This window comes from Biomphalaria glabrata, chromosome 8 (genome assembly GCF_947242115.1).
Source record: "Biomphalaria glabrata chromosome 8, xgBioGlab47.1, whole genome shotgun sequence".
NCBI lineage: Eukaryota > Metazoa > Mollusca > Gastropoda > Planorbidae > Biomphalaria > Biomphalaria glabrata.
Genome location: NC_074718.1, coordinates 2,047,345 through 2,156,307, shown reverse-complemented (window position 1 = coordinate 2,156,307; position 108,963 = coordinate 2,047,345). Strand labels below are relative to the sequence as shown.

At 35.0% G+C, this 108,963-nt stretch overlaps 4 protein-coding genes and 2 long non-coding RNA genes across 13 annotated transcripts in view; 3 read left to right on the top strand and 3 right to left on the bottom strand.

Annotated features, from left to right (window-relative positions):
* The first annotated feature begins 22,998 nt into the window (after nucleotides 1-22,998).
* Nucleotides 22,999-28,335, top strand: LOC129927589 (uncharacterized). Its single transcript, XR_008779167.1, has 3 exons — nucleotides 22,999-25,443; nucleotides 26,135-26,273; nucleotides 27,627-28,335. It is a non-coding gene; the product is annotated as an uncharacterized LOC129927589 (long non-coding RNA).
* Nucleotides 28,336-34,509: 6,174 nt separating this feature from the next.
* Nucleotides 34,510-44,575, bottom strand: LOC129927588 (uncharacterized). Of its 2 annotated transcripts, none has more exons than XM_056037131.1 (4): nucleotides 44,171-44,562; nucleotides 42,298-42,450; nucleotides 38,199-38,336; nucleotides 34,510-36,814 (listed from the first exon to the last, which is right to left on the bottom strand). In XM_056037131.1, the coding sequence occupies exons 1-4, from the start codon at nucleotides 44,277-44,279 to the stop codon at nucleotides 36,756-36,758; spliced, it is 459 nt and encodes a 152-aa protein (XP_055893106.1). In that variant the 5' UTR covers nucleotides 44,280-44,562; the 3' UTR covers nucleotides 34,510-36,755. The 2 variants fall into 2 exon arrangements, with proteins under 2 accessions (XP_055893106.1, XP_055893107.1); XM_056037132.1 differs by having other exon boundaries at nucleotides 36,677-36,814; nucleotides 38,210-38,336; nucleotides 44,171-44,575.
* Nucleotides 44,576-47,309: 2,734 nt separating this feature from the next.
* LOC106050458 (uncharacterized) lies at nucleotides 47,310-50,706 on the top strand. 2 transcript variants are annotated; one of them, XR_008779166.1, is made up of 3 exons: nucleotides 47,310-47,328; nucleotides 49,338-49,476; nucleotides 50,517-50,706. It is a non-coding gene; the product is annotated as an uncharacterized LOC106050458 (long non-coding RNA). The 2 variants fall into 2 exon arrangements; XR_001214685.2 differs by lacking the exon at nucleotides 47,310-47,328 and adding an exon at nucleotides 48,003-48,161.
* Nucleotides 50,707-51,098: 392 nt separating this feature from the next.
* On the bottom strand, nucleotides 51,099-71,149 carry LOC106050451 (ankyrin repeat domain-containing protein 10-like). Of its 3 annotated transcripts, none has more exons than XM_056037130.1 (6): nucleotides 70,990-71,149; nucleotides 60,732-60,887; nucleotides 60,193-60,284; nucleotides 57,042-57,454; nucleotides 56,692-56,829; nucleotides 51,099-56,131 (listed from the first exon to the last, which is right to left on the bottom strand). In XM_056037130.1, the coding sequence occupies exons 1-6, from the start codon at nucleotides 71,005-71,007 to the stop codon at nucleotides 56,013-56,015; spliced, it is 936 nt and encodes a 311-aa protein (XP_055893105.1). In that variant the 5' UTR covers nucleotides 71,008-71,149; the 3' UTR covers nucleotides 51,099-56,012. The 3 variants fall into 3 exon arrangements, with proteins under 3 accessions (XP_055893105.1, XP_055893102.1, XP_055893103.1); XM_056037127.1 differs by lacking the exon at nucleotides 70,990-71,149 and adding an exon at nucleotides 63,950-64,748; XM_056037128.1 differs by lacking the exon at nucleotides 70,990-71,149 and adding an exon at nucleotides 63,950-64,744 and having other exon boundaries at nucleotides 56,704-56,829.
* On the top strand, nucleotides 63,017-99,461 carry LOC106050480 (sorting nexin-25-like). Of its 4 annotated transcripts, none has more exons than XM_056037126.1 (24): nucleotides 63,017-63,133; nucleotides 72,950-73,229; nucleotides 74,364-74,527; nucleotides 75,386-75,514; nucleotides 75,713-75,900; nucleotides 76,249-76,435; nucleotides 77,501-77,574; nucleotides 78,089-78,165; nucleotides 78,476-78,586; nucleotides 80,272-80,363; nucleotides 81,348-81,387; nucleotides 81,922-82,041; nucleotides 83,166-83,316; nucleotides 83,956-84,125; nucleotides 85,010-85,150; nucleotides 85,343-85,507; nucleotides 86,786-86,896; nucleotides 88,418-88,551; nucleotides 88,657-88,722; nucleotides 89,602-89,748; nucleotides 92,870-93,051; nucleotides 94,076-94,176; nucleotides 94,585-94,712; nucleotides 96,217-99,461. In XM_056037126.1, the coding sequence occupies exons 2-24, from the start codon at nucleotides 72,996-72,998 to the stop codon at nucleotides 96,260-96,262; spliced, it is 2,958 nt and encodes a 985-aa protein (XP_055893101.1). In that variant the 5' UTR covers nucleotides 63,017-63,133; nucleotides 72,950-72,995; the 3' UTR covers nucleotides 96,263-99,461. The 4 variants fall into 4 exon arrangements, 3 of the variants coding, with proteins under 3 accessions (XP_055893101.1, XP_055893100.1, XP_055893099.1); XM_056037125.1 differs by lacking the exon at nucleotides 63,017-63,133 and adding an exon at nucleotides 71,210-71,416; XM_056037124.1 differs by lacking the exon at nucleotides 63,017-63,133 and adding an exon at nucleotides 71,841-71,911.
* A 5,305-nt stretch (nucleotides 99,462-104,766) lies between these two features.
* Nucleotides 104,767-108,963, bottom strand: part of LOC106064198 (ADAM 17-like protease) — a 5,916-nt gene continuing 1,719 nt past the window's right edge. The window contains exon 2 of the mRNA XM_056038962.1: nucleotides 104,767-105,472. Coding sequence (XP_055894937.1) covers nucleotides 104,789-105,472 — 684 coding nt within the window. The 3' untranslated portion in view covers nucleotides 104,767-104,788. The remainder of the gene's footprint in view (nucleotides 105,473-108,963) is intronic.

The following is a 108,963-nucleotide window of genomic DNA, read 5'->3' as shown; positions in this document are numbered from 1 at the left end:
ACTCATAACCAGCGCTTTATAAATAGACTTCTATGTACTTCTCGATGACGACAGAATGTTAATTTTTAATGTTGGTCATCCAGGGTCTAGTATTACTGAATGTTTTCATTTTCTTCTTTGGTACAATCATGTTTTCACAGAACTGGATGTACGAATTAACAGTTGTGATAAGTTCATCTGTCTGGGCAGTTGTTTACAAACATGTCCCAATCAGTTTGCTCCAGACAACTTTGTAGCTGTAAAATAGCGTCGTCAGACTATGACTGGATGGACTGTACTCGTGACCTCGTGTCGAAGGCGCCGCTGTACTTCGGGTTTTGTTGTTTTTAAAACCGATTTGTACACGGGTGTAAGATGGATTGTGTGGTCCGACTCTCCGAGGGGAAATAACGATCGAGATGTGTAGGCCATTTTTATGTTGCTATAACACATGTCCAAGGTTTTATCGTGCCTCGTGGGACAATTAACATATTGAGTATATGTTGGCAAGTGTTGAGCTAACGAAAGATGATTGAAATCTGCCATAACTAGTCATACAGCATCAGAACTTTTCTACTACCGTAAAATGTACAATGTCTAGTATATGTTTTGTTGCTTTCTCTGTGTTGGCTGTGAGTGGTATATGCACAAGTATGACGTAAAATTGTGCAAACTCTCTCTCTCTCTAGCCTGAGATTGTTACATAGTAGTTCAATATCGGTCGTACACACTTTAGTTTTGATTTGAGATATTGTTAACACAGCAGTACTGTTTAGTGACATAAATTGTCAGCCCTCCTCTTGTTTTGCCACTATCTGTTGTTCTGTCTGATCTGTACAAAAGAAACGCATCCAAGTCGACTGATGTGTCGGGAATACTTTCATTTAGCCATGTTTCAGTGAGACAGATTAGCGAGCTTTCACGGTAGAAATGTCTGCAGCAACAATCAAGTTCGTACATTTTGTTATTTAGTGATCTAACATTGCCCAAGACAATATGAGGCAGGTAGACCCTTTGTCCTCTTTTCTTGCTTTTGACTCGAACTCCTCCTCTACGGCCTCGGTTGTTTCGCTTTGTCTGTGTGTTGATGGGCTCATGGCGGTTTGTTATGTATCGGCCATTTGTTTCCAAGATGGCGGGTGTGTACATAGATTCATTGATGATCATATTATTTATGCTACCCACTGAAGCACTGGTTTTGTACATGCACACTAATAAAATAGTCCATAAAACTAAAAAAAACTTTCATTCCCTGAAACGCAATACAGAATATGAAAGGAATAATTGAAAACAAATGCTAATTATGTAACAATTTAAGGCTTCGAATCCGAAGAATGCAGTATTTCCCGTGGATACGCAGCCCCTGCTGTGACCTACATGCTTTGCCACATCCAAGGGCAAGCATAACAGTTGTCCGCCGGCAGTCGATTAAGCTTTTCTTTTCGGCGTCTGTGTCCTTGGCAGTGGATTTTCTTTTGGTCCCAACGTGAGCGGGCGACCATAGCTAAATCCTAGACCAGCGGTTCTGAACCTTTTAGTCTCGGCGAACCCTTTTTGCAATACCCCACTCTGCCGCGACCCCCCTCCCGCACACACACACAGCAATAGAAGAATGGACAAAAACAATCCATTTTTTCGATGGTCTTAGGCGACCCCTGGCAAATTGTCAATCGACCCCAAAAGGGGTCGCGATCCACATGTTGAGAACCCCTGTCCTAGACAGATATCTCATAAAACTAAAATGATATTTAACCTTGGATAGGCCAATAATAGAATATGCATCTTCTGTTTGGGACTCCTCAACTCAAGTAAACATTAAGAAACTAGAGCAGACACAAAATAGAGCAGTGAGATTCATAACAAACGAATATTCACATTTGACTAGAGTAGCACCTTTAGTAAAATCACTAAATTTAGAAAACCTTTAGGAGAAAGTAATAAAGGCTTGTCTTCGAGTCCGAAGATTAGTGAGGAGTGCAATATTTCCCGAGGCTGCGACCTACATATTTTGCCACATCCAATTATACACAAAACACAGAACCATAATCTTCAAATACATATACTAGGACAAATTTGTACAAATGCTCCTTCTTTCCTAGTGCTATTAGAGCATGGAATGGGTTGCCTGAGTCAGCCAGGAAAACCAGTGACTTGGTAGAATTTAGGTCATTGTTAAACATGCATGACTAGACGCATGATGTGTAGGACGTAATCATCTTCTTTTTTGAAGTAACGTCTGTGTAAGATAAGATAAGGAGCCCTCTTTTGAACAGAGGTGGAGTTTCCTAATGGACTACCCTTTCTTTGTTTAGAATTTAGTTACCAGGACATTTAATGTCTTTGGTAATATATTTTAGGTAATAATTGCCTCAGCGGTTGCAGCATGTTGCGATTAAATCAATTATGAAATATACACTTTTTGTTCAATCTGTAACAGGTAAAATGCTTTCTGAATTTAAATCATACAGGAGTATTGTTATGGCACGATTATAAGTTTGTTATTTGTGTCGCAAATAGGATGGCTGCCTGGTCGTGCGGTTTGCGCGCTGGACTGTCGCTCGGATTTATCCATGGTCGAGGGTTCAAATCCTGCCCGCTCCCGTCCCCCGTCGTCCTACGTGAGGTTCGGACTAGGAAGTAAACAATCTTCAACTCTGAAGGAACATCCGAAACGTGTCAAACATTTTACAAACATTTTTGACAAGTTTTGACTTAGAGACATGACGTAACTAATAAAAAGAAGAATAGGGTTTCTGGAAGAATAACGAAACGTAAACCAAAGGCGGATCCAAGTTGTGGGGGCGGTAGGGGCGATCGCTCCCCCACTTGGTCGACCTTCTCCCCGAAAGGGAAGAGGCGGACGAATTGTATAATAGAATTCGCACAATTTGTATACGAATCTATTACTTATGTTAATAATATATATTAATTATTTATATTTCAACCTATTTTTAGATTATTTCTCCCCTCCCCCACCTCTTGTATGTTTGCCGATTTGGGGGGGGGGGGTCGGGAGGGGGTGATGGCATCAATCCCCCCCCCCCATAAACTTTCGAGTGGGGGGGGGAGCGGTCCAATTTATTTGTAGAAATCACAGTATGCTAAAAGAATCAATTAAAACTTGTTATTGGTGTTTAATCAATCTTTATATTATGTCGTTCCCCTGTTGGCCGATTGGGGGGGGGGGCGGTCCAACTTTATTGGGGAAATCATAGTTGGTGAGCAAAACTAGTTGAATTAAAATATGATAAAGATCCCATCGTAAAGAGTGCACAGAATATAATAGTTTAAATATAGAATCGCGCTCTTTTAACAGCGAGGGTATTAATGGTCACGTGACGCACAAGGGCATGGCGAAAGGTCCGGAAACCATACAACAAATAACATTACGCAATCGGTATCAGTGGAAGAAGCAGCATTACTGTCTGTATAGTGAAGTGGCTGCTATTTTACAGTAACTTAAGGATTTGAATGTTTATGACGATCAGCCATCATTTACAAATAAACAAGTAGTTCTACGAGCTTTTGGTGTTGTTGTTGTTTTAACCCTTAAAGTGCTGAACTGTTTTACAATGAGTGCATACAAAATGGAATTACAATTCTGATGTTTAGGGGCTAAACTACCAGACGCGTTTTAAGGGTTAATCTTTACTTACGTTACACATTGCAAGGTCCTCAGGGTTTGCAAAGACCTTCCTTCAGGGAACAGTACCAGGAAGAAGAAGAAGAGGAAGACAGAGAAAGCGACGGGAAGACAGCATCAAAGAATGGACAGGCCTGTCATTGAATGAAATTCTATCCAAGGCAAAGAACAGAATGGAATGGAGAAAGATGGTTGACAGATCCTACATGGTGCCCCAACGGTCCAACAGACTAAGGGATTGGTGACGGTGCGTTTACACATCGGCTGCGCCCGTTGATTGGTTCCCCAATTTATCACAATATGCTTGTATTTAAATACTTTAATAATCGTTTTATTCTGATGTGTGGAACTCGCGTGTAAATTACTGTAACACTTAGCTAATCAACTATAAGTAATCATTTTGTTTGGTATCTCGAAGAAGGGAAAGAAGTTGTACTTGACTGAATTGTTGGAGTAAGCTGAACTAGTACCCTTTGTAGGTCGCCGCTATACATTGAAAGAAACAATATATAACCATACAATCTTCTCTAGTCACATGCGCCTCGCTAGCAGAGTGGTTAGCACGTCGGCCGAGGAGGCTTGAGTCACGTATGTCGTTCTTTTTTTTTTCTATGCTTTTAAAAACCAATTACGATAAAATCCAGCCAGATATACCTTTCTTTCTTCCTCCACCTCCCCTGCAATCCCCCATTTTCTTAACTGGTCCTGATAAGTGAAAGGGTCATAGGGTATTGAGAAAGCTAAAAGCGTGAAATAGCGCTAAACAAAACAAAACAAAATTAAGTAAAAATATTATTTATCCCTCAGATTTATTGTAATCTAGATCGATGACCAATGTAATGACAAGGCTGGTCCAAACTAATTAATACACTCACACCTCCGTATTGGTTTTTAATAACGATTTTATATGGTATTGTTTTTGTTTTTTTTACTTCTATAGTGATTTATTTATTTTTTTAAATTCTGTAGTTTAAAAGGTATCATGTTTTCACAGAAACCTATCATAGTTCATTCTTATTTTGTCTTGTTTTTAAACAATATGTCATTATTATTTTTACTTGTGTTGTATTTTTTTATAATTTTTTTTATCACAACTAGGAACTAAGAGCTCATCAAATAAAAAACTTAAATTTCATTTACATATTTACTATTTTTGTTGTTGTTTGATTTAGGTGAAAGGCTTTGTAAATAATTATATAGGAAGTGTAAACAACATAGTCATATATTTTTTAAAAAAAATTAGTAATTAAAAGGGGAATTAATTCTATTTAGATGTCTCCGCTCAAAGAGAAAACTACAGTCGAATAAGGCAGGTTACGCATACCTCTGCTTAATCGGACCTGCCGCTTTTTCAGAATGAATCTTTAAGTATTGTATATGTTTAATGTCAGTTGCTTATTGGGACCGAAATTCTGGTTATTTCGAATCCTAGAACGCGAGATTAAATATATCTATACTAGTCAACCCACGGCGTAGCATACGCCGCTATTTTGCCGAGCTGGATTTAGGCCACTGCAACTTTTGCGACCGCAGTGGGCCCGGCGCTCTCGTAAATCCACGCTAATTCTAGGTGTCAATTATTAATTTAAACCATTTTATAACTTCCAACAGATTTTCCACGCAAAATATACGAAAAAGTCTTGGAAATCTCCTGAAATTGTTGTGGTCCTTTGAAAACTTATAAAAATCTCCTGAAATATAGAGACAACAGTTGTCATTTTTTGGGGTGTCATTCAATATGAAAAAAAAAAAAACACCAATCCTACAGGCGATTTTAAAAAAAATTAATTTAGTTTGATGTTTATTATTTAACATAGATATTGGAGTACTGATAGATAGTGTCATAAATATACAGTTGATACCCTTAGAAGAGCTTTATTTTTTTTAAAAAAAGGATCTTTTCAATTATAGGTTACGTGCTTTAACGCCAGCATGAAAATGAAGCTCTCGATGCTGTTTGATTGTTGCTCGTATTGCAGAGAATCACGTGACAGCCTCGAAAGACCAGGAAACAGTTGATACCTTTAACGACTTTGGGGACAAGTGACAACGCGGGAACTCTCCGACATTTAAAGTGCGAACGAAGAAGAAGAAGAATCAAAGAGAGACTATCGATACTAGCAAACTGCAGTACGACAAATTTAAGAGTTATTTTCCTTTCCTTTACACAATGGCCCTGAAGTAGTTCAAGATTTAGCAACTATGTTACCCGCTTAACATTGTAGGCCCCCCATTTGATAGGGGCGTAAAATGCGTTTCAGAAATTATATAGCAACCCCTCTCTCCCCTCCCCCCCCCTCGAAAAAAAAAACCAATTGCTTAAACGTTAACAATAAAAGTTAGAAAAAGTTATGAGATTCTGATTGTGATATTCTGGGGGGAAAAGAAAATCAGCGTCAAATAAACCTTTAAGGAGAAAGGGGGTGGCTCGATCCGGCGACATAGGAGGCGCTGTATTTACATTGTAGTTATGAGATCATTTTGTTAACATTTTTTTTTTACCTTTACGTATCTCTTAGTCTATTGGACCGTTGGGGGCACCATGCAAGAATCTTCGACAATCTTTCTCCATTCCTCTCTGTATTAGCCTTAGTTAGACCCTCTTTCAATGGCAGGCCCGTCCATTCTTTTATGTTGGCCTCCCATCACTATCTCTTTCTGCCTCTTCTTCTTTTTTTCCTGGTACTGTTCCCTGAAGGAAGGTTTTTGCGAGCCACGAAAACCTTGTCTTATGACCATAGATTTTTAGCTTGCGTTTTTTTTTTTTTTTTTAACGATAGTTAGCAGTTAGCAGGTCATCATGGGGTCCGATTGCTGCAGTAACCCTGTCTCTAATCTCTTGCTTTGTGATGCGGTCTTTAAATGTAATACCTAGGATCCTTCGGTAGCATCTCAATTCCATTACTAGGATCCTCCACTCTAGCTCTGCAGTAAAAATGAGATAATACGAAGCGATGTTTAATTGATTCAATGAGTGAAGTCAAGCCGATTGGGCCTCGAAGTTGGATATTTTATAGTGCTGGCCCTTTCGTAGTCTCTCTTATTTGTGTACTTGTAATTGTTGTGAACAAAGAGACTTACAGTTAATTTCTCTTTACTTTTAGAGAGTTCTTACTATGTTGCCTACCTGGGCGTGAGATATGCGCGCTTAACTGTTGTACGGACTTCTCGATGGTTCCAGTTGAAACTCTGCCTGCTGCCCACCTACGTCATCCTGCGGGAGGTTTGGACTAGGAAGTAAATTATCTTCAACCCTGAGGACCATCCGAAACATGCAACACATTTTACAAACAAACATTTTTACAAACTAAGTGATATGCAAGAAATATCAACTTTTAAGCACATGTAAACAAATTCTTACATGTGCCATTGTGGGCCCTTATTGGTTGCATATCTAGTAGGCATGTGACGATTTTTTATTCCTGAGAACTGATTTGCATGAAGGCTCAAGAAAAAAAAGAATTCATATAGTTGTTCTATCTTCGGGCTGCTTGAATCAGACAAGAGGATCAATGTCCTAGAGGAGTTTAAGTCTCTAACAGACCTAACTAGAACAAATTATGGTTACCTGACAGCAACTATCTTAAACTAAACTAAAGTATCTTAACTAAAGAGAAAGTATGGCCTTTCTTCTTCTTATTCTTCATTCTCATTTTTATGTTGTTTGATTCAGATGACTAGACCAGTACATGAGATGAACTGCGCAGTGGTTTCCAAATCAGGGAGCTCTCCATATAGTTTTCTTTCTATCGGGGTGTTATGGGGCCAGTGTCTTGTACGGGTCTCTTGGTAAAGAGAGCGGTTTTGGAGGACATGGTCAGCATTCCCTGGTGACACTCCACATGGGCAGATTTCACTGGTTTGAGCTTCCGGTACATATGCTGTCTCATTCTGTTGTGTATGGTCTTGAGTCGAAAGGCAAGTACAGTGACCTTTTAGATGTAGCGGGATTATGCTAATGTTGTAAACAGTGATTGGCAATAGTATAAGGAAGTATGCAGACTGTGTTCACTGCTTTTAAAACGCATGTAGCTCTTGATGGGCTATAGTGACATCATTTATCACCGATGTACAAATTAATAAATGATAACTTTAAATCTAGAAATAAAAAGGAAAACAAGATGTTTTTGAGGTGGTTTTAGTTTTGCATTTTAATAGGAATAAATATTTTTTTTTTTTTTTTTTTTTTTAAATTTTATTCTCTCTTATGTCTAAGTCTTTTTTAATCTCTTAGGGTTAGGTTTTAGGCTCTGTATTACCATATTAACACAAAAGTTTGTATTCAATTTTTTTCTGCCTGACTTACTTGCACATGTAAAAAGAGAGATGGATAAGCAAAATATTTAAAGTCATTTTTAAAGATTATCAAAAGTGGAAGAACTCCGTACTTAAAACTATATCTACCATTAATATGAAAGTTATTTCCCTTATTCGATCTCAAACGAAATACAGGTAGTCCTCGGGTTACGACGGTCTCGACCTACGCAGTTTCATGACTGCGACGCTGTTTACGACGGCTCAGTACACTCAGGTGCAGTAGGGTTGATAGAAGAGTCATGGATTCCCTTAGGTGTTACAAGCAGATATTGGAGGAGAAGAAGACGGTCTCCTTCCGAAGTAACCTGCAGCAGTACTTCAAGAAGGTATACAGACCTTCAACAGAGCCTGCAGCAGAGCTTCCAACAGATCCTGTACTTGTACCCTCTACCTCACCTGCCCCTCTTGACTCACCTGCCCCAGTATCTCCAGCAAGTTCTGTAGCTTCCTTCCAATAAGCTTGTTCTCTCTTTGGCATTGTAATTTTTGTTTATTACAGTACACTGTTTATTACTATTACAGCACTTACAGTACTATATAGTACAGTACAGTACAGTTTTTCATTATTAAAATTACTTTTTTGCACAATATTTTACAGTTTTTATTGATAATTATGTATTAGAATAGGTGTATGGATATGCTAAGTGTTTGCAGTACAGTACAGTACTGTTATTATGCTACAGTACTCTGTATGAATGTAAGATCCGACTTACGTCGAAATTCTGTTTACGACGCCGCGTAGGAACGGAACACCGTCGTAAGTCGAGGACTACCTGTAATTAATTACCAATAATTAGTTGTCTAATTGGGTATTATTTTATTGATTCGTGTTTTATTAGGTACAATAGATAATTGTTGAAAGTTTCAACTTGATCAGACAATGCGTAAGGGAGAAATAGTGTTAACAATTATTTAAGGGGACTGAACCCAATAAATTTAGCCACATATGTATACTAAGAATTAGTTCCCTTTTTAGTATCAAGCAAAGTAATGTATTACTAATTTGTTACTTTTTAAAAAAATTGGTTCATATCTAATCTATGCCAATAAATAATTGTGCGAAATTCAACTTTGTCCGAGAATGGAAATAACATGTACACACTTTTTAACAGATAGACAGAGTAAGTTTAATAAAAATATGGACTACATTAGCGAAACAAGAGCTGCCAGGACTCAAGTAGTTTATTATTCGGATATGTCTTAGTGCTATCATTCTCAGTTGCAGACCGAGTCTTGATAACTAGACTTCATCAACATAATTTATTTATGAATACTAATGAGGAAGAGTGAATGGAAAAATCGATGACATTTAGCCAATGATATCGTCCCACACTAATAACTGATTAGATACACATCTATATTATAAAGTAGAATGTGTGGTGTATGTATGTATGTTACTTATAGACATCAAAACCGCTTGACCAGCAGGAATGTTCCTTGGGTACCAACTTAGACCGTAGTGTATGTATTGTAGCCCTAAAACAAACTTAAGACCCTCAAAAAAAAAAAAAAAAGTTGTCCGACTCTATTACAGCTATAGTATTTTATGGATCTAGGCCATGTCTACAATGTTGACATGAGAAAAGATAGAAAGGATTTAGACCTAGATCTAATTTTAAGAAATACACTTTGCGCATATAAATTTTTACTTTGACACATGAAAAGACAAAAGAAGATCCATTGATTTCATTATATAATAAAATTAATCTTCAATTTTGTGTTTCAAATGTTTTAATTTGAAAAAATGGATTTAAGCCTATTAGCTATTTTGATTTCATAGCTTCATTCACACTATTTTTACATTGACACATTCGCTTTACTTATTACATTATTATTTCGTTTAATTGTTTACAAAACACTCTCAGTGACTATATCAACAGTAATGCGCAAATAAAGACCCGCGGGTCGCGGGTAACATATGTCTAGTCTACAATAAATCCAATTTTAGAAAAACCTAGATCTACCTAGTTCAACTTAGATTAACCTAGATCTATTCCTTTTCTAGAGCTCAATAATAAAAGAATGATAGTAGCGTTTCTTTGAATAGTTTCCCCTGCGCTGTTTTCAGTTCAAACTCGTAAGACCTTTTCTGTTATAGTTTCTCTACCTACCACCTTAACTAATTTCTCTTCTGTTATAGTTTCTCTACTACCAGCTTAACTAATTTCTCTTCTGTTATAGTTTCTCTACCTACCAGCTTAACTAATTTCTCTTCTGTTATAGTTTCTTCATCTACCAGCTTAACTAATTTCTCTTCTGTTATAGTTTCTCTACCACCAACTCAACTAATTTCTCTTCTGTTATAGTTTCTCTACCTACCAACTTAACTAATTTCTCTTCTGTTATAGTTTCTCTACCTACCAACTTAACTAATTTCTCTTCTGTTATAGTTTCTCTACCTACCAACTTAACTAATTTCTCTTCTGTTATAGTTTCTCTACCTACCAGCTTAACTAATTTCTCTACTGTTATAGTTTCTCTACCTACCAACTTAACTAATTTCTCTTCTGTTATAGTTTCTCTACCTACCAGCTCAACTAATTTCTCTTCTGTTATAGTTTCTCTACCTACCAACTTAACTAATTTCTCTACTGTTATAGTTTCTCTACCTACCAACTCAACTAATTTCTCTTCTGTTATAGTTTCTCTACCTACCAGCTTAACTAATTTCTCTTCTGTTATAGTTTCTCTACCTACCAACTTAACTAATTTCTCTACTGTTATAGTTTCTCTACCTACCAACTCAACTAATTTCTCTTCTGTTATAGTTTCTCTACCTACCAACTCAACTAATTTCTCTTCTGTTATAGTTTCTCTACCTACCAACTTAACTAATTTCTCTTCTGTTATAGTTTCTCTACCTACCAACTTAACTAATTTCTCTACTGTTATAGTTTCTCTACCTACCAACTTAACTAATTTCTCTTTTGTTATAGTTTCTCTACTACCAGCTTAACTAATTTCTCTTCTGTTATAGTTTCTCTACCTACCAACTTAACTAATTTCTCTTCTGTTATAGTTTCTCTACCACCAACTTAACTAATTTCTCTTCTGTTATAGTTTCTCTACCTACCAACTTAACTAATTTCTCTGCTGTTATAGTTTCTCTACCTACCAGCTTAACTAATTTCTCTACTGTTATAGTTTCTCTACCTACCAACTTAACTAATTTCTCTACTGTTATAGTTTCTCTACCTACCAGCTTAACTAATTTCTCTTCTGTTATAGTTTCTCTACCTACCAGATTAACTAATTTCTCTTCTGTTATAGTTTCTCTACTACCAGCTTAACTAATTTCTCTTCTGTTATAGTTTCTCTACCTACTAACTTAACTAATTTCTCTTCTGCTATAGTTTCTCTACCTACCAGCTTAACTAATTTCTCTTCTGTTATAGTTTCTCTACCTACCAACTTAACTAATTTCTCTTCTGTTATAGTTTCTCTACTACCAACTTAACTAATTTCTCTTCTGTTATAGTTTCTCTACTACCTGCTTAACTAATTTCTCTTCTGTTATAGTTTCTTCATCTACCAGCTTAACTAATTTCTCTTCTGTTATAGTTTCTCTACCACCAACTCAACTAATTTCTCTTCTGTTATAGTTTCTCTACCTACCAACTTAACTAATTTCTCTTCTGTTATAGTTTCTCTACCTACCAACTTAACTAATTTCTCTTCTGTTATAGTTTCTCTACCTACCAACTTAACTAATTTCTCTTCTGTTATAGTTTCTCTACCTACCAGCTTAACTAATTTCTCTACTGTTATAGTTTCTCTACCTACCAACTTAACTAATTTCTCTTCTGTTATAGTTTCTCTACCTACCAGCTCAACTAATTTCTCTTCTGTTATAGTTTCTCTACCTACCAACTTAACTAATTTCTCTACTGTTATAGTTTCTCTACCTACCAACTCAACTAATTTCTCTTCTGTTATAGTTTCTCTACCTACCAGCTTAACTAATTTCTCTTCTGTTATAGTTTCTCTACCTACCAACTTAACTAATTTCTCTACTGTTATAGTTTCTCTACCTACCAACTCAACTAATTTCTCTTCTGTTATAGTTTCTCTACCTACCAACTCAACTAATTTCTCTTCTGTTATAGTTTCTCTACCAACCAACTTAACTAATTTCTCTTCTGTTATAGTTTCTCTACCTACCAACTTAACTAATTTCTCTACTGTTATAGTTTCTCTACCTACCAACTTAACTAATTTCTCTTTTGTTATAGTTTCTCTACTACCAGCTTAACTAATTTCTCTTCTGTTATAGTTTCTCTACCTACCAACTTAACTAATTTCTCTTCTGTTATAGTTTCTCTACCACCAACTTAACTAATTTCTCTTCTGTTATAGTTTCTCTACCTACCAGCTTAACTAATTTCTCTACTGTTATAGTTTCTCTACCTACCAGCTTAACTAATTTCTCTACTGTTATAGTTTCTCTACCTACCAACTTAACTAATTTCTCTACTGTTATAGTTTCTCTACCTACCAGCTTAACTAATTTCTCTTCTGTTATAGTTTCTCTACCTACCAGATTAACTAATTTCTCTTCTGTTATAGTTTCTCTACTACCAGCTTAACTAATTTCTCTTCTGTTATAGTTTCTCTACCTACTAACTTAACTAATTTCTCTTCTGCTATAGTTTCTCTACCTACCAGCTTAACTAATTTCTCTTCTGTTATAGTTTCTCTACCTACCAACTTAACTAATTTCTCTTCTGTTATAGTTTCTCTACTACCAACTTAACTAATTTCTCTTCTGTTATAGTTTCTCTACCACCAGCTCAACTAATTTCTCTTCTGTTATAGTTTCTCTACCTACCAACTTAACTAATTTCTCTTCTGTTATAGTTTCTCTACCTACCAGCTTAACTAATTTCTCTTCTGTTATAGTTTCTCTACCTACCAGCTTAACTAATTTCTCTTCTGTTATAGTTTCTCTACCTACCAACTTAACTAATTTCTCTACTGTTATAGTTTCTCTACCTACCAGCTTAACTCATTTCTCTTCTGTTATAGTTTCTCTACCTACCAGCTTAACTAATTTCTCTTCTGTTATAGTTTCTCTACTACCAACTTAACTAATTTCTCTTCTGTTATAGTTTCTCTACCTACCAACTTAACTAATTTCTCTACTGTTATAGTTTCTCTACCTACCAACTTAACTAATTTCTCTATTTCTCTTCTGTTACAGTTTCTCTACCTACCAGCTCAACTAATTTCTCTATTTCTCTTCTGTTACAGTTTCTCTACCTACCAGCTCAACTAATTTCTCTTCTGTTATAGTTTCTCTACCTACCAGCTTAACTAATTTCTCTTCTGTTATAGTTTCTCTACCTACCAACTTAACTAATTTCTCTACTGTTATAGTTTCTCTACCTACCAACTTAACTAATTTCTCTTCTGTTATAGTTTCTCTACCTACCAACTTAACTAATTTCTCTACTGTTATAGTTTCTCTACCTACCAGCTCAACTAATTTCTCTTCTGTTATAGTTTCTCTACTACCAGCTTAACTAATTTCTCTTCTGTTATAGTTTCTCTACCTACCAGCTTAACTAATTTCTCTTCTGTTATAGTTTCTCTACCTACCAGCTTAACTAATTTCTCTACTGTTATAGTTTCTCTACCTACCAGCTTAACTAATTTCTCTACTGTTATAGTTTCTCTACCTACCAGCTTAACTAATTTCTCTTCTGTTATAGTTTCTCTACCTACCAGCTTAACTAATGTCTCTTCTGTTATAGTTTCTCTACCTACCAGCTTAACTAATTTCTCTTCTGTTATAGTTTCTCTACCTACCAGCTTAACTAATTTCTCTTCTGTTATAGTTTCTCTACTACCAGCTTAACTAATTTCTCTACTGTTATAGTTTCTCTACTACCAGCTCAACTAATTTCTCTACTGTTATAGTTTCTCTACTACCAGCTTAACTAATTTCTCTTCTGTTATAGTTTCTCTACCTACCAGCTTAACTAATTTCTCTTCTGTTATAGTTTCTCTACCTACCAGTTTAACTAATTTCTCTTCTGTTATAGTTTCTCTACCTACCAACTTAACTAATTTCTCTTCTGTTATAGTTTCTCTACCTACCAACTTAACTAATTTCTCTTCTGTTATAGTTTCTTTACCTACCAGCTTAACTAATTTCTCTTCTGTTATAGTTTCTCTACTACCAACTTAACTAATTTCTCTTCTGTTATAGTTTCTCTACCTACCAGCTTAACTAATTTCTCTACTGTTATAGTTTCTCTACTACCAGCTTAACTAATTTCTCTTCTGTTATAGTTTCTCTACCTACCAGCTTAACTAATTTCTCTACTGTTATAGTTTCTCTACCTACCAGCTTAACTAATTTCTCTACTGTTATAGTTTCTCTACCTACCAACTTAACTAATTTCTCTTCTGTTATAGTTTCTCTACTACCAACTTAACTAATTTCTCTACTGTTATAGTTTCTCTACCTACCAGCTTAACTAATTTCTCTTCTGTTATAGTTTCTCTACCTACCAGCTTAACTAATTTCTCTTTTGTTATAGTTTCTCTACTACCAACTTAACTAATTTCTCTTCTGTTATAGTTTCTCTACCTATTAACTTAACTAATTTCTCTTCTGTTATAGTTTCTCTACCTACCAACTTAACTAATTTCTCTTCTGTTATAGTTTCTCTACCTACCAGCTTAACTAATTTCTCTTCTGTTATAGTTTCTCTACCTACCAACTTAACTAATTTCTCTTCTGTTATAGTTTCTCTACCTACCAGCTTAACTAATTTCTCTTCTGTTATAGTTTCTCTACCTACCAGCTTAACTAATTTCTCTTCTGTTATAGTTTCTCTACCTACTGTCAGAGTTCTTAATTATATATATATATTGCTGCTGCTAGCTGCTATGCTCTCCTGTCTCTCTTGTCTTGTTGTGTTACTTAACTTGGCTCACTAGGGGTTTCTTGAATATCAAATAATACTTGCTTGGTACTTTCTTGGTTACTCAGAATTCATCAATACTTGCTTAACTCAAATACAAACACTTAATATACATCAACTCTAACTCCTTATATTCACGAATATCGATAATACTTTAATACTTAATAAAGCACACAATTATATCACTCTTATGAAATACACAAAACACCAGTCCATCAACTTATAAATATATAAATGCATAAATACCAGTCCAGGAAGTAAACGTCCAACCTTCCTGGACCGGGAGCAAGACCTTACTGACTAACACATTCTCTCGCACATTCAACGAAGACTTAATCACTCAGTTCACAACACGTGCAACACTTCGCATTCATAACAAGGGGATATAACAATCATACCAAAATATCAAACTAACATTCATTCTCGCCATACCTCTCCCTGACATCCCCCCTCTCACAATATGACTGTTATTAGATAACAGTCATTCAAATATATACATAAATATACATACATACACACACTGTGTCATACACATACTTATATACATATATATAAACATATATATCTACACACAAATGTATATAATGTACATTAAAGTGAAATAGTCCTTATTAACCTAACAAAAGGAATATGTCCCGCTATTTACAACAAAGGGAAAGAGAGAAAAGAATAAATGAGAAAAGAATAAATGAGAAAAAAAAATAGTGGCATGGAGAGTTAAATTACAATTTGAAGTCGGCAGGCATAGTCCTTCCCACGTTAATATTTAATATGTAAAACAGCAAAAATACAAGAAAAGATCAACTCCTATGTATAGCAATAATATACGACAAGATACCATCTCTAATAGTTAAAGGCACGTTTCACATTGTATTGGGGAAAAAAATGAATTCTATCAATTATAACTAATACAAATATGCTAAGTCTTGACAGTGTATCTGCTAGTAGACAATGGTCTGTGGTCAAACTGAATTGTGCATCCTCCTGGGTATCAGAGGTATCTGTCTAAGCGTTGGACACTCACACTACTAATGAAGTAATGCTGCTCTCTATATGTCAGCTCTCTGCACTTTACCAGAAGGAAGCCATCTACTTGGTGCAACACACAGCAAGCTATTTCGGATGTACTGTTTAGATAAACACAATAACTATTAAGATTTGGTACAAAAAAATAATTAAAATACATGAAGACAGACAATGCTGAATTTTCTCTATTGCCAAGTCGCACTCTGGAATTCAGGTGACCCTCGTGGACATCCCCTTCTCAGCAACAGGGAGAGGGGAAACACTACGTCAAGATTTCTTTTTTCTTGGAAGTTTTAGGTACAAAAACATTTGTAGCCTATTGGGGTCTGGTTTAACTTTACCCCCACCAACAACTTGACAAACTTCTTTAAGACTTTTTTTTCGTCTTCTGGGGATTTTTAGGTACAAAAACATTTGTAGCCTATTGGGGTCTGGTTTTACTTTACCCCCACCAACAACTTGACAAACTTCTTTAAGACTTTTTTTTCGTCTTCTGGGGATTTTTAGGTACAAAACATTTGTAGCCTATTGGGGTCTGGTTTAACTTTACCAGTACCAACAACTTGATAAACTCCTTTTGTTAGGTTTAATCTCTTCAATGGTTTGTGTACTCTGTGAAATGGTCTCAGAACATGAATAATATTATTGTCAATGAACTGACAATCAATAAGTTCCTTATCAATAAGTTCCTTCGTAGTTACTTCAGCAAACCGACAATCAATAAGTTCTTTAGTAGTTAACACATTTTCACTTTCTTCTCTTTCATATGGTATGTCACTGATATTATTTTCAATATAATGGCAGTCATTTAGTTCCTTATTAGTTAAGACATTTTCAATTAATACTTCCTTATCTTTCATTTCTCTCATATCATTAATAATATAATTACAATCCTTTAGTTCCATATTGGTTAAGACATTTTCAATTACTTTTCCCTTAACCGACCCTTTTCTATCTCACTGATATCATAAACAGTATAATTACAATCATTTAGTTCCTTACTTGATAAGACTTTCTCAATTTCTTCATTATCTTCTATCCCACTTATATTATTATCAATATCCTGACAGTTATTTTGTTCCTCGTTAGTTAATAGGTCATTTTCAATTTCTATTTTATAGTTCACATCTCCCTGTAATGACAGTTTTACTTCCAGTTCCATTTTCAACTTTACCACTTCTATTGCCTTTCTTTCTAATTCTAATTTTAATCTTTCTAGATCTAGTTTTTGTCGGTTTAAATCTTTAAATCTTTCTAGATCTAGTTTTTGTTGGTTTAAAACAAACTCTCGTAATTCATCACCCTCAATTCCAAACATGTGGGCCTGTTCTATTAATACCTCAATTGACCTAGGTTTAAACTCGTCCAGTTCTATTTCCAACTTTACCACTTCTATTGCCTTTCTTTCTAATTCTAATTTTAATCTTTCTAGATCTAGTTTTTGTCGGTTTAAGTCTTTTAATCTTTCTAGATCTAGTTTTTGTTGGTTTAAAACAAACTCTCGTAATTCATCACCCTCAATTCCAAACATGTGGGCCTGTTCTATTAATACCTCAATTGACCTAGGTTTAAACTCGTCCAATTTCAACTTTTCCACTTCTATTGCCTTTCTTTCTAATTCTAATTTTAATCTTTCTAGATCTAGTTTTTGTCGGTTTAAGTCTTTTAATCTTTCTAGATCTAGTTTTTGTTGGTTTAAAACAAACTCTCGTAGTTCATCACCCTCAATTCCAAACATGTGGGCCTGTACGTTCTATTAATACCTCAATTGACCTAGGTTTAAACTCGTCCATGGTAATCACAAATAATAAGAAATATTACACAAATAATAAGAAATATTACTGAATAAGCGTAAATTAATTTATAAAGGTTAAGTTAACAAGTAACATTGTTCAATTTACATAAGACAATAAATTATAAAAAGGATCAACAAAGAAATTTAAAAAATCATCTTTTATCTCCCCTACTGAAAAGGCAATGTACACTCGACCCTGAATGCTCGATACAACAGACAAAAGAAAACTCAACTTATCTGTGTCTGATGCCAGGAAAGAAATGACAACTCTTCCCACACGACAGTGTTGCTTTAAGAATGTAGAACTTGTGGAGTGTCAGGTCGCTGTTCGCCTCCTTGTAAACGCTTTATGACTCACAGCAGATTTAGAGAATGAAACAAATACAAAACAAAATTATTCAAACATTGATATGATACTAATAGTAATAATAATGGGAGCATACAAAAAAAAATGATTATCTAGTCAGGTAGTACAATAATAATCCAACATCAATGTAGCAAAGGTAGATTAAATCACGATTACTTGAGTAATTGCATTCATGTAGAATAATTCAATAGTAAGTGAATACTAGTAGTAGTAGTGTCTCTTTAAATGGCGATGTCTCTTTAAATGGCGATGTCTCTTTAAATGGTGATGTCTCTTTAAATGGCGATGTCTCTAAATCCAATAATCCAATAGTAAGTAAGTAGTAGTAGTAGTAGTGTCTCATTAAATGGTGATGTCCCTTTAAATGGTGGGTGACGCAATGACCTCGGTATACAAGAAGTAGCTGCAAGTCCACATTAGTCCATGACCTTTCGTAGAGTTCTAGTAGACTGCTTGACTTCAACAATAACGTGTTGATGGCGAAAAAAAAATAGTTCCTCCGTGTTCTCAAAAATGTAAACAATGTCAAGTTCTTCGATGTGTGTCGAAAGACTCTCAAATACTGGCCGAACGAGGCCCAAAATGTCAACGAGTAGTAGGTTACAAATAATACAGATTGCCTTGAATCCAACTTAAGTAGACAATGTCATGTACAATAGTTACTGTCCCAGACCGGACGAAGCTCAAAACATTCCGTATCCTTTTCTTTGCTTGTGTTGCTTATTCTTTATTTTCTTATCGACTTCTTCAACGTGACGAATGACATAACAGGTATAACTGACCTGCCCGGACTAGCCCTCAGATAGATGTCAAGAATAATACTGTATTAGTACACCGGTTAATACACTGGTGTTTAATAATACAGGTAACAGGTACAACGATACCTGCCCGGACGAAGCCTCCAGATGTCAGGGTTCAAATTTATATATATATACTGTTGCTCTGCTCTGCTTGTCTCTTGTTCTTGTTGACTAGGCTCGCTAGGGGTATGAATAATCAATTACACTTGTTAATACTTGCTTAACTCAAATACGAACACTTAATATACATCAACTCTAACTCCTTATATTCATGAATATCGATAATACTTTAATCTTGATAAAGCTTACAATTATATCACTCTTATGAAATAACAATACACAAAACACCAGTCCAGGAAGTAAACGTCCAACCTTCCTGGACCGGGAGCAAGACCTTACTGACTAACACATTCTCTCGCACATTCAACATAGACTTAATCACTCAGTTCACAACACGTGCAACACTTCGCATTCATAACAAGGGGATATAAAAATCATACCAAAAATATCAAACTAACATTCATTCTCGCCATACCTCTCCCTGACAGGGGGGGGGTCGCGGCAAAGTAAGGAATTGTAAAAAGGGGTCACCGAGCTTAAAAGGTTGAGAACCGCTGATGTATAGAATGACTTCTTTTGGTCCGACAGTTATGCTATTCAGGGCACGTATGCCATATGGGTGATGAACATATGCCAAAAGCAGTCTTTTTGTTTGGTGAGCTGAAAGATGATCGGTGTAACAGAGAATACTTCCAATAATCAGGGGATGAACAATTAATTTCTTTCAGCATTTCTAGTTGCATTTCTCTCTTCTCTTTGTGCTCTCGCCAACTCTTTCAATATCAGCTTTCTTTTCTTTCCTTTCAATTTATTTCAAAACATCTTTCTTTTCTTCATCTTTAAGACCAAACAAGTCAGCAACTTTCTTTAGTTCAATATATCCAGCCATGTATCTATTAATACTTATCAAATGTACCAATGCATTCTGTACTCTTTTATAGATAATTATGATATCTAATATCTTTTATAGTTTACAATCACTGGACAACATTATCAAGCCAATACTGTTGTGATTAACATAACACACTCAATTGTCAACAATCTAATAATCAATGTCATAATCAATTATTATGTTTTTACAATATATTATCCTTTCATATAATTGTCCCAACAAGAAGAAAACAAAAATTAATACAATATTATAATGTAAAAAAAATGTATCAAAATTTATACCAAAATGTTACAATTATATAAATGATGATATGATGATGACTGAGTGTCCTTGCAATGAAAATTTGATTAAAGTAAGGAATATTTGAGCAGAGCAACACATTTACCTCACTCTCTTACCCTAAAGCACATTCTTTTCCAAAAGCAAGATTTAGTCAATATATAAAAACAAACAAGAACAGCAAGAAAAAGACAGAAACTTTTCAAGAAATACTACATATACTTAAAATATCAATAACAATGACTTATTAAAGACCCCAAGAAATTGTGTACAATATTTATACAATGTAAACAATAAACAAAACAATTCTATAAACACAAAAATCTACTAGTGTTAAATCTGCCACCTCTATACTCTTAATTTCTGATTATATATATATTACACATTGAAAAAAGACAAAATTTAACAAGGACACAATATCAGTGATACCTAATTTTGACAAGAACAATACTGTCAAAAGCTTTCGAAATATAGAACTTATAAAAATTAAAATAAAAATTACCAGTAATACATTTCAATACTAATTATCTTCCTGTAAAGTCAGTCAATACTAACACTGATCTAGCTCATCACTTTGAAGAGTTGCTTCTTAATCTTTTCCCTTTTCACTGTTAAACTTCAATAGAATACTTATCTTATCTTATATAATACAGACGTTACTTCAAAAAAGAAGATGATTACGTCCTACGCGTCATGCATTTAGTCATGCATATTAACCAATGACTTAAATTCTGCCAAGTCACTGGTTTTCCTGGCTAGCTCAGGCAACCCATTCCATGCTCTAATAGCACTAGGGAAGAAGGAGTATTTGTACAAATTTGTCCTAGCATATGGGACGAGGAATGTGCCTTTATCTTTGTGTCTTTCAGAGTATTTTATTAAATTTTGTTTTTGTATTTGAAGATTATGGTTCAGTGTTTTATGTATTATTGCTACTTTACTTTTGAGCCTTCTGTCCTGAAGGCTTTCTAAATTTAGTGATTTTACTAAAGGTGTTACTCTAGTCAAATGTGAATATTCGTTTGTTATGAATCGCACTGCTCTATTTTGTGTCTGTTCTAGTTTCTTAATGTTTTCTTGAGTTGAGGGGTCCCAAACAGAGGATGCATATTCTATTATTGGCCTAACCAAGGTTAAATAACATTTTAGTTTTATGTTCTTATTTGATTTATAGAAATTTCTTTTAATAAATCCTAATGCTTTGTTTGATTTTTTTGTAGTTTCATCAATATGTGGATTCCATGACAGTTTTTCATTTATTATAACACCTAGGTATTTTGCGTTTTTAGTCTGTGTTACTGGTTTGCCATGAATAAGATAAGTGGAATTAATTTGTTTTAGTTTTTTTGTTACTCTTAACAACTGACATTTTTCTGGGTGGAAAGACATGCTCCAATTTGATTCCCATTTCTGTAATTCATCTAATTCTCTTTGTAAAATATCTGTGTCTTGTGTTGTTTTTATTGTTCTATATATTATGCAATCGTCTGCAAATAATCTGACTTTTGTTCCTGAAGTAATGCAATTTGGTAAATCATTTATGTAAATTAAAAATAGTAGTGGACCCAAGACTGTTCCTTGAGGTACACCTGAGTTTACTGTTATCGGTGTTGATTTAGAGCCATTTATTATTACAGTTTGTTCTCTCCCTATCAGAAAGTCTTTAATCCACTGATGCAGTGGACCATTAATGCCGAAATATTGTAATTTTTGAAGCAAACTATGGTGGTGAACTTTGTCAAAAGCCTTAGAAAAATCTAGTAAGATAGCATCTATTTGTTCGCTATTATCTAAACCTTTTGAAAAATCATCAATTAGTCCTATTAGTTGTGTTTCACATGATCTATATTTCCTAAAGCCATGTTGGTATGGTGTGAGGACATTATGTTTGTCTAAGTGGTTTATGATGTTGCTACATATTATGTGTTCTAGGATTTTACATGTGATGCTGGTAAGTGATACTGGTCTGTAGTTTCCTGGGTCAGATTTTTCTCCTTTTTTAAATAGGGGGGTGACATTAGCTTCTTTCCAGTCCTTTGGTACTCTGCCCTGGTTAAGTGAAGCCTGAAAGAGTATTTTGAACACTGGGGCTAGCTCATTACTTAGTTCTTTGAGTAATCTAGCTGGAATACCATCAGGTCCAGAAGCTTTATTTGGTTTGGTGTTGGCTAATAGTTTTTGAATTCCATTTTCTTGTACTACTATATCTTCTATGTTGTCTACTTGGTTCAAATTCAGTAATATGTCTTTGTCTCCTGGGGCTGAGAATGCTGATGCAAAGTATTTGTTTAGAATGTTTGCTTTAGTTTCATTATCATTATGTATTATGTTATGTTCATCTTTTAATGGCGCTACGCCTGTTGTTTCCATTTTCTTAGACTTAATGTATGACCATAGGTTTTTGTTGTTGTCTTTAGATATTACATTGTTTATGTATTCACTCTGCAGCTGTCTGCTTACTTTTTGGGTTAAGTGTTTAATTTTTATATACTTTTTGTAAACTCTTTCTGCATTAGTTTCTTTAAATTTTCTATATAGGTTTTCCTTCTGTTTACAAAGCTTCTTTAGTCTATTATTAAACCAGCATTTATTTATTTTGTTTGATGTGTATTTAGTTGGTATTTGATTTTCTATAATGCTTTTAAGATGGTTTTTAATGAAATTCCAGAGGTCATCGACTGGTTGGTTAATGTCTTTTTCTAATAAGAATGTTTGTTGAAAGTTTAATGCAGCTTGGTGTAGTTGTGTTAGGTTACATTTATTCCAGAGTAAGATTTTTCTTTTGGGTTTTATATTGGCTACTGCTTTTATCTGACTGTGTATTTTTATGATCTCATGGTCTGATAGACCAGGGATAATACTTGTACTGCACAATATTACTATTACTTGAGATATATAATATACATCAGCACAAATTTACTGCCTGTGTCAAAATTTACAATTACTGTCCAACTTCAATAGAATATATATACTTGTACTGCACAAAATTACTGACTATTATTTGATGAGATATATAATATACATTGGCACAAATTTACTGTCTTCCTCTGTCAAAATTGCACAATTACTGTCCAACTTCAATACAATATATATATACTTGTACTGCACAAAATTATTGACTTTACTTTATGAGAGATATAATATATATTTACACAAATTTAATATTATCCTGTCTGAAAATGTACAATTACAGTTCTTATTGTTACAGAATAATATGGCTAAATCAAAAACTTGATAACTTGGGCTTCAAGACACTTTAATGAGCGTAATCAATAATAAACAATTAAAAACTTAACAATGATAGTCAATGTCTGAATATCACAGCTTTACAGAACTTGTACTTTTCTCGCCTTACTCTACTGGTCCTCTACTGTGTCAGCCTGGCTTGACCCAACCGTGTTGAAAAACACAGTCCATAGTCAGATAACCATATCACTGTTGATCTACATTGGGATTGTTTACATGTGTTTGGTTGATTAATCATAGAGCTACACTGCCCAGCATCACAGTTCAGTTATATTATTTTCATAGTTAACATAGTATACTTCTATCATACCAAGTGTTGTTCACCTAAGTGTGTCCTATCAGCTGTTGGAGCACCACAAGTGTCCTAATAACTGTTTAGGTTCCTCAAATGTCCTTTTAACTGATGGGGCACCTCAAGTGTCCTATCATTTAGTAAGGCACCTTTTCTCTCCTACCAACTGTTGGGGCACATCATGTCAAGTCACCTGTGTGAGCACCTCAGGTGTCCTGTCAATTTTTGGGGCTGCAACTATTAGGCTTCATATCACTTTCAGGATACATCAGATGTTGTAACTCTATCTCTATGTATATTTATTTATTTATTACTTTTAATTACTGTTATTCTTATAAAATCCGTAGTATTTTTTAATAGTAAAGTCTGTTTATTGCTTCCAGAACCACTTGTTTTTTTTTTCAGTTTCAGTAACAATATACTTGAAATGGTTAATCTCACTTCTTTTTACTGAAGGTTAGTTTTGTTTTGTTTACAGATATCAAGCTACAAAATTAGATTCCAATTTTTTAGGGTTCTTGTCAATATCTGCAATTTAAATCCATGTATAAAGTTTTGTTAACTTGGACTTTTTTTTATACAACTTTATATTTCATTTTTTTTTCTTTCTGAGGTTCAAATGTATCAATTGTTTTTGTTGGCAGATATCAAGGTAGAGAAATAGGAATCTACTTAAGAGTTTTTTAATGTTTGATTAGTCAAAATATTTGCACTATTCCTATTTCCAATATCTGCCAAAGTGTCTGCTAAGTTTAACTAGTAAAGATTAGGAAAATGGATTGCAAAGTCTTACATATGGACAAAAAGAATGCTAAAGATTGATCTCTTGGGGCTTGATTCAGTGAAAGAATGTTGGACTAACAGAAATGTTAAGGAGTGTGTTTGTTTCTATGGTGACAGTGGGAAGAGGTTAGCGATTAGTTGTGATTGATGCAAAATATATGGCATTGTTGTCATTTTGTCTTAGTTAAGACAGAAGACTCCAGAGTGTAAAGCCGAAAGGTTGTGTTATTGTAGTGAGTTACATTTTGTTATGAAATGTTATTACTGAAGTCTACTACAGTGATTTCATGTGATCACAAGTTATTTTGTCTATGTTATAAATTTTATAGTTAGTTTTGTTCACAAGGAAGTTATTCAAGTTATTTGAAGTTTTAATAGTTAAGATATGCTCTGCCTACAGCAGTTTAGTTGTCTACCAGCAGTGTACTGCTACCAGTCAACGATCATCAACATTAAGAAGACTAAATTAAGTAAAGCCATGTCTATTTCTACATCATTTTGTTGCTACTAACTTCTAACCTGGTGTTACTAACAACTAACTTGAAATGGGAGAGAGGAATTATTATCGAATTTATACTCAACTCCTCCAATTCCATACATAACTGACATAAAATAAAACATTAACAAAATGTGTATTATTATTGTAACATTTCCTCCACTTTGCTTTTTTTTTTTTTCCTCCTTGATTTTCATCATTTTTTCCTAAAGTGATTTCAGTTTTAAATTATTTTGTGCAACAAGTTACCAGAACAAAGTCAAGCATGAGAGGCCTCTACACTAAGACTTTGACTTCTCATAAGAATGGATAGTCTTCTCATAAGAATGAATTGTTTTCTCAAAAGAATGGATGGCTGCCTGGTCATGTGGTATGTGCACTGGACTGTTGTGGGGTCATCTTGATGCTCATATCTTGCCTGATGCTATTTATTCTGCTGAACTTTTGGTCAAGGAAGTAGATTCTCTTCAACTCTCAAGGAAGATTCAAAACATGTCAAACATTAGACAAGAATATCAAGCAAGTGCAGTGTACATGTAAGTAATGTTGAAACATTAGCTGATCTGCAGCCACTAAACCAGTTACATCAGATCTGGATAAAGTGGTCGCCTCCTCTTCATTAAGGCTAGAACAGAAAGATTTTATAACTCTTTTACTCCACTTTCTGTCAGTGTGTTTCATGGTCATTAGTCACATCACAAAGAGGTTTAGTTTATTAACCAGTGGTTGTGTATGACTGTGTCCTTTGTATGTTTTGTGTGTGAATGTTGTTTCTGTTGGTATCTATATTGTCATTGCTGTAGTGGTAATCCTGAGGATAATTGTAATTGAATTTTCATTTGTTTGGAATTTTAAACTAGTTAATCTGCTCTTTGCTTACAATTTGATGTTTAAGTACATTCTAAAAGAAATACAATACATAAAGATAGTGAAAGAAAAGCAAACAATGTAGAGATTGGCTGAGGCAATAGAAAGAAAGTGAAAACTCACAAAAAATGTGAAAAGAATAAACCTAGAGATTTTGAAACAATCTAAACAGTCTGTATTAGATGTCTTGGGTATATTTTTTTTTTCTGTAAAGTTTATTCATAAAATCCTAAGTTAAAACACCATAACGTGAAAGCCACATCATCATATAAGTTTTATTTAACATGAAAAGAAAAGCAACAGAAGAATTTTATTTTTTTTTTCCTTTTCAAGGCAAAAGTTTTTCTTATTCTTTTTTAGACCAAGGTTAATGAAGATGTAGACCAACATGAAGATGTAGACCAACATTAAAATGTAGACCAACATGATGAAGATGTAGACCGACATGAAGAAGGAATTTAAACCGAAATATTGATCAAGAGACGTAGGGAATAACATGGTAAGCAATGCAGTGTATATCAATTTATATTTTCTTTATACTAAACCCCTTATAGTGTGTAATGCACAAATTGTAAGACAAATTTCCATACGGACAATAAAGATTATTATTATTATTATTATAAAAGAGCGAGTATTCATTTTCTGGCGAAGCCACGGTCGAGTTTCGTTAAAGGAAAACAAAATTCATCGTAGTCCCTTTATCAGTTTCCACCGAGGAATTTTCTGGTGATGTGGCAGGTCTGCAGAAGTACCGCCCTCTGACAGGCAACGAGAATGTTCCTAGGAATGCCAAGGGCCTTGAAGGTATCTGTGAGGTCAGTTGTTATTATTCCCTCGGTTGATATGACAATGGGGTATATTGTTATTTTAGATAATTTCCATAAACGCTTAATCTCCAAGCCAAGGTTCCCATATTTTCATTGTTTTTCCAGCTCAGTTTTTTTTTACATTATGAGATAGTGGTACGGCGATGTCAATAATGGTAGCGGCCTTTTCTTTTTTTATCGATGAGCAGCAGATCAGGGCGATTAAAATCTACAGTTTTGTCAGTCAAAATAGGCCTATCCCAGTACAGTAGATGATGCGTAGACTCGAGAACCTCTTGTGGTGAGTATTTATAATATGGAGGAGTATCCTTACTGATCAAATTGTGTGTCAAAGCCAAGTGCTGGTGTATTAGCTTTGCAACTTGGTTATGGCGACCTAGGTAGGCAGATTCCGATAGGGCTGAACATCCCGCCATTATGTGTTCAATTGACTCACCCACATTTCCACATTTTCGGCATTTGTCAACAATATTGAGTTTTAGAAATTTTATTCTCGTAATTTTTTTTCTAATTACTCTGTCCTGTATTGCTGTGACTAAGCCTTCAGTTTCAGGGTAAACTGGTAAACTTAGCCATGCTAAGGAAGCAGCCTTGTCAATGTTGTCCCCATGTAATAAAGCCGGGAATTTTCCATGGAGTGTTTTTTCTTCCCATTGGCGAATCTCATGCCCGACGTGGTCCAAACCGACATTAACATCAACATTGTTTAGGTTCAGAGGGGTTGCATCATAGTCGTATTTGCGTAGGAAGGAAACTAGTTCATTGCTGGAGGCGTGCAGTTTTAATCGTATTTTGGAAACTTGCGTCTTACACAGTTTGAAAATGTTCAGCAATCCATGGCCTCCATCCTTCCAGGGCAGGTATAGCCTTATGGTGGAGGACTTGGGGTGTAAACATCAGAATTTGGTTAATAGTTTCCTCGTGAGTCTGTCAATGTCGTTATTATTATTATTATTAAAGCTTTGCCAAGTTTTGTGTTTCACTGACTATGAAAATGTTTTGATCAATTTTTGTTCTCTTTACAGTGAACATCTTGAGAGGGAAAACAATTCCTAGAGGCAAAGACACAGACACAGTAGATACATTAGAGAGTGTTTCCTTTTCTACCATCATTTAGAGCCTTCCTTGTGCTCTAAGGAAACCTGCCATTATCTTGAGACTTCCTTGTGCTCTAAAGAAACCTGCCATTATCTTTTGATTGCTAGGTGTTAAAGATGAAAGAAATGAACATTTCCCTAATGCTACTTCAAAACCAGACCTTCTCAAGACAATTTTAGTGATCAAGCTGCAATATGGAACCAATGAAGAATGATCCTAACCTCAGGTTGAGTACCCATGCTCACCTACTAGAGTGATGACACATTCTTCTACACCCAGAGTTATACATCCTGAACCCTGTAACCCAACCTCACAACATGGTTACATTACCAGAAGTGGTTGCGAAGTCAGAAAGCCTAACAGATACAATGAATAGAGCAATCATTTCTAATACAGGTACAAGTTCTCAAGTGATGTACTTTGTAAGAACTAATCACCATAATTGACTTGTTCTATATTTAGGTATATCTTGACATCAGTCCAGTGATTTGTTCATATTTTTTTTTTTCATGTTCTTTTTTTTTTTTTCTTTCTCAATCTTCTTGTTTCAGTGAAATGTTTTTATCTTGTTTGTTTTTGGAAGAGGGAAGTTCTATGATATATTATCATTATTATTATTGTATTAAGCAAACTTGTATGTTTATTCATGAATACTAATGAAGATCATCACTTCTGGGTCTTCTACTGAAAATGTTGTAAACACTAAACATGCCTTCAATTAACCTTGGATATTCTATAGAGTCACAACACCAAAGCTACATTATGCTTAATTCAGTTTATTATCTCCCCTGCTTTTGTGTGCTATCCTATTAATGTTCATTAGTGTCACATCCCTGCACAATTTGTTCTATGCTCTTTATGGTGTAAATAGTGACTTCTCATTGTTTAGCTTTATTCAAATATTGTTATATTATTATATTCAAAATAAAACTGTTCACATTTACTATGTTGTTACTAATATGAAAGCTTTGCTGTGTTGCTAAAAATGCAGTTTTGAGGTTTAGTCTAAGGACATCATAGATGAGAAATGCACTGAAAAATAAAATGTTCCATAAACAAAGAGTCTATTAATATTTACTATTTGGTATTGACAGACTTCACGTACGCATTGAATTCATTCCCTTAGTCTATTTAAAAGGTTCAAATACTAATTCACTTTGTCTTATCTAATGGTGATCATCTCCATATTCTCTGGTGTGAACACTCACTGTCCTGTTGGAGGTTAGGGCTAGGATGTAATATCTATTTCTGATGGAACACATGTAAAATCAACAGTAGACCTAGACTTTATTAACAGGTCATGCAAGCATTTTTTATAATTGTGAACTGGTGCTCCCAGAGCTATTTTTATGTATTGTTATTTTTACTACTTTTGTAGACTAGTGCTAAGCTGTATACATGTACTTTTCCCTATTATTACATGGGTTAGGGTGGAGTACTTCAAATAGTATAGTCAATGCTGTTTCCTGTACTGTTGACCAGGGGTCTGTGTGTCAGTTTTAATTATTCTGTACCTGGAACTGCCAGTAAGTTTCAGAATTATTTTTCTTTTTTTAATTTTACTATGTGTAAATCTATTATACAATGTTATAGCCATATATGTTACTTTATTTTTCTAATTGGAACAACTGTCAAAATAATTGACAACATGTTTTGAAAATATGGCTAAGCCCTGGCCAGCACTGTCATGATGGCCACTTCTAATGTTTATCTTGTCCGTATGTTTTTTGTATTTTTTGCTGCGTTGTTTTGTAAGTGCTGCTTTAGTCATTTAAATTAAAGTCTCATTTTTTTTTTATTTCTTCTCTATGTTTCTTGATTCTATTAGTTTGCTAGATTAGTTTAGTTGTCTGGTTGATTAGGTGACACCCTTGGTTACAGGCTGAGGTGTACAGTTACAACCACCCAGTAGACCTTCTGGCAACTGTAACTTCTTGTTAGCCCAGGCTAGACATGACCTTGGGCTCCGCCACGCTAACATAATACTAATATTCTCTTGAATCATTCCAGACAGCATTGAGACCACCCCTGTCCCTAACAATACATAAATACATTGCTTTAGTTGTAGAATGAAAGTGGAGCAAACAGTTAAAAGCTTCTCTAGAATTCACTTGGATGTGTGGTGGCTGAGCTGTAAAGTACTTGGCTTCCAACCATGGGTCCAGGGTTTGAAGACTAGGATTTTTAATTTTAGGGCTATTAGGCACCTTTGAGTTCACCCAGCTCTAATGGGTTCCTGACATTTGTAAAGGGAGTTGGTCGTTGTGCTGGCCACCTGACACACCCATTGACTACGGGACACAAAAACAGATGAGCTATATATCATCTGCCCTTTATATCATCTGCCCTTTATATCATCTGCCCTACAGATTGCAAAGTCTGAAAAGGGAAGTTACACTTGCATATATATTTTTTAAAAATTCGCTCTACATCAAAAGGCTTCCATTTTTTGTTTGTCATTCACTTCATCTTTGAAAAGTTTTCTTTTCGATAATGATTGAATATTGAGATCAAATTACATTAGTTGACTAAGAGTTTGTAGAGGATAATCACTGGCTAAATCTTAATAGCGCTGCCTGTCATATCTTTTTGGTAATGATTGAATATTGAGATCAAATTACATTAGTTGACTAAGAGTTTGTAGAGGATAATCCCTTAATAGCGCTGCCTGTCATATCTTTTTGGTAATTTTCCATTTCATGGCTGATTAAAATTTTTCATGTTCATTGAAGTAATTGCTGTGCATTTCAAGGTGTATTTAGGCCAGCACAATGACCTGCTGCAGTTACTTCCCTTTACTAATAAGTTTCAAATACATTAAATAGTTATCTCAAAATATGAATTCAGTAACATATATATGCAGACCAAATGTAAAAAGACTTGTATACAAATTATTTATCCAAGAGGACGTTTAGTTACTTTTAAGTTAGAGTTATGTCCTTTTGAAACAGTTATGATACCAATTTGTTTAGCCAAATATTGTGCTAAAAATTCTCTTTACTACAAATTTAAAAGACCTGATACCCAAAGGGATTCAAAGATCAAGATTCTTCATGTTGCAGTTTTTCATTGATATATTTATTTCATAAGCAGCTTATTATTGTATTAGTACAAAATTAAGATTTATGTATGCAGACGCATAGCCCTACAATATAGTTGATTCATCCTATCAATTCTAGAACAAGCTTTTTAAAAAATTATTTAAACATGTGTTAAGCTAATTAGACCTGGTTCCATAAGGTTGGAATTGTTAGTAGTGATATGGATAAAAGCACCCTACTACCAGTACATACATGAAATCAGAAGCTAGCAACTCTGAGACAGTTTGAAGCATGCAGTGCCCTTGCAGAGCCTGCGATCTCAACTGTAGTGGCATTTGCCATTCCTTCCTATAGCTGCAAGGAGAGGGGGGAACTGCTGAGTGGGTGACATCATTCCAACCATAGCTGATGCCTGGGAAATGAGATGATCCTTCGCTATAGAATCAGATCAAAGTTTTGAGATTTGCTGATAGTTTAGACAGAAACTTGCTCAAAGACAACTATTGTTACAAAGCTAGGAGCTAAACAAACCTGTTTGTAAGAAGTTTTTAGTGACATAAGGAAAAGACTGATTGAAATTTGTACAATTTTAGAATAACTAAATCTAAGGGTTGCTGGGGTGTGTGCGTGTGTGTGTGTGTAAAAGCAGCATTTTCTTTAGTACCAGTACCTGGTAAATATGTCAATGAACACATTGGACTAGGGCATGGCTGGCGAACCTTTTTCAGTCCGAGTGCCAATTAATTTCAATTTAAAAACAATGAAGATTGTTGCGTGCCCAGTAGGTCTACTAGTGACGCCGCTATATAAAAGAAGTGCTACAGCCAGTAAGTCAACTGCATGTTTAAAAACAGCTTAGTAACAATAGTACTTGTTTATTCAATTTTATTATCCTGACCTACAGATTTGAAGTCTTAGGGCAGGTCAATCAGTGCGACTTCTGCTGTTGTGTGGTAGACGATAACAGTTTGATATCTGGTGTATACCGTGTATTCTTCAAAATTACACATCCCGCACTTAATTCATCGATCAAGCAATTTCTGGCATCTGATTTAATATAATTCATTGTAGAAAATAAAGATTCGCATGAGTAAGTAGACGAGAAAATTGACAGAATGGATGATGCTACATTTATCAGAGAATTGAAAGTTTCAGGCAGGTCATTCCAAACTTGAAGCATCTCATTTTCTGCTAATATCTGAGGTTCTAATGATCCATTTAACCGTTCACGTTCAATTAATTGAAGTCGTATTTGTAAGTCAATAAATTTCTGTCTCTAAATTGCGCTGGACTGAAACTCAACAAGTTGCATTTCAAAGTCGTGTAATCAAAATCTACTGTATCTGGATATTTTATACATTTGGAGGTGTACTCGAATTTTCAAAATTGTTCAAAACGCAGTGAAATTTGTTCAGCAGTTATGTCAATTATCTCTAAAAACAATCTTTTCTGATAATCTTTGCCGGTAGTATCATGAACTTCTAAATCATCATAAAATTTCTTCCGTTTGTTAAAATATTTTAATTCTTCCTTCTCTATGTCACGTTTGTAAATCTTCAACTTTTTCTCAAATGCTGTCAAGATGTCAAATGCCTGATCGACAGATTTTCCGAAACCTTGCAACTTCGTATTAAGTTCATTTAAATGGGATGAAAAATCGGTAAAAAAACATTAGTCTGCTAAGCCAGTCAACATGTGTCAATTCTGAGCAATTTTGTTTGTTATCATCCATAAATATTCGAATTTCATCAAGGCGTTCCACAAACCGTTCCAGAACGTGACCTCGGCTTAGCCAACGTACGTTGTTGTACATTAATAAGCCAGAGTAACTGGATTGAACTTCATTTAGCAGCTGTTCAAATTTTCTCTTATTCAAAACACGGGCAGTAATGAAGTTTACGGTTTTTGTTACACATTTCATAATGTCTTCAAGTTCCTTTAAGCCGTTTTTTTAACATAGGGCTTGTTGGTGCACAATGCAGTGAAAAGTTATTAGTGGGTGTCCAACATGTCCTGTAAACAAAGTAACGAAACCTGCATCTTTTCCAGTCATACTTGGAGCACCATCAGTTGTAACAGAAACCATTTTTTTTTAGATCTACACCTGCATTTCTGAGTTCAGTCACAACAGTTTGACATATATCTGCACCTGTTGTTGTCGTTGGTAAAGTTGCTAATTTTATTAGTTCCTTGTGTATTTCATTTCCTTTGCTATATTTGGCAATGATGGCCAGTCTAGCGGACGATGTCACAAAAGTACTTTCATCAAGGCAAATAGAATAAGCTTGACATGCATTAATATCCTTCTTTACTTGTTCTTGAATATTAACGTGGAATTTCATAACTCTCGCTTTAACCGTGTTTCGGCTTATTGGCAAATCCTTTATTCTCTGAATGACTTTATCCTTGTTTTGAAAGTCTTCAAACAAATAAGACGCGCATTCTAACATTGCTTCCTTGATATAATCACCGTCACTTAAAGGTTTTCCATGCTTAGCTATAACTTTTGACACTTCAAAACTTTGCAGCCACTAAGTTAGAAGAATTTTTAAAAAAGTTTACAAAAGAACTGGATTGTGAAATCGCTTTTTTCAACTCACGCGATATATGTTCTTTTTGCTCATCCTCGCTTTTGCCTAAAAGCCAGCTGTGATTGGACTCATAATGACGTTTTACTGATGATGTCCGACAAACAACACTTTCCAAACACATGGCACATAAGGCCTTGTTTTCTATGTGAATTATTCCATATCATTCAGTCCACCACTCTTGAAAAGGTCTGCCACTTCCTTCTTCTTCATTAAGTTTTCTTTTTTTTTTTTATTTTTGAGAATGACATGTTATGGTAATTATTCTGATAAAAATTTATTGATGGCAACGCTAGCAATCGATGTAAGACCGACACGTTTTCAGTATCAACAAAATGGCGGAAGATAAGGAGATCTCGTTCAAATACGAGATTTGTCTTGAAAAAAAATTATTATGCTCTATGCTCCCCAAATGAAACAGTCATATGAAAAAAAATATATGGAATATGATTCACTAGCGCTTCTTCCATATTATTTACAGTTCTCGGAAATAATTGAACGTTATTAATTATGGTAATTTGAGATATCCGTGATTTTTCCAAAAAACACATTTCTTAATATCATCGTCGTCGCGTGCCACACAAAATCGTTTCGCGTGCCACCTTGGGCACTCGTGTCATAGGTTCGCCAGCCCTGGACTAGGGATAGTTATATAGCTTAAAGACATCTGTACAACTTTTTAAAAAAAATAAAATTGTATCAGACAGACTTGAGTGTCAGCCTGAGTGACTCAAATCCTCTAGCTAAAGAATTGGACTGAAACCCAGCTGAAGTAACTATGTCAATCAACACATTGGACTTGGGTAAGTTATATAGCTTAAAGACATCCATACAACTTTTAAAAAAAAATAAAGTTATATCAGACTTCATTTGAGTGTCAGCCTGGGAGACTCAACTTCTCTAGCTAAAGAATTGGACTGAAACCCTGCTGAAGTGCTTCTAGCAAATAGTAATGTGACATGGTTTCCTCTTTCTACCTGCACTGGGGCACTGTGAGGTTCAAATTTGGCCTGCATAAATCAGTGTCAAGGGGGCTTGAGTTCAAATCCTGATTTGTTTTTGCTGAGCAAAGAAATGTCAGGAATATCATTTCCCCATATAGGCAATACAAAAGTAATTTGAACAAAAAAAATATTTAGCACAGACTACTTACAATTTAAAAAAAAAAAAAAGCAAAATGGTTCTAATATTGTAAAATGAAGGTCACTTTATTACAAGGTATACATAAATATAAAAATGAGTCAATAAAATCAATGTATAAGAGGCACAGCTTATTTAAAGTTAACAATCAACTTTTTGGAATGTCACAATACAACTGAAACTCTGCTGCTTAAATGAATGTTTATTGGTGGTCCTGATATTACTTTTAGTAGTATAAGATTGTGTAGAATCAACAAAATTTCATTTATACATTTGATTTTGAAAGGGAGACAATTCAATTAGAAGTTATACTGCCAAGAATTTAAAATAATATATAATGACAATATATCTACTGTAGAAAGATACAAAGGGATAAAACTAAATATCAGTTGTTATTCTTAAAATAAAAAAAAAAATGTACATTTAACACATTTGCATATTGTGTTCCAAAAATATAAACTTGATCAGAATATTTTATTGTCAAAGATATTACTGCTAGAGTTGTATACCCTAAACCTCTTACAACAGATATTCATTCTGTCAAAACCGTATTTTAAAAGCTAATCAGCATGCTGATCAATCGGTTCACATGGTATAAAACTCTGCAAGGTCATCGTTTAATGAACAATGTAGTGAACACCCAGAACTATACTTAAATACTTGATGTAAACTTAATAACAGTGACACTACTAACAAGGTTCAATGTACAATGAATCTCCACTGAAGTCTGTAAATGACTATAAAAACTATTATATAAGTAAATAAATGCCATTAATATGATATTCAGATTCTACAAATATACAAACATAACAAAATTAGTATAAAAATTATCCAAAAGTTTTTAAAATTATTCAGTGCAGAAACTACAATAAATTTAAGATGTTTTTAATATATAGCTATAAAAAACTTAATTCTATAATACAAACAAACATGCCATTGTACAATATTTCATTTACAAAACATAATTGAATAAAATCTAGTAATACAGCAGTGTTCAGAAGTAACATTTTCATATAGAACTCTTCCAAGAAAACTACAGTTGATATTGCAGATATTAAAAAGTAATAGTAACAAGTTAAATTCAAGCAAGTGGTTTGAAATATATCCAGTTATCATTTTTTCCTAGGTCTAAATACAATATACTAGTAAACTTTGTTCAAAAAAGATTCTACATAAAGAATATGTAATCTCAAAATTTTAATTTAATCTTTAATATTTTTTTAGCATTTTATATTTTTGATGGCCTCCTGTGATTGATTAACTTTACTTATGTTATTCAACCACAGAACTCCACCAAAAGCTCTTAATTTCTTTAAGACATTATCTTGTTGAAAAGTACAGTTAGCTGTGTCAACTCTCTTTAATGCCTATGGTCATTAACAAATATACCTCAAAGAAATCTTTGACTGTTGACTTTCAGTTAGAAATTAAACAAAGTAAATTTAAATTAAAAAACAAAACATTGTAAGTTTTATCTCTAAGTGTTTTACAATTTCAAATTCAAAGACAAAGTTTATTAACGTGTTCTTCCTACATTTGTAAAACAAAAAATATGGTTAATGTCTTTAAACTCATACAAAAACACAAGGGAAATTTAACACTGTCACAGCATAAAAAAACAACTCCAATTAACCTTTGACCTTATCTTTCTTGGACACTCTCAGTATAAAGAAAACTAAACCATTCATGAACAGTATTGTCTTGAGCATCAAAATGTAAGTGTTATGTGGTGACTACTAAAAGTTGTGTACACTTAATCTTTTATCACTAAATGGATGGAAATCTTTCTGCTAGACAAGTAAGCAATGGATTTCAGATCTCCCTCACAGCTTCTGTGGTTGAATAATACCCAGAAAAAATAGCTGCTTACAATAATATCTGTTGAGCTTGACCATCACTTAAGGTGATAGGCACTATATTTAAAAAAAAAGATTAAACTAAACAGAATTGACAGGCAATGTGTCATTAAAAAAAGACACTTTCTAACTTTAGAATCTACAAACATTATGGATAGTAGATAAGTAAGCTATACAGTTGCCTACTTTTTCTTGTTTTAATACCGGCATCTTTGATTTTCATTGCATTCTACTTATCTTATAATCATGAATATCTTTAATTATCTTAGTCATTGAGGCTTGTACAGGACATGCAATACTTAGATAATTGTCAGTAACATAATATTAGGCTATATAAATATCCAGTCTATGTGAGCCTTGGTACAGCAGGCATATCCAATCACAAGTGAGTAGCCTTCTTCTGTAAGGTACTTGTGTAGTCAAGGAAGATCTCATATTTGTAAACAGGCCAACATTTTAGGCTCCTTAGCTGACAAATCTTTTGGACATTCTGGAAGAAAAATAAATGCAAGCAGGGTTTAATATAAATATCATCATCTCTTGAAATTCTATTAGCAGAAGCTAAGAGAGATCTCAAATAAGATAAGATGATCTCATAAAAAGATATTATATATATCATAAATTAGACCAGATAGATCTCAAACAAGATAAGATGGATCTCAAACAAGATAAGATAGATCTCAAACAAGATAAAATAGATCAAAAATTAGACCAGATAGATCTTCATGAGATTAAAAAGATCTCAAAAATATAAGATAAATCACAAGTTTGATACAAATATAAACCAATCTAACTAAACAACTAAACCAATGTTTTTAATTCTGACTTGCCACTTATTTAAAACCTCCTTCCTTCTTTTGGGCACTCTTTCTTAGACTGTTCTAAATCTTTTAATTTTTTTCTGCATGTTCATCTGCAAATGAAATAAACTAAGAGCATTCATAAGCCCCCCCCCCCCCTTCTAGAGCCATCTTTTTGCATTATCTCTTCTTCTTATCTTATAAAATACAGATAATTATGTCCTACATGTGTCCCTAGGTCAATGTAGTCATGCATGTTAATCAATTACTTAAATTCTGCCACTGGTTTTACTGGCTGACTCAGGCAACCCATGCCATGCTCTAATAGCATTAGGAAAGAAGGAGTATAAATTTGTCTTTACCATATAGAACAAGGAATGTCTGTTTATCTTTGTGTCTTTCTGAGTATTTTATTAGGTTTTGTATTTGAAGATAATGGTTCAGTGTTGTATGTATAATTGCTACTTTAGTGTTTTTCAACTCTTTTATCCTTAACCCTTTAAGTGCTGAGCTGTTTTTCAGTGAGTGCAAACAAAATGGAATTACAATTCTGATGTTTAGAGGCTAATCTACCACACGCCTTTTAAGGGTTAAGTGTTTCTAAATTCAACAATTTTACTAAAGGTGTTACAATAATCAAATGTGAATATCTATTTGTTATGAATCCTACTGCTAGAAGACCGTAGATCTTTGTGACTGTACAGGGCACTCCCATTAACATTGGTCAGTGATATAGTTATACTCTAAAAATTAAATACTCCATAAAACTGTAGTTTCTCAATACAGACAACAAAAAGATATAACTGTTAGAGTTGTATACCCTGAATCACTTACTTACAACAGATATTCATTCTGTCTAAACCAGCTAATCAAAATGCTGATCTATTGGTTCACATGGTATAAAACACTGCCCAGTGATTATAAAATTAACAATGTAGTAACACCCAGGACTGTACTTGAATACTTGATGTAAACATAAGCCCCTACCTCTAAGACTAAGGTAACTTTATCCCATAAGCCTAGAGGTTGATTACAAACTATTTATTAGATAAATGTATTCAGTCTAAGACTTACTATGTTCACACCTGTCACCATAGTAACCCGTGGCAGCACACTCACATTTGAATGTTCGAACATGATTGGCGGTAGTAATTGGTGAACAAGTGCCGTTATTTCTGCAGGGTTTACGATACTCACAAATGTTGCCATGACCTGGAGAACAATGGTAGAAATTTATTACAATTATATTTAATCTGTTGTAAGAGAAGCTGAGTAATTTAGTTTTATTTTGGCGGTGCTGTGGCTGAGTTGGTTAATCTTGGTGAAGACTGGGATTTTTTACAATTTCGGGATTCTTAGAATGCTCCTGAGTCCACCCACCTAATGGGTACCTCAAATTTGTTAGGGAAAGTAAAGGTGGTTGGTCATTGTGCTGGCCACATGACGCCCTTGTTAACCATTATCCATAGATACAGACGACCTTTACATCATCTGCCCTATAGATCGCAAGGTCTGGAAGGGGAACTTTACTTTACTAGTTATATTTAGTGCATTGAAACAGTTTTATTAAGATAATCAAATTTTCATTATTAGTTAAAACAGAGGTCACCAAATCTAAAACAATGTTCACTTGGCTAACATGGACACGTATCTAGCTGTTTAGGTTTATTGTTCTTTTCCCATATATTCTCCCAACATGTAAATGAATTTAAATTTAAAGTATTTAAATAATTTAATATTTCTCAATGTTTTCCTTGACTCCATCATGGAGCCATTTCTGAAACGAACATTAAAAGACAAACAGGGAATCAAAATATAACTTTCAGTGGCTTCATAACCTTCACTCCTTATCCACAAGCCGCCATTCCATGGTAGTGATGGAAATTCAAGTTATATATAATGTAGAACATAAAGTCAGGGAAACTAATGATAGGAAAGGCCATCAAGCCCCTGTAACAATTGAGCTTAAATAAACTTCTACAACACTAGGATTCCATAAGGTTGTTATTGCCAGAAGTGGTAATGGATATAAGCACTTCCATAAGGTTGTTATTGCCAGAAGTGGTAATGGATATAAGCACTTCCATAAGGTTGTTATTGCCAGAAGTGGTAATGGATAAGCACTTCCATAAGGTTGTTATTGCTAGAAGTGGTAATGGATATAAGCACTTCCATAAGGTTGTTATTGCCAGAAGTGGTAATGGATATAAGCACTTCCATAAAGTTGTTATTGCCAGAAGTGGTAATGGATATAAGCACTCCCATAAGGTTGTTATTGCCGGAAGTGGTAATGGATATAAGCACTTCCATAAAGTTGTTATTGCCAGAAGTGGTAATGGATATAAGCACTTCCATAAGGTTGTTATTGCCAGAAGTGGTAATGGATATAAGCACTTCCATAAGGTTGTTATTGCCGGAAGTGGTAATGGATATAAGCACTTCCATAAGGTTGTTATTGCCAGAAGTGGTAATGGATATAAGCACTTCCATAAGGTTGTTATTGCCGGAAGTGGTAATGGATATAAGTACTTCCATAAGGTTGTTATTGCCAGAAGTGGTAATGGATATAAGCACTACCATAAGGTTGTTATTGCCAGAAGTGATAATGGATATAAGCACTTCCATAAGGTTGTTATTGCCAGAAGTGATAATGGATATAAGCACTTCCATAAGGTTGTTATTGCCGGAAGTGGTAATGGATATAAGCACTCCCATAAGGTTGTTATTGCCAGAAGTGGTAATGGATATAAGCACTCCCATAAGATTGTTATTGCCAGAAGTGGTAATGGATACAAGCACTCCCATAAGGTTGTTATTGCCAGAAGTGGTAATGGATATAAGCACTCCCATAAGATTGTTATTGCCAGAAGTGGTAATGGATATAAGCACTCCCATAAGGTTGTTATTGCCAGAAGTGGTAATGGATATAAGCACTCCCATAAGATTGTTATTGCCAGAAGTGGTAATGGATATAAGCACTTCCATAAGGTTGTTATTGCCAGAAGTGGTAATGGATATAAGCACTTCCATAAGGTTGTTATTGCCGGAAGTGGTAATGGATATAAGCACTTCCATAAGGTTGTTATTGCCGGAAGTGGTAATGGATATAAGCACTTCCATAAGGTTGTTATTGCCAGAAGTGGTAATGGATATAAGCACTTCCATAAGGTTGTTATTGCCGGAAGTGGTAATGGATATAAGCACTTCCATAAGTTTGTTATTGCCAGAAGTGGTAATGGATATAAGCACTTCCATAAGGTTGTTATTGCTAGAAGTGGTAATGGATATAAGCACTTCCATAAGTTTGTTATTGCCAGAAGTGGTAATGGATATAAGCACTACCATAAGATTGTTATTGCCAGAAGTGGTAATGGATATAAGCACTTCCATAAGGTTGTTATTGCCAGAAGTGGTAATGGATATAAGCACTACCGGTACCATAAGGTTGTTATTGCTAGAAGTGGTAATGGATATAAGCACTTCCATAAGTTTGTTATTGCCAGAAGTGGTAATGGATATAAGCAATCCACCGGTATGTGACGTTTTGGCGCCGCCGTTTTGGCGCCGGGACGTTTTGGCGCGAGCCGTTTTGGCGACGGGACGTTTTGGCGCGAGATATCATTTGACGATAATTTAATAAGCACGTAGCTTTTTTTTAATGAACCCTTGAATTCCAGCGACTTAGGCAAATAACCATGGTGTCTATGTATACTTGACTTAGTATTTTGAGAAACATGGTACATGTATTATATTTTTACTTATTATTAGCAAATGTTTGGTATGTATAGCTGGAGATACCATAGTCATTAAATAAACCAATGTTAATGTAAACAAATAATTGCATCAATTTTTAGTCTATCATCGTTTCATTTTGTTTTTAATTTTAAAGTAATATCTTAAAAAACATTTTTTTAAAATAAAAGTGTGCCTCTTAATAAACACACATACACAAGCCAAAATGTTTATTAAAGAAAATGATGTGAAAAACAAACACACATTTACATTTAGTACGTGAAAAATATGTCTTAACACAAACACTCATGCAAAACATAGATATGAATAATTCTTTTACAAGAAATAATACAATAAACGTACATAACGTATTTCGCGCCAAAACGTCCTGTCGCCAAAACGGCTCGCGCCAAAACGACCTTCGCGCCAAAACGGCGGGGCCAAAACGGCGTCGCCAAAACGACGGCGCCAAAACGTCCTGCTTCGGCAATCCACAACCTATAAAATGCTATGAATGGCATGAGTCTCAATTAGCTTCTGATAAAATGTCAAACTCCTGACCTTCATATGTGGCTCAGAGATTGGGTCCAGCGGAACTGTTATTATTGACAGGAGAAGGGGCAAAGGCCAACAAATGGCACCTAGAACAGTAAGCTTTGCAAAGGAAGGGCTTGTAAGCTTTGAATGGCTACCCATCTAAGATGAAAAACTCTTAAGGTAAGGGAAACTCTTAATCCAAACCTCTGCTGCCTGACGGCTATACAAGGGAAAATCTTCGGACAGAAAAAATCAGGAGTTGGTGACTCCTAGGCAGATTGCAACACACAGTAGCACAACCTGTGATACTGCTGATCCCAAACTGTATGATGTACCTGCCATTCATTTGGACATGTGGATAGCAGGGAACTGTTGTGTGGGTGACATTGTTTCAATCATAGGTAATGTCCAGGTTTTCATCTCGAGATGAACCATAGTTATTCCACAACTGAAGGAGGCCAACAAGGACTTTTAAGAGAGGTCAACAAGAATCACTTCCACATTTCAATTCATTTGAGATAAACTAATTCTGCTGATCAAAGGTATCCAAAGGCTACAATAATAATAATTTTTATTTATAAGAGTGCTGTTAACAATCATGATGTAGATTCAAGGCGCTGTGATTACATTACAATCATAAACATGAGAGCTAAGAGGACAAACAAATCTAAAAAAGTTAATTACAGAAAACAATAAGGCAGAGGAAGCTATCAAACATTGGCTAATATTATAGACATAAATATATTTATCTATCAATTTAAAATTCTATAAAAATTCAGGCTATGTGAAATCTATCTTATAATTTACAGATATTCCTACAGACAGATATGCATTAAATGCAAGGATAAGAAATCTTTGGCACAAAGTATTCAACAGTTATAAATAGAAATATTAAATACCATACCACGAAAATCTCTGAGACATTCTCTCTTAGTTTTGTATGGAAATGGATTTTCACATCCCACAAATTCTTCTTCAATGCATGAACGCTCTTTGTAGTTGACTTTACATCCTTTAAATCTCTGAGTGCAAATGTAGTCTTCAATGGTTTCTACACCTTTCAAAGAGAAAATAAAAATATGCATTAAAAAAAATTAAAATGTGTGTACAATATCACCAAGATAATGAATGGCTGCCTGGTCCTGTGGTAAGTGCTCTGAACTGTCCTCTCGATGGTCTCTAGTTTAAACTTTGCTGACCATCATACCTTACTGCCCTGCAGAAGGTTTGGGATTGGATGCACTAATCTTCAAAACTGAAGGAATGTCCAAAGTGTTTTTAAAAAAAATGGACCAATAATGGTGTACTTACTTACTTACTTATGGTAATCACAATAAATTTCCATAAGGATCAATAAAGCAGTCATAGTCTTAGTCTTACTCCTGTAAACCCCCAGGGGAGCATAGGGCCACCCACATTTATCCACCGAACTTGGTTCTGAGCAGCTTTCTTCATCTGCTACCATGTCATTCCAGTATCCTCAGCTTCACTGATGCCTGACCTCTTCCAGGTTTGCTTGGGTCTTCCCAATTTCCTCTTTCCTAGCGGATTCAATCAAGTGCCTGCCTTGAAACCTTGGTAGCTGGTTTTCATCCTATCAAGCTCCACTTTCACTTTTTAATATGGCTATGGGTTTTCACTTGGTTCTTTCCCACAAGTTGACAGTAGATATCTTTACAGGTCATCTACTTCCCAATATTCGGCAAACTGGTTTAGAAAGTCTGGTTTTTGTTTTCCATATTGGCTCTCCGTGTCTCAGAAATGCATAAAGAACCAACTAAACATTTGGTATATGCAAGTATTATTTCCTGCTCAAATAACAGCACATAGTTTAAGATAGAGCAAATAAAAGCCATCTACAGGATTCTAGAGAGGAAAAAGTTGTCTTTTAGTCTTTTTATTTATTTTTTTTTACATAATTTTTATGTTTGAGAAAACTTTTTAGAACAGAAGACTCGACATCTCAGCCCAAATCTCTTGCAGGGTGGCAAGCAGGGTTCAAACTTAGGATCATTGCAACAACACTCCAATGATCAAAGTATGTTGGCTATACTATAGCAAAGATCAGGATTTCATCATTATGTCAAAGATAAAGAAAATAATAGTCAAAATGCAATTTTGCAATTATTTTTTTTTAACACATCTTCTATAATACAGAGGTTACTTCAAAAGTCAATTTCAATTTAGTCATGCATATTAACCAATGACTTAAATTCTGCCAAGTCACTGGTTTTCCTGGCTAGCTCAGGCAACCCATTCCATGCTCTAATAGCACTAGGGAAGAAGGAGTATTTGTATAAATTTGTCTTAGCATATGGAATGAGGAATGTACCTTTATCTTTGTGTCTTTCTGAGTATTTTATTAAATTTTGTTTTTGTATTTGAAGATTATGGTTCAGTGTTTTGTGTATAATTGCTACTTTACTTTTAAGTCTTCTATCCTGGGGGCTTTCTAAATTTAGTGATTTTACTAAAGGTGTTACTACTGTTACTCTCTAGTCAAATGTGAATATTCGTAAGTATTTTGTACTTTTCTATCATTAATATTACTTTAAGGCTGTTCATTATTTTTAAATATTTATTTTTTGGTTTGTTCTTAAAAATTAAATAAATATTTTATCAATAGTTACAGTATTATAAAAAAAATCTATTTATAATGTTCCATCAATCAGTTTTTTAGATACCCCTGAGTCAATCTCTAAGTCTTGAATTATTATAATATTAAATATTAGAATACTAGATCTAGTTTATCATAGTTAATGTGACCCTAAACTTACGTTCTGTATTGTCATAATTTTCAATATCAGCTTTGCAAAATATGCACATCGACAGAACAATCAAAGCCACAACAGTCACAGTGCCATGTAAAGAAAAACATGCACACATTTTTAACTGTAAGAAATTAAGATCAAGATCTAGATTCTCTAGATCTAGATTATTATAGATCTAGACTAGACTGTCTTGACCTGAGCTATATGATGCCTATATCAGAGATCGATATTTATCAAGATCGATTGTTAGTGGACTAAAATTATAATTGTATTATATATCTATATATAGTCAATATAGATCTAGTTCTAGAGTTGTAAATTATGTCCCCTCGTAATATCCACTGTCAAGAGAACAATAATGTCACGGTCACAGCACAAGAGAGCGACGACTATTCTGTAATCGCATTTCCGTAGTCAGTGACAGGTCTCTGGGAGACTGAAGGTGTAGTCTAAGAAAATGGGTCATTGGGATACCTGGCACTTCGACTTATAGACCTATCGTAGATTCATGTCGCTTTGTTAATACACAATGGCCCGAAACAAGCATTAGAATGTTTTGTAACTCCCAACATTGTCTATGATTTTAAAAGACCTAAAAATATAGCAGTCATTTTTGGTCAACTTCTACTGTTAAAGATTTTTCTAGATCTAGGCCTATATTTAATCTAAACAAACCAAAAAAACGGTTTTGTGTTTGAAAGCAAGGACTAGATCTATGTATTTTCCGTGGCTACACATGATATCTTATATAAAGGCTGCCTGGTATGTGCGCTGGACAATCGTTCGGTTGTCTCGATGGCCCCTGGTTCATACCCTGTCTGTTTCCACCGCCCGTCTCCCTGAGGGAGGTTTGGACTAGGAAGTAGATTAAATTATCTTCAACTCTGATCTGAAGGTACACCCCGAAACATGTACAACAGTTTTCAAAATCTCTTATTCCATATGCTAGGACAAATTTGTAAAAGTGCTCCTTCTTTTCTAGTGCTATTAGAACATGGCTTCAGTCAGGAAAACCAACGACTTGGCAGATTTTATTTTTATAACGGCATGTCTAGAATGACACAAGGATACGCAGAGGCGGCCTTACAAGTTCTCGGGGCCCGGGGACAATGTCATATACGCGGGGCCCGGGAGTAGTGTCATGCCGTAAACATAGAATATATTTCATCAATATAGGCCTATGCCTACACCATTTTTTACAACAACTCACTCTTACTAATAAAAATAAATACACGGGAGACTACTTGACATTCATAAACAGTCTTTCTCCATTCGTCTCTGTCCTTTGCTTTTGATAGAAGTTCATTCACTGACATTCTTTGATGTTGTCTTCCCATCGCTGTCTCTGCCTTCTTTTCATTTTCTTCATGGTACTGTTCCCTAAAGCAGGGGTTCTCAACCTGTGGGTCGCGACCCCCTTAGGGGTCGATTGACGATTTGCCAGGGGTCGCCAGAGACCATCGAAAAAATGAATAGTTTTGTCTATTCTTCTATTGCTGTGTGTCTGAGCGGGGGGTCGCGGCAGAGTGTGGGATTGTAAAGAGGGGTCGCCGAGCTTAAAAGGTTGAGAACCGCTGCCCTAAAGGAAGGTCTTTGTGAGCCCCGAGGACCTTGTGATGTGCCCATAGAGTTTAAGCTTTCATTTTTGACAGTTGTTAGCAAAATATGCACATTGACAAAACATGGGGTCCAATCGCTGTATTAATCATGTTTCTCTCTCTCTCTCTCTTCATTCGTGATGCAGTCTTTGTAAGTCACACTTATGATTTAACTAAGCCTATATCTTCATAACTATCAGCTCATTGAAGACATATTAATATTAACAATGTAATAATAATAATAACAATAATAAAGCTCCGTATCCTGTGGTATCAATTTGTTAGTAAAACTAACAATACAACAGCAGCACTTTCGACACGAGCACGTCTCTTTTTTTTTTTTGTGTCATGTAGTTGTTGATAGTTTGTAGTTCATGGTTTCTAATATTCTTCCTGAAAATATTGAAACCTGCTTTTTTACTTGCCCGATCGGACCACTTCTGTGGCCGATTTTCAGTTTGCGTTTCACACGAACTGTCTTTGTAACCTTATTTTCTAGTGAGTTAGATTTTGTTCAAAATACCTTTCTAGGTTATTGCTAAAGTCTCATTTTATCTGGTTAAATTTGTAATAAAAGCTACATTTAGAATTGTTCACAAAGTTTTGGATCTTTAGTGCGCTTAAATTAGTTGCGAAAAAGTAAAGTAGGTTGGTCGTTGTGCTGGCTCCATGAAAACCCGCGTTTACTGTAGACCAGAGAAACAGATTATTTTTATATTATCTGCCCTATAGTCTATGCATGGCTATCCTCGCGAGAACGGGCCTTCCCAGCATCATTACGGTCCTCAGGCAACGCCGCCTGCGCGGGCTCGGACATGTTCGTCGGATGGAGGACAATCGCATCCCAAAAATAATTCTGTGCGGGCAACTTGCGTCTGGCTCAAGAAAAACAGGTCGCCCCCACCTCGGTTACGTTGATGTGATAAAAAGGGATTTTAAACCCGTGAACATTGACACTGACCATTGGAAAAGAAAAGAAAAGCGTGCCACACGGAAAATGGGTAGCTCCTCTACCATCAAAGCGAAAGCCACATTGACATGCAATATATCTGGACGGGAGTGTCTCTCCAAAATAGGGCTCCACGTACGGCCATATGAAAAAATGTTCGAGATGAACCATAGTCGTTTCACGACTGAAGGAGGCCAATGAATGATTAATTGAGCCTATATGGATCGCAGGTTCCCCACCCCATTAAAAAAAAGTAATTTAGACTGCATGGGAATTAAAGTACATAGGGAAGGGAAAAGTAAAATTCGGCTTAAGTTTATTGTTGCAGTTTTCTATAATCTTGAATGTCAGGACTGAGTTCTGGTCAGCCTGGGTCTCCTGTTTACTGTAGAGGAGAAGGGGGGCAATTCAGGTTGTTGACTTCAAAACTGTTATTGTTTTGGGTTGTTTTTACTTGGTGAGATATTTTTTGTTGAATATAATGTAACTCATAATAAGGCAGTGTGGTTTTGTTCCTAGTCCAGGACAGTTGGACTTTTGGAAATAGCTATAGTCTAAGTGTAGACTCTAATTATTTTTCTGTGTTGTCACTATTCAGTCCATGGAATATTGAGCTGGTATATTTTTTATCGATACTGGATATTAGAAATGTCTGAACTGATTCTGTATTATAGTGCAGATAATGTAATAAACATATTACACGTCTGTGAATTGGCATTCTGAATCTTATTTTGTCGTTGTATGTGTCGTTATGGTATTGCCCAGGTCTTGGGTACATTTAATATTACACATACGTATATGAGCGAGAAAATGAGTCTTGACAATTGTGCTCATATAGAATAGTGTCTGTTGCAATGCTCCATAAAAATATAAACACATTTTGAGTGTATTTTTTGTTTGAAATATCAAATAAATCCTTACTATGTAATTTTTGGTGAATTCAATTAAACGTGTGAGCAGGATATGAGCCAAATGTTTCTATATTGTAAACCAAAAGTCAAAAAACGAATTGTCGATGAACCAATGAATTTGCTACTTTGGAAACACTTAGCACCCCGAAATCAATATTTCGATAAAGGGAACAAATCTTTAGAAATAGATCTAGCAATAATAATATTTAGTTTATTAGCTTTTTAACATATATTGATAAATCTAGATCTATACCTTTAATGAAAAAGTATTTTATTCCAATAAAAAATTAATAGCATATATATGAATAAAAAAAATTATAACCAATCTAGACCACTAGCTATATAGATCTAGACTAGATGGATTATAATGTAGATAGAGATTGCTGGTTACTTGATCTTATCAACATCGTTAACTTTCGTTACCTTGAAAACCATGCTTTAGTTTTAGTCTTAGCAATCATTCTTGAGATTTAGGCTTTATTTTCTTGGGCTAATTATACGATCTAATTCTACATTGCTGTTTTTTTAAAATCTAATTTGTAAGTAGACAGTCTCGTTATATTATCATAAATTATTATGATCGTGTCTAGAATACTTTTCTTTACACTCACAGTAATCACAAAATCACAGTGAATTGAGTCATTGACTCTAACTCTAATTCTAATGATTATTGAGTGAAGTGTGACAGTGACAGTCTATTTTTACAATTACAATTTACAGTCTTAGTCTACTATTCATTCAATCAAGAAGTCTAGACTAGTGACCCACTAATCATCTAATGTCGTAATTATGACTAACAATCACATCAGATAATCAGTCATTATTTATTCTTATGAGAATTATGAGACTCAGACTGTAGTCAGTAGTTGACACTGACAGTAGTGTGATGCTGATGCCTGATCACTCAAAATCACTGCAGTTGAGTTACACTAGTTCACTAGTTTAAAGTTACAGTGCTTCACTCATATAATATGATAGTCATATCAATGAATCATTTATTACTGTCTGAAGACACTGAATGATGACTGAAGTATAGGCCCAGTGATGTAGCACTGTGTAGTGTTACGTGTAGTTAGATCTAGAGTATAAATTGATTAGATTTCAGTTGAGTTGTATTGTTACTGTACTCTGACTCAGTAGTCAGTGTCAAGTGACTCACTGAAGCAGTGACTGTTATTACTGTGACTGTAGTCTAGACTAGATTACTACTAATACTAGATCTCTAGTTTATAGTGGAATGTTAGGAACATTGCACTGTTAGTAAATGGCACTGACCTCATTAGGATTGTTTATCAGCTTTAAACTATCTTCTCATTAGCCTAATTGGTTGGACACAACTAGATCTAAGACCAGAGCCAGAGGTTATTAGAACTAGCTTATAATTAGACTTAGCCTGGCTTATGTCTTGTATAGAACCTCTTTCAGTGGCAGGCCCGTCCATTCTATTATATTTAATTATATTGTCTTTCCTTTGCTTTCTCTGTCTGCCTCTTTTTTTTTTTTTTTTCTGGTACTGTTACCTGAAGGAAGGTCTTTGCAAGCCCTGAAGACCTTGTGATACAGCCAAAGAGTTTTAGTTTTAGTGTTGTTTTTTTTTTTTATATTTAGAAGGTTATCATATATATTATATATAAAGAAATTCTGTTTATTGATTAATGTGCTTTTATCTTTGTGTCTTTCTGAGAATTTCATGTTGATGTTCTCTTTGTTTCTAGAACATGATTCGTATGCAAAGAGCTGGGGGTGATGGTGAGGAGGACAAGAAAAAGATGGAGGAAGAAGTCAGACTGGCTCGTCTCTGTACAGTACAAAATATATTAGCTTTTGGATTTTTCTGTGGTTTAATCAGAGCAGGTAACCTAATTAGTGTTAAGATAATTACAAGGCTTTGTAACAGCAAATGAGTTGATTAACTAAAGAAATACAAGTCTTGAAATTATTAAAAATATGAATTTTTTTTTTTTAAATTAAGATAAATAAGTCTTAGCTCAAACCTTCTGGAGGACAGCATATGATTGCAGCTACTGGGGATCAAACTCTGGCTCATCATGCTGGTAGTCCAAAGTCCGTATCGCATGTCCAGGCAGTAATCTCTATTGCAATATCTTTATTTTTCAAGACTTGAGTATTTTAGTAAAATAAAAGTTGATTTAATTTGATCTTACAAGTATATTAGGACTTTCAATAAAAATATTCAGGTCATTACGTAGATTAATTTGAAGGGAGATAACACTACTGACATATATTGATATACCTCAGAGATTCTCAGATCAGAAGTAGTCAGTTTGAACCCTGACCCAGGGCTGGTCCTGCGGATTGCGGGGCCTTTGCGAAACAGATTGCGCGGGGCCTCGTCTGGGTAGGGATAAGGATAATAAGTGAAACTTAAGATGTTTTGTTAGAAAAAAAATGCCATTGACTACTACAGTAAATTAAGAATTAGAACTTAGTGTTTTGGTTAAAATTGGCCCTACTATTTTTATAAAATGAAAGCTTACAATGCCGTTTTTTTTTAAATCGCGAGTAGGATTGTCATTTTCCAAATTGAATGACACTTGGAATTATAATATTTTTTTTTAGAGTTTTCAGGATATTTTAATAATTTCAGGAGATTTTCATGACTTTTTTTTGTATACTTTGCAATTTCATAAAAATTTCCAGGAGCTCCGGGAAAATCCGAAGACCGCGGAAACCCTGTAATAAGTTAAAATGGTTTAATTTTAAATTTACAACTAGAGTTAGCGCGGGGCCCACTGCGGCTGCATATGTTGCAGTGCCCTAAGACCGGCCCTGCTCTGACCCATCACTTTCTCTGCATGAATGGATACTTTGATGTACTGAAGTCCTAAGATTAATTTTATTTGAACTAGTCTTTCATCTATTTCCTTCCTCAGCACCCTGGCTCGTCAAACAGTTCAGTTAGTTGCTGCATTGGATCTGACAGTGATAGGATTCAGTTTCTGTTGAATGGGACATTCTGGAGTCATTTGAGTGGACTGTTTTTTGACTGTGTTAGCATTATGTTCATAAATGTTCATCCTGACCATTTCATATTGTAGAATAAATTTTTTGTATTCCTATGAACATTTCTTTCTTTTTTTTTTAACATTGTTTTCTAAAACTTGCTTTTATATAGCCAATGTTTTATGCTTTATCTCAGTGCATTATGGTCATTCATCGATTGCAATGCTGCTAGGAATGAGTTTCAAACTCATGTTCCATTAAAAGGAAGCCAAATTTAATTTTAGAACAAAAGAAAACAACATTCAAGTTGATGAATTTCATTTCTATTTTTTTTTTTGGTGGTTAAATTAAGAAAAGCAGCTAGTAAATTTGAGATTCAATGTAAACAATTTTATAATATTGTTCATAAATTGAATTTATAAAATAGGTAACAACTTATCTGGGGATTAACTGTCATTAGATACTGCGATGAACACAAGTTTAACATTTAAAAAAAAATGTATCTAGAAACACTTGGTATAAGCTGTTTAATATGTCAAGGTAAACAAAAGCAAATTGTGTAGACAGTACAATATCTGTAACTTGCAACACAAATAAACAAGCACACATGTATATTAGAGTATGAACAACTGGTCCTATCAGAAATGATTTGGCCAAAAAAAAAACTACTGATGTACCAGTAGTGGAATTTTTTTTTTTTAATCTGAATTTCGGAACTTGAAAAAGCTCAAATTTGACTTTCTTTCCCAAAATTTGCCATAGAGGTATACACTCAAAATCAGCCAAATACTAGACCTAGATAATTCTATAATTACCATTCTCATTTAGAACAATGCATTTTTTTAAAAACATTTTTTAATAGAGTCAACTAAATGAAAGAACTTTCCAAGCAATACAATCAAATCTTAAATATAATTGATACAAGAAACAAATCTAGCTATCAAGACTTTGAAAGATATAAAACACACATTGCTGGCTGATTATTTTTCTTAAGTACAGTGGAGTCTTTTTTCCCCCTTAATCTTATCATATTGTGGTTTAATAATCATCATACATTGTCTATGTCCTGCAGAAATTCAAATCACAAAAGTAATATTTAAAAACCTTGACATTAGATCCTTGTCAATTTTTGCAGTGTATTAGTCATATGTTTTTTTCAAACTAGAAAATGCTGTTGAACCATTTTTTTTCATGTAGACTTGCAGTACACTAAATTGAAATGCATTATATTTATTAGAACAATTCCAAACTTGAACAATACAAAAAAAAATTGTAAAGAATATTCAAAAGAAATTTGAGTCTGAAAACTACCTTTTTTTTTCTAAAAAAATTCTTATTGAATAAAGAAAGGTCATATTTTCTTCCCTTATAATGTACATCCTAATTATTGAGACTCCACTGTAGTTTTATAGGCAAAGCTTCAATTCTACCCTGTCAACACAAGGTGCAAAGTAAACTATTGGAAGTCAAAACAAAACAGCATTGCTATTTTTTTAAAAAAAAGAGCAGCAGGCCAAAGGCAGCTGACTAAAACAACAATAAGAGTAAAAATAGCCATGGAATGATATGAAACTTAGTATAGAATTAAATACACAGGTTGAACAATCCACCCTTCAAAAAATGTTTATTAAAAAAAAAATGTTTGTTAAAAAGGTTTGTTTCTAAAAAGAAAAAAATGTTTATGGCACATTGGACCAAAAAAAAAAAGTTTTGACTCATTTTCATAATTACAAGTGAAACTGAATATTTCAAAAGTTGATATCTATATATCAATTATAGTGAGACGTAATTTGTTCAGATATTGAGAGTGGGGTATGGATGTAATATCAATGCATCGCAATTAAATACAGAGAGTGGGTACAAACCAAAAATACTGAAAAGTGAACAATGGGTCAATTATTTATTTGTTTAGAAAGAGAATGAGACAGCACTGAAACTTGTAGGTTGGTTATAAGTCCCACTATAACCTCATCTAGGTTAAAAAAACACAGTTTACATTGACTGACTCTATTAAAAGGCAGAGCTAGAATGAGACATCAGCAGATATCAAAATAAAATGATTTCAACTTCAAGCCATTTTCATTTCATACTTTTGTGGTTTGTTCAAGCCTCTTTCTAGAACCAAAGAGAGAAAAGTTTAGCCAAGATCCATTCAGATCAATGATTGTAGTATCTGCACTACCATCATAGTCAGATGGGTGCAAATCACCATTATTTACATAGTCAGACAAGAACAGATGTACTAGTTTATAGAAATGATATTAAAGTCAAGTGCACACCTAACTTGTCAGTGTTCAGTCAAACAAGTTTATTGGATATTACAAAGAAAAACTGCCAAACAAAATTTATAGTCAGGGCTGACATAAGCAAAGGGAGAAAACTCATGATAGTAGTATAATTTATGTACACCAATAGGTGATCTTATAGTTAAGGAAATTAACATAGTACCAGCCACACATCAACATCAAATGAATGTACCAGCCACACATCAACATCAAATGAATGTACCAGCCACACACCAACATGAATAAATTGAGTGTTGCCAGTTTCACATCAACATCAAATGAATATTCCAACTTCACATCAACATTAAATGAATGTACCAACTTCACATCAACATTAAATGAATGTACCAACTTCAGATCATCATCAAACAAATGTTCCAGTTTCACATCAAATGAATGTACCAACTTCATATGAACATCAAATGAATGTACCAACTTCACATCATCAAACAAATGTTCCAGTTTCACATGAATATCAAATGAATTTACCAACTTCACATCATCAAACAAATGTTCCAGTTTCACATGAACATCAAATGAATTTACCAACTTCACATCATCAAACAAATGTTCCAGTTTCTCATGAATATCAAATGAATGTACGAACTTCACAACAACATGCATAAATTGAGTGCTGTATCAGCTTCACATCAACATATCTGTACCTCAAATGAAATACACTTTGATTGTATCCAGTTTAACAAATTGGCATATCACAATATTTTTGAAATTATGAAACAACTTTTGATGGCCACTGCTGGCATGTAACCAAATAAACTATAAAAAAAAAATGTAATCACTTACCATGTATTTATATTTAAAGTACTGTATAGAAGAATAAAGATAATGCATGTTTTGCTTGCAATATGAATACCTAACAGGTTATTTATAGTGAGGATAAAGATTTCTTATGCATTGATTAAAAGCTTATTAGACTGAATTCTATTTCTAATTTGTTTATGTTTGTAGATTCACACATACTTATACTTGTTATAAAACTTTTATTTTTGAAATAAAGGCAAGAATTATAAAATAATTTTTCATCATAATACTAAGATTCATGTACCAGTATTGTACACAGATTAAAGAGATTCATGTAGGCCTACCAGTATTGTACACAGGGAAAGAGAGAGATTCATTTACCAGTACACTTTTCAACTAATGACCAGTATCAGAAATAAGGATGATTAGGTCTCAGTCCAAATCTCCTGCAGGACAGCAGAAGATGGTGTTGGACAGAATTTAAACCCATAAATAACATTTTGACAGTTCAGAACTCATACCGCATAACCAATTAGACACTCTTTTATATACATATATAAACAAACATGAAAAAATAATTGTAAATAACCAAACACTTGACAATTTGTTTACAAAATGAAGAGCTTCTAAAATAGTACAGTTACCGGTTCACTGTTATTAGTGTACCGGTATCTATGAAGCATGGTCGAGAGGATAATACTTGAACTTGGCTACGTATGAAGGGGGCTTGAGGTTCGACACCAGACTCGAGCAGAGTTGTGTTTACTGAGTGCTTAAAAGCAGCACAGAAAACCTTCTCCCAGATACCACCCTCCCCCCCACTCCACAAATGAGATTGGATATGAACATGCTATAAGCAATAAAGTAGTGCTATATAAAAGCTATAATTATTATTTATTATCTGGTATGTTTTTGGATCTTATGTCCATCTGACATCTACTTTTACAGTGAAGCATAAGCGTAGGTTGACTTGAAAACAGAATGTGGTATAAAAAAATGATACAATGTTCAGTGAAGATCAAAGAAAACATGTCAAGGCTGGGAGCGGAAGTTTGTTTGACAACTTTCTGACATGCCTCAAAAAAGAAAGATTACAATGACTTATCTCAACGGGAGCTGAGTTCAAACTCTGGAAGAAAAACTAAATATAGAACATAAACACAAAATTTGTTTCTATGGAAACAAAGTATTGATGATATGACGATTACCTTGATGCAATTGTTAAAACTGTGGCTAACACAGAGACTGCATCGGAAGACCAGAAATGCATTTTGTGCTGGAGGGATACGAGAGAGTCATATTGCTGAGTTAGCCACCCAGGTAGAATGTCCAAAGCATACAACCAATCAGGCTAGATTACTTTTTCAAATGTTAAATAAAGAAAGGCAAAACTCTTTCCAGCTAAAAGAATATTGTGTCGATCTTTTGATAAATTTGTTAGCAAATGTTATTTTCAACCAATAAAGATGGTAAGTACACTTAAACCCAACTTGGCTTGGCTACCTATGAAGGAAGCTCGAGGTTCGACACCAGAGATGGCTGCCTGGTCATGCGGTTTGCGCGCTGGACTGTCGTTCAGATTTATCGATGGTATACAAACCCTGCCTGCTCCCATCCCCCAAACCTGCGAGATGTTTGGACTAGGAAGTAATTATCTTCAACTCTGAAGGAACATCCGAAACATGTAAAATATTTTATAATATAATATTTTACAAACAGACTCGAGCAGACTTCTCCCAGATACTCCCCACCCCAACTAGTCCACAAATGAGATTAGACCACAGCTCTCTGAGCATGCTAAAGCATGCATGAAAGTAACGCAATATAAAAGCTATAATTTATTTTTAAGCAACTTTGTTATTATTTATATGTCTGCAGTACCGGTACATATATGTGGCTTAAACAAAAAAGTGAAATTTCGATACAGTATTTAAATGTGTAGCTTGTACCATCATGTAACATAGTGCACATGTTTTGTCTTAGTTGAACCAGTCAGTTCTTCAGACCACATAGACCGGGTCCCAATACGGCAGGATTAACTGGAATCAATTGTAATTCAGCTTCTTTTCAATGCTTATAATATAAGAATTTGATCAACAATTTAAGGCTTACACATTCAAGGCAAGAAAAAAAAAAGAGGCATTTTTCATACTAAGTAAATACTTTCAATGGACTGCGTCAAAAATGCAAAGAAGTACAATTTTTACATTAAAATAAAGTTGTTGTTTTTTTTTCAGTACGGTAATAGTAAAAAAAAAATAGGAGATTCATAAAAAGAATAAAACCAGCACATGAGAAAAACAAATTAAAAAAAAACCTGTACATTGTTTACAAGAATGGAAGCTGGCGTGTGGCGTTTTCACAAAGAAATCTGACATGTCAATGAAAGGCACTTGTTACAAAACGTTCATAACCTTTTTGGGCTGCGACGGAAGCTTGGTGTTCCATCATCGAAGACTGCGGTGTAACGGGACTTCCGGGGGTTCTTAACTGTGAACCTAAGAGACAAATTGGTAAATTGGTTTATTAGTTATGATGGAAAAAAACAAAAACAGACTATTCCAACTCTAGTGCAAGCAATTATTTATCTTATAAATTACAGAGGGCGGCTGAGCTTTCAGACCTGGGGGTTCTAAGTTTAAATCTCAGTGAAGACCGGGATTTTGAATTTTGGGATTTTTAGGGTGCCCCTGAGTCCACCCAACTCTAATTGGTACTGGTGCCTGACTTAAGTTGTGCTAGCCACATGACACCCTACTCATATTAACTGTTGGCCAAAAAAAAAACAAGGTCTGAAAGGGGAAATTTTACTTTCTTAATAGACGATAATTAGGTCCTTTGTGTATGGCTGCCTGGTCGTGCAGTTTGCTGCGCGCTGGACTGTCTTTCGGATTTATCGATGGTTCAAACCCTGCCCGCTCCCATCCCCCGTTGTCCTGCGGGAGGTTTGGACTAGGAAGTAAACTATCTTCAACTCTGAAGGAACATCCGAAACATGTAAAACATTTTACAAACATCCATGTGTCAATCTAGTTGTGCATGTTAATTAGAGACTTACACTCTGCATTACCTGCATTGTAGACAGTATCTTTAACAGGCTCAGCTCTCACGGCCAGAACAGATTGGTAAGACGATATAATGTTATTATTATAAGCATCCCCATAACGTTCTTCTGGACTCTTTTGTGATGATGGCACTGTTGAGAGTTGTTGGAAAAAAACATTTTACTAGGCGCCAACTTCAAAATAAACATTTGTTAACTTTATTAATAAACAAAATACTTTAAATTTTCTATAAAATTATTCAGAAATGCTTAAACCAAAACGCTGAAAGGTGAATGTAGTTTAATTAGATATCAACAAAGATAACACATTGTGAAGAAATAATGAAACAGTAAAACCAACTCACCAAAACATCTTCTTTTGTTGACATGTGTATCAAAGTCATCTAAATCATCCACACATCTTTTGACCCCAGAAAACATTCTGTCGGTTGAATCGTCTGCGGGTGAACAAACTTCCGCCATGTCGACTTCTCCTTCCTCCATATCAACCGAGCTGGCGGTGAAGTCATTAGAAATACGCTCACCATTCATCAGAATGTGAGAATAGAGTCTACTTTCGTGTTCTCTTGAAGGGAACGACATGTTGTAAGCAGCAGAGCCTTCTTGGGTTGGGTCTTGAGTGTGGGCATTCCAGTTTGGCCCTGGTGACCTTTCATGTTCAGCGTGTTCCATTGTTTTTTTTAAATACTGAGCAAGTGCAAGATGATTGGACTGTTGTGCTAGTTCACCAGGAGTGAAACCTCTGTGATTCTTCAGACTGAATTCAAGAGAAAAACAAAACAAAATTATTATAGGAACATGTAAGACTACGGATTGCTATTCAATTAGTAGAGAGCTTATTGAAGGGTAAAGTGATTGGCAAATAAAGCAAGGATCTGGAAATTGAACTGTAGATATATAGATATATAAATAAATATGGACGGGAATTTAAGGTCCAGGACTCTGATGTGTATAAAAGTGAAGGGAGCACGACAGCACTCTAGACTTTCAGTTTTCTCGATTGAACTGTAGACCACCGGCATTTCTATGTCATGTGGTAGGTGTGTGTGAAGTGAGGTAGATGTGTGCGTCATGTGTTAGGTGTGTGTGTGTAGTGAATGATTTTGAATGTTGAGTCTTGTTCTAAGTTGAAAGATTATAGTTCCCTCGTTGCAGAAATATTGGCCAGCTTCCTAATGAAAGTGACACTAATGCCCCTAATTATTATTATTATTATTATAGCTTTTATATAGCGCTACTTTCATGCTTATAGCATGCTCAGAGTGCTTTTGTGGACCAGTGGGGGGGAGAGGGTATCTAGGAGTTGGTTTTCCGTGCTGCCTTTAGGCGCTCAGTAAACACAACTCTGCCCGAGTCGGGTGTCAAACCTCGAGCCCCCTTCTAGGTAGCCAAGCCAAGCCAAGTTCAAGCGCACTTGGCCTCTCGACCACGCTTCCCACCCTAATGAGTTGTTGCAAGTGATGCCACAAAATATACGGAAAGTTTGCGATGCTATTTCATGCAGGATTGAGATAAAAGCAGTCCCACTGCATGCTGGGTAATTTCTTCAGACTTGAATTTAGTAAAAACTTTTTAAAATTACACTGAAAACCTGAACCGTGTTTTGTAGATCATTTTTAAAAAAAACTTGTTTGGAAATTGATTTTTGATGAACCAAAGTTCATAAGCAATAGTAGCTCTTGTTGTAATGTTAGCTATATGTGTATATCACAAAATAAATGTTCAATAAACATTTAATTTATTACATAAATCAAAGCATGTTTCATCTTGTAACAAACCAGCCAGTTATTAGGACCTAATGATCTCACCCATCTAATTATCCAGATTCAATTGTATTACAACAGCAAAAAAATATGCTTATCAGGCCTTATACTTAGCTACCAACAGAACATTTAGATTTATTGAAAAATTTACTTTTTGGTTTTATCAAAAGAATAAGTTTATTTTGTAAAGTTTAATTTCATCAAAACATCACAAGGTCCAGAGGGCTTGCAAAGACCTTCCTACAGAGAACAGTACCAAGAAAAAGAAGAGGCAGAGAAAGCGATGGGAAGACAACTTCAAAGACAGGTCTTTCATTTAAAGATATTCTATTCGAGACAGTTGACAAATCTGGTGTGGGTGCCCCCTTCAGTTAACAGGCTATGGGATAGGCGAAGATTAAGGTGAAATCATTAAGATCCTTTTGTAAAGCTTATCAAGACTATGTTGTATTATGATTGGTAAGGGAACATTAAAATATGTCAATTGAATCACAATATTTATAACACCCTACAGCCAATCAGGCAGTCAAAAACACTGTCCTTACACAATAAAAATCTGTATCTTCAAAGCAAATGTGAAAGCAATTATTTTGTATGGCACAGAGACTTGGAGAGTAACAACTAACAATAAAGCTCCAGGAATTCACTCACAAATGCTTGTGTCATAAAATTGGTGGGAGATGCCTAGCAAAATCTCAAACTACAGTCTGTGGTTTTCTCCTAGAGGTATATTGTTTTGTTCTTTTAGAGTATTTAAACCAATAGCTCTTTTATGGTTTTAAAATTTATGATTGAAATTTTATTTTAAAAAATATTTTGCTATTGTGTAAATGGAAAAACATATTATATGTAAACAAAAGACATTTTAAAATTATTTTTTAAGTTTTGAAACAGAACAAAAATATTATACGACATCAGGTTTTAACTAGCTGGATTTTGAATTACGAGATTTTTGTCCGGCTCCAAGTCCACCCAGCTCTAATGGGTACCAGACATTAGTTGGGGAAAAGTAAAGGTGGGTGGTAGTTGTGCCGGCCACATGACAACCTCGTTAACTGTGGGCCAAAGAAACAGATGACTTTACATCATATGTCCCATAGATCGCAAGGTCTGAAAGGGTAACTTCACTTTACAGCCTGGTGGGAAACTACTCATCAAACACCAATAGAACAAGAAATGAAATGACACTTATTGAATTGGGCACACCTTGGGAAGTTGTCTGTTGCAAGACTGGACTGGAACCCAGAGAGGGAAAAAGAAAGTCTGGGAGACCAAAGCTGGAGGAGACCAGTAGACAAAGAAGCAAAGATGGCAGGATGGACACGGATGCAAATGAGGGAAATTGGCCAGAACAGTGTCCAATGGCGAGGTACTGGTTGCAGTCTTATACTATAATGCAGGGGTTCTCAACCTGTGGGTCGCGACCCCTTGAGGGGTCGATTGACGATTTGTCAGGGGTCGCCTAAGTCCATCGAAAATATGGATTGTATTTAGTGTATTCTTCTATTGCTGTGTATATTATGGGGGGGGGGGGGGGGGGTCGCGGCAGAGTGGGGGATAGTAAAAAGGGGTCGCTAAGCTTAAAAGGTTGAGAACCGCTGCTCTAATGGAAGTCAAAAAGGATTAAGTCATATACATCATGTTGTGATATACTTGGTAAGGTAACATTAAAATATGTTCATTGAATCACGATAGGAAAGGACCACACAGAGTAACTGTCTCAATAACTTACTCAAGAGATGCTCCATGGTTGACCAGTATAGCTACACAGTCTGTATTTCCTGCTTTGGCTGCTTTGTGAAGTGGAGTTTCTCCCATAAAGTCCTAGAAAACAAATTTTATTTAATTCATCAATCTCTAGGAATTAACCAATACAGTTGGAAAGGGCTCAAACTTTTTTTTTTGTTGTTTTTTTTTCTTTTTGCAAAATTTTATATAAACTAATGAGATTAGGATAACAATTTTAATTTTAAGGGGAGACAACAGCAACAATGTTGTTGTTTTTTCAGATTATGATTTTAAACTACTTATGACCCTTTAATAATAACCACATATTTTGAAAAATCGCTTGAATTTTCTTAACTGCTGCTTTTACCAACTATTCTAAAGTAAATGATCATGGATATTTTAGAAACATTCTTTAACTACACAGATCTTGGTTTTCATTGAACTTAGGTTTTCAGAACAATGCCAAGTCTTAATGTCAACATTTACAATGTTCAGGATAAAGCAACCAATCTTCTCTGAGTGTTTCTTCTCAGGAGAACTGACCTGTTTATTCCGAGAAGCTCCACACTGTAACAGCCACTTCAAACATAAAACAGCACCAGACTGTGCTGCCAAATGCAAGGGTGAGGTGTTGGATCTGTGTGAAGGTGTGTCAAAGCCTATGTTTGGCTTCACATTTAATTTCATCAGACAACTTAACTAGAAAAAAAAAAAAAGGAAAAAGTCAGTAGCTAATATTTAATACATGGAGCTGATTTAAAAAGTATATAAAATTAATAGCGATTCACCCAACTGTATATAAAGTTCCCTTTACAGACCTTGCGATCTATAAGACAGATAGTTAAGGTGATCAGTTTCTTTGTCCATCGGTTAATGAGCAGGGTGTCATGTGGCCAGCCCAACAACCAACCACCTTTTATTTCCTCAACTGAAGTCAGGTACCCATTGGAGTTGGGTGGACTCAGAGGCGCACTAAAAATATCGAAATTCAAATTACCAGTCTTCACCCAGATTTGAACCCAGGACCCCTAATTCGGAAGCCAATCACTTAACAACTCAGCCACCATGCCCCACATCTAACTGTATATAGGATAACCTAACTTCAAAGTGTGTCCAGTGGCCATTGTGAGACATTTACTTTTCAAGCTGCCCCTGTAGATAAAAAACATTACGTTTTGTGTTGTATGTCTTGTCTGTTGATCATGTTTAGATCTCAATATTAGTGCAACAGTTACATCTCCCAGTATTCGTCAATCTCTATGTTTTTCTAATTAAACAGGCAAACCTTTGTTTTATTCAGACACATGCAAACCATTACGAATAAGATTGAAAAGTCTGGTAATATTTTAAATTATTTAAATACTGTATCATGATAAATGAAGGAGAAGAAGTAACAATGGAAAGGGCATTAATTATAACCACTTCAAACCTCTTTCTTATTTTTTAGAAACAAGTTTGCTTATTGTATGCACATTAAATATAAATATTTTATGTTAATCCACAAGTTCAGTGGTGCGTATACTTTCATGTTTCTTAACACTAGGCTAAGTGATTTAATATCCAAGCTATCAGCGTATATTAGAATAAATGGGGGGAAAAAAAAAAAGATCCATCCTCTCAAAGAATTGAAATAATAGAATAAGTATTCATACACACAAAATTTTAAGTTAGAATATAGTTAGTATTTAATAACTAAATTTCAAATTAAATCCACAGAAATAGCTTCACATGAAACTTGCAACTTATTGAACAACCCCACTTATTTCACTGGTATACTCTTTCTAACCAAGTGAACACTAGAAGTGTTGCAGAAATCTTCAGAAACAATGTCTAAAATATATTTCATTATTTAAATCGCCTTTGTTGCCTACAATTCTTAGAGGAAACATGAAACATCTAGAATGTACACATTTTTTTACGTTCTAACCAAGACAGAAGTAGACTCCAGCAATAAAGTAAAGTATAATTTGGTTTATTAATTACCTCCCCCGCATTATAAATAAAGAAATAAATATATATATATATATATATATATATTAGAAACACGAAACATCTAGAAAACAATGTGTGCACAAAAACAAAAAAACATCCAGTTTCTGTTCTGCAACCTTGAAACTTTTGATTATGGGTATGTGTCTGTCACTTATATAATATATGTGCTATTGAGGTCATATTCAAGCCTATTGAATGAGTACAACTAATTAGTCCACACCAACTATCTTTATTATCTTGTTTTCCTTTTAATTTAAACTTTTTAAATTTAATAGCAATGTCTTGAATTCCGAAGATTAAGAATGAGTGTTTCACAAGACTATGCAAGCCCAATTACGACCTGTATATTTTTTCGCATCTGGTGTAGACAACGCTGTTGTCTGCCAGTAGCATATTTAAGTTTTCTTTGGGTCTCAAACATGTGTCCCGCAGCCACTGTAAGAGCTCTCCAACTGTCTCTTTCAGAGGCCATCTGCTGCCAGCTATTTTATTCCAGTGAAGGTGAAATATCGCTTTGGTTGTCCCCCATCAGGGCCCTCTTAAGCATTTATATTTGTGCATCCCTGATTGACTATAAAAGCTAATTCTTGTTCCTTGTTCATTCTTTAAAGTAGAGCCTACTCTGTCTTTTAGATATGCAGGCAAGGTAAGATTTAAAAAGCCAGTTACCAGCTGTTGATCGGATAAAATTATTTTGATTAAACAGAAGCTGGTAGCATGGAACTTAAAAGGAAGCTGAAAACATGTGTGATCTATTGTACTTCTTGGTTGAAGTCATTAGATAAAGGTAAGTTGGGAGATATTCTTCCTGCTTTGCTGTCCAATAATTTATGTACTCTTTTAGTTTAGAATAGGTCACTAGAGTCTGTATAATCCAGGAGGTTGTTAAAGAGAATTTATACTTTGTGACTAAAACAACACATTTGACATAGAAATTGTGAAAATTGTTGCCTGTAAGTAGTTTCAATTAGCTAGATGATTTGAGGATTATATTATTACACAGATCTCCTGTACAAAATATAATCTTCAGACACTTCTAATTACTTTTGTATTGTGACCTGTCTACTGAAAAGATCTAGTTACAGTAGAATCTAGTATATAATTATACATATTATATATTAGTATAGTATAATATATGATATATAGTTTCTTAGTACTTTATCAACAAATAGGTGAAGTAAAATTTAAGTTCCCCTTTCAGACCTCGTGAAATATCACAATAATATTGACTCAAATCAGTGTATAGAATCTAGAATCTAACTTATAAATGACATATTAAAAGACTTTTTATTACTATTTTTAGATTTTAGATCTCTAGAGATTATTTCTAGATCTCTCCTTATAAATTATAGATATAGAATAATCTAAATTAGATATAATAATATTAAATTTTAAATATAGATCTAAAGATTTCATTAAAATAATTATATCTATCTATTCTAGTCTACACTCTAGAGTCTAGACTCAACTCAAGCTAGCTAGAGTATTATAATTTATTATAAATTTTATTATAGTTAATTAGAGTGTTTAGAGTAAGAAGAGTACTCAGTATCACTCACTGAGTATGATAATATAAATAATCATATGATAGTTAATGATTGATACTATCACTATCATCTATGACTGTCACTATGATATGACTATGACTAGTCAGAAGTAGTCACTAGATCAGTAGATCTATCAGTGACTATGACTTATGACTTTGTTATTGTTTTATAAAGTTTATATGAGACATGACTAGACTAGACTCAAGAAATTTCTAGGTCTACCTGTCCATAAAATGCAGCCCAGTGAGCTGGTGTCCATCCATTCAAAGAATCCTCTTCTGAAATCAAGGCCCCAACGCAAGCGGCAGTGGCTTCCCCACTGTTGTTATTGTAAAGTAAAGCTCTGCCAATTAATGTGTCAAGCAAGTGTCCGTCACCTAAATAACAGGCGTAGTGCAGTGGGGTTTGTGCCAAAATTTGTTGACTTATGGAATCCAGTGGAAGTGGTGGTTGCGTTTCAAAATTCATTATCTAAATCTTCGGTTACAGTCTATCTAATATGTAAAGCCAAAGTAATACGTAAAAAAGCCGTCTGTCAAGAAAACCGGCGTTTCTTTGTTGTGTTTTGGTTCAAAATGTTTGACCTAGTTTAGTCCTCTTACCGAACCATAACGTTTTATAGAAAATGTTGTCTAAAAAATAAATAAGTAGGCTATTTATTCAAACATTATAACGACTATTAGCAAATTAACTGTTTGTGTAGTGACCAGTAGGCCTATAGATTTACGGGGCATACGCCTAAAATCAAATTTAATATCGACTGAGAATGTTCGTTACCGAAAATGTATTATTGGAAGAACAGAATATGACTATTATCATAATAATGAATCGGTCGTTTTCGGTTTATCATTTCTGTCTGGATCTATATTTAGATTTTCTTTTTTTTTTCCTTTAATTTCCTTTAATATCAAAATGAAACCGGTTTAAACACAGAAGTAAATCAATTAACAAAGTAAATTAATTAATTAATGGAAGTTATAGAAAAACTTCTAAATCAACACTAATAACGCCGTATATCTATATAATACGGCATATTTCTGAATTTGCAAAAAAGGATATTGATTAAAATATATGGTTGTTTCTTTTATAATAACAACTGGTCTATCTACATTAAAAAAATGTTTCCTTAAAAAAAAATATTTAGATCTTTTATTTATCACCTTTTTATTTTTATTTTTTCGGGGAAAATAGAAACTATTTGTGTCACGACCCCCCCCCCCCCCAAACCTTCCCCCATAAAAGAGGCGAGAGGACGTCAGTAGGAAGACGATTAACAATCATAGATATATAGTGCTGTAAATCTACGGCTATGACATAAGCAAGTCGGCCGACATCATTAACATATCGAATCCTTGTTGTTTATTTACCGGTACTGATTTTTCGACAGGGGCATATAATATGGCATCGGGCTGAGAACGAACACTGGGCAAACGCGGCAAAAGTCTGAAGCATATCGCTCTTTGTTGAGTTAAAATAGTTATCTAATCTATATAGGGCCAAGATCAGCGGCGGACCATAGTTATGTGGACATTCGGGCAAATGCCCGGTGGGTCGGTATTACCCATATGGGCCGATGATGAGCCACCGAAAGGACCGCATGGATGCCACTATGACACATATATATTAAATTGTTAAACGTTTTATATAAGGGGCGCCCTCTGAAAGTCGTGTTTAAAGAAATCCTTTACCGACACCGAAATAATGTGAGTCAACATCCGTAGTGTAGTGACGTAGTTTAGTTTAGAGAGTATGTTAGTTGTTTTTTTTTAAAAATATATTGTGCATTGTTTATTTAGCCACGGTAAAAGTAGACGTCGTAGCAGAATAGGCGTAGGGGAAGGTGGGGTGAAATGTCACAAGGGTAAGTTGTCACAAACACTATATCGATATAATGTGATGCGCTATCCAAAATGTGAAACTACAGCAGAGATGTTTACGTAAACATTTACAAATAGTTATAAAATGAAGTCGATACCTTTTCGCATTTTAAAATTATCACGATTCATTGTTTTTGACTGTTCGGAAAGTGGAATTTTATTTTTGTGTAATTTTGTTGAAAAACACTTATAATTTTGAGATGATTGTCTAACATTACACTGTTTCATATCTCTGTGTATTAGTTACACATTGAAATTAGTTTTTTTCAAAAAGCTCGACCCAATAAAATGTTATTAAAATAAATGTTCTGAAAATTGTTGTGGGGCAAGTTGTCACACAGGTTGGGGTAATTTGTCACAGTTGTGACAACTTGCCCCAATGAAGATTAAGCATTTTGAAAACAAATTTTAATATTAATATTTGTTTATTAATAATTATTTGTTTTATTGATTCCTTTTTATGGTGATACCTAATAGATACCTAAATAGTATTAAGCGACTTTCTCTTTAAATAATGCTGTTTACAAAGGTTATGCCAGCATCAACATACAGAAAAGATGTTCTCCTAGCGCAACATTTATTTTAGGAAAGAAGTTACCTAGTCCTACTATTTATATAGGTTTGAAGTGGGTGCATTGCTGGAAGAAGTGAACAGATAGTTTACAAATATTATATAGAAAAAATAAACATTATTTTGAAGAAAAACCTACAGCTTTTCTTGTTAGGTCCAAAACTTTTCAGAACCTTCACATATATATCATTATTTCACGACGGCCAGTCAAGGAAACTACTACAAGAACAAGGTCTTGACTTAATATGCTATTTCTTTTAGACATAGCAAGATATGGTGATTTTTTAAATGTGTGACATTTTACCCCATGCCTGTGTCAACTTACCCCGGTGTGGGGCAAATTGTCACAACCTCAACCCAGCCACTTTTTTGTTGTATAACTTTGATAAATAAAGAGATAAAGTTTATTTCATTTACTCTAATTGTTGTCTGAATGTTTAAGTTACAGCATGTTAAGTTTGGTGAGAATCAATGAATTCTAAATATGTTTAAAACATCAAAATCTGAAAACTGTGACAACTAGCCCCACCTTCCCTACATGGAGTAATAGTAGGCTTCGTCCTCTTAGGGATTAAAAAGCAACATAAGGCCTATGCCTATATTTCTTGCTAACTTATAAAGCACGTGTACAGTTATTGATACATATATTGTTAAACTTAACGTACGTGATGATTTTAAGGGCAGGTAATAGCCAACATCCGTAGACAGTGCTACTAGATCTAGTACTAGTAGTATAATAGGCTTCGTCCTCTTAGGGCCTATAAACACTTATCGATTAAAAAGCAACATAAGGCATATATATATTATATAGGTCTATAGGCTAGTCGCTCAAAACTCTTTATATAGGTTGTGTCTGTTCTATTTATGTGTATGTTTCTGTTGTGTTGTTTTTATAAGAGAAAATAAGAGTCCTTGTAATCACAACAAATTTCCATCAATAAAACAGTCTTAGGCATGTATCTAGTCAGTTGTACAGGGTTGGGGGGGGGGGACCGACCAGCAAATTATTCGTTTAGTGCGGAGTAGTTTTTTTAAAAAGTCAAACAACACAAAATGTGCTTTTAGTTAACTTATCGCTGTCCGGCGTAGACTTCTGCTGTTAATAACCGCACAACAAAGAAAAGAAAACAATTCGCGGGAAAGCATGTGTCTGAAATTTACCTATACAGAACGCAATAAGTGTGAATGGAGCCTGAAGCCGAAGATGAGGGACCTTTGCACGAGGAGTGTTACCAACCTGCCCCACAAGCATGCCCTCCAGACAAGGCTGAAGATGATGACCTGTCCCACAATTCCCTGTCCTGTGGATTTGAAGCCCATCCCAGTCCTTCTTCGCAAAGCCCTATGAAGCCACCTCTTTGGTCAACCATCTTGGTAATCCCTGCCCTTACATCTTATACCTCTCCATGTGTCAAGTGGCTGTCCTCAGTACCGACCGACAAGAGAGCAATGCAACCACAACGTCACTGCAACAAGAGGACGATCAACTGGTGGAAAAGAAGAAGGCGGCGTTTGCATCAAGCTCAAGAGGCAAGCCAACTGCCACTGATCGACCCCCGCCTGCAGCGATGAAACTTTACAGCCAATGTCATGATGTTGATTCTGTCCGGGACGGACAGATCTAAGGAGGGGGCAGTGTTATAAACCTGGTGGTGGCACAAATGGGGGTAGTGGTGTGAGTGTAGTCAGCCGACGCAATTCGCCCCAGGCCAGCGCTAGACGAGCGGTCAACCGTGACGAGCTACGATGGTCAACCGAGTCGAGTATCAACAGGACGGTTCGGGAAGGATCGCCGTCGTGAACAGAGCTCATGAGCGTCACGAGAGTTGTAGTCATCTGACCACCTAGAAACGTCGAGCAGCGTTCTGTCCGGTTCGAGAGGGACCCTATATAAAGAGCGGAGGTGTCGCAGTCAAGACAGTCGGGAAAAGGGGCTCAATACAGCAAGGTTCAGAAAGGAGGTTCACGACAAGAGTTCAGAACACGGTCGACTACAGCACAGTTCAGCGGTGTGGTTCTGTACGGAGCATTACGACGGTTCAGTGCGGAGTACTATCAAGTACAGTTGAGACGAACGGCGTCTTGATCTTGGTCTGTGATCGAGTCCGACACAACGAGCCTAGTGTGTGAAGTCAGTCCTGAACTGTTGAACCCAGTGCAAGCCCGGAACGAGACAGAGAGAGACCAGTGCAAGAGTTGATACGGCGGAACGGTGTTATCGGAGAGATATTTGTACAGTGTACGTGTTGCCAATTGTACAGTATTGGCTGTTATTTATTCAACTATTAAAGTGTTACGTTACTTTGGAGCCCTGAGTTGTCAAGTTCTTTAAGTTGGTGGTGTAAGGTGCAGTTTGCAGAGAGCCTGGATAGTGAGATTCGTAACAATATAATAGATAGACTATACTGAAACGGATAGGCCTTTATATATCGAGATTCGATATAAGGATCCAATGCGGGATTTTAGTAGCCAAAGTGGAGGCCCTGGATAGGTTTTTATAAAGCGTTAGGCACTTAGTATAGAAACGCTCCCAGACTTTGATCGCGACATTTATAGTGACTTCACGGATAGTTGGGTTCAGTTTTGTTTAGGTTAGTTTTATTCAGTTATTCAGGTGTTAGGACTTCAAAGTTGTTTTCTGGGATGGGATGTAGCCCCAATGGAATGAATGGAGTAGGCCTACTAAAGTTTCGAGTGCATTTGAGCAAAAAAAAAAGAATATTATTTTGCCTCTTTTACTCTAGGAAGCACTTCATCGGTAACTGTTTTTGACATCTACCATATGTAATGGAAAAAACTTTAAAATAGCGAGGCCGTGGGCAGTGGCCATCGACGATTGACTACGCCTTATGCAACTTCTGAGGGCCGCTATGCACCCGAGACCATCAAACGACAGTCCAGTGCGCAAAACGCACGACCAGCCAGCCATCCTACTGCGAGCATTAGTATGGCTTACAATCAGTGTTTCCCAAACTGTGTTCTGCGGAACCTATTCAATGCCTGAATAGGTGTTCCAACAACAACTGGAATAATTAACTAGTAGGCCACCACGTGGATAAATCTCTCTCTAAAAAAAAAGTAAAAGTGTCCCACTAAATGCTCAGAATGTGCGAAGTGTTCCGTTGAAAAATAGTTTTGGAAACATTGGCTCACATCATAGGCGCGTACAATCATAAGCCCGCTTTAGTTGATGCTAAACTTATTATTTGTTATTTTCAGAGATTCTTATTGTCGAATATACGAATAATTTCATATTATATTAGACTCAGATCCGCCCACGTCGTTTGGAGCATTGGGCGGCAAGTGGTCTCCAAATAAACCGGCCTCCCAGCGATGTATGCAGCGTCATCCCAAAGTGATGCCCGCTGCACTTAGGCTGAGATCTTATCCATATTATGCGCTTAAATATAGGCCTATTACAAAAATGTTCATGTTACTCCCTTTCAAGTGTTATGATTCACTCTTTATATCAAATCGTTTCAAGAGTGGATTTTGAAATACATAAATTGACCCTTAAAGAAGAAAACGGCCCTTAGAATATGATAGTTAAGAGTAGGGCGGAAATAGCTCAAGTTCTCCGGCAAACTATATAATAACAGTCACAAAAGATCGTTGAAATATAGAGAGAGTTCAAGCTTATATTGGGATGATCCGTTTTGCTGCAGGGTTTAAAAAACAAACTTGAAAGATCAACTGAAAATAAAAATCGAAGTCATGCCCATTTAAGGGCCGCATGATATCAAATCTTATATCTTAAATTATACATTAGGCCAACTGGCGTTCCTGCAAAGATGAAGGTATAGGCCTATATTATAAAGTGCATGATTAGCAGGAATAGCTAGGGGCCTAGAGCTATATATTCATAAGGTCTAGCCAAGTTTAACTGATCGTAAGAAATAGATATATGATCTATAGACTAATTCTAGAGTATATAGGCCTATATTAGTTGACACAAGCAGGTGTAATTATATATATTACAGATGTAGGCCTAATCAAGTTTATGACATTCAGTAGGCCTAATATTGTGTAAGTGATCTGTACATTATATTAAATATCGAATAGATAGAGTATTTGCTATAGGCCTATACATAACAGCTATTGACGTTACTTCAATAAAGAAAACAACGTCTTATACGCATTTCACGTGTCATTCTAGTCATGCGAGTTAATCTATGACTTAATAGAATAATCATAGCCGGCCTTACAAATTGCGGGGGCCAATTTAACGGATGCTTATGTGAGGACTATCTTCTATTTTGTTTTTTTACAATAACAAATATAACTATTAATTAAATCATTATATCAATATTTATTATACAACATGTATAGGAAGCAACTCAAATGCGTCACTGGGTAAACGTATCATACACTAATAATATTATGTTAACCCTTTAAGTCCAACATGTTTAAAAGCCTGTGACAAAAGCCTTAACTGCGATGTTGGTATATGTTAATGTAAATTGCGGGACCCTGACAGGCGCGGGGCCCAATTTGGAGCAATCGGTCTAAGCGGCCGGCCCTGTGAGTATGATAGTAGGGCCTACATATAGACCTATTATTGGCAGAATGTAAATTAAGGCATATTGTTTAACATGCATGACTAGATAATAGTAAGGCTATATAGTAGATTGACCTTGACCTAGGAACACGCGTACGACGTAATCTTCTTTTGATTTGAAGTAACGTCTGTATTTTAATGAAAAGATATTATAGTATAATGATATTAATTTATTGATATACAAATATTAATATACGCGTCTGTAGTCTAATGATCTACAAGTCCATAATCTAAAACATAGACAACTCTTACTAACAGTCCGGTTTCGTATCATACATATGGTTAACTCAATCCAATCGAACCCTATATATTTTACATATAGAATAGTAGCCTATGACAGATCTGCCTCTGTAAATTAAAGAAAAATAGTTGACTAAAATCTAAATGACGCAGAAAGTAATCTATTAACAGATTATGTCGTAATCGTGTGACATATGAATCCGTATTTTTAATTAGTCCATTCGAGAGAAGTAAAATAATGATATCGACTCTTAACTTTGCAGACTACGTCGATGACATTAAAAACATCGATAATTCATCAGATCAAAGATCTAGAAATATTTCAGTATTTCTTAATCCAGATCTATATAAATGTCTCAGTCTGGATCTAAGATGTGTAGAAGTAAATGTATCCAAATGAAGATCTAGATCGAATCTCTGATTAAATATGATAAGCAGCATTGGTAATTACAATTAAATTATAATTAATATTCGATCCAAATTCGAGTCTCACTCACTCAGTCTGTTAAGTCTGTACCATCATAACCATGTAACCATACATAGACTAGTAACTTCACTAAGTCTGTAGTCTAGAATCTATTCTAGATAGACCCTTAGAATCTAGAGTCTAGATCTAATTTAGTTTAGTTTACAAACACTTCAAACAGGGTTTTGACAGTTTTGTGCAAGTTGTGGTACCTACTCTGATAACTGATAGACAGTCTGACTAGTAATAAGTATAGATTCTATATGAGTCTATAGACTATAGTAGTCTATACTATTTATTATTTGATGTTCCCCTTCAGAGTTGACTTTAATGAATAATTATAATAACATCCTAGCCCAAACCTCCCACAGGATGACAATGGATGGCAGCAGGCAGGGATCAAACTCAGGACCATTGAGACCACCTAATGACAGTCCAAGGTGCATACCATGCGTCCAGGCAGACATCTAAAGTAAGCAAGGTGTTTTTTGGGGAATCGCTCTTGGACAAATACACAGAATGCTAACAAAGCCATCTTCAGGACTTATTATATAGTGATATTACAGAGGATAGAAAGATGCCAGTCATCCACTCTTAAGACTGACACTAAGAGTTGGGAGAAAATAGCACTTTACAAGAGCCAGTCATCCACTCTTAAGACTGACACTAAGAGTTGGGAGAAAATAGCACTTTACAAGATTGGTTCACATGGAGGGCAAGCATAATTAGCATGAAGTAGCAGTAATGCATAAAACACTAAACCATCACTTACAAATAAAATACAAAAACACAATCCCATAAAATACTCGGAAAGACACCAAGTATTAGGCATTTCCGCTGTGTCTGAATGCAAATAATCAAACGGAGGTAACACTCAACAAATTCCTATAACACCGGCTAAAGGCAAAAGAATCAATAGAAGTTAGTCGACGCTGATACTGAAAAAGAAGTTTAATAGCAAGGAAGGGAACTGTCGAATGGCAACTCTCTACGTTCTTAACAAGCATCTTATCTCTAAGGCGTCCTAAAGTAGTCTGTTTACATCAGCTGAAATTTTCGCTATCTTTCCCAAAAACCTAGTTAGAGTCTTGTTTTTACTTGTCATGTCATTGTCTCCAAGTCAAAATGTCCCCTATTTCCGAATCAAATTTAACTAATTCCTAATCATGCCATAACAATAGTGAAGTTTGGCTGATACATTAAAAATTAATCATTAATTAAAAATTGCCTGAACTTTAAAACATTGAAGAGTAAATTACAAATATAACAATAACAAGCTTTATTCTTATATTCATTAATTAAAAATTGCCTAAACTTTAAAACATTGAAGAGTAAATATAACAGTAACAAGCTTTATTCTTATATCATTAATTCTGAACTTTAAAACATTGAAGAGTAAATATAACAGTAACAAGCTTTATTCTTATATCATTAATTAAAAATTGCCTGAACTTTAAAACATTGAAGAGTAAATATAACAGTAACAAGTATTATTCTTATATCATTCCAGAGTGTCAGTAGTTATCTACTGGGCAGAGGAGGCAAATACAGATGTCATGAATCAAGTGCATTATGTGGCTCTATCTGTTGGTGTAGTTCTACTCTCCATAATCTTCTACTGCGGATGGATGTGGAATTTTCTTTGGATTATCTTCCATATCATCATATTCTCACTTGGTTTCTATTATGCCGTCCAGTGGAATCTGCTCAGCAGCAAAATGTATGAGTACACACCGAATCCCATTGCATTGAAAAAATCGGCAGTGAATACGGTGATACGAAAGATGATAGTAAGGGAGAGTACTTTCAATAGTTATATTATAATGAAATGTGTTTATAAAGTCTTTTTAGTTCTTGAAAGTTTAGTCAATTTTTATTTAAGGTCCAATGGTTCATGATAAAGGGCTTGACTTCTGAAGAAATCTCAGTGAAGATTGGGATTTTTAAGATGCCCCTGAGTACTAACATTATTTGGTGAAAGTAAAAGGCCATTGGTCATTGTCCTGGCCACTTGGCACTCTTGTTAACCATTGACCATAGAAACAGATGACCTTTACATCATTTTCCAATAGGGGTACTTTCTTTTATATATATATCTATCTATATCAGCGGTTCTCAACCTTTTAAGCTCGGTGACCCCTTTTTATATTCCCCCACTCTGCCACGACCCCCTCCCCCCCAACACACACATACAGCAATAGAAGAGTAGACAATAACCATCCATATTTTCGATGGTCTTAGGTGACCCCTGGCAAATCGTCAATCGACCCCCAGGTTGAGAACCCCTGATCTATATATATCTGTATCTTGAAGTGATATATATTGAATCAAATTTTGATTTAAGATCCAGTAGTTTACAGAACAAGTGATGTACAGATGTATCAGAAATTATTAATAAAAGCATCCATTACCCAACATTTTCTAGGTGCCATGTTATCTCAGAATGGCCTAAAATCTTAAAATAAAATCCTTGAGTTCAGCAGGATTTAAACTTGGACTTTAGAATTGAATCAGTTTTTTGTCACATCTTAGACTTTAGACTTGAATCAGTTTTTTGTCACATCTTAGACTTTAGAATCGAATCAGTTTTTTGTCACATCTTAGACTTTAGAATCGAATCAGTTTTTTGTCACATCTTAGACTTTAGAATCGAATCAGTTTTTTGTCACATCTTAGACTTTAGAATCGAATCAGTTTTTTGTCACATCTTAGACTTTAGAATTGAATCAGTTTTTTGTCACATCTTAGACTTTAGAATTGAATCAGTTTTTTTGTCACATGGTGACTGTGCTATGTTGTATTTCATTTGTAAAGGGTAAATTAATGGTTGTTAACAGACAACACTGTAGACTTACAAGAAATATATTTTAAATCTGTTGTATTTATTGTATAAAGAGGTCATTGATAGTGTTTATCTTTTACAGGAAATAAACTCGAGAAATGCAGAGCAGCCACAGCCTAGGAAAGTTGTGATATCTCATAACTTGGACAATGTTTTGCAGGATGTCATAGATCTTATATGTCGGCATTACATTTTAGTTTGGTATGAATCGATATCAGAAGATCAAGCATTCGTCAAGCATGTTCAGTAAGTTTCCTTTCAGACCTTCAGATCTAAAGGGAAGATGATGCCAAGGTCATCTGTTTCTGTGGCCCATTGGTTAACGGAGATGTCATGTGGCCAGCACAACGACCAACCGCCTTTACTTTTCCACAACTAATGTCAATTAGAGCTGACTCAGAGATCCCCTAATGACCCCAGTCTTAGAGATTTGAACTCAGGACCTCTGGTTTGTAAGCCAAGTGCTTTACTACTCCGCCACTGCACCTCCTACTCTTGCAGTGGTCTCAAGTAACTAAAACAATGTTATGGTGGGTGTGTACCAACTACCCCTTTTTAGACACTGTGCTCACCCTTATGAAATTGTAAACCATATACTCTTTGAATGCCCCATCTAAATTCAGTTTATGCAGCCCCTACTACCACTACAGTCCAACATAACCAACACTCTGTATGGCAGTGCTGAACAACTGAAGAGAACAGCGCACTATTTTTCCTTGGCACAATCTGCAAAAGAGCTCACAGCTCAGCATCAAAAAGCTGGCTAGAAGAAGAAAAAGAAGTGGTTGTGTGCAGGGTTTTGATGTAGCCACGAGTACAATTATGTCTGAGGGATATCAACCTCTTGAGGCTCCAGTTTAAATCAAAATGTACTCAAAGAATGTTTAATTAATTAATCAGAGTTGTGTACGCTAAGTGCCAAAAGACAACACTTTAACCCCTTCCTCCCACAAAAGATTGGACCAGAGCATGCTGTAGCATAATATTTGTGCTATACAATTTCTGAAAATATATTTTTTATTTAAAATTCATTACAATTGATAATAAATAGCTATATTAAACCAATGGTTTTCATATTTAAAAAAACAAACAACTAATTTTCAGAGTTGAAATGTGGAAGGTTATAGACAAGGTCAGCAGAAGATTGTCTGAAATAGATCTTGTACGTTTTTTGTCCCAAGATGTGCTTGACTGTCTAAACCAGCATTTTAAAAATATTCGACTAGCAAAAAAGTAAGCGGAAATAATGTTTATACCGTTATTTTAAATTTTGTTCTCAATACTTAAGAGATTTGTGTTGTATTTTAATTTTGAAATTTTTGCCAATCAAATAATTTATTTTGTGTGTGCCCACTTATAACTTGATATTTCTTAACTACTTACACTATTATGCTTCCTGCCTATTTACAAGTTGTGGTTTGTGTTATTCAGAAATAAATTGGACAAATCAGAGGAGGATTTTAAACAGTTTCTCCTGCATTCCTGGCTGAAAGAAGAGGAGAAGGAGCTGAGCTGTCTGAGAAATGTGTCGGAAACTCTACTACTGTTGTTGTTGTCTCCACCTTACGCCACTTGTGCCCCACTTCGACATTTACTCAGGGAAATTATTGCATGTTCTGGTAATATTTATTTCCATTTTTACTTGGTTCATCCTGCTTTAAAAGCTCTTAATAATAATCTTCTGACTTAAATCATCCTGCTTTAAAAACTCATAGGAATAATCTTCTGGCTTAAATCATTCTGCTTTAAAAACTCATGGGAATAATTTTTTGACTTAAATCATTCTGCTTTAAAAACCCATTAGAATAATCTTTTGACCTAAATCATCCTGGTTTAAAAACCAATTGGAATAATCTTCTAACTTAAATAATTCTGCTTTAAGAACCCATTTTAATAATCTTCTGACTTAAATCATTCTGCTTTAAAAACCCATTTGAATAATCTTCTGACTTTCTGTTCCATCCTAGTTTTGAAGCCTACCATTGATCTGCTGTGTGATCCAGACTTTATCAATCAGAAATTGTTGGACTACATGGCGTACAGAGAGAAGTTGTACGCAGACACAAAGAGAACATACATGTACTCAGCCACGTATGAGGGCTTCATAAAGAAGATCAAATCTTCAGATTCAATCACTGACTTGAAACAAATGAGGTGAAAATCGTGTAGTCCGTAATCCTCACAGGATTTATGTCTACTTCTCACAGGATAGATTTCTACTTTTCATAGTATTGATGTTTATTGATGTTTACATGGACAGTGGAAGGGACAGAATAACTGGGCTCTTTTAAAGTAGCTTTAGTCAGTCAAACATTCTAAATTTGGACTTTTATTTATTGTTGTAAGCCTACAAGATGTATAACAAAAGAAATGGAAATAAACTGGTTTAGACTAAAAACCCAACTAAGCAGTAAATCAATCAAGTTCTTTTTTTTTAATTTCAAGTATTATTTTTTTTTAGATCATTTCTTAATAATCCTTTATTTTTACCAAAGTAATAAAATTAAACTAACAAGGATGGCAATTATGATATATTCTTGATTCAATCACACCGGTAAAAGTACATGTTAAGAAGAAAGTCTTGTATAAAGTTCTTATCTATTAGTGTTTCTCTCTTTTTGTTTTAAATTATATGCATGGTAATTAAAAAGCTGGTAGAAGAAGAATGGACACTCATTCCAACAGGATTTCTAACTAACAATTTTCTGTTTCTTTCATTCCCCAAGATACATTTATTTAAACTCTCAGAAAACTAAATGTCATAAGATTTTCAAAGCTTTTGGCTTAAGGACAGCTTAAGCCCCCTAAATTGAAATACATGATTGAAACAAATTTTTTTCTGGTTTGAATTATTTAGACTGATGTAAATCATTTATCTTTTCATTGTTCTTATTCATATTTTAATTCTGAACAGATTAGTATAAATTAATAAAAAATTAATACAATTATGAAAATCTGTTAAAAAATAAAAGCTATGCTCTTTTGAATTTTTTGCCATAATTAATGAGCTCTTTTAAAAATATTTTTAAAATATAATTTAAAATATTTAAATAGTTTTAAATACATAGAATTGTAGGGAATTTTATTATAGAATCATTTGTACAAATTCAACATTTTTGTCCAGATTCCTTAAAAATAGGGTTTAAGCTGTCCTTAATACATGAATTAGTGTCAGACTACAGTACTCTTGAACTCTCTTGTTTTGTGTTCTTGTAACAGATACCACATTATCTCAGAAATACTCCAAGCCTCAGCAATCAATGCATTAAAAAAACAACAAGGTCTCAATACAGGTGAGCCATTCCTGCTGGAGTGTTGAAGTTTTTTACAACTTAAGATTACAATTTTTAAGCTTTTGAAGTAACATTATTATAGAAATTAAATGTCATTATAACTTTTTGTAACAGGGTGTGTCAGTTATGAATCCAAGCAATTTTTTTTTGAAATTCATTGAAAAAAAAATGTTTTTTCTCAAAAGCTAATAAATGTTGAACAAAAGTATTCACCATTATTCTACATTAAAGATGTACTTCCCGATAGGCTGGGGGCTTGGTGTATGAGTGGTTAAAAAAGGGCTTGACTGCTGAACTACTGAACTCTATTGGCTTAAGTTGGGGAAAGTAAAGGCGGTTGGTCCTTGTGCTGGCTACATGACACTCTGCTCTTTAACCATTGGTCAAAGAAACAGAAGACCTTAACATCATCTGCCCTATAGATTGCATGGTCTGAAAGGGGAACTCCCAATAGTCTAGCAATGTAGTTTCCCAATAAATAATTCTAATAACTGAATTTAATATTATTCACCAGATAAAGATGTGGCCCCAAAAGGTACAAATAAAGGACAGCTTCTTAAAGCGAGAAATCTTGAACGTTACAAAAATCAGGTAAGTTTTTTTGTTTTTTTTAAGATCATAAGATATTCTTTTATTATTGATGTACAATCAAGTTTCAATGTTACACTCACATTTGCATTCTTACCCTATTTACATTACTTACCCAATTTACATTTCGTAGACCATTTACATTAATAACCATATTTACATTTTTACCACATTTACATTGATTGCCCCATTTACTTTATGTACCACATTTGCACCACATTCACTATATTTGCCACATTTCCTTGACTTAACAAGTAGTCATTGGTACTGTGAATAGAAAGTCATAATGAGATTAGTTTTAAATGTATTTCAGCTAAATGTAGCCAAGCAGCTTTGTGAAAAACGCATAATCTCCCTTGGAGGCTCCATATTTGAAGCCTCACCAAACTCTTCAGTGAAAGAGGAAGAGCTTCCTGGTCAAAAGGTAGGAGAGAGATTTAAAAGTTATTTGTCACATCTATGTTGAGTAACATATATATTTCTTCAGTAACATAATTTCATACACAGCCAACTATTTCTTTGCCATATTTCTAATTGGGACTTTTTCTAAAGGAGTTTCCAGAAGAAGCAGTAATCTTCATTCTCTTAATCATACTATTCTTTCTTTACAAAGCTTATATCAACTCTTCCTGGTTTGTACACATGATTTCTCCCACACCTAATCTCGGATCTAGCTGAAATTTAGCACAATCATTCTTTTACCTGACAACAAAATAATCAATAAAAAAATATTAACCAATTAGTTAACTTTTGATAATAAATTATTTTGTTTGGTATCTTGAACATATGAAAGAATTTGACTGAATTGGTGGTATTAGCTGAATTAGTCCCCTTTATAGGTCATCGTCTAAGCCTTAGTGAACACAACCCTGAAAAATAGGATGAGACTGTAGAAACATTACAAATTTAATTATTTGAATGATCCAAACTAATTAAGCAATCATGCTCATTATAAGCTTTGTTTTTTTTCTTTAATTTTTTAATATTTTTTATTGTTTATACATGCCTTGATTGTATTGACTGCCCTATAATGTCTTTAAATTATTTCCTGACCACTTCCTCCTGAATTGTATGATAAAAACTTGATTGGCGGGTAAGACTTTTAAAAAGGAGAGTTATGCCCCCTTCTCTGATCAACATTGAGCTGTATGTGCATGATAATGTCACTCCAGAAGAGGGCTGTTACATGAAAAAGTGCTCTACCAGATGATGTTTCATAAAATCATCTTGTTATGGAGTGTGTGTGTGTGTGTGTTTATATAGTGACGGTGGGAAGAAGTTAGGGATTGGTTGTGAATTATGCAACATAGGTGGCGTTATCGTCACTTAGTCTTAGTGGAGACCACTCCAGAACAATTAAACTGAAAGGTTGTGTCATTGTAATGAGTTAGATTTTGTTAAGAAATATTATTACTGAAGTCTACTACAGTTATTTCATTTGATCACAAGTTGATTTTGTCTATAGTATAAATCAAGTTCTATTTAGTTTTGTTGACAAAAGGAATTTATTCAAGTTATTTAAGTTTTATTAGTTAAGATATATTACGCCAACAACTGATTAGTTGTCTACTAGCAGTTTGGTTCAAAGACAGGTAACAACACATCTCATGCTGAACTTCTTGTAGCGGGCCTGTTTTGTTCAGACAAAAGATGTGATCAGAATGATGGTACATGTCTCAAGAAATTGGATAGTTCTGACATTAGATAGAGAAGTAGAGACTAGAATGGGATAACATTTTAAATTGATCTAGCTGCAGATACCTTTCATGAAAACATTTTCAAAAATCCTATTAAGAAAATGATGACGAGCGACTTGACTTAATAAATGATTAAAATTTTAAAGAATTGTTAGGAATGTAGTTATTACTTGATTAAAAATTAAATATCAATTTATGGCTACAATGGAGGTGCAACAGATTATTTTTCCTTGAAAAGAAAAAAGAGAACTTTTGCATTCACCCCCCCCCCCCTCCAATCCTCCCTGATTATAGCTAAAAGCTACTAAATTTTTTAAATAGCTAAAAGACACTCGTTTTTTGTTGATTTTTTTAAAAATATATTTATGTTTTAGCCTTGATATGTACTGGGTTTTTTTTTTTATTTCTTCAGTTATTCTCCTTCACTGTCATAATGGAAATGCCACAATTCAGAGATTATTTTATGAAATTTTTAAAGAAAGAAGGTGCTGAGTCTTATTTGGGGTAAAACATTTTTTATTATTGTTCACCTTTACATTTGAAAAACACAAATTTATTTATAAAATTTGTTCATGCTAGATCACTCAAATATGCCATTAATTTGGTAGTGTAAAGCTCTTTCATTGCTTATATCTATATTACTGTTAATATTAATTTTTGTTTTCACTTAAACATGTTTACTTTTTATATAAAATTTTGTTCTGACTTAATGTTTCACTTTCACCTGTCTCAGTCTGTTGGACCATTGGGGCACCACACAACATCTGTTTACCATCTCCATTCCTCTCTGTCTTTTGACTTGGATAGAATCTCTTTCAATGACATGTCCGTCCATTCTTTTATGTTGCTTTCTCTGTGTGTCGCTTCTTCTTTTTACTGGTACTGTTCCCCGAAGGAAGGTTTTTGTGAGCCCTGAGGACATTGTGATTTGGCCATAAAGTTTCAGTTTGTGTTTGTTTAGAGTAGTTAGCAGATCATCATGGGCTCTGAACGCTGAACTAATCCTGTCTCTAATCTCTTCATTTTGATGTGGTCTGAACTAATCCTGTCTCTAATCTTTTCGTTTGTGATGTGGTCTGAACTAATCCTGTCTCTAATCTTTTCATTTGTGATGTGGTCTTTGAATGTGATACCTAGGATATTTCTGTAGCTTCCCAATGCCATTGCTAGGATATTCCTCTCTAGTTCTGTAGTCAGCATCCAAGATTCACAAGATTTCATATTTAGTTTTGTTTTCACTTAAATATGTTTACTTTTCATGTTTAGTTTTGTTTTCACTTAAACATGTTTACTTTTCATATTTAGTTTTGTTTTCACTTAAGCTTGTTTACTTTTTCATATTTAGTTTTGTTTTCACTTAAACACGTTTACTTTTTCATATTTAGTTTTGTTTTCACTTAAACATGTTTACTTTTTCATATTTAGTTTTGTTCTGACTTGAGAAATGGTTGATTGTTCTTATTGAATTATGACTCTGGCTCTTTACAGATTCTGGATTGCTGTGGAAAAACTGAAAGGAACATCAAAGGTAAAAAAAACATTTTTTTTAATGGAAGACCTGCACTCTATTGCCATAATCATCTTCTCATTTGAACTAAGATCTGTAGTATATAAGATAATTATTTATCATTAGATTAGGGAAATCATCAACTGCATGTATCCTTTTTTTTTTTTAAACATTTAGTGTAGTAAGAAACTTGTAAAGGGAGCTCGCTTCCCTATAAGACACAAAGCGGTTTAAACTGCTAAAGCTCAAATTCCAACAAATTCAGATGTATTTGCTGATCTCCTAAAGGCAGCACAGAAACCTTCTCCCGGATACTCCCTCACATCACAGGTCCACAAGAGATTGGACCAACGCACACTGCTATGCATGAGAGGTGGACTATAAAAAAGCAATGTAGTAATAATGTATATTTATGGTTATACCCTATAACTTTGTAATCACCAACACAGTTGAATGGCAGTAATACTATTGCCAACTTTTATGTTGTGATGTCTGTGTCCTATTAATAGTCTACTTTTCAAACTGCAGTGCTTACAAACACTCTATATTTTCCAGGACCAACGTCACCAAGTAGCCAGTGATCTCTACCAGCAGTATATAGTTAGTAGCTCCTCTCTCGTCAAAGTGGATAAGACGATTCTCAAAGGAATGGAGGAATTTTTACGCGGAGACAAAGTATTTTTCCCTTTTTTATGTCCTTTCCAATAATGTCTTGTAAATAGTTAGCCGTTTTCTGGACATCTCAAGACTTTGTAACAGACAAGAAGAAATTATTTACTCAATTTAGTATTTTACAGTTTATAACAATTTTTGTTCCCGGTATCTTTAGGGTGCCTCTGAGTCCACCCAGTTTTAAAGGGTACCTGACATTAGTTGGGGAAAAGTAAAGGTCGTTATGCTTGCCACATGACACCCTCGTTAACTGTGGGCCATAGAAACAGATGACCTTTACCTCATCTGCCCTATAGATCACATAGTCTGAAAGGGAAACTTTACTTTTTTGTGCCCTTTTATTATAGTGCTTATTTTTAAGCAAACTTTTGTAATAGATAGGTTTGTTATTATTCCCATCGAGAATAACTATTATGGTTTGAATAGTACATCTTTTCTTTTATGCTAACAATTTTATTTATAAATGAACTATATGAATACAGCTTATCATGAGCAGGGGGTCATGTTGGCTTAGCATTAACTTGCTTGGTCTCCAAATTGAGGGCTCTTGAGTTTTGAAACCTGTCAAATACTTATATTTTGAACTTTAGGAATTTTAGGACACTCCTGAGTCCACCCAACTCTACTGAGGTATGTTGGGAGAGTAAAGAGGGTTGGTCAAGGTGCTGGCCATGGTTATTACCATCAGCCACAGAGCAGATGAGTGTAATGAGCTATGTCCCCCATAGATCTGAAGGTTTGAAAGGGAAACCTTTACTTGAACATCAAGAACCTCTCAGGTTTGAACCCTGACCTGCCCCCTTTCCTGCTGCCCTGCTATAATTTTGGTCTAGGAGGTAATAATCTTCATTTCTGAAGGAACATGTGAAACCTAGACGTTATCAGCTACTGCTTAAAAATATTTTCTTGCGTTGATTTTATAACATATATCTGTGGCCGAGTAGCATGAATTGCTTAGCTACCTGCGGGCTTAAGTTCAAATCCTAACTTGAGCTGAGTTGTGTTTGTTGAGAGCCCTGAAAAGTGACATGAGACAACACTCCAGAGTGCATACCACATGACCAGGCAGTCCTCCAGCTGCTTGAAATGAATTTGTGAATTTTGAGTAACTTTATTTTCCTCTCCAGGGTCATGAAGCCTTTGTGTCAGGGCAGAAAATTGTACAGAACTACTTGGAAGAACACTACTACCCTTCCTTCATAGTGAGTGAGACTTACCATCAGTTGTCTGCCAGTGTTACAGACTCTCTTACTTCTGAGGAGGAATCTGCCACGTCTGGTAGGTGAAATTCACACTAAAATTGTACAACACTTGAATTCAACAAAATTATAATATTTTATTTGCATTTTGTAATCACAACAAATTTCCATAAGGATAAATAAAGCAGTCTAAGTCTTATTTATTAAAATAAAATTTGGTTTAAAAAAATTATAACAAAATTAAAACAAAGACCCTATCCACCTATTGATCATCATCAACTCCAGTTGCGGATTCAGAAGCTCTAATCCTCTCTTGCAAAAGCCCTGGACAGAAACCCTGCTGTTGTGCATGCATAATGCACTTAAGTCACCATGCAGATCAAGAACTTGTGGCTTCACAGACCTTTAGCTGCAGGGATCAGCAAGTCTGGAGCAGTCAAAAAGAGTATGAGACATGGTTTCCTCTTTCTCCCCACAGTGGGGGCACCGTGAGACAAAACTTGACCTGAACCATGTGAGATATGAAACAAGACTGTAGACCATCAGGTACTGTGCTACAATAGCTTGTTCAGACCTGGCAGGCTTCCACTAAGGACGTGACTCGTGTGCCCCCCAGACTCTGCTGGTATTTTGGGACTGTCCCACCAATTGATAATATTTTATACATTTCTTTGTATTTTCTCCTAAGGTTCTTATATACTGTGTCCATTTCTTTCAGAGGAGTTGTTCCTAGAGTCTGATACTATTGGAGATATGGAAGACAGTTTAATGGCTGGTCAGTCCTACCATGCCCAGCAAAGACTCAGAGCAATTGACAGTAAGATTACAAACAAGATGAGAGCACTCAGTGCACAGAAGTCATCTCACAAACTGGAAAGTGGATCCAAAGTAAATACATAGATATTTAAATCAAACCAATTAGCAGGATTTAAAAGAAAGAAGCTTTCACAAAAATTAAAAAAAATAACATCTAGTTCATTTGTCCATTTGTGCTAATAATTTGTTGGTTTTCTAAAACAAGAATGACGTGGTGACTTAGTGGTAAAGTGCAAAATGCTCCTGGACATCTGCTTATTTATTTAACTCTTTAATGAAGACAGCAGGAATACCCACTATGTTTGTTCAATCTAAAGATTGTCTAGACCAGATTAAATTTTAGAAGTTAATATTTCTAAAACAATCAGTTTGACCAATTAGCTAGTAATTCTTTAACCAAAGATATACATCATCACATTTCTAGGAAAATTATTAAAGCCATTTTCGAGACCCATGTTCTGGTTTTGACAGTTTCTGACCATTTCCAATGAAGAATTTGCAAGCAGAAAACAGGAATTGTTAAAAGAAAAAAAAAAAAAAAGAAAGAACCAGAACTTTAATAAAATAGATTTTTAAAAAGATCTATGACAGAATTTTATTGCTTTTTTATCCATTTGTACAAATGCTCCTTCTTCCCTAATGTTTTTGAGCATGGAATGGGTTGCCTGAGTCAGCCAGGAAAACCAATGACTTGGCAGAATTTAGGTCATTGGTTAACATGCATGACTAGATTGACCCAGGAAATTGGGTAGAATTTAATCATCTTCTTTTTTTAAAATAAAGTCTGTATTTCATAAGATAAGGTCTGCTACTGTTTTTAATTTACATAAATCATTTACCAAATTGCATTAGTTTATAAACAAATATCACATTATTTGCAGTCATCCTGTCGTAATGTCATTTTAATTCTATGGGTGTGTTTTCTGATTCTTTCTTGATTTTTCTATTTTTGACAGCTGAAGAAAGTTCAGGAAGATATGGAGCGAGAGTTGGCAACTCTAAAAGAAGATAAACTTGCATTAGAGAAACACATAGCCAGAACACAGAAGTGGATAGACAACATTGGACACTGGAGTGCACATATCTATGATGCCTCTGTAAATATTTCTTGTCAAATTAGTCATTTTTACAATAAGTTATCGTTATTTTATATATACCCCTTAATGATACTAAGCTGTTTAATGTCCAGATTACTATACCACTTAAAGAAAATCTCATGTATTTGTTTAGATAATAACATTTACAATGTCCAAATTATAAAATACTTAAACTCAAATGTCTTTGTTTAGATCATAACAACAGAAGAAGATCGCAAGACTCCCCAGTTTGTTATCTTAGTGTCCTTGTCTAGTGAAGATGAGGATAGCCCACATTTAATCAGCACTTCCTCAGAAGGTTGGGCAATCTCTAGAACTTTGGAGGATTTCTACACTCTCCATGAGAAACTGTCACTGGTAAGTATAACTTTTATTAAAAGTAAAGTTCCCCTTTCAGACCTTGTGGTCCATAGGGCAGATGATGTTAAGATCATCTGTTTTTGTGGCCTACAGTTTATGAGGGTGTCATGTGGCCAGCACAATGACCAACCACCTTAACTTTTCCCCAACTAATGTCAGGTACCCATTAGAGCTGGGTGGACTCAGAGGCACCCAAAGATCTCGAAATTAAAAATTCCAGTCTTCACCAGGTTTTGAACCCGCGACCCCGGTTCATAAGCCAAGTGCTTTATCGCTCAGCCACTGTGCCTCCATAACTTTTAGACCTTTTACTAATTTGGTTCTGAAGAAAAACTATTAAGTTAGACTGCATATGTAGTTAATTTATCTTTTTTTTTTGTCCCTATTATGACTGACATGAAATAATGTACTCTTCTATAATCTTCATAGTTTATGACAATGCCTTACTATCTTCATTGTTTATTTACCAATACTTATATTTCTCAACTGGAACCTTGAAGAGGGTAAAATAACTAGATCTTTTACCATCAGCCCTGTTTTGATCTGATGCAGAGCAATAATTAGTTTATATTATCAGGTTAATTAAAAGTACTAACTCAATCATTCCTTAATTGTTCTCAATATTGATGGTTACTCTGAAAAAGAAGATTCATATGGGACATTCAGAATTAAATTTTGCTAGACAGTAAAAAAATATATTTCTTAGATTTCGATGACCATTTCAGAGTGTATAAGTAGCTATCTTGTCTGAGTTGTAGAGTCCATGGCTTCTGCAACAAAGGGTCATGAGTTGAACTTAAGATTTATTAGAAAATCTTTTAGGCCGCACAACTTTCATGGGTACCTGACTTAAGTTGGGGAAAATTAAGGTGGTTGATGTGCTGGTCATGTGACATCCACCATTGAACATTCATCGTCATTGCAATGTCTGATAGGGGAATTTTAAAAAAAAATCTAGTTTGGTATGAACTGGTGGGAAGCGTGGTCGAGAGGCTAAGTGCGCTTGAACTTGGCTTGTCTTGGCTACCTAGAAGGGGGCTCGAGGTTCGACACCCGACTCGGGCAGAGTTGTGTTTACTGAGCGCCTAAAGGCAGCACGGAAAACCAACTCCTAGATACCCCCACTGGTCCACAAATGAGATTGGACCAAAGCGCTCTGAGCATGCTATAAGCATGAAAGTAGCGCTATATGAAAGCTATAATAACAATAATGACATGGCCCAAAGATTGCCAATTAGCCAAAAACAAAGCATTTTTTTTTTTGTTTTTCTTTAGATTAGCAGCTTGCTCCAAAAGAAAGAGTTACCCTCCAGTGGCATCTTGTTTAAAACATTGGACAAAGCTTTCCTAACCAGGGCTACAACAATGCTGGATGACTATTTATCTGTAAGTTTCTAACTAACTCAGTTTGGTAGTGGAAGCAGACAAAAAATGTCTTGAAGTTGATATTTTAAAAAAAAGCTTCCACAAGTTATAAATAATGAAAAAGAATTAAGTAGAAATACAAAAAAAAGAGCTAAGCTGCTATATAATAAAAAGAAGAGTTAAGCTGTTTACAGTAAAAAGAAAGAGTTAATTTACTCTACAATAAAAAGAAAGAGTTAATTTATTCTACAATAAAAAGATAGAGTTAATTTACTCTACAATAAAAAGATAGAGTTAATTTACTCTACAATAAAAAGAAGAGCGACCAATACTTAGTTATCTCTGAGAAACAAGACAGAGGGAAGACTGCACTGTCAGTTCAGTGATTAATAAACTCAGTTCACATTTATATAATTTTAAATTATATGGACTCCTGTTTGTTTTACATGGCATGATAATACATGACCAGTTCGTCATCGTGCTGCTGAGTTAGCAAAATAAAATTAAAAAACAAAAACAGCACGGTATAAATTCTAGAAATGGAAAAATCTTTGAAAAATAATTACCGTATCCATAATTAGAATTTAGATCTATGTATTATGCTAGTAAAACTTTTAGAATAGATGCTTGGTCGAGTGGTATGGATTTTCACCACAGTGATTCTGGGTTGAAACCTTTCCCAATTCCATCCCTTTCTGTCCTGCAGGGAGGGCCTCCTGGTTTTATATACAAATTAGGGAGATATTTTTTGGGAGGGAATAGTCATGTTCAGTGTTTACCTTGACCTCTGATATTGCTGCTAGGCTGAATAAAAAAATCCATGGTTCATGCCTTGGTCTGGACTTGCCTTTATTTGGCCTTAATTAATTCCCCATTTCCTCTCATTGAAGTCATCCTGATCTAGTCATTTAGTCCACAATCATTGTCTCAGTACCATCTATATAATCATAACTATTTAATTTATAGAGCGCTGTTAACAAACATGATGTAGGCTCAAGGCGCTGTGATAACATTACAAACATAAACACGAGAGCTAAAATGACAACTAATGTGTCGTGAATGTGCTTACTCGGATTGTCGCCCCTTAGTGTTTGTTTACTTTTGTTAGCCTGTGTACTGACCGTATTTCATAGTCCGTGTTGTGAACTCTACTATGTGTGTAGTTGTTTGTCATTCAGTGAAATAAGGCTTTGAATGTAACATGGTATTGTTATTATTAAGTACAACAAAAAGTTTTGAACGGCATAGGTGTTAATGTTCTTCTTGAATGTAGTGAAGCATGTTGTCTGTCTGAAATCGATGGGGAGGGAGTTCCAAACCCTTAGTCCATGAACTAAAAAAGTCCCCAAATATCATCCAAGGGCTTCATATAAACCTCTCCAGTGGGAACATTTTTTATTTGTTAAAAAGGAATTCATATTCTTTGGTAAATGTTTTGCTACAAAATGTTTTAATATTAGAAACTGTCACTCAATTTAGACACATTTTTTATCCCTGAAAACTCTAGTACAATGTATTTTGTATTTTTCTTCTCTCTGTGAGACTGTCTTGAAAGATGATAAACTTGTGCACAATGAAAGCCTGTATGCCTTTCTGTCGCCAACTCCAGAGTTTGTTTATCAGTCTACAGCCTCGGAGAAAAAGAGTAAATTTTCTTTACCCTCCTTCTTGAAAAGGTAAAAGTTATAAAAATTGAGGTAATGAAATTAAATATTTTACATTTTGTGCTATTTTTTCCGCTACAAATCTATAGCTGCTGTTCTTGTCTCTATTTGTTTCAGTTTGCCGAGCATTAGATCAGAGGCCCAAGAGACAGAGGAAGAGTTTATGTTCAGTGGGGATGATGGGTAATTCTATTTTTAGATATAAGAAACAGAATTAAATTAGATCATGTCATGTGGCTGAGAGGGGAAGCGCTTGGTCTCTAAATTAAGGGGTCTAGAATTCTGTACTGGGATTCTGAATTTCAGAAATTTTAGGATGCATCCACCAAATTTTAAAACTGCTCTCTTTACCAAGAGGCCCGTACAAGACACTAGCCTCAAAACACCCCAATAGAAAGAAAGCTATATGGAGAGCTCCCTGATCTGGAAACCACTGCGCAGTTCATCTCATACATTGGTCTAGTCATCTGAATGCTCCAACATAAAAATGAGAAGAAGAAGGGGTCTAGAATTCTAGCTGTGATTCTGAATTTCCGAAATTTTAGGATGTCTCTGTATCCACCAAATTTAGATAAATACTTTTCCTGAGCTGCTGAAAGTAAATGCAGTTGGTCATTGTGCTGACCCCATAACAGAATATTGAACATCACAGCATCATAACAATTCTCTTTATAATAATACTAATAATAATCTTTATTATCCGTAAGGAAATTTGTCTTACAATTTGTGCATTACACCAAACAAAAAATATTATAACTATAAGAAACCAAAGTGTACATTCACACCAGACTCACTCATAATTACATTATATTTAGATCACAACATCTGAAAGGGGAACTTAACCTTTTTACTTTCGAATATTCAGAGATGTCCAAGTTCTAGGTTTATTAAATATCTAATTTAGCCTAGTATTATAGTTTGTCATTTCAATTAATAATAATAATAATAATCTTTATTATCCGTAAGGAAATTTGTCTTACAATTTGTGCATTACACCAAACTGTATCTTATATTAACATTGTCCTAAACAATTTAACTTTGATCCTCCACATAAATGGTCAGCTCAGAGAAAGACAGAAGCACAGACTCTATAGTGAAACCCCTCTACAGGCTGGTGGAAGAAGTCTTTGAATTACATGGTCTGTTTCGGTGGTTTCGTAAAACTCTGATGAATTTTGTGGAGTTGACGTTTGGACGCTCAATGGACAGGTACAAGTTTAGACGCAGAGTGTACGGATATAAGAATTGTAGTCATTTGTATGATTGAAAGCATTTATTATTCACAATGTTTTATACCTAAATTTTCACAGAAATACATTACTTATATCTTTTCAACGGTCTAAACATTTTCAAGTAGGGTGAACATATATTTTAGACCAAAGAAAATTCAATAATTTAGGAATTGTCTTGTGGGAGAACAAACTCACAAGTAAACTCTGCACCCTATCCAGAAGAAATGAAGAAATTAATTGTAGATAAAATAAATGAGAAATGGACGAGCTCCCATCCAAATCACAAGAAAGACGACGCTTACTATAAGCTATCCCGACAAGGCCAACGTCTAATCTTTCGACTCAGGACCGGACACAACAGAATGCGACAACACATGTTCCGGAAGCTCAAAATTGGAACCAGTGAAATCTGCCCATGTGGAGTATCACCAGAAAATGCCGACCACGTCCTCCAAAACTGCTCTCTCTACCAAGAGGCCCGTATAAGACATTGGCCCCAAATCACCCCAATAGAAAGAAAACTATATGATTTGGAAACCACTGCGCAGTTCATCTCATGTATTGGTCTAGTCATATGAACACTCCAACATAACAATGAGAACGATGAAGAAGAAGAAGAAGGAATTGTCTTAACCTCGGCCTTAGATAATGTTATCCTGAATATCTAGCGTGGGAATTAAAAAGAATATGAGATATGGTTTCCTTTTTGTCCCAGCAGCAGTCAAAGTTTGGCCGGAGCCATGTGATGTATGGGTAGAGTTAGTTGTCGAAACTATTCGGCTACTTTATTGATCGCAAATCTAAACACATGGGGAGGCCAGGAATTTAAAAATTCAAACTGAGTTGTGTTTGCTGAGAGCCTTCTACATTCGCGTGTGCACAAAAGATATTGGACTCTAGCACACTAAGGATTGCTTTTAGAGGCTGGAGAAACACAATACAAAAATAATAAACATTTTACTCAATACAAATTTGGGGTCGATTAATTTCTTAAAATGCCTTCCATTAACAAAAAATGACATATTGTCACAGTCTCGGTTGACATTGCCTGTTAAAGGGGGTAACAAATACTTAATAATAATAATAAAAGTACAGGATAATAACTACTAGAAATACATGTCTCAAGTGACCACTGGCTTCGACTGCCCAAAAGATACTTCTTAACTCAAAATTACTACTTGACTCTCTAAGTCATTACTGGTGTTCAGCATAGACCCAGGCACCTGGGAGACAGAGGCACATGACAGAGCATCATGGCGTCGCGCTGTGAAAACTGGCGCACAGGTTGCTGAGGAAAAAAGAACAACGCTGGCAGAAGAAAAACGCCAGAAAAGAAAAGCAAGGCAAACGACACTAGCTCCAGCTGGGATAACCTGCCCAGTGTGCGGCCGAACATTCCGGGCTCACATAGGTCTCACCAGCCACATGAGGAGGCACAAAACCCCAGTGCAAAGCCCTCAGCCCCCTGGATGACAAAGTGGTCATAATCGAACCACGATGGACGAACTATTTATATACATTACTGTCCGTACCGGACCAAAAGATACTACTTGACTGACTTGAACTCAAAGTCAATTTAGTCATTCTAGTTCCTGTTTCTACATCAGGAGTTTCACGTGTCTTTTCACCCTCTTAACCCGAGGTGAACATATAACAGGCAATGTCAACCGAGACTGTGACAGCATATCTCTACATTAAGAGTAATGAATATGTTAAGTCATTTCCTTGCCTACAGATATTTGCACTAATACACAAGTATCTGTAGACAATGGAAACAATTTTCTTGTCAACAGAATATTGAACATCACAGCATCATAACAATTCTCTTTATAATAATACTAATAATAATCTTTATTATCCGTAAGGAAATTTGTCTTACAATTTGTGCATTACACCAAACAAAAAACATTATGACTATAAGAAACCAAAGTGTACATTCACACCAGACTGAGTCATAATTTACATGTGACAAAGTTTATACCAGATTGTTCTTATTTAATGATTTGATTGCCAGGGGAACAAAAGAGTGTTTGTGTCTGTTTGTCTTTGCTATCGGTGTCTTGTATCTCTTTTGTGATGGTAAAATCACAAAATCCTGACACAAAGGGTGATTCTTTATTTCGAGGATCTTGTTAGCTTTTTTATAGATGTTTGTCTCAAACAACTGCCCAAATGGGGTTTGTTTTTTGCTTATGATTTTGCCAGCAGCATTGAGGATTCTATAAAGTTTATTCCTATTTTTAATGCTCAGATTGCCATACCAGGCAGTGATAATAATAAATAGTATGGCCTCCTTCAGTCATGAAGAGACTGTAAAATCTTAATTCCTCTCATAGAAATGAGATGAAAGCCTGGGCATTTATCTATGTTTTTGAACGATGTGGATGTTAAGCATGCAAAAGCTAATACCTTTAATCATTTTGATGAACCAGTACTTTATTACAACGATTTGTTTATGCTTCTTTATGTTATGTACATAGTGGAAGAGCTTTTTTTTCCCCTGCAGTTACATTAAACAATCACAAAGTTTCACGCAGGCTGGAGCCAACACAGTATTTGATATAACTTGCCCACAAATGGCAATGGTTATGCCTGCGCTGGATGTGTAAAAATATGTAGGCCACAGGTAAAGCTGCTTAGCCACTGGAAATGCTGCATTCCTAATTAATCTTCAGCCTCTTAGACAAGCCTTATTATTATTATTATTATTTTTTAGAAACGAACGAGTATTCATTCTCTGGCGCTGCCAGGGTCGAGTTTTCGTTAAAGGGAAAAAAAATCATCGTAGTCCCTTTATCAGTTTCCACTGAGAAATTTTCTGGGGATGTGGCAGGTCTGCAGCAGTACCACCCTCTGGCAGGCAACGAGAATGTTCCTCGGAATGTTATTATTATGATTATTATTATTATGATTATGATTATTATGATTATTATTATTATTATTATGATTATTATGATGATGATTATTATTATTATTATGATTATTATTATTATTATGATTATTATGATTATGATTATTATTATTATTATTATTATTATTATTATGATCTGTAGACATTGAGCTAATAAATCATTGCCTTCCTCTTTGCTGTTGTGTAGACAATTGAAAGAAACAGTGGACCAACTGGTCAGCGAGCAAATGTTGATCTACTACATTCAACTCTTTAAAGACAGCATGTGGCCTGATGGTCAGCCACCCAGTCCAGCCCAGCCCAGGTCAGAACAGCAGAAACTTGATGACCGCCTTCAAGCCAAAGCTAAATTGCTAGAAAATATGCCAGGTAATATCTAGTTTGACTAGCCAACTGCCCAGATATCAAACTATGATGTGCTAACCTATCATCTCTAACTTTGCTCTGTTTTGCAGTGATTTTAATCAGGGCAAAAAGAAGGAAGAGTGAAATTGTCCATCTATTTCTCAATATTACTCACTTAATCCATTTCTTTGATTTTTGTTTTCTCACAAAATTAACTCCAACTTTTGTTTCTGCTTCATTAATTAGAAAGTAGAACAAATTTTAATGTTATCTCAATATGCTTCTTTACAGTCTATCATTACAAACAATAGTCTCAATAGTATTAAAAAAGTAAACTTCCCCTGTCAGACTTTGTGATGATGTAAAGGCCTTCTGTTTCTGTGTGGCCCACGGTTCATGAGGGTGTCATGTGGCCAGCAAAATGACCAACCATCTTTACATTTCCCCAACTAATGTCAGGTACCCATTAGAGCTGGGTGGACTTAGAGGTGCCTTAAAGATCCTGAAATTCAAAATCCCAGTCTTCGCCAGGATTTGAATCCAGGACCATCTGGCTCGGAAGCTAAGCGCTTTACCACTCAGCCACCATGCCTCCTAGTCTCAATACAATAATGTTCCTTAACATTCATCATAGGGGTGCTGTGACAGTTGGTCATATGGATGCTGTGACAGTTGGTCATAGGGGTGCTGTGATAGTTTGGTCATATGGTTGCTGTGACAGTTTGCACAACCAAATCCTTCCACTCTTTCTGGTCAAAAGTTATTCTTAGCAGGGTATTAAGAAAGAGGCCAGTCCATTCTTTTGTGTTGTCCAGCCAGCTTGTCGTTGGACAACACTTTCTTTGTTCTACAATTTACCATGACGAACTTTTGACTGTGAGACAGCTCAGTTTTCATCCATTCACAGTATTGGGGAGTTCTTTCTTTTGCCAGCCAGAGTGTTGACTTGCACTCTCAAGTATTTCAAACATCATAATTCAAGTTTGTCATCATTGTCATTCTCTAAGTAAACAAATCAAAGACTATGACTTAAGTCTTTCTATTACAGATCCTTTGAAAACTTTACTTGGAGAAGAGAATGGACGCAGAGGAATGATCAAAATCTTTGAAGTATTGCAGCACAAGAATCTGAATAAACATTTATTGTATGTAAGTATTGTTATGTTCACAATTAATTTCCATATCCACTATTCTCTGATTTATATAAACTTGTTAAAAATACCACAAACATTGGGGGAAAAAATTACTATAAACAAGGGAAACAATTACAATAAACAGTAGGGAAATTCAAAATATTTCAGTCCCAAAAAATTGACTGAGGCAATTGTACCAATAAGCATTAATTAGTTCTGGCTTTGATGGTTAGAATTGTAATCTTCCCAATAGATTTCCATTTTTTAGTTGAGAACTTAATATAAACAGAACTGCCTCTGGCAGTGTAATTTTATTTGCTGTCATGCCTTGGATTAGTGAGGAATGTGCTGTCTTGTATGCAACATGATTCTATTTATTAATTCTATTAATAACTAGATTAATGTTTACTCTGTCTGTTGTCAGAATCTGTTGGAGATATTTCTTCTAGAACTTCTGCCTGAACTGAAGAAAACCAAAGAACAAATCTTGAGACAAAATTCAGCAAGTCAAGAGGAGCCTGTGGTTAAACCAGAGAAAGTAGATTCTGCTATGTAGGTATCAGAGAAAGTAGATTCTGCTATGTAGGTATCAGAGAAAGTAGATTCTGCTATGTAGGTATCAGAGAAAGTAGATTCTGCTATGTAGGTATCAGAGAAAGTAGATTCTGCTATGTAGGTATCAAAGAAAGTAGATTCTGCTATGTAGGTATCAGAGAAAGTAGATTCTGCTATGTAGGTATCCATGACTAGACATGATTGACAAACTCTGATGCATACTTTCTGTTTCTGTAAACATGTTAAACCCTAAGTGCTTGTAAACCTAGTGGAACTTAGCCGTCTCTGTTGGTACATCTCTGCGTAATGATAATGTTATTTGGACTGCTCTCCTTGTTAGTGGGACTTTGTATAGACACACTTTCTGGGAAAGACTGATAACCTTCATCTACAATTCTGAATCACCCGGGTCATGTTGACACATTTCAATCCACCTGTTTTCTTTATTTTGTCATGAATCACTTTGAAAAAAATCATCACAAATTATAAATTAATATTAAATGAATAATAGAATAAATATTAGTAAGCGTAAACTTGAGATTTTTAACTAGAGTGTTACTGCTTTTAATCAAAGCTATCTGAAGTGCTGCTATTTCATTAAGATTTCACTTAATATTCATCCATGTTCCTCAGGTCGTTAATACCAAACACGAAACCTTTTTTTTAATCTAAAGTGTTGTAAATTAATTTGTTTCACACCCAACGTCCATCAACAAAACAATGTTCCTTCTCGTCTTTTTATATCGTGTTATAATTTCCTTCAATTTGCAAAATTGTTTTCATCCATTTTAACATGTTTCCTCAGGTCTTAATGCTGGCCACCAAACATTTATTTTTTTAAATATAAAATGTTATAAATTCATTTAGTTCTCACCTAATTTTCATCCCATCAAATGTATTCTTTCAGCTGTAAAATAATTGCCACCAAACATTACCCAGGAAGCCTGGTGGCTGAGTGGTAAAGCATTTGGCTTCCGAACCGAGGTGTACTGGGTCCGAATCCTGGTGAAGACTGGGATTTTTAATTTCGGAATCCTAAGTACACCTCTGAGTCCACCTGTTAGTCTAAATAATACACTTATAAACTTAATACTTCCCTATAGAACGCTGAACTCAATAAGCGAGGCTAACACTAGATGCTGGGTACATCATACTCTTTAATATCACACTCACACTGTACAGAGGTTACACACAACACTGTCATCTGAACTTTCATACCAAGGGGAATAACTCTACATACTAATAACAAACACATACACATAAACACATTCTCAACACCACCCAGCTCTAATGGGTACTTGACATTGTTTGGGATAAGTAAAGGCGGTTGGCTGTTGTGTTGGTTAAATGACACCCTCATTAATGGTGGACTTTGACATCATCTTCCCTATGAATCGCAAGGTCTGAAAATGAAAACTTTGACCTAACATAATTAATCTAAATTGTTACGATTTCCTTCAATCACAAATTCATTTTCATCTACCTAAACATATTCTCTCAGGTCTTTAGTGCAGGCCACCAAACATTTTTTCACAAGGCAAAAGTAAGTGGCACAGGAGGGTTTGAAACTATTTTTGTTTTACCTTCCCTTAAGGTGGCGGTTAGCTGACTCTTGTGATATAATAATGTAAATTTAGACTAAACAGCTGACTCTTGTGATATAATAATGTAAATTTAGACTAAACAGCTGACTCTTTTGATATAATAATGTAAATTTAGACTAAGTGGCAACAGCAATTTATGACTGTATGAGGGTGATCACCTCAGTACAATCTGTAATGTTCATGTTTAAGATTTGAGGATAACATTTTGATTAAGGTCAACAATTAATGTGGGTTACCAAAAATGTTAAATATGCTATACATTCTAGATAACACATTAGCTCAAGCCTGAACTTACTGTCAGTATTAATTTTTTTTTGTTTATAGCAGGGTAGCTGTACACTTGCTTTTTATGATGTGTATTCTGTATGTTTAATAATGTTTCTGAAGCTTTAACTGTTCCATTTCTAACCAAGTGCAATAGCCAAGTCTAAGATTAAATGGATGACATTTTTTGTTGAAACTTTTTGAGTTTTTGTAAATATGAATACATATGCTATTATTGTGGTCGCTAGTCCAAATGGTGTGTGTATACATAAAAGATGTAATGCATAATACTGGGTCCTGAATTGATGGTGTAGTGTAATGCTTTATAGTTATGTTGTATGTGGGATATAAATTGACTTGCTATAATGTATGTGGGACATAGATTGACTTATGTATGTGGGATATAGATTGACTTGTTTTAATTTATGTGGGGATATAGATTGACTTGTTGTAATGTATGTGGGATATAAATTGACTTGCTATAATGTATGTGGGATATAAATGGCTTGTAGGACAAAGATTGACTTTGATGTTTACTGCTAGTTGGTTTTGATTCCCTGTATTCTCTTCATTCGGTTTATTTATTTACGTTTTCTCTTTGAATCTTTATAATCTGGGTTTTTACAATTCACATCTATGTTTAAATTGGATGCTACATTAAACCTAGATAATCTGATGCAATTTTATTCTATTCTTAGTGATTCATTTCAAAGCTTTTTTTGTTTTGCTTTGAGTCAGGATTCTAGTCTCTACAAAACTTTCAATCCATATAGACAGATTAGATTGACATTTTGTATTGCAGTTTATTTTAGGTTCATTAGATTGACATTTTGTATTTCAGTTTATTTTTCATTCATTAGATTGACATTTTGTATTTCGGTTTATTTTTGGTTCATTAGATTGACATTTTGTATTTCTGTGTATCTTTGTTTCAAACCCTTTTTGTTTTATGCCATACAGAAGTCAGCCAATGGAGGTAAAAATGATTTTATAAATGACATTTTATTTAGTTTTAAGATAGTGAAAAAAATATATCTAAAAAAAAAAAAAACTATTTTAAGTCAGATTCAAATCGGATTTCTATAGTTTATTAATGCCATTGAGCAGTATAAAGTTATAACTGAAATTTTACTTTAAGACCAGACTATAACCTATGCACCATTACAATTTGTTACTTCATTCAAGCGAAATAAAAAAATATTGTTTTTTTAAATAAACATTAAATCATTTCTTCTTACTGTAAACCAAACAAAATCAGATCAGCCTTTTTAATTTTACTTTTTTTTTTTTTATTGTGCTGACGTCTGCACTGATTTGATTTTGTAGTTATCCTCCCATATATGGAGCTAGACTGAGAAATAGAATATTTTAATTATTAGTAGTCTAGCTCTTCTGAACTTTTTTGCATTTGTGCATAAACACTTCAGGTGTGTGCTGTCTTGTGTGTATGTGTATTTTGTTGTCTGGTAAAAAAAGGACCAGATGTGTGTGTGTGTTTTGATGCTGAATCATGAACATGTTGTTTCATAAACATACCTCACTGGTGTTTTTATAGTTTAACATCGAAAACATTGGATCATTACTTAACAAATTGTATTTATTACTTCCCTTTGTTGTATGTACAAGTTACTTTCCTTTTGTTGGGTACACCATAAAAGCAAAAAAAAAAAAAGATGAATTCCAATCATGTTATGAACTAGGGACAATACTATTTGTCTCTAAGTAACAATGAATTCTTAGCACTGTGATAATTGACAATATGGACATTTTTTTTGGTTTTAATTGTAATGAGCAGCTTTTGTGTTCAGTATCATGATAAACACTTGACAATGGAGTGTTGTAAATATTTAGTTTCAAAATGTGGACTCATTTTATTTGTCCCCTAGTCATTCATTATTTTTATTATTGTAAATTTTGTTTCCTTTAGGAACATGTTCAGCTTTTAGGTAAAATCACTTTTAGCAGAGTGTAAACATTATTTGTCTTATTGATATTTTTTTTTGTAAGTTGATATTTTTTATTTTAATCTTACAAAGCTTGATCCAATAGATGCTGTACATTTTAAGTTGACTTTCCAGTTGTATATAAATTATCATTATTTAAGAGGTAATTCCTTCAGATGAATCTAGGAAAGATGATGATTTTAGAAGATGTACAAATTCAGTGTATCAGACAACATTAGGAAGTGATTGTTTTTTGTCCTAATAATTATTTGGTCCAATGAACTGGATTTTTAATATGCTGGTTGTTCAGTTAACAGGATATGGCTGTTTTTGAAACTAGAACAATAGAGCTTACACAAAGTGAACATTTAAATTATATGTCAGTGCCTAACATTGTGTGGCTACAAATTTGCTTTAATAGTGAGTTATTATAATTTAACATTATTTCATTTCTCTTCCTACTAAGTTAAACTTTGTAATAATTCGACATTGCTAATTATTTCATTACTTTTTTTTTCTTTACACTTAAGATGTAAATATTAATTATGTCCATTTTGTTCTTGTGATTATGTCCCTTTGACTCCCCTCCCCCCCCCCCCCCCCTCCATTGTTGTACCAGTACTGTTGATCCATCACTCCCCCTCCCTCCCGCCCCCGCACTTTGGGCAGCTAGTCATTGAATGACAGTCAGTATACCATCACATTGTATGGATGTGAATCAAGTCTCGACAGCCATCACTGTAGTCCAGATTCCTTCCATGCAAGTAGCTCTCGGGATGTTACAAGCTAGACAAAGCTCAATCTAAACCATGTCAGAGATTATACACGAGTTTCAAGTCCTGTAGAATGTTTGTTCTGAATGAGGCTCTGTCCATGGCTATACTGTAACTATATCTGCCTTTTGTAATTACTCTCCAATAAAAGCAAAATGATCACATCAGTGTTTGTACTCTCTCCAACTCTTGAGATTTGTTTGGGGATATAATTTGAAACTCAGTTTTTCTTTCTTTGTTTTTAAAAACATTTAGTTTTTATTAGGAAATAAAATATTCTCATAGTTAAAGAAATGAAAGTGGTATAAAGAAATATTTGGGGGGGGGGGGGGGAGAAAGATATAAATAACCTAATGAAAAACAAGAAAATAAACAGAAGATTGGAAGAGATTTTACAACAATGTCAAGGACACTTTTGATAAATCACTGTTGCCAACTTTAAAATAAAAATTAGTTTGTGCTTGAAATGAAAGAGCTTAGAGATTTGATTTTACAATGCACACAAAATATCATCAACACTTACTCTATTCTGTATACCAGAAACATCTAAATATCTATTTATAGTTCTCTGCAAAAGATACAAATCTCCATCTAATATCTAGAACTGTCACATAATATTAGTTGTTTTGTGTGTGTTTTTTTTTAAACATAGCCTTGGGTAGTTTTTTTTGAAAACCCTGTGTACAGTAACATCAGAGCATGCAAGTGAATTGTTATTGAATTCATGAGCTTATGTCTAGGGCACTTCAAAGTAAATTAAAAAAAAACAATACTGAACAAACCCAATTTGTAGTATGGATAACATGTACTAAGTATGAGGTAAATATTATCTTTACTTTTTACTGACAGAAGAACACTGTTTTAATAATTGAATAAATTATCAACACTGTCTCATTAGAGAACAGTGATAAAACTGAGGCACAGGTCTTATTCTAGAGACATTTCTTATTCCATACTCTAGAACAAATTCATACAAGTGCTTCTTCTTCCCTAGTGCTGAATGGGTTGCCTGAATCAGCCAGGAAAACCAATGACTTAGCAGAGTCATTGACTAACAAGCATGACTAGATTGACACAAGAAAACATTAAGAAACTGGAACAGACACAAAATAGAGCAGTGAGATTAATAGAAAATTGAATGGGTTGTCTGAATCAGCCAGGAAAACCAACGACTTAGCAGAGTCATTGACTAACAAGCATGACTAGATTGACACAAGAAAACATTAAGAAACTGGAACAGACACAAAATAGAGCAGTGATATTCCTAACAAACGAATATTCACATTTGACTAGAGTAACACCTTTAGTAAAATCACTAAATTTAGAAAGCTTTCTGGATAGAATACTCAAAAGTGTAGTAGCAATTATACATAAAACACTGAACCATAATCTTCAAATACAAAAGCAAAATCTAATAAAATACTCAGAAAGACACAAAGATTAAGGCATATTTCTTGTTCCATATGCTAGGACAAATTTGTACAAATGCTGCTTCTTCCCTAGTGCTATTAGATCATGGAATGGGTTGCCTGAGCCAGCCAGGAAAACCAATGACTTGACAGAATTTAAGTCATTGGTTAACATGCATGACTAGATTGACCCAGGAACACACGTATGACGTAATCACCTTTTTTTTTTTTTGAAGTAGCGTCTGTATTTAACAAGATAAGATGAAATGCGTAGGACGTAATTATATTCTTTTTTTTTTTTTTTAGTAACGTCTGTAAAATATAAGATAAGATGATAAACAAATACTGCCACTCATGTGCATGACGTGTTTGGGAATAATTACTACACTTACTTTCCATCATGGACATACTGTGGCAAGACCGCACTACAATCAGCGATGTCAATGCGAATACCGGTATGGTCAGTATAGACTAGTATAGTCCAACAGTTAAGCCAAGGATGTGGTGAGCTGAAAGGTGGTCGAGTAACAGAAGTATCCCCACGTAAACGCTTTAAAAACAAGCTTAGGGTCCAACAGGCGTTAAACGGTATAGAAGAGAGCACCTGGCTGCAGGAGGCTTCGGAACAGCTGGAGACCCATTTACAAAGGCGGCAGGATAACTATTGGAGACCAAAAGAAAATCCACTTCCGAGGACAGACGGAGAAAATATATCGACCACCGGAGGACAATGGTTATGTCTGTGCTGAATGTGGCAAAATATGTAGGTCACAGCTGGGACTGCGTAGCCACGGGATATACTGCATTCCTCATTAATATTCGGACTCGAATTGGCATGGTGTTCCATGAGGAACTTAAAGAAAATATGACGACGAAGCCTGAAAGATGAACAGTTTTAATCTAGGATTGCTCTCCCCTGATTGTGGGTATAGGAATATAGATCTTTATGCCAGATTTCTTTGACAATGTCTGTCAGCAACTAGATAGGCGCAGCTTTCTTGCGCAGATCTACGCTGTCCTAATAGGCACAATTCCGGTTTCATTTTTCTATTATGTGAAATAGGCCATTTCGAATCAAGTTCGAATTCGAGCTGAGTTGTGTTTGTTGAGCGGGGTCCAGTCTGGGTAGAAATAAGGATAATAGGCCTAAGTAAAAATTAAGATTATGTAAAAGACAAAAAAATTGTCTTTGTATAACAGTTTTATTCGGACAAAGTTGACCCCCCCCCCTTTTTTTTTTAATCACGCGTAGGATGGGCTTTTTCCATATTAAATGACACCCCAAAATGACAATTTTATCTATTTTCCCGGAGAGTTTATGAGTTTTCATGCGATTAATAATTTTAGGAAATTTCCTGGACTTTTTCGTATATTTTGCAATATCCGGAAATTTCAAGGAGCTCCTGGAAACTCGCAAGAACCATGTTATAAGTTATAATGGTTTAATTTAATAATTTACACCTAGAATTAGCGCAGGCCTATGAAAGTGCGGGGCCCACTGCGCCCGCATTGGTAGCAGTGGCCTAAGGCCGGCCCTGCCTAAAGACATCAAAGGAACCTCCTCCCAGATTTAACCACAAGAGATTTAACCCGAGTGGTTTGAGCACTCTTTGGTATAAAATATTTGACAAACAGATTAAAAAAAATATTTAAACATTAGGCTAAATCAGTTACGGGAACACTATCCACTACGTCACAATATCGTCCACATTATTCTGCCTGTTACAGGATCATTTGTAATGATAAGAGTAGACTCTTTTTGTTAAACTTTATCTCTTTCACAATCACGTTTCGCACATCAACCTGTTCATCATTTTTGTATTTTTTACCTAGCAAATTGAAATTTGGCTACCTAGCAAATTGACATTTGGCTATATGGCTACCCTACCAAATTGCCATTTGCCCATCTAGCAAATTGCATTTTCGCTAACTACCAAACTGAAATTTTGACTATCTAGCAAATTGACATTTTCGCTACCTAGCTAATTGAAGTTTTGGCTACCTAACAAATTTACATTTGGCTGTCTAGCAAATTAGCATTTTTGCTACCTAGCTAACTGAAATTTCGGCTACCTAACAAATTTACATTTAGCTATCTAGCAAATTAGCATTTTTGCTACCTAGCTAACTGAAATGTCGGCTACCTAGCAAATTGCCATTTGACTATCAAGCGAATTGCATTTTTGCTACCTAGCAAACTGAAATTTTGTATATCTAGCAAATAGGCTTTTTCGATAGGACATTGGATTGTACGTATTAAAGATGTCTTGTCTCACTTGAGTTCTTGTACTACTTTGTATCTCGAATGTCTACTACCATTAGCACCTTTACCTTTACCTATCCCTTAGTCTGTTGGACCGTTGGGGCACCAAGCAAGATTTGTCGACCGTCTTTCTCCATTTCTCCCTGTCTTTTGCCTTGTTTAAAACCTCTATCAATGGTAGGCCCGTCCATTCTTTTATGTTGTCATCCCATCGCTTTCTCTGACTGCTTCTTCTTCTTTTCCTGGTACTGTTCCCTGAAGGAAGGTCTTTGCAAGCCCCGTGGATCTTGTAATATGGCCATATATTTTAATCTTGCGTTTCTTTACAATAGTTAGCAGGTCATCATGGGGTCCGTTAGCACAGCACAACAAATATTAATAGTAATCAATGAAGTCTCTGATCAGCACATAGAACATTTGTTATACCATAAAAGTGAAATACAACTGGCAAATCCAGACATAAAGAAATACACATTAAGCTTCCAGATTAACTTCTATCCCATAATATATTCTAAGTACACAACTGAACCAGCTACATTAGACACCCGTACACTTTCAGAACATGGCTACTACTGACCTCTCTAACCACGTGGTTAACTCCCAGAACGAAATTTCCTCGATAACATTTCACTTTCACGTGAAACACATCAAAAAGTTACACTCCGTGATTCCCACAAATTCATGTCACAAACATTGATGTGACACGAAGCCTATTGACATTTTGGTCATCTAACAAATAGTCATTTTCGCTACTTACCAAATTGAAATTTTGACTGCCTAGCTTATTGAAATTTTGGCTATCTAGCGAATTGAAACTTTGACTAACTAGCTGACAAAAATTGCCATTTTTGCTACTTAACACAATTTAGATATATTAGACATAAATGAATAACAGCACCAGGGACCAAGTTTTTAAGAGAGAAAGTAGTGAGTTAAAATGCTACGAAAGTAAGGGACTGCGCCGACCGAGGCTCGAACCAGTGACTCTGGAAACGACAGAAGAATGTTTTTTTGGACATTCCGATGGTCTAGAGCAGGGGTTCTCAACCTGTGAGTCGCGACCCCATGGGGGGGAGGGTCGAATGACCATTTGCCAGGGGTCACCTAAGACCATCGAAAATATGGATTGTTATTGTCTATTCTTCTATTGCTGTATGTGTGTGTGGGGGAGGGAGGGGTCGCGGCAGAGTGGGGGATTGTAAAAAGGGGTCGCAAAACTTGAAAGGTTGAGAACCGCTGGCATAAAGCGTTATCGCTAGGCGGTGGTGTCGTTTCCAGAGTCACTGGTTCGAGCCTCGGTCGGCGCAGTCCCTTATTTTCGTAGCATTTTAATTCACAACTTTCTCTCCTAAAAACTTGGTCCCTGGTGCTGTTATTCATGTATGTCTAATATATGTATGTATCATATTTGTTTCAGCACCTAGCTTCAACTCCATGTTTTTAACACAATTTAAAATCTTGGCTTCCTAGCAGACACAGTTTTACTTTTTATGCTTCCCATCAAACAGTTTAAAATGTTGGCGCCCAAGCAGACACAATTTGACATTTTGCTACCTGGAAAGATAACTTGGAATTTTTGGCCACCTTGCAAACAACTATTTTTGCTACCTGCAAATTTATTTTTGCAACCTAGAAATACCATTTCACATTGTTGCTACCTAGCAGGCAATTAAAAATATTTCTTACCTAATAAACGGGATGTTGCAAAAAAATACCAGCTGTTGACCTTGAACTTCCAGACGTCTTTTGGACATTGTAAATCAGACACACATACTAAAAAGTTAACACATACATATTTTTAAAAACTTTATTCCACACTAAAACGAAACGAAACAAAGAAACGAAAAAAGAGCAATTGTGAAAGCGGAAGTCAGATCTGGACAGATTTTTGACGCGTTTGATTCGTTTTGGTCCATTAAAGACTCGAAATCTTTGAAAAGTCCCGACTTCCGACACACGCCATTCTTACAGAAGCCTATCAGGCATGGGTCCCCATCGTCCATTGTGAGATTCATCTGGAAACACTCTCTCGGAGACTTGACGTCACGGCAGCAGTGGGTACACATAGCCGTGACGTCATGGTCGCAGGTGCAAGGCTCCAGGTGACGATGCGGGCTCGACAGCCGTCCTAGAGTCTCGCAGTAGCTTAAGCAGTGGCCGTACCAGCAGGTTCCCTGGCCCTCACAGGATGAGTTGTTAGGCAGAGCCTCGGGAAATGGGCACCTGCGAAAGTCCTCTCCAGTACAATATGGGGTCGCATAGCACGGAGAATGAGCGTTGTCCCGGCACAGCTGGGTGGCCGGCGCCACTTGGCAGTTGGCGGTACAGCACGGGTGGCTGAAAGAGCTGCAGGTGGCGTTGGGGCGGAGCCTGCAGTTTTTCTGGCAGCAGGCGTCTTCCTGAAGAGCCCCCACATCACACTGCTCACCATACTCCAAAAGCCCGTTTCCACAAAACTGTTTATTTGATTCATAGGATGTAAAGCACTTATGAGCTTTGGCCTGGGGAAGAGATTGACAAAGTTAGTCAACTATTAGTCAAGGATAGTTTAATGTTTTATGTATTATTACTTTACTTTTAAGGAAACCTAAACTCGTTTTTTACAAAGCTTAGATCAACTCACTCCGTCTGTCTGTGTGTCTGTCTGTCTAGCCAAAAGTTTGTACACGTTATTTCTCTGACACCCAATCTCGGATCAAGCTGAAATTTTGCACAATCATTTCTTTTCCCTGACAACACAAGAAACAATTTTTAAAAATTAATCAATTGGTTATCTTATCTTTCTTATCTTATATAATACCGACGTTACTTCAAAAAAGAAGATGATTACGTCCTACGCGTCATGCATTTAGCCATGCATATTAACCAATGACTTAAATTCTGCCAAGTCAGTGTTTTATGTATAATTGCTACTTTATTTTTGAGTCTTCTGTCCTGAAGGCTTTCTAAATTTAGTGATTTAACTAAAGGTGCTACTCTAGTCAAATGTGAATATTCTTTTGTTGTGAATCTCACTGCTCTATTTTGTGTCTGTTCCAGTTTCTAAATGTTTTCTTGAGTTGAGGGGTCCCAAACGGAGGATGCATATTCTATTATTGGCCTAATCAAGGTTAAATAGCATTTTAGTTATATCTTCTTATTTGATTTATAGAAATTTCTTTTAATAAACCCTAATGCTTTGTTTGATTTTTTTTTTATAGTTTCATCAATATGTGGATTCCATGACAGTTTTTCATTTATTATAACACCTAGGTATTTTGCGTTTTTAGTCTGTGTTACTGGTTTACCATGAATAAGATAAGTGGAATTAATTTGTTTTAGTTTTTTTGTTACTCTTAACAACTGACATTTTTCTGGGTGAAAAGACATGCTCCAATTTGATTCCCATTTCTGTAATTCATCTAATTCTCTTTGTAAAATATATGTGTCTTGTGTTGTTTTTATTGTTCTATATATTAAGCAATCGTCTGTAAATAATCTGACTTTTGTTCCTGAAGTAATGCAATTTGGTAAATCATTTATGTAAATTAAAAATAGTAGTGGACCTAAGACTGTTCCTTGAGGTACACCTGAGTTTACTGTTATTGGTGTTGATTTAGACCCATTTATTATTACAGTTTGTTCTCTCCCTATCAGAAAATCTTTAATCCACTGATACAATGGACAATCAATGCCTAAATATTTTAATTTTTTAAGCAAACTATGGTGGTGAACTTTGTCAAAAGCCTTGGAAAAATCTAGTAAGATATCAATAATTAGTATTATTATTATTGATAATAAATTACTTTGTTTGGTATCTCCAACAAGGGAATGAAATAGTATTTGACAGAAGTGGGGTATAAAATGAATTAGTCCCCTTTATATTAGGCTGCCGTCACAGACTTAGTGGACACAAAACATGAAAGAGAGATACTAGATTATAGTTACTTTTACAATCTTCGCTAGTAGAGTGGTTACCCCTTTGGTTTGCGAAGCCTGAGTAGGTTTTAGGTAACAAGTTCGAATTCAAGGCGTTCCTTTTTATTTATTTTTATAAATACTTTTTAAAGTTGTTAGTCTAGATCAATTACAAATTTAATTACATGACTGATTCAAACATATTGATACAAGAACTCTTAATGTTTTTTTTTTAAGTATCTTTTTATGTTTTTCTTTTAGATTAGTTTGTAGCTCTGCTGATTATGTTTGTAATGTTATCACAGCGCCTTGAGCCTACAGCCCTACATTACGTTTGTTAACAGCCCTTTATTAATTAAAATATTATTTATTAACTTAGAAAACAATAAAAACTAAAGCCTTGAGAATTATAACATATGAATGTCCACATTTGACTAGAATAGCATCATTAGTTAAAAAATCAATACATTTAGAAACACTCCAGGGCAGAAGACTTGAAAAGTAAAATACCGTAGCAATACTACAAAATACGAAAAACATGCATATATGTAACCCTGCCGGACCAAATAAAACAAAGGACGTTTGGGCCACAAGGCCTTCATCAGCTACAAAACAAACGAAAAATAAAAAACAAAAAACAATTAACACAAAATAGACTTAAGTTAACTTATCTGTACGATGTTGTTCTCTATAGAGGCAGACAAGAAATGAGCTACGCTGGTGTAAAAGCGCGGGAAAAGGGAAAGGGGCGGAAATGTCAGACAAAGATGAATGGGGAAAGGGGGTACCGTAGTGTTAGTGCCCATCGCGTATTAAATAAAAGTGTGCTGGTTGTTGATCCCGTTAGGTTGGAGGGTGCCTGACATGTAAATAAGTTTGTTAACAAACTTATTTACATGTCACTTTACATGTCAGGCACCCTCCAACAGCTGTTGAAGGCCTCGTGGCCCAAACGTCCTTTGTTTTACTTGGTCCGGCAGGATTACATATATGCATGTTTTATTTTCTATACATTCGTTTACCCCCGCAGCAGTAAATCTTTGTTTTTTTCAATACTACAAAAACAAAACACTGAACCCTAATTTACAAATACAAAAACACAACCTATTTAAATGATCAGAAAAAACACAAAGATAAACACACAAGTCTTATCCCATGTGCCAGGACAAATTCGTACAAGTTCTCCTTTTTTCCCTAGTGCCATTAGCTCTCACGAGATTGGCGGGATACATTTTTAAAAAAGCACTTGCCGAAAACAGGTGATGACGACAAAAAAAAAGAGCGTAAATTATCTTATCTTATAAAATACAGACGTTACTTTAAAAAAAAAAGAAGATGATTATCCTACTCAGTAGAAAGTCAATTTTTAAAAGAAGCTCAATTTCCCAGAACGAATTTCTACAAAAACAAGGATACAAAAATAGTATGGAAATGTGTGGAAATTCAAAATTGGACCTAGGGTTAGTCCACTCAGGCAGGTAAAAAGACTATGAATTAGAAAATATAGATACAACACTATAGCCCCAATACAAAAGTAAGAGATGTGTAGCCAGCCTACTGCCTACTGTCCATGTATTATTATTATAGCTTTTATATAGCGCTACTTTCATGCTTATAGCATGCTCAGAGCGCTTTTGATCCAATCTCATTTGTGGACCAGTGGGGGGGGGGTGCGCTCAGTAAACACAACTCTACCCGAGTCGGGTGTCGAACCTCGAGCCCTCTTCTAGGTAGCCAAGCCAAGGCAAGTTCAAGCACACTTTGTCCTCTCGACCACGCTTCCCACGAGTTGAACGAGTTGCCGAACTTAGAGTATTGTTAGGCCAACTGAAGATCTCACAGAATACGGAGATGTATAGATGTTATCATCTTGTCTTATAAATTACACGAACTGATGTTATTGAATGAATATGAAACCGATAATTTTGAACAGGCCGAATTCATGTATACCGGCTGAATTTACAATTTCTATTGTATGCAGGCCAACACCGGAGACAACAAATAGCTTGCTATTTATAATTCCCCACTATAGATCAAAGTCTCCAATGGACCTCATTCACCAATAGTAAACAAACAACATTTAGTCACGTGATCT

What these genes read in the sequence shown, in the direction of transcription:
- LOC129927588 (XM_056037131.1), bottom strand. Translation starts at nt 44,279, where the DNA reads ATGTGTGCATGTTTTTCTTTACATGGCACTGTGACTGTTGTGGCTTTG. An exon ending in ATGTCTCAGAGATTTTCGTG is followed by an intron (nt 38,337 to 42,297) that starts GTATGGTATTTA and finishes ATTGTTCTCCAG; the next exon opens with GTCATGGCAACATTTGTGAG. An exon ending in TGGTGACAGGTGTGAACATA is followed by an intron (nt 36,815 to 38,198) that starts GTAAGTCTTAGA and finishes TTTTTCTTCCAG; the next exon opens with AATGTCCAAAAGATTTGTCA.
- LOC106050451 (XM_056037127.1), bottom strand. Translation starts at nt 64,195, where the DNA reads ATGAATTTTGAAACGCAACCACCACTTCCACTGGATTCCATAAGTCAA. An exon ending in GGGCTGCATTTTATGGACAG is followed by an intron (nt 60,888 to 63,949) that starts GTAGACCTAGAA and finishes TTTTTTTTCTAG; the next exon opens with TTAAGTTGTCTGATGAAATT. An exon ending in CAACAAAAGAAGATGTTTTG is followed by an intron (nt 56,830 to 57,041) that starts GTGAGTTGGTTT and finishes AACTCTCAACAG; the next exon opens with TGCCATCATCACAAAAGAGT.
- LOC106050480 (XM_056037124.1), top strand. Translation starts at nt 71,889, where the DNA reads ATGCGTCCAGGCAGACATCTAAA. An exon ending in GCATTCGTCAAGCATGTTCA is followed by an intron (nt 74,528 to 75,385) that starts GTAAGTTTCCTT and finishes ACTAATTTTCAG; the next exon opens with AGTTGAAATGTGGAAGGTTA. An exon ending in TTTGGACGCTCAATGGACAG is followed by an intron (nt 89,749 to 92,869) that starts GTACAAGTTTAG and finishes GCTGTTGTGTAG; the next exon opens with ACAATTGAAAGAAACAGTGG.